The following is a 128,001-nucleotide window of genomic DNA, read 5'->3' on the forward strand; positions in this document are numbered from 1 at the left end:
GCACATTTTTATCCATTTGGTAGTCAGCATACATCCATTGTCAATGATGTCTTTGCTTCATACAATTTATCGGTTGTTCTATTACTGAGCACACCCCATTGCCAATGATGTATTTGTAGTTGGGCTAATTTTATTACTTGGTGAACTGCAAATGCTGCTGTAACCAGATTTGCCTCTTCCTTGGTTAGCCACAGAAACAAGGTGACCTTCTTATGTCCGATCCTACGTCACTTCCAGTGTTTTTCCTCTAGCTACATCTGAATTTACTACCAAATTAGCGTTCGTGCTTCTAATTTATACTGATCCAACTAACTAAGTTTGCGGTTCTAATTTATACTGATCCAACTAATTTATACTAAATTTACTACCAAATTAGCATTCGTGGTTAGTCTAACTTCATTTAATTTGTGGCCTTGTACTTTTTTTTCTGCTGAGTGTTGTGCCAATTGAAAAAAAAAATCTATTTCAGATCCTGTACTAATTGCAAACTCATACCCATATTAATTAGTATCGTGATCTTGTGATTTTGGTAAGTATCTGACAATGTTTCAGGATCACTCATGTAAAACATATATGTGAGGGATATTCCCCTCATTTTGTAGCAAAAGCATTCTTTGCATTATTTGGGACGCTTACTGAAAGACCGACAAAGTTGTAGGTGCTTATCTAGAGATCTTGTACCTTGATAATTTTTATTTATGTTACTGAGGCTGCCGCCATCCTTGCTTGAGGGTAACTTCGTCGCCTTCACCTCATCTAACGTCGATGTTTCATGGTATCTATCTGCAATGCTGATTGACACTAACTGCAGGTTTGCTGTTGGTTATGAATTTTGCCTTCTTCGATGGATCATGTGCTCACTAGTACGTCTAATCCAGTACAATATTTGAGTTGCTTCAAACTGTAGGAAAATGTTTCTTTCTTCCCAATACATTGAAGTTGGACCATTTAACTAAATAATAAGCAATTCAATTTAGCATTCAGTTACGTGCAATATGGAGTACCTGAACAGATTATACAAATGATTTCAAAGTTGTTTACGCACTTGATTTAGAATAGTGGATTATATATACTGTTACTCAGCAGAAAATCTTCGTCGATACTATTGAAATTGTGTGTGCCACCTCAAACGCAAATTAGTATAGATATTTTTTGGGATACTGTCACTTACATGCGGCACAGCGCCAGTAATTATCCACTTTTAAAACAAAGAAAGTCGTACCTTGTGGTTCAGATGCCTCACTGCTGAACAGCAGAAAGCGAAAGCTTGGCTTCCCACATCTGGTGTTGGAAACACAAGAGAAGATCATGGTTCAGCTTACGATGTGAGCATGTCATTGTGTTGATTGGGTAGCTTTGTGGTAGTCTAGCACAAGCTAAGTCTCACAAAATTATTCAAGTTGATCATGATGATCTTATTTTTTTACTTACCTAACAACAACAACAACATAGCCTTTCAGTCCCAAGCAAGTTGGGGTAGGCTAGAGTTGAAACCCATCAAGAGCCCCAAGTCACGGTTTAGCCACTTCAATAGCTATTTTCCAAGTACTCCTATTCAACATAGATCTCTAGGTATATCTCAAGCTTTCAAATATTTTTTATTGCCTCCTCCCATGTCAATTAAAGTCTTCCTTTACCTCTCCTCATATTATTAGCTTAGCTTAGGACTTCACAATGCACTGGTGCCTCTGGAGGTCTCCTTTGGACATGGCCAAACCACCTCAACCGATGTTGGACAAGTTTTTCTTCAATTGGTGCTACCTCTAGGCGATCACATATATCATCGTTTTGAACTCGGTCCATTCTTGTGTGACCGCAAATCCATCGCAATATATGCATTTCTGCAACACTCAGTTGTTGAACATGTCGAATCTTTGTAGGCCAACATTCTGCTCCATACAACATAGCCGGTCTAATCGCCGTTCTATAGAACTTGCCTTTTAGCTTTTGTGGTACCCTCTTGTCATAGAGAATGTCAGAAGCTTGTCGCCACTTGATCCACCCTGCTTTGATTCTATGGCTAACGTCCACATCAATATCTCCATCCCTCTGTAGCATCGATCCTAAATACCGAAAGGTATCTTTCTTAGGCACTACTTGACCTTCCAAACTCACATCTCCTTCCTCCTGTATAACTCCACCAAAATCGTATCTCATGTATTCGGTTTTAGTTCTGCTTAATCTAAAACCTTTAGACTCAAGGGTCTGCCGCCATAACTTTAGTTTTCTATTTACTCTCGCCTAACTTTCGTCCACTAACACTACATCATCAACGAACTAACATACACCAAGGGATATCTCCTTGTATGTTTCTGGTAACCTCATCCATTACCAAGGCAAAGAGATACGGGCTTAAGGCTGATCTTTAATGAAGTCCAATTTTAATCGGGAAGTAATTTGTGTTACCATCATTTGTTTGAACACTAGTCACAACATTGTTGTACATGTCCTTGATGAGGGTCACGTACTTTGATGGGACTTTATGTTTGTCCAAAGACCATCACATAACATTTCTTGTTATCTTGTCATAAGCCTTTTCCAAGTCAATGAAAACCAAGTGGAGGTCCTTCTGTTCTCTAAACCGCTTCATAACATGTTTTATTAAGAAGATTGCTTCTGTGGTTGATCTTTCGAACATGAAACCAAATTGGTTTGTTGATATCTGTGTCGTTCCTCGTAGGCGTTGCTCTATGACTCTCCCATAACTTCATAGTGCGTCTCATCAACTTAATTCCCCGATAATTAGTACAACTTTGGATATCTCCCTTGTTCTTGTAGATTGGTACCAATATGCTTCTTCTCCACTCCTCAGGCATCTTGTTCGATTGAAAGATATTGTTGAACATCTTGGTTAGCCATACTATAGTTATATCACCGAGACATCTCCACACCTTGATTGAGATACCATCAGGGCCCATCGCTTTGCCCCCTTTCATCCTTTTCAAGGCTTCTCTAACCTCTGATTCTTGAATCATCTGCACAAAGCACCTGTTAGTGTCATCAAACGAGTCATCCAGTTGAACGGTGGTGTTCTCATTCTCACCATTGAACAATTTATCAAAATACTCTTCCTATCTATGTCTGATATCATCCTCCTTCACCAAGAGCTGCTCCTTCTCATACTTTATGCACTTGACTTGGTTGAAGTCTCTTGTCTTCCTATCGTGAGCCCTAGCCATCCTATAAATATCCTTTTCTCCTTTCTTCGTACTCAAACATCGGTAAAGGTCCTCCTAGGCCCGCCCCTTTGCCTCACTCACCGCTCATTTTGTAGTCTTCTTTGCCACCTTGTACTTCTCTATGTTGTTTGCACACCTATCATGATACAAGCGCTTATAGCACTCCTTTTCCTTCATAGCCTTTTGCACATTTTCATTCCATCACCAAGTGTCTTTCGAGTTGCATCTGCTCCCTTTGATCACTCCAAGCACCTCTGAAGCAACCTTTCGAACGCATGTTGCCATCTTCTCCCATATGTTGTTTGCATCCTCTTTATCATTCCAAGGGCCCTCTTCAATGACCTTTTCCTTAAAGACATTTGATGCCTCCCTGTCGATAGAATATCGTCGGTAGTCCTCTAAGGGGTGTCCCACGAAGGTAGATTGATCGGTAGAGATGCGTCTAATCGAGAATAGGAAGGCAACAGAGACACACGAGTTAGATAGGTTTGAGCCATCAGCGTGACGTAATACCCTACTCCTGTGGTTTGTTGGATTATATTGGCTATCGTATGATATTGCGTGTGTTTGGAGGGGGTCCCTGCCCGCCTTATATAGTCCGGGGGCAGGGTTACAAGTCGGTTAGATCTAGGAGATAACCGGAAAGTAATAACAGATTACATGAATCATGGAATCATATATATCCTAACAGATCTCATAGTATCTTCAGGATATCTTCCCGGTATCTTTCGGGACGCACCGAGCAGGGCCGTGCCCCATAAGGCTTTGTCTTGTGGGCTAGGCCACCCCTAGGGGCACAGCCCATGTGGTCTGCCGTGGGTATCCAGGGTTGTACCCTCCTACAGCTAGTCCCCGAGCGCCTTGTATCCTTGTGCAACGCCATCTTGAGCATGTCCAAGCAGGTGCGAACAAAGCCAAGCAGTCAAACTCATGGACCGACCACCATGATGAGTTGCCGAGCAATTGTGAATCGTCGTCGAGCAGTGTGAACCATCGCTGAGCAGTGTGAACCACCACTGAGCAGCGTGAACCATCGCCGAGCAGCGTGAACCATCGCTGAGCAGCGTATCCCAAGTAAGGCTTGCCATAAGGATGTAAGGAGCTCAAGTTCATAATAAAAAATTTTCTTGTAGTGGACCAAGTGTGCCCACTTAGAGTCCGACCATGAGAAAGGGAGATAGTCTTCTTCAACTTCAGGAGGTGCGGAGTCTTTTAGATTAAAGCAAACACACTCACCGCAAGGTGAAGTGTGCCCACTTAGTCCCCGAGCCTGACAGTAGGAGATGTAGTCATGTGGTACCAGGGTCTAGAGTAGAAGAAAAGCAGAAGACCAGCAGAGCAGACAGCTAGTCCCCGGGCGTAGCCCCAAAATGAGAAAAGCACAATCACCGCTAGGTGAAGTGTACCCACTTAGTCCCCGAGCCTGACACTAGGTGACGTGGTCACGTGGTGCCAGGGTCAGAAACACAAGTCAACGGAAGAAAGTCCCCAGTGCGGTGAGGAACCAAGTCGTATTGATGACGCAATCCCTGAGCCATAAGTGGAAATCTTAGAGAAAATAAAACGTAGAGAAAAACTGGAGTAATGGCTGTACAGTAGTAATTACTGAGCCATAACAGATGGCGGAGAAGTCGGCGAATATTCAGTGAACAGTAACTAATTACAGTGATAAATGGGTGATACATGTTGCAGTGCGTGAAAGCCCAGGTAACGGCCCACCACGCCGTTTTGGAGAATTCAGAGAGGCGCAAATCATGGAGCGGTTTCCCAAAAACCCTCGAATGTGAAAGGTGCGGGGAGTGCTTTATAACTACGCCGCCGCACCCCATGCTCCCACCTTTGCCACTTTGCCATTTCATCTTCCTCCTTAGCCCTCGCACTTCTAGAATCATATTCTCACGTGCTTCCGCCGCCAATCCCAAACTAGATCTGAGAGATGGCGCCAAAGAGGGGAGCTAGAAACCCGAAGAAAGCGACCGCCGGAGCCAGCCGCGACAACGAGTGGGTGCCGTCGAACATGGGGGAGGCGGAGATCAACAGGATGGTGGAGGTGGGGGTTCTTTCTGACCACGTCACCGCTGGATGGTGGCCAGCTAGCGGTGAGCCCTTCCCGATGCTGCATACTAACGAAGTAGTAGTTTTTGAAGATTATTTCTAGCGAGGGTTAGGTTTTCCCGCTCATCCTTTCTTGAGGGATCTGCTAGAGTTTTGGAGAATTAGTCTGTGCAACCTCCACCCAAACACCATCTTGCACATCTCTATCTTTATCCATTTCTGTGAGGCATATCTCAGAGTTCTTCCCCACTTCAACCTCTTTCGTCATCTGTTATGGCTGAAGAAGAAGGGTGGCGGCAGTTCGAAGGTGGTCGACAGCGTTTATCTTCAACTCCGTGATGGAATGGTGAGCGAGTACATCACTGTACCGCTGAACACCTCACTGAAGGGGTGGAACGCCAGGTGGTTCTACATGAAGCAGAGCCATCCTGCCATTCGCTGTGACGTTGACCATGTTCTGGAGAAGGAGAGGAGCTGGTTAGAGAGGCCGAGCAGTGCTGACATGGAGCAGGCGAGGGAGCTCCTCGGCCTAATAAAGGGCGTGAAGATGAACGGCGGGTTGGTGGCAGCGAGCTTCATAGTGCGCCACGTCCAGCCCTACAAGGAGAGGGCCCACACGGGCTTTGACTTCAAGGGGGACACCGACGGTACCCGGGAGAGGTCGGAGAGGCTATCAAAGGACAAAGTGCTTGAGCAGGCTGTAGGGCTTTTGCTCCAAATGCCTCATTTAGCGTGTCAGGGTAGACGAGGGCCTTTAACTGCACGAACCCGCCTCCTCAGGTAAAAGTCTCAATTGTTTGTTCATGATCCTTTTTATCCTATAGCGTTGCTGAGTAGTGTACTGATTTACTTGTGGAAAGATCCATTCGCAGGAACAAGCGGCGTACTTCTCCGGCGTGCCGAGGAGCGATTGGCCGAGGGTAGTGGACGCTCGGCCAACAACGCAGCCTAAGGAGGGTGCCGTCAGCGCCTCAACGGAGTCTAGAGGCGTGAACGCTGGTCAGATAGAGAGTCCTCCCCCGGTATCAGAGAAAGTCTAGGGGAAGAGGGCAGCGGCAGATGAGCCGGACTGAAAGAAGAGGAAGACAGCGGGTGCTGCTCCCCGCAAGCTGGGCGGCATCTCGCTTGGTGGTGTCCAGACCACTAGGACGCAAAGTGCGGCGATGTTCGAGTGGTCGGATGACGATGAGGCTCCAGTGGCTCCTCCATCGAGCACTCAAGCGCCTCTGTGCAACACGTGCGTGGAGGTACAATCGAAGGGAGGGGAGGAAGTCCCCGAGCAGCAGGCGAAAGGAGTCCTCGAGCAGCAGGCTAAGGGAATCCTCGAGCAATAGCAGGCGAAAGAGAGGCCGACGGTGGAGGCCTCGAGACCTCCACCTCAAGGCGCGTAGGTCGACCCTAGGGCCACGCCTAGGGGCTTGGGTAGGCATCACCGGTTCAGAAAAGTGTATCAGGAGGCCAACATGTAAGTATCCTTACCTTGGACTTATTTTGCTATTGTATCTTTATGTATTTTGGCGATTGACGAGCTAATCTGATGCAGGGCGAGGCGTATGGAGGATTTGAATCTATCCATCTAGACCGACGAGTAGCTGGGGGCTGATCCCAGCACAGAAGCAATGCCGGCAGACCCCGTCCCGGAGTCCTTGGGTGCTCGGTGGCCTGCGGAGGAGTCAACCGTCGCTGCTGATGAACTTGGCGGCAGAGAATGGATGGCATCGATGTCGGACGAGCCGGTGGCGGTGCCCGGGGCATCAGCGGGAGCCACCGGGCCTTTGGAGGTGTAAGCTGGGGTTGCCGACGCCACGCCAGAGTCTAGAGTGGAGAAGCCGATGGTGCTAGAGAAGCAGACGGCGCTCCCTAAGGCATTGGAGGGCATGGTCAGACATGCTGTGCGGCCACTGAGCCCCCTGGTGGTGCCCCCAGTTGTGGAGGAAGAGGATGAGGTGGAAGAGATCAAGCGTGAGGAATCACAACCTCAAGCTGTCCGAATCCTCCACAAGCGGGGCGACGAAGTGGTGGTCGCTGAGGAGGAAGACACCACTAGGGAGGTCAGGAGGCTAGAGTCCACCCTTTCTACGACGATGAAGCAGATCAAGTTTAGCATTGCATCATTAATGCTCGTGTTTGACGTTGGAGATTGGAGTCTTCATAATCTTGGAGCTTTTGCAGGGCATAGCTCGAACTGTCGAACAACAACGATAGCTAGTCAATATGATGGAGCCCCTCGCTGAGGAGAACGCAAAACTGAAGGAGGCGATGAAGCTCTTGGAGAAAAACATCTAGAGGGCCCAGCGCGAGCGAGATCTTATCGAGGCTAACGCGCGGGGTCTGGAATACCAAAAGGGGGCTCTATCCGAGCAGCTGGTGACTGTGTCTGAGTAGTTGCGGGGTAGGTCCAAGCAGCTGGCCACCATCTCTGAGCAGCTGATGAGTGTTTCAGAGTAGCTGGAGATCAAGTCCGAGCAGTTGCGGAACATCTTCGAGCAGAAAAAAGGTATGGCAGATCGGCGAATTTACTTTGCATTGCTGAAATCTTATTGTTGCTGGCGACTGTTATGCTTGTAGAGCAAGACGCGGAGCTCAGCCAGTTACGCCAAGTCTTCGGTCAACTCTAGGAGGAGGAGAAGAAGATGGCTAGGCGGGCGAAGAAGTTGGACGAGGAGCTGAAAGGTAAGTACTTCATGGTCAGAGTTACTGCTGGAGTAATTTCTTTGCTTGATAGATCCTTGTGATGCCTATAGAGTACCGTCGGAGGACCAAGGCATAGTTTGATGTGCTGGAGCAAGAGGCCAGGACCCAAAGGAGCAAACTTGATGTCGTAGTTGCTGGAGTCAAGCCGGTGCTCGACTGTGTCGACATGGAGGTGGCTCCTTGGCCCGACGACAGGCCGCCGCGCCCGGACATCATCATCGATAGGTGCAAGGTGGCGTGAGAGAACTTCAAAAGCTTCAACCGCAACGCCACCATCACCTCCATTACACACGCTCTAGCGGTGGTCCGGTCCCACTACCCTATTATTGACCTTCAAGCGATAGGGGCCAAATTCGCTAGAGGGACGGGCACGATGGAGCATCAGCAGCTAGAAGATGAGGTGGAGGACACAGCAAAGAAGCTAGCCGGTGACGTTGACCTGTTTAGCGAGATGGACGGTGATGACCAAGCCAAATGACCTGCTCAGAGAGTGATCTGTAACATCTGGAGAGGGTAGTTAAAACGCACAAGGGCGTAGACAGACATTTATGTATATGTATAAATGTTGTAAAGTGACAAGTGCATGTTTATGCAATTTGCTAATATTTCGGTGAAAAAATCATTGTAGTGTTAACCCTAACGCAATTATACGTAGTATAAGTAGCATCCGGGTAGTTAGCTCTTTACTGGACTCTTGGCCTTGGCTAGCCTATAGTCCATAATGTCGAGCGCGGAGCCCGTGCATGTGTAGGAGGAACAGGCGTGACCAAGGAACCGTAGCTGACCACCCATAACACAGAGTGCGAAGCCCGTAGCACGTGTGGGGAGAGATCAGAGACGGTCTTCTCCAAAGAACACAGAGCAGAACGTGTGCTGCTCGATGGTTGGCGAAAAATCTTGGAGATATACATAGTATAAGTAGTGTCTGAGCAGTTAGTTCTTTACTAGGCTCTTGGCCTTGGCTAGCCCATAGTCCATAACATCGAGCACGGAGCCCGTGCATGTGTAGGAGGAATAGGCGTGACCAAGGAACCGTAGCCGACCACCCATAACGTAGAGCACGGAGCCCGTAGCATGTGTAGGGAGAGATCAAAGACTAGGTCTTCTCCGTAGAGCTCAGAACAGAACGTGTGCTGCTCGACGGTTAGCGAAGTATCTTGGAGATATGGAGAAACATGACAAAGCATTTATGAAGATCACATATTGGAGTTTATTAAGGAGTAGCTTAGAGCTGGCGATCGTAAATGGAGATTAAACCATAATGGAGATATAATGGTGACCAAAACTTCATTCATTATGGAGTGGAGAATACATATCTGGAGCGTTTCAAGGATACAAATGTATAAGGTGCTTGATGTGCCATGAATTGGGGACATCGAGTCCGTCCAAGTCGCATAGCCAGTAAGACCCTAGTCGGGTAACCTCTTTGACCACGTAAGGCCCTTCCCAGGGGGAGGAGAGCTTGTGCATCCCTTCGGTTTTCTGCTTTCTGTGGAGAACAAGGTCGCCGATAGCACATGAACGACCTTTGATGTTGCGGTTGTAGTATCTCCGCAAGCCTTCTAGATATTTAGCTGTGCGGACACAGGTGATCAGGCGTTCTTCCTCGACCCTGTCAATGTCCTCTGTCTGAATAGCTACGGCTTGCTCTTCATTATAATACTCCACCCTAGGTGCTCGGAAGGCAATGTCCGCTGGTAGTATGGCTTCTGAGCCGTAGACCAAGAAATATGGAGACACACCAATGCTGCGACTAGCTTGAGTGCGTAGTCCCCAGACCACAGCTAGGAGCTCTTTGAGCCATCTGTCCGGATGTTTTTCCTCTTTCTGATATAGCCTCTTCTTGAGGGCATCAAGAATCATGTCGTTCGCCTGTTCGACCTGGCCATTAGCTCTAGGATGGGCAACCGAGACGTATTTGACGGAGATGCATCGGTCTTCGCCGAAGTCCCAAAAATGATGACCAGTGAATGTAGTTCCGAGGTCGGTGATAATGCTGTTCGGGAGACCAAATCTATGAATCATATCTTCGAAGAGCTCGTTTGCCTTCTTTGTAGTAGCCGAAACAAGCAGTTTGTATTCGATCCACTTGGAGAACTTGTCGATGTCGACATACACGTACCGTAAACCACCTGGCGCTGGCTTGAAGGGCCCGATCATGTCCAATCCCCAGCATGCAAAAGGCCAGGAAGTTGGGATGGTCTATAGTTCTTGTGCTGGCATGTGTATTTGCTTGGTAAAAAATTGGCATCCTTCACAACATCGGACGAGGTCTTCTGCGTTGGCACGTGTATTTGCCGACCAGGTTTCTCGAGGCCACGTGGTTGCCGTAAGAACTAGAGTGAATTTTGAGAAGTAGTTTCACTCTCTCTTCTTGGGTTATGCATTTCTGCAGTATCCCTTCATTGGCACTTTTCCACATCAAGTTCCCGTCAACCAGCATGTAATGCTTGCTTCGATAGATTAGGCATTCGGTTTCAGTCTTGTTGGTGGGTACGTCAGCACTGGTGAGGTACTTGATGAACTGTTCCCTCCAATCGGTGGCCGGCGAAGGTACTGTAAGTACCAGCTGCTCGGCGGGGGGAATTTCTTGAACTTCTCTTCCTTAATAGATGACGTAAAGAGGTCTTGAACGAAAACCCTAGGTGGGATCGCGGTGTGAGAAGAGCCTATCTTAGATAGGTGGTCAGCGAGCTGATTTTGATCTCATACCACGTGGTGGTACTCGATATCGTAGAACTTCCCTTCGAGTTTTCTGATTTTGGCGCAATATGAGTCCATCTTCTCACTAGAGCAGGACTAGTCTTTGTTGAGCTAGTTGATGACCAGCGCGGAGTCTCCGTATACCATGAGGCATTTGATGCTGAGCTCAACGGCTATACGGAGTCCGTGGAGTCATGCTTCATATTCGGCAACGTTGTTGGATGCCAAAAAATGTATTTGGAGAACGTATCGGAGCTTATCCTTGGTCGGCGTAATGAACAGAATGCCAACACCAGCACCGTTGATGTTGAGGGTGTCGTCAAAGTACATTACCCAGTGCTCAAGGCAAGTAGTGGGGTTGAGCTCTTGGATCTCAGTCCACTCAGCAATGAAGTCAGCGAGCGCCTATGACTTGATGGTCGCCTACTTCTGAATTCAATGGAGTAAGTGCTGAAATCAACAACCCACTTGATGATGCGGCCATTGGCCTCTTTATTGCGGAGAATGTCCCCCAGAGGGAACTCAGTGACCACGGTGATCTTGTAATACACAAAGTAATGGTGGAGCTTGCGTGACATGATTAGAATAGCATATAGCAGTTTCTAAACTTTAGGATAACGAGTTTTGAGCTCATTAAGGACCTCGCTAATGAAGTAGACCAGACGTTGCACCTTGTAGGTGTGTCCGGCCTCCTCGTGTTCGATGATGATAGCTGTGCTAACGACGCGCGAAGTGGCGGTGATGTAGATCAATAGAGCTTCGTTAAAAACAACTTGAGCTGCTCGAAAGTTGTATCTTCCTCCTCCAACCAGGAGAAGCACTCGAAGGCCTTGAGGAGTTTGAAGAATGGTAGTCCCTTTTCGCTGAGGTGGGATATAAAGCGGCTGAGAGTAGCCATGCATCATGTAAGCTTCTGTATATCCTTTACGGACGTTGGCCGTTTCATGCTGGTGATGGCGGAGACTTTGTCGAGGTTGGGCTCGATGCCACGGGCGCTGACAATGTAGCCCAGGAGTATACCAGATGGAACTCCAAAGATGCACTTTGAAGGGTTCAACTTTCATCTGTACCTTTTCAGGTTGGCAAACATTTCTTCAAGGTCGGCAATGAGATTATCGGCGGTCTTGGACTTGACGACCACATCGTCGATGTAAGCTTCGACGTTGCGGCCTATCTGTTGATCGAGGCACATCTGGATGGCTCTTTGGTAGGTCGCCTCGGCGTTCTTGAGTCCGAAGGACATGGTGATATAGCAATACGCACTAAAAGGCGTGATGAACGACGTCTTGATCTGGTCGTCTTCCTTGAGGGATATCTAGTGATAGTCGGAGTAACAATTGAGGAAGGAGAGCAGTTCGCAGCAGGTGGTGGAGTCTACAACCTCGTCTATCCGAGGTAGACCAAAGGGGTCTTTAGGGCAGTGTTTGTTGAGATCAGTGTAATCAACGCACATTCTCCATTCTTTATTCTTTTTTTGAATAAGAATAGGGTTTGCTAACCACTCAGGATGATACACTTCTTTTATAAATCCGGTAGCTAGGAACCATTTTATTTCTACCATAATAGCTTCCTTGTCTGGCGCGAATTGTTGGAGTTTCTGCTTGATCGGTTTGGTAGTCGGTGAGACATTCAAGGAGTGCTCGATCTTCTCCCATGGTACCCCTGGCATGTCTGTAGTTTTCCAAGCAAACACGTCGGCGTTGGCATGTAGGAAGGAGACGAGCGCGCTTTCCTATTTAGGGTCGAGGTGAGCCCCAATCTTCATGGTCTTTTAGGGGTCATCGAGGCCGAGGGCGACCTCCTTTGTTTCCTTGGACTTTGTGGAGGCACGAGGAGGCTCCAGCGATGGGATCTCTAGGTCATCGGCGGGCACCATCTTGGCGTCGGTGGCCACTCTGGCCATCTAGATGGAGAGGTTGGTGGCTTCGACGAGGGCGAGACTCTCTATCTCACAGGCATAAGCGATGGAGAGGTTGGCCCGTAGGGCTAGGACTCCTGTAGGCGAAGGCATCTTCAGCACCAGATAGGCGTAGTGTGGTACGGCCATGAACTTGGCTAGAGCTGGCCGACCAAGTATGGCATGGTAGGCGGTGTTGAAGTCGGCAAAGTAGAAGTTGATGTGCTCGACGCGGTAGTTGCTAGCCATGCCAAACTATACTGGTAGGATGATCTCTCCAAGCGGTTTGGATACCCTACCAGGTACCACACCCTAGAAGGAGGAGTCAGAGGGTGTGGGATCTCCTATCCCAAGCCCTAGCTCCTTTAGGGCTCTGGCGAAGAGGAGGTTTAGAGTGCTCCCACCGTCAATGAGCAGAGCACCTTCTGAAAAGTACTTTCTAGACGGTTGCATCAAGGATGAGGGGGAAACGCCCTATGTAAGGGATGTCCACCTACTGGTCGGCCCTGCTGAAGGTGATGGGGACCTCGGACTAGGGGTGATAGCTAGGGCTAGCGACGGTGTCTTCCGCGTTGACGGCGAGCACCCAGCGGGCGGTGAGCTTTCGATCTCTTCTGCTCGGCGGTGGAGAGGCCCCCAAAGATGGTGGCGACCACTTTGTCGTGATCCTAGAAGGCATTGTTGTTGCCTCCAGGTGGTCAGCGGCCTCCGACTCTATCATTATTGTCGTCGTCTGACTTTTTAGCCTAGAACTCCTTAGCCAAGCCGAGGCAGTCCCCCATCTTATGCTTAGCGTTTTTGTGGAGAGGGCATGGGCCTTCAAGGATCTTCTTGTACTACTCGTCATAGTTGCGTTTAGCACGAGGTTCGTCAATAGTGGCGACGATATGGTCTGGTCGGCGGCGATATTGACCAGATTTGGATCCTTCTAGCCGATCACGGCCACTGTCTCGATGGTGACTGAGATCATCATAGTGGCGGTCGCTATGGCGCTGACCGTCGAGTCGCTCATCGCTACGGCGGGTTGGGCAATGAATGCCTGCATCCTCGTTGAAGCATACTTCGGCCTCTTCGGCGTCAGCATACTGGTCGGCGGTTGTAATCATCTCGTCAATCCCCTTAGGCAGCTTGCGATTGAACTTGGAGCGAAGGTCACAGTGATGGAGTCCTCGGACAAAGGCGGTGATGACCTCTGCTTCCGTGATGTTGGGAATAGAATTCCTCATCTTGGAAAAGCATCTGATGTAGCTACGAAGGAGCTCGAACGGCTTCTGGTAAATGCGGTTCAGATCGTGCTTGGTGCCTGGCCAAGTACACAAGGCCACATAGTTATCGGTGAAGACCTTCTTCAGCTCTTCCTAGGATCTGATGGAGCCCGAGGCGAGGCTTGTAAACTAGTTCATCGCAGTTGGCATGAGCATGATGGGAAGATAGTTCGCCATGACACTGGTATCTCCCCCGGCGGCGTGCACAGTAGTGGCATAAGCTTGTAGCCACTATGTAGGGTTCATGCATCCTTCGTAAGGCTCGACCCTAGTGATTTTGAAACCATGGGGCTACTAGAGTGTCCGAAGCGCCCTTATGAATGCTTTGGGTCCTTCGAGATCATCGCCATCAGTGTTGCCGACGTTGAGCGGCTAGAGGGCTAATTCTGGATTACCGAACTCTTGCTCGTACTCTTGATGGTGGCGTACTTCTTCATGGCAAGAAAAACAGCGCTCGTCAATATGTCGTCGCGCGTCTCGGAGATTGTTAAGGTGTGCTCGGATGTCCTAGTCGACTTCCTGGTCGTGTTGGCTAGGGTGGTCGATGCAGTTGCCCCTGGCTCCCCCTGGAGAGGTTGTCCATCATCGCGGTGTTGTTCGGCGAAATGACTTTGGCTGGGGCGGTGATTAGATCTTGGCATGGCTGATCAATGAATCGAGCTCATTGAGTAGGAAGGTCTCTGATCCTAGTGGATATCGTTGGCCTGGTAGTGCGCCGCTTTAAGCATGGCGGTGACCTTGGCGACCTCTGGTGTCTGCGGGAGCCGGGCGAGCTCGTTGGTGGCCATGGCGAGGTTGGCGCTTGGAGTCTTGTAGACGTCATGGCTGTCAACATGGACAAATTCATTGTCAAGGTTGCATTGGAGTTGGCGTGGCCATCCTTGCGAGTCAAGCTGATCATTGAGAGCAGCTTCGGCTAGCATAAGGGCAGCTTCATTTGCTCGGTGCTGTGCGCGGTTGTATTCCTGTTGACATGGGCGGCACGGTCCTCCTCGGTTTCCCCTTCCCACAGGGGGCTATCGACACTGATGTTGAAGATTGTGCCTCCATGGAAGGAAGGAAAAGGAGGTTGTTCGACGACGGTTTCGACAACAGTCTCTATAGAGCCCTGGGACTCAGAGTTTGGAGTCTCCTCCAGGATGGTTTAGAGGGATGCTCTGGGGCGTCGGCCGATGTGTAGCATGTTGACGGCCGGCGGGAGCTGGTTGGCGATCTGGTTGGTGAGAGGATGGATATCTTCAACCTGGTCGGTGAATTTGCCCCTTAGGGCATCTTGATAGGCGGTGGTAACACTAGTGAGCCCAAAGGGTAGGGTTGTAACCCCTAGAGTTTCCTAATCCACCTCCGATGGATCTGAATCGGAGGGTGGTCGGCGCTAGACCAGAGTGGTCAGAGCCGATTCTACGATGGGGAGGCAATCAGTGAGCTTCTGGCCAACCTGATCGATGGATGCGATCAGATTATCGTTGTTGATTTGCCTCCTTGGGTAGCGGGGGAGCGGGTGGCGAATTGTCGATGAAAGCGACCTCGGAGGTAGTTCTGAGATCGGATCTATAGTTGTAGGTGTTGGGGTGGTCGGTGCAGTATTGACCAGCACCATCTCGATAAGCTCTCTGACTCCGTCAGCATTAATGATCCATGAGATCGATCCGACCATGAAGATCTAGTCGGCCTATGGAAGGGACGAAGAGCCTACAAAACATACTGTCTTGTTCGACATGGAAACAACACACACACCCCTACCTGGCGCGCCAACTGTCGATGGAATATCATCGGTAGTCCTCTGAGGGGTATCCCATAAAGGTAGATTGATCGGCAGAGATGCGTGTAATCGAGAACAAGAAGACAACAGAGACACACGAGTTAGATAGGTTTAGGTCATCAGCATGACGTAATACCCTACTCCTATAGTTTGTTAGATTATATTGGCTATCGTATGATATTGCGTGTGTTTGGAGGAGGTCTCTGCCCGCCTTATATAGTCTAGGGGGTAGGGTTACAAGTCGGTTAGATCTAAGAGATAACCGGAAAGTAATAACAGATTACAGGAATCATGGAATCACATGTATCCTAACAGATCTTGTAGTATCTTCAGGATATCTTTTTGGTATCTTGCGAGACGTGCCGAGCAGCGTCGTGCCCCGCAAGGCTTCGTCTTGTGGGCTGGGCCACCCCTAGGGGCGCATCCCATGTGGTCTGCCGTGGTTATCCGGGGTCGTACCCCCCACACTCCCGTTCTAATTTCCACCACTTCGTTCTAGCAACCCTAGCTTGTTTGTTCCCACGAGCTTGCACCAGAAAGCAGAAGTCAGCCACCACCAGCTTGTGTTGAGCGACCACACATTCTCCAGGTATCACCTTGTAGTCCATGCATGTTCATTTATCCCTCCTTGTAAGGACAAAGTCGATTTGACTAAAGTACTGGCTGCTACTAAAGGTCACTAAATGGGACTCTCTTATGGAAGAAAGTGTTAGCTATCATCAGATCAAAAGCTATGGCAAAGTCTAAGACTTCCTCTCCCTCCTAGTTCCTACTAGCATATCCGAAACCACCATGAACTGCCTTGAAACCTGCACTTGATGTACCTACATGGCCATTAAGATCACCTCCTATAAAGAGCTTCTCGCTACTAGGGATAGCTCTAACCAAATGATCTAAGTCTTTCTAGAAAAGCCGCTTAGCACTCTCATCATGGCCTACTCGGGGGCATACGCACTAATTATGTTTAAGACCATATCACTAAGATGATCCTATCCCCTTGCCTTCTCACCTCCACCACACCATCCATGAGGCTCTTATCAATCAAAACTCCTACTCCACTTTTATTTGAAGTTGTCCCTATGTACCAGAGCTTGAAGCTAGTATTGTACACCTCCTTCGCATTCTGCCCCTTCTATTTAGTCTCTTGGACGCATAAGATATTTACAAGCCTCCTAACCGCTGTGTCCACTAACTCTCTTAACTTACCTATAAGGGACCCTATATTCCAGCTACCTAAACGGATTCTAGTTGGCTCTACTAGCTTCCTTACCCTTCGCACCCATCGAGGTAGGTGTGAAGACCCTTGCTCATTTTGCACCACACCCGGGCGCCGATGTGGCGCGCCACTAAGGATGCGACGACCCGATCCTTGCTTACTTGGCACCGTGTCCAGATCGCAACACGGCGTGTCATGGGGGTGATGACCTGGCCCTTGCTCATTTAACACCATACCTAGGTTCTGACATGGCGCGTCGCTAAGAGGGTTACGCCCCAATAGGATTCTTTTGGGTTTCATCTCCATTAAAGTGGCTAAGTTTTAACATTGGCTCACTACGCCTAACACAACCCTTCTTTACTAGGGCTTGGGACCTGCTATGTCGGAACACCAAAGGCGCCCCACCATAGGCGGAGTAAAATGATAAAGGGCGCTCAAATAATGAAGCTTCAGATTTGGCTCTATGCTCCAGTAGTATACCTCATTTAGACATACATAAAGCAATTTGGTATGTGTGCCACATAATTACACTTCACAACTTATGGTCATTAATTGTTGGCATTTTCCGGTATGCTCTTATACGCCTTAAAGCACAGTACACATATAATTTTGATATCCATTACTTGACTGCTATACTGCCTAAGTAATGACGAGCAAGATAGTGGTTTAGATTTGGCCTTGTTTCATTTCTTTGCATGCTGATAGGTAGACTATAGTTTTTTCTAGATGGTAATTCGGGTGAGGTGATCCATCATTGTCATTGACCATAGTAGGACCTGCTTTGTCCAACGAAACTGAGTCAAATTCAGGTTAGCTCATGCTCAAACAATAATATTGAATTCTTTCATTCCAGCACCAGCTAGGTCTGATAAAATGATTTAGGTTGACCATGATGATCTTATTTCTTTAACCTACCTAGAGTGAAATAGTATGCTCAAATAATGAAGCTTTAAATCTTGGTCCGTGCTCCAGTAGTATACCTCATTCAGACATAGATAAAGCATTTTGTTATGTGTATCATGCCTGCCATTTTTCACTTTCGACGTTCTAATCTCATTACCTAGAAAAAGATAATGCCTCCACTTCAATCGAACCTGTTTAAGTTTTGGCTTCAGCACTCGACATCACTAATCATTTTCATACGTACAATAATATTTGTCACAAGTGTTTGGAGTTAATTAGGAAATGGAGAAAATTGCTTAGTTAGTAAGTATCAATATGCAATTTTTAACTATAGGACTCAAAGTTTCACATTTATTTTGCTGGTCAGCGTGCTTCGATTTCATGAGCTTTGTAGAGTGACACTAATGAATGATGACCGAAATAACCATTTTGATGCCAGTTTTCCTATGCTAGCAAAACAAAATCAGTAGCTACTGATAACAACTACAGGCAGAGAAATTTGCTCAGTTACTAAGTATCAATATGCAATTTTTAACTATAGGACTCAAAGTTTCACATTTATTTTGCTGGTCAACGTACTTTGATTTCATGAGCTTTGTAGAGTGACACTAATGAATGACGAGTGAAATAACCATTTTGATGCCAGTTTTCCTATGCTAGCAAAAAAAATCAGTAGCTACTGATAACAACTATAGGTGTGCCTATGCCTTCTACATGGTTATCGATGCTATTGCATTGTTCACTAAGAGGTTGAAGCTTCACTTAAACTAGCAAGTTGACAAATTCAAACAAGTACAAAATCAAGTGGGGACACCAATACCTTAGCGATTATGTCTAAGGTGTTTTGCTCTCTTCTTTTTGACATTACATGATGGTCATATAGTGTCAAAGTGTGATCTCCTTGAGAAGGCATCATTTTAGTATGAACTAACCTTCAACAGCCGCTTCAAAGGTGGACCGAAGATACCTAGAGTTCATGCATCTGATAGTTTCTGTTCAATAGTCGAGTATACTTTTAGGCTATGCCAAATCTCTCAGATTTATATGATCAAGTTAAATAGGTATTGGACCTTTGCCATTAGGATGTCAAGGCCATCTGTCAGTGCGAAAAGTGACCAACACGTAAATATTTGTAGTTTTGTCGTACGTTGTGATCAGATGTGGCCTAGCACTCAACGACACAGGATTTATACTGGTTCAGGCAACATGCCCTACGTCCAGTTCGAGTCGGTCGGTAACTTTATTCCTGAGCCCAGGAGCTCAAAGTTTGCTGTGGGGTTACAAGCGAGAGGGAGTAAGATGGGGGTATCAGAGGTCCGGTCGAACTCTGGACCGAAGGTCCAAGAGTGACGGGAGCTCCGACGTGCGCTAAGTGTTCGAATGTATGCTCCGTCTGGCTTAGAGTTCTAGAGCCAAGCAGAGAGAATCGGAGTCAGTTGTTTGAATCGTCCTCCTTTTTGAGAGAGCACATCCCCTTTTATAGATGAAGGGGACGGCTTTACAAGAGGGAGAGTGTGAGAGAAAGAGAGTGTGTGTGCTACCTAGTCTTGTTGCCCACGTCGTCAGGTACAAGACGGTTTGTCGACGCCCACAATACTGTTGATGGCTGTTCTTCTAGTATGGCAAATTTTGGCGCCCACAACACTGTTGGTGTTAGGACATGTCTAGAAGGTCATAAAATACCCTTTTGACATGAACTGACAGTACTGTCCTATAGGTGTGTAGGGTATGGTCCTTGGTATTGCGGTTGACTGGAGCGCCCTACCTTACTTGCTTGTCTGTTTCCTAGGTCCTCACCGAGCAGGCGTCCCTGGTCGGTCGTTCCCCAGTTGGCTCCGGCCTCCTGGTCGGAGAAGAGCTATAAGCAAAGGTTCGGTGTATTCTCGATCGGAGAAGCGGGTCGAAGTTGGAAGAGAGCGTCGTCCTCTCCTTTGCTAGGCCTTCCGGTCAGAGAGGTGGACCGGAGTTGAAAGCGAGCGTCGTTCCCCTTAGGCTAGGCCTTTCGGCCGGAGAGGCGGGTCAAAGTCGTAAGCGAGCGTCGTTCCTCTTGGGCAGGTCTTCTGGTCGGAGAGGCGGGCCGGAGTCGGACACGCGCGCCGTTCCTCCTCAGCCAGGCCTTCCGGTCAGAGAGGCGGGCCGGAGTCGGAAGCGAGCGTCGTTCCTCCTTGGCCAGGCCTTCCGGTCGGAGACTGGATCACCCTTCTGGCCTATCATTAGGTTTTTGGGCTGGCCTAGGAGTTACGCGTCATTCGCAACATCGTCTGCTGGGCCGAGCTTTTTGCTAGGAAGCAGGTCCATGATGACCCCGGGTTTATGGACCCGACACCACCTATCACTCACAGTCACATTCCCTTTGATAATATATAGGTACAAGTATTTGTTTTTATTAGAAAAGAAAAGTTCTATTCCCCGATGTCACACACGTAATGTAAATGATGGACACATAATATGTATGTACACCGCTAGGGTCAAATGACCATCAACAATGGACAGTTCAGAATGGGGATTACCTTGATTTTTCTACTTATCTACCTATGGACAGGGTTGTTCTGATGTCTACAACCTCTACTTTCGCATTTTCCTTTATAGCAAAGACTGTTGTATTAAATTTGCTTCTTCTCTAACAACGTCTGTTTTCCTGTTTTGATTCGTATTTCCCTGTGCCATTCGTTCACAGGAGTGGATTGGTTTGATACCTGTTTTCCTGTTACAGAGCTTTTGCAACCTGCGTTCTTTTTTGTGCCTTGTACCATTCCCGGTCATATTTATGCTCCTGGGTTAATATTCCGTTGGTGCTGACCGCTCATAAATCACATATTCAAACATAATATCAGACCTACACGTGCAGGGACAACCACCAGCAACTGAACCTCCAACGTGCAGCAGGAGCAATAGACAGAACGAGGGTAACAGAGAAGAAAAGGTAACCTTGCATCGATCACTACAAATTGCCATGGCAACCTCCCGATTTTAGCATATTCGTGTGCCACTCCTATCTAATTTTCGATTCATTGTTCAAACATATGTCTTCTATAATTAAGATTAAAAATATATGCATACAACCTCTGAACTTTTTAGATATTACACACATGTTGCTCCAGGACTCCATAAAATTACTACTAAACATATAGGTCCCTTTCCAGGTGAGAAGAAGCGCGGCTGGGTTTGGGTTGGGTGGGGTGCTTGTGGGTTCGAGTCGTTCGATGGTATGGATGGCGACCGGGCCGGTTATGTTTAGGTGGGCGGCGGGCGCGCGGACGTGACACGCTGACACGTTCCCCCTGGGCATCTGGATGCTCGGATCGTGTGTGGCAGTCGTGCTGGACGGCTGCGATGCAGCGGAGGATGGCGTGTTGTGGATTTAAAATAACTTCGAAGTTAAGTCAATCAAATCTCAAAAAGTTAAGTCAATCAGAGTGTCAAGTTTGGTCAAGTTAATTAATATAAAAACATTACAATTTACATTAACCATTGAACGTATTTCACAGATCTATTCGAATTGAATACATAAATGTTGGTACTACTCTACAAAATTTATCGAATTCAACAATTTTTTACTTTGTCCAAACTATAAAAGTACATTCTTCTAAGAACAAAGGAACAAAGGGAGTAAGAGAACTCGTTATGTCAAGATTCCCATGATCTTACTCATATTTTTGTGTTCCGTGTGCCGACAAGTCTTTTGAAAGGAGGGAAACTTAAGCACATTTGTCTCTTCAAAAAAAAGTCAAGCATCTTTGCGATCAAGTTAATATCGACTATCAATTTTGTGCATTACACCCATGGCCTAAAAACAAATCAACTCAAATTACTATAGCACTCATCAGAAGTAAATACAGACTAACTAGTTCATATAGTTAGTTCTGGTCCCTTTCTCCTCGTCCTTGGCAACCTCGTTGGCCAATCCCCCTTTATGTTTTCAAATTTTCAGAGATATCATCCGCTCAGACAATCTAAGGGGAACACCAAATGTATTACTCCCTCCGTTCCTTAATATAAGCCATATAGATTTCTAAAGAAAATTCCAAAATATAGGTACGTATCAGCTCCCACGCCGATTAGTTTGGAAACCTTCCCACCGTACATAGCACATGCCCCAACCAATCATTTAGATTTAGGAAGCAATCTGATTGGGAGAGAGAAGATGGTCTGATTTTGCTTTTTTTCCTCGATCTCACATCCTTCCCCAAGCCGTGCGTTAATATTAGTGCTAAAAACTATATGGCTTATATTAAGAAACGGAGGGAATATTAAGGTGCAACAATAAAGACTTCAGACTTTCAGAAAAACAATAATTCTCTTGTACTCGAACGCCTTTTTTTTGAAAGGGACGTTCCTCTTATAACTATGCTAAAACAAAAAACGGAAACAGTTCTCATAAGTTATACACAGTTGTGAAATACTTTTTTTTGGGATAATCCTCAATTTTTTGGGGACTTTTTCCACATGTAAGCAACATAAAATTGAAAGTGCGAGGATCTAAACGAAAAAAACAACCTCAACGAAACCATCAAGAACCTATTAAGAGAACACAACCGCACTTTTACTAAAAGGACAAAAATTATATTTATTAGATTTGGCGGGGGCCGCGCGAACACGTACCCCCTCTACCACAAATTATGACGTCCACTCTCCCACTTGGGGAGATGGTAAGCCAGCGCACCCTCCAAGTGCAATGAGGGCCACTGGCCTAGGCCACGGGCCTTCATGATCGCCCGTCGACCCCGTCCAGGTAAGTATGGAACAACGTCGCACGGGGCGCTCGTCTTATAGAGCGAGCTCGCGGCGCGTGTGCCTTCCGCTGGCGAGGTGGTGCTAAACGCTCGGACCGAGCGAACGCGTTCTGCGCTCTGCCGCTGAGTTCTCGTGGTCGTGGACTACCGAGACATGGTGAAGCATGTGGGCCTTTAAAGTTCTGGCCGAGATCCGTTTCGAAAGAAAGAGGCCCGGACCGAGACGAAACAGCCAGACCGCGGGACGCAATGGATCGGTTAGGCGTGAAATTAGTTTTCGAGCCTTACAAGCTTTGTTTTTTTTATTCTTTCTTGCAGCTACATGCTCTCGTGCTATATAGAGAAAAGAACTACTAAAAACAGAGGCAAAGCAATTGCAGATGCTGGCACTCTACTTTTAGAATCATCTGCAAGAGAATGGTTTAACACCAGACTGAAGCGAAGAGGTGTATGATCATTTCTTCATTCTGAGCATAAATGCATAACAGACAGATAATATGGCCTTCTCAGCAAAATTTCAAGTCTCGCAGTCAACCGCCGAACAGCAGCAAAGCTTAGATCTTGGCGAGCATATAGATGATCGCATTTGCATGCATAAATTAACGGCAACCAGCTTCATTTATATGTACACAAATGGCTAGAGGCATCACCGTCCCTGAATAACACCACCAATTTGCATAACTAACTGACGAATCATCAGGGTAGTACATGGAGAAGGGAGAAAGATTTTTGCTCCAAAATTCGACCCATAGATTTTGGAACAAATTAGCCAGCAAAGAAAAAAACATTAACATGAGGACTTCCAGCACTTCAATGCAATGGATTTCTCTAACATGCTTAATTTGGTGGATTCTGCGACTATCCTTTTACAATGAGATGAGATGAGATGGCAGGCAAGTCAAAGCTATCTTGTGATGGCAGTCATCTTTGAACATTGGTGTGCTGGCTCTCGTATTGTCCATAGGAAACAGGTTGACTCATGTAATGAGAATTGGCGCCGGTGTGCATGTGAGCCTGTAATTTAGAACACAGATATGTCAACATCAGATTCAGGCTGAGCTGCTTGTTGTCTTGTGTAGTACTTATTTTAAAGATGATTTTAAAAGGCAATTAAAAATTGTAAATAAAAATCTATGACTCTTTTTGGCAAAAAATATTAACGTCAAAAGCTCGGTTGTTCCATTATCTGAAACACAATGGCACCTACGTTTAGGAAGAAGGGATGTTCAGCTTATTCAGAATGGGAAACAACATACTAGAAGAGAAGAAAGAAGAGATGAAGGGTTGATCATTAATCATGCAAAATAAATAACTGAGGTTCAAATAACAGAAATAAGAAATTAATTCTGGAATCATATTTTTATTTTCATTAGTGTGACTCAATAGACTACAACTTTTAGATGCATCCAAGAACAATTGCTGTAGTCAAATTAAAAGCAAATAAGAGAACAATCATAAAGCAAGTAATAAACAAACCTGATTAGTGCTATAAGCATCAGGATAAGCCTGTGCAGTATATGTCGCATCAGGATTGCCATACATTCCAGTATATGTTGGCTCAGAATTGCCATAAGCCGCAGCATACCCTGAGATAGGATTACACAAAAATAAAAAAGAATAGTAGTTCAGAACAATTACACAAGAAAGTTAATGCAATTGAAGTTAGACCTAGATCCAACTAAATAATCCAGGCTAAGAGAAGGTGGGAGCTAAATGGATGGCTTCTTCACCTGGTTTCTTAATATGCTAAAGCTGCCCTATTTAAAGACGCCAGAAGATGTAGGGATTATCTTCTGAACAGAACCCAAGGCCCACTCAAGCAACCACCTCTCATATAATATAGTAGCCTGGTGCTACTATTACCAAACGGTTTCTTTGATTCCTACGTGAACCTAGTCCGCCCACCCTTCTTCACCATTGTTCCCAAGAGCTAGCATTTTAGATGACCTAGTAAGCTCAAGGGACAAATGGCTCTATATTTAGTGTCATGTCGGGCTTTCAAATACACTTACAAGTTTCTACAGCACTTCAGGATATTAAAATTATCCGAAAGCTTTTTTGGAGCTATAAAGAACAGGAAAAACTCATTGGAATTTGTACAGATTTCACAAAACTAGCTGCAACTACAAAGATGATCTAAGCTGCTGAAAGCAATTAGTTTTGTGTTTAACAGCCTGCAATGAATGATGGTCATTATGCTAACTGCCTAAGCCATTCTCCCAAAATACATAAATTCTACTTAAAGGAAAGTGACAATATACTCAGCAGATTCAGTATGGTACCAGAGTTACCAACAGCTGCTGCTGGGTTGACAGCGGTGGCCCCTTTTTAAGCATTTGCAAGCTCTCCTCGAAGCCTCTCAATCTCACTAGCCACAGCAATCATATTTTTCTCCATCGCTTTACTTTGTTCGAGGTTATCAGAGTGTGCCTTCTTTTTTAAATCAACCGCAGCTCTGTCATATTATGGAAAGACAGTCAGGGACAAAACAACATATCCACTCTATTGAATTATGGACATGGATTTGTCATTCGGGGCAAACTACTAAAAAAGATTTAAGGGCACAAATCCTCAGTTTGAGAGTTTGTTGAGGGACTAGTTGAGAATCTAGGTAAAGGACGCCCGGTGCATTTCAGTGAAAAATATTTCTGAGCAGATGGACTAGAGTGGTTTAGGTGGATGCAGTGGCAGATCAATGGACTAGTACAAATGAGCTAATAAGCTATTTTTGATAACATGCAGCCACGCCATGCTTCATTCTTGGTTGGATTTTGCTTATTGTGCAGAGTCTGGAGCCCAAACATTTTGTATTTGCATATAAATAATTTGGCTCCAACCAATTAGTTTTTTTGCCAGATGCAGGTGTATTTGGCCATGCAGCCCTAGCCCGTCGGCCTGGCCCGCAGCCCGTTTTTTTGGCCCGGCCCAAGCACAGCCCGACACGGAGGCTAGCGGGCCCAGGCTGGCCCGGCCCGGAGGAGCAGGCCGTGCCTGGGCCTTACCCCAGGCACGTGGGCCGGCACGGCATGGCCTGCTACAGAGCAGCCGGCCCGCTAGCGGCCCGGCCTGCCGCCTCCCCGTGCCCCCTCCCCGCTCGCCCATGCAGTCCCCTCCCCCGCGGTCTCTCCCTCCCCCCACTCTCTCTCCCCCTCCCTCGGTGGCCCTCCCTCTCCCTCCAACCACGCCGGCGACCCTCCTCGCTCCCACCATGGCGGCGCCCCTCCTCCCTCTCCCTCCAACCACGGCGGCGCGGCTCGACCACGGCGGCGAGCGCGGCCCGTCTCGCTCGGCGGCGCGCGTGGGGGTGCGGATCCGCCCCCACCTCCTCCCCCGCGGCGGATCTGGCCCGGACCCCATCCCCGGCGGCGAATCCGACCCCCACCTCGTCCCCCGCGGCAGATCCGGCCCCCACCTCGTCCCCGGCGGCGGATCCGGCCCCCACCTCGTCCCCGGCGGCGGATCCGGCCCCCACCTCGTCCCCGACGGCAGATCCAGCCCCCACCTCGTCCCCGGCGGCGGATCCGGCATCCTCCTCCCCGGCACAGGTGGATCTGGCGGCGGAGATCCGGTGGCGGCGCTTTCTCCTCCCTTTGGCGGCGCCCTCTCTCCTCGGGCACGCCGCACGCGACAGCTGCCCCTGCCTGCCCTTCCACACCTCTCTCTCTCTCAGTGGGCCTTGGGCTGGCACGGCCCGTTAGCCGTGGCGTGCTTCTCAGGCCGGCCCGGCACGGAAATCGGACCATAGGGTCGTGCCTGGGCCGAAGGCCAGGCCCGTGGCCCTGTGAGGCACGTCCCGGGGCACGGGGCCGGGCCGGCCCGTTGGCCATCTATACATATAGCTGCTCTTCCTGAGACAAATAGGATGCCTTTACTTGCTGAACCCTTGTCCTTGCAATGCAAAGGAAGATAGAAAAAAACCTATATTCTTCATAGCCACTTCAGTTTTGGCCATATGTGGTTTTCTTCTGGTACAATATAGGTCCAACACTATCTAATAGGAAGTCTTTGTTTTTATGCAGGTGTCATAGACTATGCTATATAGTCCCTGTTTTTAGCCATCTGTGTTCTTACTCAGCCACTCAGGTGCAGCTCTATTATTGCATCTATATCGGTACTTTGTACTTATATAACACAGATTTGTTCCATGCTACATCGCTACATGCATGAGTTTCTTCCTTTGTAAGACTCAGCTCTGAGCATGATCGTGGATTTCAAACTATGCGGAGGCACCTTCTTTGCGCATATTTACTGCCAAACACAATTCTAAATCTAGATTGAATACCTTCTTTTGTGAGTTCTTTTCACCCCACAGCTGATGTAATATAAACCTATACACATCCTCGATGTATATCTACCTACCTTATTACTTATATTGCAGTCTATATATTCTCTATATTTGAAATCTTTCTTGTGCCCGCCTACGCGCGCGATGGCGCACGCCCTATACTAGTAATAGTATATTACTCCTCCATGGGTTTTGCAGCTTCACTTTCCAATGTCTGTCTCTGAGACAGGAAACATGTTTGTTCCTTTGTGAAATACACTATTTGGCCAAATTATTGCGCACTTGAGCTTGAGCTGCATCTATTTCTGGCAATATCTCTTTCACACGTAAAATTAATCTGTCACCTCAAATCCTCGATAAGCTATTATCCTCATTAGTCAAACTAGTTACTAAAACATGTCCTGTGTTTTGAGAAAGACACTCAAGAGAGTGTCTCATAAGGTTATTAAATATACTAAAAGGAAGGGTTTCTACATAACAACAAACACTTGTCAGGATTTAAAACCTTAAACATTCATCTCAAATTTCCTTTTATTTCAGGTTGCTTGAGGATAAGGCTCAGAAAAAGAGAATTTGGGGATTCAGGAGGGAAGAATGAACACTGGCATGTTGTACTTGATGCTGAACTCCCTTCTATCTCATGGTTTTCAGGATTTAGCATTCTGACGACGTTCATTGTTAATAAGGCCATATATGTCAGAAGCTCAGCAAAAAGGATACCAACAGATGAAATTGGTTTTAGCTGTGATTATTGTTGTTGTTTAAACGAGCTACTGATTTTTTTTATATATTGAAAAGAAGAAAAAGCCCAGATTAGGCAATGTGCATGAAAGAGTAGGATGCTTTTTCTATTCTTTTCGGTAGCGTTGTGGGCCATCATGGACTTGAAAGTCGAACCAGATAGTTCACCCATACATCAGTGAGTGAACCAACAGCAAACCCATAGGGGCGTAGCAACGATAGCGATTACTGTAAAACCAATAATAAGCTAACAACCGAAACCAACTAAAGCAACAATGATTGGATTGGGGCCTCAATGTGCACCCGCCAGTCATTTGTATATTCGCCCTGTTCGTTTGGGCTTGTTTGGCTTATAAGTCATGGCTGAAAGTACTGTTGGCTGGTTTGGTGTGAGAGAAAAATAATGTTCGTTGGCTGATAAGTCATGGCTTATAAGCCAAATACGACCAAGCGAACAGGCTGATTACAACTCAAACACGGAGTTAAGGAAGTTAAGGAGGTCCAATGATAGCAGTAACTTCAGACTGCGTAGCGTAGAATTGTACATCAAAATTTCTTTATGTTATCATTAATGTCCAAGTTCCTTGGTGTATTGCGCAAGACGGGGTGGGCACTTGAACAAAGTGACCTGTCATAAAATTTGGGCTTGCATCTTGATGTCATGCTGTTGGTTGCATCTTGATGTTATTGTTGTTGGTCGAGTCCTCAAGCCTTGTTCAATTAGTCCTCTCTCTCTCTCTCTCTCTCTCTCTCTCAGGCATCGGAAGGGAGTTGAGAGAGATTTTGACTTGTTATCGATTTATTAATCTTACTCAATTCCTTTCGACCCTCCTCAATTCCCACCAAAACGAATAAGGCTGCCTAGGCCGGGCTCTTCTGCCTCGGCCAAAACAATGAACAAGATGGGGCCATCAACAGACCAAGCATTGGATGCATCGACATGAACTGAACCATGGAATAATTGCACCTGGCCTATTTTTAGAGTACAACTACATCATCCACAGAACAAGCAAATAAAGTCTAAACCAAAGATGTCACATAAGTAAGATGTTAAATAAAATGAAAAATTTCTAGACGTCCACTTGTTGGGGGCACACGCAGATCTTGCCTCGTGCCTACAAAAATACAATATACACCTCTTCCTTTTGTATCCATCCATCTTTAGATAAATTATACTTAATGTGCTTATAAATTAACAACCAAACTAACTAACTAATTAATCATCCAAGTATCAACAACCAAAAAATAAAATAAATAGGTTAACTCTAGGTCTGTAGCAGGTAGGAGCTGTTGGGCTTACCTGATGAGGCGTTACAGTTGAGGGCCTGTCGTGGAGGATTTTATCTAAGGGTTATGCCAAATCAGATTTTTCATATATACAAACCATTTACAAATTTAGCAAACAATTTTAAAAATTACACGGTCATTTGGTAAATTGGACTGCATGATGTTAGTTATTAGCAATGACTATTTGATCACACAACACCTACACAGGAGTGCTACATGTCTAATTGTTTACTATACCTTGTGGGCACTGCGCTGATTGCCTTTAATCTGTGGTGAGTGCACGCTGCCTTAAGAAGTCTGAACGATCATGGACTAATTGTACATCATCGTATAATACCTAATGAGAGATAATAGTTGAGTACGCAAGTTTTTTAAGAGAAAGAAGAGAGGATCAATTTCGTGAACTGCAAAGTGCTACTGCAACCTCTTGCTGGCTGACCCGGGCATCAGAGCCTTGGTGCCGCCTCATAAGCTAGTGCTGCTGGTGTAGCAGTCAAGATTTCTGGTCCTATTTGAGTTGGTAATACAAATATTATTCTTGAGTTCATACTTAAATGTAAAATTCAAGATTTGCATCACAATAGAAAGCATGTGGCTATTAGTTTTTTTGTCCTATCTGAGCTGGTGCTGCTAGCCCTCCCGGTGGCGTCTCATAAGCTAGTGCTGTTGTTGGTCCTCTCCTAGTGGCGCCTCATAAGTTGTGTCCACATAAGTTGGTGCCGCCTCATAATAAGCTAGTGCTGCTGGTGCTGGTGTTGCTGCCAAAACTGGTGCTTCTACAATGAAAGTATGGAAAGTATGTGCTAATCATTTTTTTCATTTTTGTTAAGAAGGAAGTTTGACTAAAATGACATACCATGTAATGTTGTTGCACACGAACACATACAACTGCTCCAACAAATCCAATTTATCTGCTCAAGCACTCATGCATATAACTTAAAAAAACAAACGATAGGTCCTCTAAACTGTCGTAGTCTAGCAGGACAGGTGCTCTGAGCGGCCGGAGTTTGACAACAGTGAGTGTTCTGAGCGGCTGGAGTCTGACGGCGGTGGGTGCTCTAAGCGGGCAGATTCTGGCAGTGGTGAGTCCTATCGGCGGCCGAAGTCTAGCGGCAATGGGTCAGCAACAGGAGCACCAGACTGAATTTGGCGCTGGTGTTGGTATTTATTAATGCACACAGATAAATTCGCAAGCGTACGGATACTGCTATAGCTTTCACCTGAAAGTATTCCAAGTATCGTATCCACAGGAAAACGTGTGAGACTAACTATGATCTAACTTAACTAGGGGTAGCAACAAGGTTAGGATAAACAGGAGCGTAGAGAGGATAACTAAGGTTCTCTAGTTCTGACTTCGATAAGCTATATCTTTTACTATTCAACTAGGACATCACTTAAGAAAAGACACCAGCAGAGAATGCTTTCCATAGTAACCGGGTCTTACTTGGCCTACAACGGGAGGTGGACTACAAAGGATTCAACGAGGCTATAAGAGTCACCCTCGCGAGCTATCACTGATGTGGAATGCAGGGTGCATCCACGATTAACCTAAGTCTAAGCATCACTTTAACACTTATGATTAATACTTTACTCCCTCTAGAACAGGAATAAAGCACTCAAAAGATTCACAAACCTAATGAATAATATAAATAAGATGCTTACTTGAATCAAAAGTTGACTACCGGAGGACTCTCAGAAGAAAGCTCGAGTAGAACTTGGATCCACCAATGTACAAGCCGTAGAGAGAGCACCGATAGGCCGGCACCTCCTCCAAACTCTCACCTTACTCTCCATCTCACTATTATTTATAAGACTAGTAAATATGAATTAGGGTTTGATCCTGACAAGGAGCATATGAATTAGGGTTTTAGGATGGCTCCAGAGAGGGGGTAGGGGCTGCTATTTATGAGGGGCACCTAGCACCCTCCCCCTCTGAGTAGCCTCATTGGCATTAAACTTTCTACCATATCTCATTAAAATGCACATGGGCCTCTATGGGCCAAATTCTGAATTGAGCCCATAAATGCATATCATGGCTCTATCTCGTCCCTCTATTTGAACCGACGTTGAGCAACGACGTAGATTGATCCTCAATGGCGGTGGAAGAATTGACGTCGAAGCGGAGACTGACCAGCGAGACCCATAGGCTGGCTGGCCTGCAGGTGCGGTCGGCTAGCCCCACATGTCAGCCATTCGAGGTCTGTTTTGATGGATTGTCTTCTGGTGTGTTCTAGATCCTTCCCAAGTACTTTACGTTGCGGATAAACATGATTTGCTTTAACGAATAGGTCCACCTTGATGGTTTTCTAGATAAACCCTATTGAAAATATAGATTCACCAAAACTCGTGGAATTTATTAGTTTAAACCCCTAAACCTATGTTTGGTGATGGAATTAAGTATATATGTAGGTTACGTTGATAGTTCGGCTAAACAATTGGTGTTTGTGATAGATTCTTCAAGTACTTGAAGTAGATGACGTAGGTGTGGATGTTGTAGCTGATGATGTAGGCGATCCCCCCACTCCAAATTGATTGTGAAGGCAAAATCAAAGATGCTCATATTGACGATGAGCCCCTCGACCCAAAGTGTACGTAAAGGCGGAGTTGATGACGCCAAAGTAGATTGTAAAGCCCCTCAAGCCGAAGTGCTGGCATAGGCGAAGTCGATGGCGCTAGTGGCGGAACCATAACTTTTGGTTAAGGGGGCCCGACAATACGATGACACCTTGTAAACATGATAAATATATACAAAAAGTGTATGTCTTAATAGCTTTTCAATGTTTATACACATATATTTAGTATTCGTAACAAAAAAGACACAATGTTATCATAAAAATTAGGTGAAATAATATTTTTTGTGATATGAAATTGAATTAGGGTATTAAAAATTTTCACTGTGCTTGAGGGGGGGGCACGGCCCCTACTTGAATCTCTTATAGCAATAACTTTAGATTGTCTACGTAGCATTGAATTGTTCATCAAAATTTCTTTATGTTATCATTAATGTCCAAGTTCCTTGGTGTATTGCACAAGATGGGGTGGGCACTTGAACAAAGTGATGATCTGTCATAAAATTTGTGCTTGCATCTTGATGTCATTGCTGTTGGTTGCGTCTTGGTATTGTTGTTGTTGGTTGCGTCCTCAGGCCTTGTTCGATTAGTCCTCTCTCTCAGGGGATTGGAAAGGGGTTGAGAGAGATTTTGACTTGTTGTCGATTTAATCTCACTCAATCCCTTTCAAACCTCCTCAATTCCCACCAAAACGAATAAGGCTGCCTAGGCCGGGCTCTTTTGCCTCGGACTCAACAATGAACAAGATGGGGCCATGAACAGACCAAGCATTGGATGCATCAAGACATGAATTGAACCATGGAATAATTGCGCCTAGCCTATTTTTAGTGTACAAATACATCCATCCGATTAAGCTTCTTGGCAATGTATTCACCAATGTTTCAGCAAGGGGCTTCGACTCCAACTTCGACATCATCGGCTACGCCTTTATCATCATTTTCGCAAGGTCTTCGCTATCAACTTCGGCGTAAGCAACACCGCCTTCATCGATTTAGAGTGGGGGGTCGCCATCAACATCTTCGATTACACCTTCGCCAACATTTTGGAGTGGAGGGATTGCCATTAGCATCTTTGACTTCGCCTTCGACGTCAATTGGAGTGGGGGGATCCCCATCTAGACTTCCGCGACATCAACCACACCTACGTCATTTACCTCAAGCAAGTGAAAGAATTTCTCACAAGCACAAACCAAGAGGGGCAGGCGAGGAGCGCATTGGAGCAATCTGCTTGAAGACAAAAGATTTGCTTGGCGCCCGTGAGTGAAAGCTTGAAGACATGTCGTAATCATCTACAACTACCTTGCCTACGTTGATTACTTTGCCTACCGACTACATCAATGTCTTCGGCGAAGGTTCAATTATGAGAGGAGGTTTCAAGGGATCTACCAGGGACAGGATCATGGAGGTTCGAGCGAAGGTTGACACCGAAGACTAGCTAATGACAAAATCATCCACAGACATTGTCTCTGTATAGACGAGAGCTGCAAGTCAGGACTGAGTTATAATTGGGACATTGGGTCTTGTACTTTTGATCAAAACTAAATAGCCGAGGGGCTACTATTGGGGTGTACTATATGTCAAGGATCTCATTGTTGTTTTAGGGCACAATTACATAGCTTACAGACTTTTTGGATAAGGTTTAGGTCCCATTTGTAGCCCCTAGAGGCTCTATTGTAAAATACAAACCCACCAGGGAAAATAATGAAAACCTCCCCTTCCACCTTCCCTATAAAAGGGGGAGACAAGGAAGGTGGAGAGAGAGGGTTGACCCCTCACTCATTTGGCTCTCTCTCTTTCTCACCACTTGCATCTCTCATGTTTGATCAACAACCAACACATTTATTGTAAACGGTAATTTAAATTAAAGAATCATTGGAAAAATAAGGTATGACGAGTCCCATATCTTGCCATACTGAGAGCTCCGCCCCTGAGTATAGAAATTAGAGACCTTGAACATGACACATAGTACAAATATTGTTGTTGAATTCATACTTAAATGCATAATTCAAGATTCGCATCACAATAGAAAACATTTGGTGATTAGTTTCCTAGTCCTGTCTGAGGTGTTGTTGCAGGTCTTCTCGGTGGTGTCTGATACGCTAGTGTCGCCTCATAAGCTAGTGTTGCAGGTTTTCATCATATCTACCTAACAAAAAGTTAAGTGACTTATTACCTCCTAGATTATATTTTGTAGTGTGCTCGGTAAGGCAAACAAACAATATACATCACAACATTAAAAGACAATGATTGTAATAAAGATATCAATTGTAATAATGGTTATTACCTAATAGTTTCATTGAAATACAATCGAATGTAGTCAAGTATCTCTTCCAAGAAGCTCTCCTCATTATCAGGTCAGTCGGTACTGTATAGAATCAGATTGAATGATATCACACGCATTAAACAAAAACGAGTTGAGATCCATCTTCTTTTCGAAGCCTCTCACTGATTGGCCATTGTCTTGGCATAGGGGTTTGATAGATGTTCTGAAGCGTCAGAGCAGACATGTCTGAGTATCTTTAGCATAAACTCCCGGTGTGTGCGAAGTAGGAGAACTGAGTGCTCTTGTGCAGATTGTCCAATGAACACTAGAAACTGACAGGTGCACATCCAGAAGTGCCCATCTTCCCTCATGAACTAGTGACTGCACCTATCTTGTTCGAATAAAACTAGCCTATAATTGTTAAGAAAACACATAATAACCAAAACTCTTATTATTTTAGATCTCCTCCGCCCCTCTTCTCGTATGGTCCTGGCCCACCGGTTGTGTGTCCGGAGATGCCTCTCCCTTCTATACCCTCAGGTACTATCTGCTACGGGGGCACTGTTTCGTCGCCTGAAATTTTCTTCGGCTTTATAGTAGGTGGCTATATTGTCAAAACACATTAAAATCTCATCGAAATTGATCTCGTTTAAGCATCAAGGACAGAAATCCAAAATTGAAATGAAGCCTCATAGAGGATGATAGAAACGAAGCCTCACAACTACCGAGGAAAAAACTATTGCTATTTTAGATCTAAAAAAGGTGTAGGAAAACGGGATCGCTACGCTAGCACATCTTCCACGTTCACCCAAGATAACATGCGAGTAGAGGATCATGGATCGCTCAGCTCAGTGGAAGAAGAGTGCGTCGATGTAGTGGAAGTTGTCGTGCGTCCTCATGTACCACCATCAACGACACGTTGCCCATGCTCCTCACGTTCATTGCCAATTAACACCGTAGCAACAGTAGCAGCGTCTCCATGGTATCCACACGTGCGGGGATGAAAATGTGTGGTAGTGGTGGTGTGTGGGGTAGTTCATCTGATAATAGTGTGGAAGAAAATTAGGGTGTTGCTATGTGTTTATATCTTATGGATATGAATTGATGTTTGAGGAGTTGAGAATGTCTGTGAAACTTGGCGAGGAGGAGCTATCCATGGCAATAGCTGGTTTCCGATGTTTGTAGTTTATTTTCTCAATTGTTGATGTATGAAAACAACCATATATGCATACATATACAGCAATAACACGAGGCTTGAGCAATGGGATTGAAAGATTGGGTATCGATGCCTATATATTCCTCGATGCTTGATTTTGATAATGAAGCATCGGTTGTGTAGTGTTGAAAAACGATGCTTGGACACACACACACTCTCCTTTCCAGGCATTGTTTTTCACTTTTTTCTGCCACACTGCAGCTGGCTCTAAGAAAGTGTGGGCAGCCAACATATACAGCAGGACGTGCATCGTCAGCATAGCTCCTTATCAAGTAGCTAGTGTGGCTAAAGAATACAACACATACAACATCCACCTAACATGTCTACACATGCTAACACACATCCACATTTCCGGACACTCACTTAACACGTATATAAACACACAAGCTACACGTTCATACGGCAACACAGAATCACATGCTATCACTACGCCATATAGTATTTGTAGGGACGGCTCATGGAGATTTGTAGCAACGGTTTTGACAGCCGTTCCTACTAAACCGTCTCTACAAATTATGTATTTGTAGGCACAGTTCTCAGACCGTCCTTACAAATCGATTTGTAGGGGCGGCTGATATAAATCAATTTATAGAGGCGGCTGGTAACACCAGCCCCCCCTATAATACCTGCTTGTAGGGGCGGTTTAGTCTACAACCGTCCCTACAGTATATTTTTCCGCAAAAAAAATTTAAATTTACAATTCAAATATATATATATATATATATAATTCAAATTTGACCACAAACACAAAAGCATTATATAAACTACCATTACAAGTCTAATTCATAAGAATATATACAATCCATCATTAAATATACAATCAAAGACCCATGCCATGCTCCTCCCGACATCGACGCCTATACAAATTCAATGATTGATGCATGAATTTAATCATAGAACTAGATAATCTCTTTTGCATCGAATAAAATATATCGAATAAAGCTTTAAGTATAGAGTTAAACTTACTCGAAGTTGTAAGGTAGCCATATGGTAGAGTGTTGTTGGAGATTTTGTAAACATGAGATGGTATGTGTATTTGCAGTTCCCAGTTAGCTACTACAGAATGTATTTGGAATAATGGAAAATGGAAAGAAATTCAGAGGAATTGAATGTAGCAAGAGACAACTACTTGTAAAACCCACCAAGAGACATTGTCAGTGTGGCGACATTGGCCCATTATTTTACTTCGAACTCCTTTCATTTCACTTCAAGTCTTATACTTCTAAGATAAAGATATGTTGGTACAGATATTTTTGCAAGTCATTCATTTTTCATTCCTTTCTTTCATTGTTTAAATTGATCAGATACTACCTTAACTTGTTAAGATCTTGTGCTATCTTAAGATTGGTAACAGGAATAAGAAAAAAAGCAGTTGCACAAAAAAGTGGCATCTTCACCTTAGGTAGAGTAATCCGTTTTCTTTTTGTCCTGAACTTTTCCTTCAGAAGATGCTGGTTCCAATTTTCTAGTATCTACACATGGGCAAAAACATTAAATTTCTTACACTGTTGTGTATAGGCTTTCAGTAAAAAGGATAAGATATTTAGGAATCATATCATATTATGAGGAAGTGATTACAAATGACTTTTTTCATCTTATTTGATTATCTTTTAACAACGCTAGTGCTAGTGTGAGCACCATCTGTAAATCCTACAAAAGGAGCAACTACTTTTGTTTCTCGTAGTTCAAGAGCCAACTGATAAGAGTAGTAAGACATCGAAGTACTACTATAGCTGCAGCTACCAAGCAATCATGTAAACACTTTTTTGCAGATAACACTAGTCACAAACCTGGTTCCATGAGAAGCCACTGCGTCTCCTATACAGATTGAAATCAGAAACAGATTAATCATCTTAATCATCAGTAGAGATGAACAGATAGAGAGCATAGAGTAAACGATTACATGGAACAGAAGAGGAACACGATAGATCTAGCATAAAGAGCAATAGATCTAGTAAGAGCGGAGAGGGGCGAGATCAGATTGCGAGGCTCACGCGCTGGCTTGGGCATGCCCGAGCGAGTCCAGCACAGACGCATGTGGCGCGCTCCTCCTCCGCAGCCCTCAGGACCGAGACGGTCACAAGCAACACTGATTGTAGTGAGAGTTTTTGAAGCCTTTGTCCACCCTATTGCCATCAGTGGGGCTGTTTAAGAATACACAAATTCATAAGCTAGCTTAGTTTGTGTGGTGACGTAAACAAAAAAGTGCCTCGACAAGATAGTATTCTGAAATGGCATGCTGCTGTGTATCACTGAAAATATGTTTTGAGCAGAGATGGAACTACTCCTAGCCATGCATATGCATGCTGCTGCTTTAGCTGAGCACAAGCACAAGTTGACCATCACATGTGCAAGAAAGTAATCATAAATGATAATTAAAATGTAGCAGCAGCAATGGCAATTGATCTAATAATAAATATCAACTAGTTTATCAAACTAATTCATCTAAAGTTATACACAATTCCTGGTCTACTGCATCAATATGCAATGCAAGTCATTTGTATCTCAAACAATATGCTGCAGGATAAGAAAGTAATTAGACAGACGTAGCTACTTAGGCCCATCATCAGTAAAATAAGTTGTAAGTTCAAATCAACATATTGTAGTAGCAACCCATCATCCATAATATTGCATAAATAATAGATGCAAATATTTACACATAATTACCCTTGCGATTTTTCTACAACACTTACTCTGGTTGCCTAGTCGATTCCATGTGCTTTGAAGAAAAAAGATTGACCAAGATTTGTTGCCTAGAACTAAGTGTGCGGAAAAGAAAGAAACTCTGCAAGTGTGAGCCCCTGATTGAATCCTACAACCAATTTAGCAATTGGTTGCTCAGCTAGCAACTCAACGTGAGATTAATGGCGTATAATTGAATAATATGGACGTTTCTTCATGCAATTCTTTCTTCTTTGGTTATTAGCAGAATAGAAGTAGTAGCATGCTTACAGGATGAATCTCTATATGTCTTTGCCAAAGTTTTAGCAAACCAAAAAGAGCGTCAAGATAATATACAGGGGCCAAACACAGGAAATTTGGCATTAATAGTTACTTTGTTCTTTTGAATTTCCATAATCTCTACATACTTCTTATAAGTGTTACAGTGAAATAATTCCTTGTGGTGACTAAAATATTTAGCAGTAGCACTCAATCTCTGTTTCAACAAATAGAGATATGCATGTGTATTCAATTCTAAAGAATCAATTAAAGGCAAAGCAAGAGACTCACTTCTACATATCATACCTCTAAGATGCAGACATTACTGAATCTAGGCCTTCCTGCCCTTCCGGTGGAATACCATCGAAAATTACACTGCATCCAAAAGCAAAACATGATTAATTTAAAGAAAATGATAGCCTGCAATTGTTACCCTGTTCGCATTGGGTGAAATACCAGATCCAATATCCCTAAAAAATGCTAGATCCAATGCATAATGGAACACGACTCCTTATTACCATGGGAAGACAATGGAATACAAGCCTTTCGACTGCAGGTTTATGCACATCTAAGCCCGACCTTGGGGAAGGCTGCCGTCGAAGCCGCCTCTGCCACCACCACCGCGTGCCATGGGGGGGGGGGAGGGGCGCGGATCTGAGGAGGTTAAGTGGGAGAGAGAGAGAGAGGGTAGTGGAGCAACTCGTACAGATTGGGAGAGACCATACGTGCTGTGGTGGCGTGCCTTCCGGATTGGGCCCTAGGGGAGGCGGCGACGTGGGCGTCAGGAGGCCCATCGAGGCGGCGACCGTGTGGGAGAGGCCCCTCGACGCGGCAGCGGCGCGGGCAGTGAGGAACCCCTCTGGGCGGCAGCGGCGCGGGCGGTGAGGAGCCCCTCTGGGCGGCGGCGGGAGAAAAATGGGCGGACCACGGGCGGGTGAGATAGAAGATAGGGTTTGGCGTGTTTTATGTCCTGTAGTAGCTAACTGGGAACTGCAAGTACACATACCCTCTCATATATCGATTTGTAGGGACGACTGGTAATAGCCGACTCTACATACCAGCCGCCCCTACAAATCGACGTATTTGTAGGGGCGGCTCGTATTACCAGCCGCCCCTACTGTGCCATTTGTAGGGGCGGTTGCTGTGCTGGAGTCCGAGCACGTCACTGTAGGGGCTGCTCCAATGCCAGCCGCCTCTAAAAAAAAGTCCTGTTGCTACAAACTGTTTTTCACGTAGTGTATCATACATGTAAATTAAATAATATGGTATGTGAAATGAAGTGTATGAGATCACATGCAAAATTAATACATGGCAGTCAAAATACATGAAGTTTAAAGTTGCAAAATAATTTTTTTTACCATATCTGTTAAATCACACATGCATCGATCAAATCTAAAAAAAATCTTGTATCTAAAACTTTCCTTATTTATCCTACTTTACAAATTTAAAAATTAAATAAATATATTTCATATATTACCTCATACCTCCTAACTCCTAAGAGGTAATAGGTGATATTAACGATCCGATCAAATAAATAAACGTCTCACGGTCATTTGGGAGTACCACAACAATGCTCTGTACACACTACACATGTATATCTAAGTACATAACTAAATATATTGAATCTAAAAAAGACAAAACGTCTTATAATTAGAATGGAAGAAGTATATGCCTAAATAATCTGTAGGTCAGGACTTAGCTTGTTGGATTAAACATGAGCATCATGCAAGAAATTGTTAGATCTAAAGAGAATATGACTGAGCACCCTTTTATAATGAAAAACACATATGGAACACTCCCGCCAAGGGGTAAAAAAAAGTGCAACTATAGCTCCTCTCACGACAAAAGTTAGCATTCATGCCTGTTTATTAAAAAAACAAAGAAGTACTTTGCGGCCATTCGCTGAGCCCTTTAGAGTAGCTTCCTGTGAAAATCACTCCTCATTCAAACATAAAAAAATTCTAGTCGAAATATGACAAGAACCACTTCTCCATATTTGTTTTTGCTCTTCACTCCTCCCTCTTCCAATCCCCATCAGAATCAGTTCTTACCTACTTAGCTAGCCACCAAAAATCATCCCATCCGCGAATCAAGGAGCTAGAGCTAAGAATCAGGCCTTTAACTTTGCAACATTTGATTTGATTCAGATTGTGGCTATGACAAAGGCCCCGTAGAATTTTAGCTGAAACTGGCGGAAAAACACTGTTCTGGTTGAATTGTTGTGAGAGAAAAATACTGTTCTGGCTGAAAAAAGAAGCCGAACAAGCGAAATATGGGGTAAGCCGAACGGGGCCAAAATTGTCATACTTGTGTGTCCACGTTTGACCAGAATACATGCATGTAGTAGTTATATACCAATTATGCGACGAATCAGACACCGTGAAAAGTATATCCACCACATCCCTTTTCTTCTTTCCCTTAACATCTAGTATAGGGGATTGAGAAAGCTAAATTGTATAGAATAGAGAATATGTGCTCTAGCAGATTGAGAGAAAACTCACCCCTTTATATGTGGAATCCACATGTTAGTGACAAAAATTATTTCTCCTCCTTTCTTTTGTCTCCCTCATGTATCCCCTTGTTGCCGACGGAGCGCGGTGCACATGTGGCCACGACGCGGCAGTGGCTACCCGCCTACATGCGAGATACGGTTGAGCTGCGACTGCCAGCCCAACATAGAGCATGGGTGGCTGCCCCGCTCGAAATGTGTGTGAGACGCGTAGCTCAACAAGGGTGTTGGCTGCCTGTCCGATGTAAGGCATCGTGTGGTGGCGGCTTGCCTGCCTTGCGGGCGAGGCACAACAACAATATGCGTGTTGGGCCCAAGATGCAGTGAGAGGGGAAAGAAGAAAGGTGTTCGAAAAAATTCAGAGGTTCTTCCTCTTTTCTTTGAGAAAAAGAGATATGTTGGAGCTTGGTTTATCTTTGATCTCCATTATCATTAGTTATAGAGAAAGAGTATCACATGCATTCTTAATGCGATGGGGTGCTCTTACTCCTCGGCATACCTTCGATTTCCAGGAACAAATGGAGTGCTTTGACTATTACGATGTGTACCGGTAAAAGCTAGGGACATTTTTATTATTGTAACCATGATAAAAGTCTATGATATCTTGTGTATAATAATCTTAATGATATTTCCAAGCCCCAATTACATCGTGAATTTCGACGTGTCCAAAGGGAAATTTGAACCCCTTGGACTCGTACGTCGTTATGGTCGTTTCCCTCTACGTTGCCCCTTGGCCAAAGAAAAAGTGCCTTGTTTAGATTCCAAGTTTTTTCACTCTCTCGCCATCACATCAAATCTTTAGACATATGTATAGAGTATTAAATGTAAATAAAAAAATAACTAATTACACAGTTTGATTATAAATTACGAGACGAATCTTTTAAGCCTAGCTAGGTCATGATTGGACAATAATTGTCAAATACAAACGAAAGTGCTACAGTGTCAAATACTGATTCTTAACCTAATCTAAACAAGACCAGGCCTGGTTTAGATTGCAAATTTTTACAATCTGGACATCGTAGCACGTTTCGTTTGTATTGGATAAACTTTGTTCGATCATGGATTAACTAGGCTCAAAAGATTCGTCTCGTGATTTACAACCAAACTGTATAATTAGTTATTTTTTACCTACATTTAATACTCCATGTATACGTCTAAAAATTGATGTGATGAAGAGAGAGTGAAAAAACTTCGAATTTGGAGGTGATCTATACAAGGCCCCGCTATGTTGTCAAAAAAAAAAAAAAAAAAAAAAAAAAAACCGGTATCCCCAGCGGCTCGGGGACTCGCTCGAGCTCGGCTCGTTGACAGCCCTTCCCCTGCGGCTGCGGTTCCCTTCCCCTGCTCGTCTTCGTCCGCGCTGGTGGTGGTGGGGGGCTTCTAACCCGGCGCCGCCGAACCCTCCTTTCGCCCGGCTCCGCCCCGCCGTAGTCCTCCTCCTCCTCTCCTCCGGATCCTCCACCGACGGCCGCTGCCCCTCTCTCGCTCGAGCGGGCTTGGAGATCCGTCCGTCCCGGTGAGTAGCGATCTCTTCCTTCCTGGTAGTCCTGGCTCGCTTGAATGGGGACGGATTCCTTTGTTGGAAGCACGAGATTGGTTCCGTTCCCGGTCAAATTCGGAACCTCCTTCCTCTCCATTTAGATTTAGGGTTTCGGTGTGGATTTGTGTGGCACCGTAGTGTTTGTTGCCACTAATGTTTCAATCCGCCCATCCATGCGTGGCCCTGTTAGAGATTGTAGCGTTCCACAAAATATTTGTGCCCAACTGAATTCCACCCCTCTTTGCTGCCCCTTTTGTTTTGTCACACATTTTGCGTATCCTGGTACCAGGGATCATTTGCTGCGGAGGTTTTGCTTGGGAAGATGGCAAACATACGTGCACTTCTGGTCTGGTAAGATTTTAGGCGATCGACGCTGCAGACAAATTTGTGCAGATTTTGATGCTTTTCGAGACAGCTATTTGACGATGTGTAATGTTGTTCTCCCACAGCTTGTCGCGGGCAAGGGGTTCCTTAGCAGAGGCAGGCAGATGTGCGTCCACGAGGTATATCATTGTAGACTTTACCTCAAGGGATTGTTCGGTTTCCTACTGTTGTGTTAGTTGTTTGTCACTCCATGGACTTGTGCTGGCACCAATTTTAACTCTAGGGTTAACTGCTAAATTGTGACTGTGGATCAACACTTGTGTAGTTTATTTACTCGCAATTGAAGATTGTTGGAATAAGGTTTCGTGGAGTATATTGTCTTTCTGAAGTATGATTTCTTTCCAGGCCATCACTTCTAGCATCTCTGGGCGCACATTACAAGGTGGGGCCAAAACACTAATCCTTTTCATCCATTAAAATTGCTAGCTGCATACTTATGTTGCGTCCTTATTGCAGATCCCCTTGCCAACCCGCTGGTTCTCATCTACAGGTATATCCACATGTCTCACATTGTTAATTTGACATCAGAGATAAACAAACAGAAGATTATCATAACTTATGAACTTCATTCTGTACCTTTGATGTTGTGCAAGTCTTTGAATTTATCAACCCGTGGTTGGCATCAACAGAAAATGTGTATTTAAATTGCTAGCTTAAATCTCGTGGACTTGTCAAGTTATATATGGTTTAACTATGTTCCTTTTGTTCTCAATGTAATTTACTGAACAAGGAAAGAACCTCATGTGGTCACCTATATCATTATGCAGTATCGTGTGATTTTCTGCAGTAACAATTGGTTTCTACAAAATTAACTGATTCAAGAGAAATGCCCTAAGCAAGATCCTGTTCTGTGAACATATTGTGCTGATGAATCACATCAATTTGTACCTCATTACTTGTAATTTTTTTCATATTTATTACAACTAAATTATCATTTAAAACATGTATCGGGATATTCTGTTAGCGCATATCGGTTATACTGCAATATTATTTTTATAAACAACCTTCCATTAATTTGTTTTATCTTTTTTGCAGGGCTTCCTCCACATCTGGTGGTTGGAATGCCAGCACTATCCCCTACTATGGTAAAACATTTATCTTAGTAATACATTAATACATGTTGTTTGCTTTGTGTCTTTTGTATTTTTGCATATTTGGTACTCTGACACAGTTTTCATTAGAATCAAGGTAACATCGCGAAATGGAGAAAACAGGAAGGAGACAAGGTTATGCTTCTGCTAACTGTTATTTTTTTGATTCAATAAGAATATCCTATTTCCAGCTTAGGGTTTCCTACTTTTTTCATTTAATGTGTTTTATTTAGTTCTGAGAACAGCGTTCCTAAACTTTATGTTGTTTGCAGATAGAGGTTGGTGATGTGATATGCGAGATAGAAACTGATAAAGCCACTCTTGAGTTTGAAAGCCTTGAAGAGGGGTAATGTCCTTGACGAAATTTTCTAAGATTTTATTGGTAATGTTTCAATTACTTTGATTGTTATGATGTTGCATTCCCATGTTTACATTTTCTATCATGATGTTGTAATCTCATGAATAGTTGCTAGTTCTTTTCATTAGAACCCCCCATTCATGGACGGAACACGTGATAATGCTCCAGGAACAGATTCTCACTAAAATTGAATGAAACCCATTCATTATATTTAGTTCCAAAGTTAACACCATGTTTGTGTTATGATAACCTACTGGTACATTTCTTTGTATGAAAAAATTCACTAGCGGAATTAACTTATTTAAACCTTATTTATTTATTTACACTCAGACAATCTTTATCAATCTATTGTTCCAAGTCAAACCGAGCGTAATATGCAATTATGCATTCTTCTTTGTTTCACCTGATTACCTTTTCCATTGCACATGGACTGTGTTGATGGCAGACTGACCTAAGTTCTATAACATGCATGGTCCATAAAATGCGTGGAAGGATACTCCGGTGATCTTTTGCAACTTTAAGTCTATTTAATTATTCTACCATTATGGGTAATTACACAAAAAAGTGCAAGTTTTAAATAACTGGAAACTGGCACTGCTAAATCAAATAATTATGGTTTCAATTTTTTGAATTAGTGTTGTGGGCTCCCAGCTGGCTGCCCATAACATTCGTGTATTTTTGTTTATCAAATCTTTATTCTTTTGTGTCACTTTATCATTTCTTATCATGAATGTTTTTATATCCTGCACACACCTTTTGTGTTTACCCTTACCCTTTTAATGCTTCAGGTATCTGGCCAAGATTTTAGCACCTGAAGGTTCTAAAGATGTTCAGGTTGGACAACCCATTGCTGTCACGGTATAGCTCCATTATTGATTTGATTGTTTGTTGTGTTATAAACATCCATTTTAATGTGGTGATTTATATCTTAGTGATTCTTTTGTACTGAGTGCTGGTTGTCGTTTTTGTAAGGTTGAAGACCTCGAGGATATTAAAAGTATACCAGCTGATACATCTTTTGGAGGTGAACAAAAGGAGGAGCATTCAACAGAAAGTGCGCCACAAAATAAAGTAGTTAATGTGCCTGAACAAACCTCAACAGTGAGCCGGATCAGCCCGGCAGCTAAGTTACTGATCAAGGAACATGGACTGGATACGTCATCACTGAGAGCATCAGGGCCCCGTGGCACCCTTCTGAAAGGGGATGTTCTGGCGGCATTGAAGTCAGGTGTCAGTTCAAGTTCAACCAAAGAAAAGAAAGCTCCAGCTCAACCTTCGTCTCAGCCAACTCGAGATTCCCAAGCTCAAGCATCCCCTGTTTCACAAAAGGCTGATACATATGAAGATATTCCGAATAGTCAGATACGCAAGGTACTGTGTTTGACTTTATTTCTTTCAGTAGATATTATGATAGCTTTCTCTTATGTTACCTTAAGCACATGGTAAACTCAATAACTAGCATCTGAGATCAGTCTAGGCCCTGTTTGGAACTTTGGATACTTGTCTTGGGGAAGTGCTTCTCCCTGTAGTTGCAAGTCTTGGGAAAGCGTTGAATTTCTTGCTTCTTGGGTTTTGGCGCTTGTGTGGCACATAAACACACAACTGAAGGTCATTTGGTGGGATTTTCTCACGCCCTCACAGATACACAACGCCCACACATATCCAAACACACCCTAAGTTTAGTGCTAATACCTAAACTTTCACACTTCACCTTATTGTTTTTTGAAGTGCTGCAGGATATATTTGCTTTTAGTGAGTCTTTTAAAACATCAGTATTGGCTAAAACTCAGCTCCCACATTTACGCCTTGCTCATTTGCGGGCTTTGCTTCCTCTAGAAGTCTATTTCTCTTAGAAGCTTGTTTTGGATGCCTTGAAATCTTAATAAAAGGAACTCTGAGAAGCTTGTTTTGGATGCTTTGAAATCTTAATAAAAAGGAACTCCTAAGAAGCTAAAGAACTCAGTTAACTTTGTGCACTTCAGCTTCAAGCAGCCTTAAGCTCAAGGGTCAAGATCCCTTGAAGTAGGACCTTAGTCCACACATGTGCTATCCCTTCTTGAAGTTGCAGTGACTGACTCCACCCATCATCCCAGGCACTTCCACTGTATTTGATTATGTGTGATGTGTGACCTGGCTTTCATTTTCCTTGTAAGGCTTAGTAGAACTAAAACTGAGTATATGAGATGTGACTTCGACACTACTATTCGGGAGGAGGAAGATATTAATTTGGAAGGTCAAGTAGTGCCTAGGAAGGATACCTTTCGATATTTAGGATCTATGCTACAGAGAGACGGGGATATTGATGAAGATGTTAGCCATAGAATCAAAGCAGGGTGGATGAAGTGGCGGCAAGCATCTGATGTCCTATGTGACAAAAGGGTACCACAGAAGCTAAAAGGCAAGTTTTATAGGACGACGATTAGACCTGCTATGTTGTATGGTGCATAATGTTGGCCTACGAAAAGACGACATGTTCAACAGATAAGTGTCGCGGAAATGCGTATGTTGCGTTGGATTTGCGGTCATACAAGAAGGGATCAAGTTCGGAACGATGATATACGTGATAGATTAGGGGTAGCACCAATTGAAGAAAAACTTGTCCAACACCGGTTGAGATGGTTTGGACATGTCCAACAGAGACATCCAGAGGCACTGGTGCGTAGTGGAATCCTAAGCCAGGATAGTAACGTGAAGAGAGGCAGAGGAAGACCGAAGTTGACTTGGGTAGAGGCAATAAAATGAGACTTGAAAGGATGGAATATACCCAAAGACTTAGCCTTAGATAGGAGTGCTTGGAAGACAGCTATTCATGTGCCTGAACCTTGATTGCTTCTGCTGGGTTTCAACTCTAGCCTACCCCAACTTGTTTGGGACTTAAAGGCTTTGTTGTTGTTGCTTGCTTCATTCTCCAGTCATAGTTTGTTAAAGTACAGAATCTTTTGGAGGCTTTTACCTATGCGTCATTATAAAAGTTGGTAATTATCTACAAGCCATTAAAAAAGTTGAGTTCTCACAGGTGCCACTGTTGTGAACTCTTTTGCCCTCCACGCCACTTCCGTCAGATTTGGCTCTAATGGTGTCAAACCGCGGTTGTGAAAAGTCCAAAATACCGTCAAGTCTGAATATGCAATTAATTTTTTTGGGCATCTTAATGACCTCAAATGAAAAAAACTCAAAACTAGAAAGTTGTAGATCTCGACAATATCTACAATTTTTGTATAAAAATTATCTTCATTTAATTCTGTACAAAAAAATATGATTTGATATTATTAATGTCATAGAAAAATCATATTTTTTTGTACGAAATCAAATGAAGATAATTTTTATAAAAAATATTGTAGATCCCGACGAGATCTACAACTTTCTAGTTTTGAGTTTTTTCATTTGAGATCATTAAGATGCTAAAAAAATTAATTGCATATTTAGACCTGAGGGTATTTTTGACTTTTCACACCCGTAGTTTGACACCGTTAGAGCCAAATCTGACAGAAGTGGCGTGGAGGGCAAAAGAGTTCAGAGCAGTGGCACCTGTGAGAACTCAACTTTTTTAATGGCTCGTGGGTAATTACCAACTTTTATAATGGCACACAAGTAAAAGCCTCAATCTTTTGACACTGAAAGAAATATTGACCACACGAGCTCCCTCTGTCTTGTCCCTAGCTATATGGATTGTAGCATGGTCGAGAGTTTCACGCAATGAAACTGTTATGTTCGGCAGAGTCTATAGACGCCGTAGTGGCTAGGCTCAACCGTGTGCCAAGCTGGGCGGTCACCAGGGGTTCAGGTTGGTTTGGATTGAGAGTCATTAGAGTTTGGTTAGTTGAGATTACAGAGTCCTAAAAGATAGGGATAGTTGGTTAAGTTGAGTCCTATATGTATCAAACTCTGGATCAATAAAGGTTAGCTAGGGATTGAGATTACATCTCCCATTGGCCCCCTGGGCGACCACGTTCTTCTTCCTTTCCCTCGAAACCCTCACAGCGACGGCGCCGAGCACGGCGCCGCTTGTTCGTCGTCCTCGCCTCAAGCCTCGTCCGCGCACCCGCCACAACTATAACCTCAGAAGCTTAAACCATAACAACCTGGTATCAGCCATGTCTGCTCCTGCGGCTTCCGCTTCCATACCGCCCCCCACCTCCGCCGCCACCCCATCAGTCACCGCGCCCGTCAGCTCCGCCGCCATAATCACCACGACAGAGCCCATTGTCTCGGCGACGGTGCCCATGCTACAGCTGACTTTTTCCCCGGCAGACCTTGCCCAGGCGTTCAACGGGATGACAGCGGCCATGGGCGCGTTGCAGCGACAGATCGCGGAGTTGTCGCTGCGCGTGTCCGTGATTGAAAGCCGGCCCTCCTCCTCGACGTTCCAGTACGGGCTGCCGGGCTATGGTGGTCTTCCTCCGCCACCAATGTCGAGACCGGTGCGGGAGCTGCCGTTCTCCTCACCGGCTCCTCAGATCACGCTGACAACACTGATGGCGGCCAGTGCCAGTCCTGCGGGTTTGTCGGTGCCGACACCGTCACAAGGCGTGCCGATCATGGAGATCTCCTTCCTGACGTCCCCGTCACCAGTACCTCCGCTGTCATAGATCCGGCAAGGTTCTGGATCACATGCCCCTCATGCGTCTGCCCTGATGCAGTCCCCAACATCAGTGCATCACCGGCCTTCGGAGCTTGAACAATCAGCGGTGCCGCGTTACCACAAGCTTACGTTCCCGTGCTATGATGGGGCTGACGATCCGTTGGGATGGTTGCTCAAGTGCGAACAGTTCTTTCGAGGACAGCAGACCCGTGCGGTCGATTGGGTGTGGCTCGCGTCCTTCCACATGACCGGCAAGTCCCAGATGTGGTACACCGTCCTCGAGCGGGACGCCGACCGACCGACATGGGATGATTTCAGAAGGCTTTGTCAGTAGCGGTTCGGGCCTCCCCTCAGCGCCAACCATCTCGCCGACTTGGCACAGCTGCCGTTCTCGTCCAATGTCGAAGCTTATCTAGACGCGTTCCAGGCCAGACTGGCGCATGCAGGCCGCCTCTCGCCGGACCAGCAAGCACAGCTCTTCACCGGCGGCCTTCCTGATCATATTCGTGTGGACGTCGAGCTCCACGATCCGCACGACTTGCAACAGGCGATGCGCTTAGCGCGCGCGTATGAACGCCGGAACGGCCCACAACAGCTGGCTCTACTGGCACCACCGGCGCGCCCTGGGCGCCGTGCCTTGACCGCCGCCACGGCATCGTCCTCAGCATCAGCCGTGGTACCGGCCACCCCAGGGCCATCTCCTCGGCTCTTCAAGAAGTTATCGCCGGAGGAGATGGCGGAGCGCCGCAAGCAAGGCCTCTGTTACAATTGCGACGAGCAGTATGTCCGTGGTCACAAGTGTGCCCGCCTGTTCTATTTGGAGGCCTCGGATTACATTGTGGAGGAGCCGGAGGACAGCGAGGAGTCAGTACAATCCACAACAGCAGCAGCAGAACTGTCCCTGATTGACCCTGATGCCCCGCGGATCTCGCTTAATGCCATCACCGGCATTCGAACAGCAACAACGATGCAGCTCTACGTTCCGGTCGGGAATACACAGCTTGTCGCTCTCCTGGATTCCAGGTCTACGCATAACTTCATGCGCGCGGACATCAGTCGCCGCATTGGCCTCCACTTCCAGCCATGCCCGGGTGCGGGCGTGCTCGTCGCGAACGGAGACCGCGTCGCATGCAGCGGCCTCGCCACAGAAGTCGCCATCAGGATTGCAGATGAAGTGTTCAAGGTGGACTGCTATTCTATTCCGCTGGATGGCTACGACATGGTCCTCGGCATCAAGTTCCTTTGCACATTGGGGCCAATCTTGTGGGATTTTGACGACCTATGCCTGGCTTTCACAAGGGCAGGTCACCGTGTCTTCTGGAGGGGGATCGGCTCCACACGGTATGACGTTCAGTCGACGCGGCTCCATGCTGTACAACCGGACGGGCCGGCCCTATTACAGAACCTACTGCAGGAGATCGACGACCTCTTTGTGGAGCCGAAGGGGCTGCCGCCGGCTCGACGTTGTGATCACCGCATCCACTTGTTGCCCAACACAGCACCCGTAGCAGTCCGGCCGTATAGATATCCGCAGCTTCAGAAGGACGAGCTCGAGGCCCAGTGTGCTGCCATGCTAGATCAGGGGCTTATCCGGCCGTCGACTTCGGCGTTCTCGGCTCCGGTGTTGTTGGTCAAGAAGCTGGATGCGTCCTGGCGCTTCTGTGTTGACTATCGGGCTCTGAACGAGCGCACGGTTAAGGACAAGTTCCCCATCCCAGTTGTGGAGGAGCTGCTCGACGAACTTGGCGGCGCACGGTTCTTTACGAAGCTGGATCTTCGTTCCGGTTACCACCAGGTCCGAATGCATCAAGAGGACATCGAGAAGACGGCGTTCCGAACACACCATGGCCACTTCGAGTTTCTGGTCATGCCGTTCGGCCTCACCAATGCGCCGCCAACGTTCCAGAGCCTAATGAACGCCGTCCTCCAGCCCTACCTGCGTAAGTTTGTCTTAGTTTTCTTCGACGACATCTTGATCTACAGCCCGTCGTGGACAACGCATCTCCAGCATGTAAAGGCGGTCCTCTTAGCGCTCCGTGCACACCAGCTGCGGCTCAAGCGCAGCAAGTGCTCGTTCGCCGAGTCCTCAGTGGCGTACCTCGGGCATGTGATCTCGGCTGAAGGTGTGGCCATGGACGTCAGCAAGGTGGACGCCGTCAAGACATGGCCGCAACCGCGTTCGGCGCGCGGCTTACGCGGCTTCCTCGGTTTGGCCGGCTATTACCGCCGGTTTATCAAGGATTACGGCGCCATCGCGGCGCCCCTGACCCGGCTTCTTCGGCGCGACGCGTTCAACTGGTCGGATGAGGCTATTTTGGCGTTTGACGCCCTCAAACGGGCACTGTCTACAGCGCCGGTGCTGCAGCTGCCGGCGTTTGACTGGCCCTTTACGGTGGACTGCGATGCGTCGGGGTCGGGATTCGGCGCTGTTCTTCATCAGGGCATCGGTGCAATTGCCTTCTTCAGCAGGCCCTTTGCGCAGCGCCACATGAAACTGGCGGCATATGAGCGTGAGCTTATCGGCCTCGTGCAGGCCGTGCGACACTGGCGACCGTACTTGTGGGGGCGCAGTTTTGTGGTGCGTACAGACCACTACGCCCTCAAGTTTCTACTGGACCAGCGCTTGTCGACACCGCCGCAACATCACTGGGTGACCAAGCTCTTCGGATATGATTTCACAGTGGAGTTTCGGCCAGGTAGCTTGAACACGGTGGCGGATGCTCTCTCCCGCCGTCACGACGACGAGGCAGCTGCTCATGCTATCTCTGGTCCGTCGTTTGAGTTATTTGATGAGCTACGAAGAGAGGTGCAGGAGAACCCGGACTTGCGCGCCCTCCGGGACACGGGTGTCGCCCAGCGTGGCGCGCCATGGCGCGTGGTCGACGGGCTTATACTGTACGGCAACAGGGTGTTCGTTCCAGCTCGGTCGGCGCTTGTGCCCGCGCTGCTGGACCTTGCGCATTCAGTAGGCCATGAGGGGTTCCAGAAGACTTTGCAGCGCCTCCGTTCGGAGTTCTTCATCGACCATGACAGCGGGCTGGTCCATGATTTTGTCCGCTCTTGCGCCGTATGTCAGCAGAACAAGGTGGACTCCCTCCGACCAGCCGGCCTCTTGCAACCCCTGGAGGTACCTTTGCAGGTGTGGGCAGACATAGCTCTTGACTTCATTGAGGGGCTTCCGCGGTGCATGGAAAGAGTGTCATCCTGACTGTGGTGGATAGATTTTCGAAGCATGCTCATTTTATACCCCTCAACCATCCGTACACAGCTATGTCAGTGGCCAAGGCGTTCTTTGAGGGCATAGTTCGTCTCCATGGATTCCCCAATTCAATTGTCAGTGATCGGGACCCGGTGTTCACATGCCACATTTGGCGAGATCTCTTCAATCTTGCCGGTGTCACGCTCCGACTCAGTACAACATTTCATCCGCAAACGGACGGTCAGTCGGAGGCGGTCAACAAGACTATAGCTATGTACCTCCGGTGCATCACAGGGGACCGACCGCGCGCATGGCTTGAGTGGCTTCCATGGGCGGAGTATTGCTACAACACGTCCTATCATTCAGCCCTCCGCACATCGCCGTTCCAGGTTGTGTATGGTCGACCACCACCGGCCTTGCTGCCTTATACTGCAGGTTCTTCCCGCATAGATGCTATTGACGCCCTCCTGCAGAACCGAGACGACTTCCTAGCTGATGTGCGCGCCAGGCTGCTCCAGGCTCAAGAGTATGCCAAGCGCCACTATGATCGCACTCATCGTGCTTTGGAGTTTCAGGTGGGTGACTGGGTTTGGCTCCGCATCCTTCATCGTCCTACACAGTTGCTGCTGCCTGGGCGTCGCGGCAAGCTCAGCCCTCGGTTCGCCGGGCCATACCAGATTGTCGAACGCATCGGCGAGGTGGCGTACCGCTTGTCGCTGCCAGCCGGAGCCCGGATTCACGACATATTCCACGTCGGGGTGTTGAAGCCGTTCCGAGGTCCTCCACCGTCTACACCGCCAGCTCTGCCTCCGCTTCACCAGGGACGTCGCCTGCTCCAACCGGAGCAAGCCTTGCGTGCACAGCTTCGTCGCGGGGTCTGGCATGTGCTCATCAAGTGGGCAGGTCTTCCGCCAGCGGATGCAACATGGGAACCGCTCGAGGATTTCCGCGCCGAATTCCCCACCTTTCAGCTTGAGGAGAAGCTGTTTGCCGAGGGGGGGAGTGATGTTATGTTCGGCAGAGTCTATAGACGCCGTAGTGGCTAGGCTCAACCGTGTGCCAAGCTGGGCGGTCACCAGGGGTTCGGGTTGGTTTGGATTGAGAGTCATTAGAGTTTGGTTAGTTGAGATTACAGAGTCCTAAAAGATAGGGATAGTTGGTTAAGTTGAGTCCTATATGTATCAAACTCTATGGATCAATAAAGGTTAGCCAGGGATTGAGATTACATCTCCCATTGGCCCCCTGGGCGACCACGTTCTTCTTCCTTTCCCTCGAAACCCTCACAGCGACGGCGCCGAGCACGGCGCCGCCTGTTCGTCGTCCTCGCCTCAAGCCTCGTCCGTGCACCCGCCACAACTATAACCTCAGAAGCTTAAACCATAACAGAAACAGATTATTAATGAACTTCATGTTTTGTTTACATAGTATTTTGGATTAATATCAAGAGCTTCAACCTGTGAACTCGTCATATGAGTCCAAGCACATATAACTGTTTGTTGAGGGGATGGGTTCTGCAAATGCGTTGTACCAGTTTACAGCCAATATCGTCCATTTTTATGTCTAGTGGATCTTGCTACTAGTAAAGAGCTGTCTTTCATGAAAAGTGAACTCGGTTAGGTCTGTGCATTACAATGTTATAATGTATCATCTTCATCTACGAATCCTTTTCTTGAATAAAGTATAATCTATGAGGTCCATGTTGTTTCAGCAGTGCAAACATGTTTTCTTATCATGCAGGTCATTGCAAAAAGGTTGCTCGAATCAAAACAGACGACTCCACATTTGTATCTATCCAAAGGTTTGTATTCATATTTCAGTCCATGCACGTGCTATTTTCATAATATTGTAGCGTGATGATATGTTTTACATTGTTGTCAGATGTTGTGCTGGATCCCTTGCTTGCTTTCAGGAATGAACTAAAAGGTGTGTTATATATCTTCTTTTATCTGATAATTTTCAGTAATCAGATAACTTCTATTATTTTCAAGATAACAGGAAAGGTCGTTTTTGCTCATGACTTCATTCATTGCAGAGCAACATGGCATTAAAGTTTCAGTAAATGATATCATCATAAAGGCTGTGGCAATTGCCTTGCGGAACGTCCCTGAAGCAAATGGTAATTTCAAACAAAATAACCATCAAATTCCAATGTTTTTTTTTTCTGAGGCATGGAACTAGAATTATTTATTTGTCAGATGTATGAATCACAAATCCTGCTTGGTGTATACATAAGAATTCCACAATGACATTTCTGAGGAACTTTTGAGGGATTTTTCTGTCTGAAATTGGGAAGTTAATTGTGTGCTACCCTTAAGTACATGGCAGCGTTCTCTTTAGAAAGCTAGCAGTAGTAGCATCCCAAGACTGCCTCCATAGCATGATTCATTCTCATTTTGATTGCATGGCCCATGCTGATTATGCACACCAAGATGGTAGTTTGAACATTTATATGTTGCACTGGAATACTATGAGCCTAAGTTGCACGGATACGGATACGCGAATACGGCAATTTTCTAAGAAACCCGATACGCGGATACGTTTTACTGTTTTTTAATAAATATAGATAATAGCGCATATTAAAATTGCGAAAGAGTGAAAGTAGTAAATTACCTTGCAATAGCAATTACCAGCCAAAGCAAAGACCGGAACTCCGGAAGCATCTCCATTCTTCAATTGTCCATTCTCGATGCTAGAATTGTGTGGATTCATTATCAGGCTAACCCTAGAAGGGTAGCAATGTATATTAGTCATACATGGGCCTCATGGGCCTAATACACTCATACTCTCATATTCCAACACCCCCCCGTAGTCTGAACTACCGTCGCAGCGGAGTTACAGACTGGACATGAAAAGAAGCACACACACGAGCCCCCCCACAGACGCAACTAGCCACCAATGATGTTGAGGCTGGAGCGAAACTCGGTGAAGGTCGATGACGGGAGGCCCTTGGTGAAGATGTCGGCAAACTGGGAGGTGGTCGGGACGTGGAGGACCCGAACATCGCCGATGGCAACCCGATCACGGACAAAGTGTAGGTCGATCTCCACATGCTTGGTCCGTTGGTGCTGCACGGGGTTGGTGGAGAGGTACACCGCACTGACGTTGTCGCAGTAGACCAGCGTGCTCCGGGAGAGAGGGTTGTGGAGCTCGGCAAGGAGCTGTCGGAGCCAGGAAGCCTCAGCCACGCCGTTAGCGACAGCTCGGTACTCCGCCTCGGCACTGGATCGGGAGACCACCGGCTGGCGCTTGGACGACCAGGACACCAGGTTGCCGCCCAGAAAGACAGCGTAGCCGGAGGTAGAGCGCCGAGTGTCCGGACACCCGACCCAGTCGGCGTCAGTGTAGACGACGAGCTCGGTGGAGGAAGACCGCTGAAGGAGTAAGCCGTAGTCGACAGTGCCGCGGAGGTAACGGAGGAGGCGCTTGAGCGCAGTGAGGTGAGGCTCTCGGGGATCATGCATGTGAAGGCATATCTGCTGCACTGCATAGGTGATGTCTGGCCTGGTGAAGGTGAGGTACTGAAGGGCACCTGCAAGACTCCGGTAAGCAGTGGGGTCTGCCACGGTGGTGCCCACGGCCTCTGACAGCTTGCCCTGTGTGTCAACTGGAGTAGAGCAGGGCTTGCAGTTAGTCATCCCAGCACGCTCCAGGATATCAAGAGTGTACTGCCGCTGGTGAAGGAGAAGGCCGGTGGGGCGAGGCTCAACAGTGACCCCGAGGAAGTGGTGGAGCACACCAAGATCCTTCATAGCAAACTCCTGCTGAAGAGAGGCGATGACACGGCTGAGTAAGGACGGGCTGGAGGCTGTGAGGACAATATCATCAACGTAGAGCAGCAGATAGGCAGTCTCAGCTCCATGGTGATAGATAAACAGGGACGTATCCGACTTGGCCTCCACAAACCCCCGTGTCAGCAGGAAAGTAGCAAACCGAGAGTACCACGCCCGGGGGGCCTGCTTGAGGCCGTAGAGAGACTTGTTGAGCCGGCAGACCATGTCCGGACGAGAAGAGTCAACAAACCCCGCTGGCTGGCTGCAGTAGACTGTCTCGGTGAGAGTCCCGTGGAGAAAAGCATTCTTGACGTCCAGCTGATGCACGGGCCAAGAGCGACTGAGAGCCAGGGAGAGCACTGTGCGTACGGTGGCCGGCTTCACCACGGGGCTGAAAGTCTCATCATAATCGACTCCAGGGCGCTGAGTGAAACCCCGAAGAACCCAGCGAGCCTTGTACCTCTCAAGGGTACCATCAGCCCGCCGCTTGTGTGTCCAGATCCACTTGCCGGTGACGACGTTGGATCCGGGTGGACGGGGCACCAGATCCCATGTCTGGTTGACGAGGAGAGCCGCGTACTCCTCTTCCATCGCGCGGCGCCAATGAGGGTCCGACAAGGCGTCGCGAACGGAAGAGGGTACATGAGAGATCTGCGGGTCGTCGGGCATCGTTGCGAGAGCCCGGGGCCGCAGGGTACCAGCCGCGTGACGCGTCACCATAGGGTGAACATGCCGCGGGTGTCGTTGAAGGAGTGGCGGGTGGTACACCGGCGACGCGACACGGGCAGCCTGAGGCGGCGGCGGCGGTGTAGGGGTCGCCGGCGGAGAAGGAGCCACCGGTGTAGGCGTCACCAGTGGAGAGGTGGACCCCGGTGGTGCCGGAGGCAGCGTTGCCGCCGGCACACGGCGCTGGTAGACGTGCACCGGCTGGGCGAAACGCGCAGGAGGTGCGACAGGCGGCGTCCCCGGACCCGCTGCGGATGGAGGGGCAGGGGCAGCTCCGGAGGGCGACGCCTCCGGACCCGGGCAGGGCGCAGGGCCAGGGGCGTCACTGGTGGGCGGCGAGCGGGGGCACGGGCCCGGCGAGGGGCACGGGGATGCAGTACCTGCAGGAGACAGCGGTAAAAACGGCTGGACCACCGTGTCAGTGGGAAACAGAGAGAAGGGGTCAGGATCGGGGGTGGGAGATGGTGTGGTGGTGGTGGAGAAGGGGAAGACAGACTCATCAAACACCACGTGGCGAGAGATGAGGACCCGACGGGAGGTGAGGTCAAAGCACCGGTACCCCTTGTGATCCGGGGAGTACCCAAGACACACAGAGCGGAACGGGGAGCCAGCTTGTGAGGAGCGGTGGCAGTGGTGTTAGGGTAACACGCACACCCGAAGACACGAAGGTGGTCATACCGAGGAGGGGTACCGAAGAGAGCGTGGTGCGGTGTGGGAGCCGGGCAGGCAGCGGAAGGAAGGCGGTTAAGGAGATAGGTGGAGGTGTGCAGACTCTCGGCCCAGAAGCGAGCAGGAAGCGACGCCTGGAGCAGAAGGGTGCGCATGGTGTCGTTCGTGGTGCGAATCATGCGCTCGGCCTTGCCGTTCTGGGAGGAGGTATACGGGCAAGACATGCGCAACTGGACACCGTGAGAGAGGAAGAAGGCACGGGAGGTGCCGTTATCGAACTCACGGCCATTGTCACACTGGACGGCCTTGATGGTAAGGCTGAACTGAGTAGACACCCAGGCGAAAAAGTGGAGAAGAGTGGTGAAGGTATCCGACTTTGCACGCAAGGGGAAAGTCCACGAATAATGCGAGAAATCGTCAACCACCACAAGATAGTATTTATACCCAGAAATGCTGATGACAGGAGATGTCCATAGGTCGCAGTGTACAAGATCAAACACATGCGTAGCATGTGAAGAAGAAGAACAAAAAGGGAGACGAACATGACGGCCCAGTTGGCACGCATGACACAAGTGCTCATCGTGAGCCCGAGTACAACCAATGTCGGAACTGCGACTAAGCTGCATCAGAGCATCACGTCCAGGATGGCCGAGGCGACGGTGCCAAGTGGTGGAAGGAGTGGCGGCGAAGGCAGCTGACAAAGTAGACGGCGACGAAGAGGAAGCAGACGTCGGAAACCGAAGGGTGTAAAGGGGTCCCGTGCTGTCACATCGGAGAAGAGGACGCCGGGAAGCCAAATCCTTTACAGTAAGACCAGAAGAGTCAAATTCAACAGAACAAGAATTGTCAGCTGTAAAACGACGAATAGAAAGAAGGTTGTGAACCATAGAGGGTGCAACAAGAATGTCAGGAAGAAGAAAGGAACCATGAGTGCCGGCGGCACCCACGGACGTAACTGGAATACACGAACCATTCGCGACCATGATGGACGAAGGATGAGAGGCAGAAGGAGGGTGAATAGAGGAGAGTATACCAGGGTCTGGAGTAGTGTGGTAAGTGGCACCCGAGTCGGCAATCCAGTCGGTACCGGCAGGCGGTGTCAGGGCCATGGTGCTGAAGGATCTGGCCAAGGCCGCCGGGTTCCAACCGACAGGCCCGGGCAAGGTGTCGGGAGGTGGCACCCACGAAGATGCGCCGGGAGGTGTAGCCCACGTAGACGGGGAGTGAAACCCCGGAGGAGCTCCAGTGAGCAAGGCCACTGGTGGGCGAGGCTCTCCGCCTGGAGCCGGGAAGGGCCACATGGAGATGCGCCCCAACCACGGGTTGTGGAAAGAGGGCCAGGCTGCACCCCGTGGAGTCGCGGGCGCCTGGTGGCTCCCTGGAGGCACCGGTGTGTGGTGGCCCCCGCGGCCCCCACGCCCCCCTCCGCGGCGACGGCGGCCGCCACGGCCCCCCCACCCCCGCTCGGCCCGGGGGGAGGAGAACCAAGAAGCGACGACGGCGGTGGAGCGAACGAACGCGCCGGAGGAGTAGCGGCCAGGGCAGTCGAGGAAGACGAGGACCCTGGCGCGGAGGTGGACCCTGGCTGGACGCCCTGAGTGAGCTCCTCCATGACAAGGTCGTCACGGACCTGCAGGAAGGAGGGAAAGGGCCTCTGCCGGGTGATCCACGTCCGGAGGTGGGCGTAGCGGTCACTGAGCCCGCGGAGGACATTGAGGACCAGAATGCGGTCCTCCACGGGCCAGCCAAGGTCGCCGAGGGAGTCCGCCATGCTCTTCATGCGCCGGCAGAAATCGCCAACGGAGAGGTCACCCTGGACGAAGGTGCGGAAGCTCGCATCGAGACGCAGGGCCCGGGCTTCGGCATTGCCCAGAAACTGGCCCTCGAGCGCAAGCTAGGCCCGACGAGCGTCAGCAGAGTTGCGGACGAGGTCGTGGAGGTCCAGGGAGATCGTCCCGAGGATCCAGGAGAGGACGACGCTGTCAAGGCGCAGCCACGATGGGGTCTGGACCGCGACCGAGGCGTCGACTAGGACGTGGTCGTCGAGGGCGTAGCGGCGGAGGGTGAGGAGAACCAGGTCCCTCCAGCGGGCGTAAGAGGGCGACTCAGGCTCGAGGACGACCGGGACGAGGAGTCGGATGTTCTGGACACCCCCGGCCTGGTAGTGGAGCTGAGCCACGTGCGGGTCGGCCGGGTCGTGCCAGATGACCGTGGTGTAAGACGCGCGGTGACCCGTCGAGCCTGAGGAGGTGGCCGCGGTGTCGTAGGATGGAGGGAGGACGAGGAGCTGCTCCGCCTCAGCGATCTGGCGGGCCAGGGCATCAGCCGCGTCGTTAGCGACAGGCGCCAGGCGATCTAGCATGGTATCAGACTAGGTTTTCCTCCCTCCCCTTCCCCAACCAGCCGCCAGGCGCCGCCGGCCGGCCTCTTGCCGCCGCCATGGCTGGACGCCCTCCCCCTCCCTCCCCAACCTACTTCCACGTTTTCCCCTCCCTTCCCTACCCGTCGTGGGCCCAGCGCGCGGGCGCCGGCCTCCTTGCCGCGGACGCGGATGGCCCGGCCGCCGCCGCTATCGCTGCGGGCGTGGGCGCGGGTGCCGGCGCGGGCGCGGGCGTGGGTGGCCCAGCCGCCGCTGCGGGCGTGGGCGCAGGCGGCCCCGCCGCTGCGGGCGCGGGCGCAGGCGGCCCCGCCGTCGCGGGCGCGGGGGAGACCCTGGAGCCTTTCTTCTTCCCCGCTCCCCCTCCTCTGCCACCCCCTGCCCCTCTCCAGACGGCAGGGGCCAACTCCGCTCTCGCCGCCGCTCTCGTGGCTGCACGGGCTGCTGCTGCGGACAGCCAGGCCCGGGTGCGGGCGGCCGCCCTCGCTTTGGAGCGCGAGCGCGACGCTCTGATACCATGCTAGAATTGTGTGGATTCATTATCAGGCTAACCCTAGAAGGGTAGCAATGTATATTAGTCATACATGGGCCTCATGAGCCTAATACACTCATACTCTCATATTCCAACACTCGAGTTCTCCAACTCCAAGACTCCAAGTCCAGAATTTGCACAGAAAAACCAAGTAACCAACTATCAATCAATTTATTACTAAAACTTGACTACTTGAGTATTCAGTAATCACTAATCAGTAGTAGTTCAGTACATCACCTTGCAGTTCATGCAGCAGCAGCCAGCATGTTCTAAAATTGATAAGTGATAACAATAAAACATTGGTTCAGAGTCTGGAGCCTACAGGAGAGGTAAGGAACGGGGGCAGGCTTACCTCACCACTTTGGAAGGGGAGCTCGCCGGAGTGATTGGAGAGGCCTCGTCGCCGGCACTACCTCGCAGACCTGCAGAGAGAGAGGAAGAAGAGGTGAGGACGGACTGATGGAGAGGATCCGTGCGGCTAGCGGAGAGACAACTAGTCTCCATGTGAAAAAAAGGGGACAGTGGAGGAGGGGGTGCGCTGCAGGCCTGCAGAAGCAAGGGGAGGGGAGGAGCGGCGCTGTACTGCTGTGGACGGCGCAGACCCGGGCCACCGGATCCACGAATCGCGCAGACCCGGGCCGACAAGGATCCAGCCGTGGGAGGAGGCGATGCGCCTAGACTCACCCGGAACGGAGGTAGCGCGCCGGAGAGGAACGGTTTTCGCCGGAGGAAGCGGTGAGGCTGGTGGCGCCTGGAGGCGGAGGCGTGAGGTTGTCTCCGTGCGGGACTGACTGCGGGAATGCAACTGCGGGCGTGCGGGACTAAGGTTGTCTCCGTGGGCTTCTACTGGGCTAGTCCGTATCGGGACGCAGGATACGTGTCCGGTGGAGTATCCGATTTCAATGAAAATAATACAAAATCGGATACTCGGAGGATACGTATCCTAGACGTATCGGACACGTATCCGTATCCGATACGTATCGGATACGTGATACGCGGCTTCAGTGAAGTATCCGTGTAACATAGCTATGAGCTAGTTCCAGCTCAAACCGTTGAATCTAAGCTAGTTTTACATTAAACTAACATATTGTATAGAATTCCCATGAGCTGAATTTGATCAGCACAATGGGGCTGTGCTGAGTTTGTCTTTTCAGGGTGCTAGAATTTGTGCCGTTATATTAAAATAAGATACCAACCTCCTTGTGCTTTCTGTTCACTGAGCGGTGAGTTTGGGTGGTTAGACCATGGCTCGTTGTAAGCTTATGTCTTGTACAACAGTACAAGCCTTAGGATATCCAATTGGAACCCCAGGTCCAGCACCCAAGCCCTGGCTACTCCTATAGGAATACTTCAGCTTCTATCGAAGGAGTCATAGTTTAAATGTATATTGGCACACTTGACAAGCATAGTACTAGTGGAAAGCAGCCATGTCTATTGCTGTTTGATATGTTTTGGTGAATTCTAACTAGAATCATGCTAGTACAAGCTTTTTCCTGCCGTGTTTACTTAGGAATCCTTTCTTTTCCTTTTCCTTTTTCTTTTTTCTTTGGATTTGTAGTATAGCTGAATTGATTGAAACTATTCAGTAAACACGCTGGTTTCTGTATGCTTTGTTTGTTTAGACCAGTATGTGTAGCTCTCTTCAGTCTCCACTTTGGAAGATTTTATGTATTTGCATCTATTGCCAGCTTACTGGAACAATGAGAAGGAAGAAACCCAAAAGTGTTATTCAGTTGATATATCTATTGCCGTTGCCACGGAGAAGGTATGATTCTAGAGTCAACACTCCACAGAAGTAATTATCAGTGTACCTTAAGTGCCTGATGATGGTCTTTGCTATTCCAGGGCCTGATGACCCCAATAATAAGAAATGCGGATCAAAAGACTATATCTGCAATATCGTCAGAGGTATGATAATGTTGTCAAAGTTCAGCAGATGTTTGTATGCCAGGATGCTCAGGCAGTTTTTGTTTTTGAGCGTGTAATTCTTGGCTCCTTGGCATCAACAACCATCAAGTTTGCCGCCCGCAGAAGAAATCACTAAAATTGCACAGTTTTCTGGTCTACAATTCTATCAGAAATCAGCCTTTCTGTGTGTAGAACAATTTCTATTTTCAATGGTTTTGAGTCATTTATGGGTTTCTTTGTTCATAATCACTCAGGTTAAGCAGCTGGCTGAAAAGGCAAGAGCTGGGAAGCTTGCACCTAACGAATTTCAAGGGGGAACTTTCAGGCAAGCAACTTGTGGCTGTTTACCATTGTTATTCAGGGAGTTCTTTCCATCATTGAAATTCGATATTTTAACATTTTAATGATTTGTTCTTATGCAGTATCTCAAATCTTGGGATGTACCCAGTGGACCATTTCTGTGCAATCATTAACCCTCCACAGGTCCCTCCTCACACATGTTTGCTTCCCTAGTAATGGGATCCTTCGAATTTGTACTGATGATTCCTATTCTTCATTTCTTTCTATCAGTCTGGCATTCTCGCAGTCGGTAGAGGTAACAAGGTTGTTGAACCTGTTGTGGACAGCGATGGTATATTTTCTTGACACACTGCTTTCCTGCCCAGAACAATTGCCGACACATTTTTTAACTCATGCGACTTTGTCCAGGAATTGAGAAGGCTGCTGCAGTTACAAAGATGAGCTTGACACTGTCTGCTGACCATCGTGTATTTGATGGGCAAGTAGGAGGTGTGCATCTCTTTTCTCTGTTTTTGTCTCTCATTCCCTTTTGGGCTGTATTTCACAATTTAATCACCTTTTTTTTGCACTGTACGGGAGCAGGCAAGTTTTTCACGGAGCTGGCGCTGAATTTCAGCGACATTAGGAGACTGCTATTGTAAATGAAAGGAGGCAACTACCTTGTTTTGAAGAATTCTTTGGGGGCAAAAACCGCTCAAGAAAAGAGAACATTTAGATGAAACCCGAGCTCTGCTGATTGACAAAAGTAACCAATTTTGTAATAAATTATAATAAGAATGTATTGCCACCTCCACGGTTTTTTTAACCCGTTTTCCATTAGTTGGGAGGAGGCATGTCCTGAGAATTTACAGGTACAGTGCCATTTCATGTTTAAGTTTAACGTGGTTCTGCAACAATGACCCTAGATGATGCTTACTGCGAGGTGCGCGGATGATCTTACTCTTATATCCTCCCTGTGTGTTTCTTTTTTTTTAGGAAACTCCATGTGCGTTTCTGGATGGACGCCCATTTTGTTGATGACCTTGTGATACATGGAAGCAATAACAGAATGCTTTTCTTACATTTTTTTTTCAACTGCACCAGTCTTCTGGTAGCTGGTTTATTATTACGGCAAGATTTGCTGCTGTTGCCATAATGTGAAGCGATCTGCTCCCAGTGCGGTTCGGTTTCAGGTTAATCTGTTGGTGTCCGTCTTGGCATTGGAATTACCTAGGCACTTGGGCAGTGTCGCAGTGACGCCACAACACAATGCCCACACGGCCACACACGACGGACGGCCAGGCGATTGCAAGGATGTACAAGTGTACGCGCTCAAGCAAATATAAAAGCTACTACAACGAATTCAAAACCGGCTAGGCTACTATGAATTCAAAATGGGAATTATTAGTGCCCGGACGTCCGGAGCAGATGAGCGCGTCTATCTGCTCCGGACGCCCCGTACGTGATATTGCCCCAGCCCGCTTGCCCGTGTCTTCCGCTGTGTTGTATCGCTGTAGCACGCGCATGTCCGTCCTCCGTCTGCCTCGCCCCGCCCTGCCCCGCACACGTACCCCGTTCCCGTCCGCCTCACCTTGCCCCGCACGCATACCCGGCTGCGCCCACCACTCCTTCCCCTTGACCCTTCTCTTTCCGTGCGGGCAGGACCCGAGAGCGTGAATAAGGACGAGCACACCTTGTCCACAGGCCCCCAGGCACGCCGTGTGCCCCATTTGCCGGCCCCCGGCTCGCCGCCCCTCTTCCCCCAGCGTCCAGGCCGTGCCCCCATGACTCTCTAAACATACCTTTAAAACACGAAACACTTGCAACATAAAATATTTGAATGCAACATATGTGTGAAACATGTGCAACATCCAGATAAAACACTTGCAACTTGCAATATGAAAACACTTATTGCAACATAAGACTGAAACAACTAAAACATTTCAAACATACTCTTGCAACATATGTGTGAATCATGTGCAACATCCAGATAAAAATGTTTGCAACATACACCTTAAACAGATGAAATATTTTGAATAAACGTTTGCAACATGTCTCTGAAACACTTGCAACATATGCAACATCCTGATCTACTTCTGCAACATCCATATGAAATACTTGCAACATACCTCTGATAACATCAGAAACATTTGAAGCATACTTTGCAACATAGGGGGAGGGAGAGGCCAGGGCTGATTGATTCTGGCCTCAGAGTGGGAGCCGGCGCCAAGCGGCAGCGCGTGAGCATCACCAGCACGGGCCGTGCTTCGTGGGTGCCTTTGGCTCGGTGGGGACCGACCTGAGGTGCGCGCCGGCACCACCGACTCCAGCAGAGGCGGGCGGCGCTGCTCCTACCCGATCTCGTCTGCATCGCTAGATGCTGTCGCCAAGGGAGGATGCGGACCGAGCTCTGTAGAGAGGAAGAGAGGCGGAGGCTGATTAGTCGCCGCTCCTGGCCTGAGGTGCCGTCGGAGAGGGACGGAAGTGGACGAGTGGGCGCGACGAACTCAAGCCGTGCGATGCCCAGTGAACTGCGATGGAGAGTGAGGAAGGCGGCCGGCGACGCTCAGGTGAGGTGGAGATGGAGGATGGAAGCCGGCCAGCCGCGGTCGAGAGTGCCGCGGGAGTGCGGTCACGGTGGAGCGCAGAATTGGAATTCGGTGGTGAGTGGGGATTGGGGAATAACATTTGGAAGACCCGTGAGTGAAGAAGACAGCCGAACTTTTTTTTTATTATTTTTGATGAAACAGCCGATCGGACGAGGCATCCGGGATAGCTGGGTCGTTGACCCCAACATTTCCAATTCAAAATCTGGCTAGGCTACTTGTACAAATTCATGACAACAAAATGGATATTAGCGCGCACGCGGATAAGAAAACGCTCGCACTCTTCTCCCTGCCCCGTCTACTATTCCTGTTCTCCCCCGACGCGTCTTCTTCTCCCTCCTTGGCGTCTCCTCCCCCGCCGCCCCTCGCCGCGAGAGTGCCTCCGCGTCCAGATCCGGCAAGCCCCGGCCTCCAGCACCTCCCGCTGCCCCGCCGCCCATCGCTACATAATTGATTTTAGGACATTATATAGGCTGATTTATTTGCACAGGCAGGCATAAAAAATATTCTGGTTAGTACAATCAACAACCGCCACTAAAAATTGATTAATAGAGGTGGTATGGATATTTTAAGAGGTCCAGCTCTAAAAAAAAGAGACCAAATGATGTTGTAACAGTTGCGTGCACTATTCTTAGAAATAGTCGATCAAAGAACATGTAGAAGAAGATGCTATAGAAACATGCACCCAAAAGACTCAAAACTATGGTACACCAGAGTATATAATAGTGCTGCCACCACCTGTCTTAACAATGATAAGTGTGTCTCACTTGGTCAATTCTAACCCCTGACCTCTCAATATGATGTTGTATATGCTTAATGTTAAATTGTATTCATAATAACAGAAAAAGTTCAACACTCATCTATAACCCATGAGGATGGTACTTCAATCTTCAATGAGAACTAAGCTATAGGTAGTTCCTTGGAAGATGTTTATATTTCTACGCAATGGAGATCCTTTCAGTTAGTTTCCCTTGGCCATGCGAAGAGGAACATGTAGACATATAATAAATTTAGGAATCATTAAAAAATATTATAGGTTCTCCATCCATCTCAGAATGCCATTTGGTTTACGTTGCCTAGGAATATTGCTCTGAAATGGAGAAATTGGGGCTTGATATCAAGTTGAGTATGTACCAGAGATACAACAGTTATGCTTGCGGCATCAAAAGACCGACTCTTTTGTATTTGGAGACCCACATAGTGCACATAAAGCTACAGTTCTTACAACACTTCTTTCTCTCATCCAACGAAGTCTTCTTTCTAAGCTGGTCTCGGTCAATATATTAATCTGATCCTACTCTCTTTTTAAATGATGATGTCACAAAGTTATGTTTGATCTATCCTGCATTTTGGGATGCTCCAGAGGCCACCTCAATATATTTGCATTATCAAAAAGCCTCTTTGTTGTGCAAGTGACACTGATAATGGGAACCGGTGAAGAAATTTGTGGTAGACCATGTGCAGTTGAACCAATGGCTATTCCAATCCATTTAGAAAATATCAAAAAAAATATTAGTAAGTATGAATACATTTTTGTAGTGAAAAAGAGACAATTTTTCATCATTTAGTACATGCTCGCTTTCACGTTGTAACTGGTGCTGGACAGCCAGATGTGTGAAAGCTCTAGTTTGATTTTGGTGAATTGATGAAACCCTAAGTGTTAACCTAGTTTATCAAGTGATCATGAAATAGGTAGCACATTCCAAGTGGCGAAGCAAATGAAGATCATGACATGATGATGGTGATGTCATGGTGATGATCAAGTGCTTAGACTTGAAAAGAAGAAAGAGAAAAACAAAAGGCTCAAGGCAAAGGTATAAATGGTAGGAGCCATTTTGTTTTGGTGATCGAGACACTTAGCGAGTGTGATCACATTTAGGATCGATAGCCATACTATTAAGAGGGGTGAAACTCGTATCGGAATGCGGTTATCAAAGTGTCACTAGATGCTCTAACTCATTGCATATGCATTTAGGATCTAGTGGAGTGCTAACACCCTTAAAAATGTTTGTGAAAATATGCTAACACATGTGCACAAGGTGATACACTTGGTGGTTAGCATATTTGAGCAAGGGTTAGAAACTTCACTGGCGGAGTGTCCGCCCGTAGAGTGTGGATAGTCCGACGGTGCCACCGGCGCCCTAGACAGAAAAGACAAAGGTCACTGGAAGTGACCGGCCGCTGGCCTCGGTTGGACCGACGCGTCCGGTCAGTAGAAGCTACAATGACGCTGGCGTCGGTCTCTGACCGGACGCTGGGTCACTTAGTGACCGGACGCTAGAGGGTTGCGTCCGGTCCTGCTGATGTGGCAGTGCACAGAAGAGTCACAGTGTGACCGGACGCTGGGTGAGTCCGGTCAAGCATGACCGGACGCGTCCGGTCGTGAAAAGTCGTCTCTGGATGCTTACTGGAAACGACCGAACGCTGGGGTTCAGCGTCCGGTCACTTTGAGCTGCTGCGTCCGGTTATCACTTGACCGTTGAGATCGGGCGATCAACATTTGAAGAAAGGGGACACGTGGCATGCATCGCAGGACCGGACGTTGCGATCCAGCGTCCGGTCGATATTACCAGAGCGTCCGATCACCCCGTGTTGTGCCCAGTGAAAAGGTACAACGGCTCTATTTCATGGGGGCTTCTATTTAAGCCACATGACCGGCTCAAGCTCACTCTCTTGGCTATTTATATTGACATAGCAACCTTGTGAGCTGAGCCAAAGCCCTCCCACTCATCTCCATCATTGATTCATCATCTTTGTGAGATTAGGAGAGAATCCAAGCGCATTACTTGAGTGTTTGCATCTAGAGGCACTTGGTGTTCATATTTCGCTGTGGGATTCGCTTGTTACTCTTGGTGGTTGCCGCCACCTAGATGGCTTAGAGCAGCGAGGATCGTCGAGCGGAGGTTGGTGATGGTCTCCGACTCCGATCGTAGTGATTGTGATGGGTTCTTGACCTTTCCCCGGCGGAGAGCCAAAATGTACTCTAGTGGATTGCTCGTGGCTTGTGTGATCCTCATCTTGTGTTGGTTGTGCGGCACCCTATTGAGGGTTTGACGTGTGATGCCAATTAGCGCGTGAACCTCCAAGTGAGTGAATCGCCACAATGAGGAGTAGCTTGTCGGCAAGCAAGTGAACCTCAGTAAAAATCATTGTGTTCATTATTTGATTCCGAGGTGATTGGTCTTCATTGTTATTTATTCTTGTGATTGATTGGCTCCTTCCTTGACATGGCGGTATAACCTTCTTGCTCACTCTCTTTATATTACCGCAAACTAGTTGTCAAGCTCTTTAGTGTAGCTAGTTGTGAGAGCTTGTTAGTTTGGTTAGTGTGGCTCTTTAGTTAGCCTTTGAGAGCACACTAACTTAGTGTAGTGACATAGCTATTGTGTGGATAGAAACTATATCAACTAGAATTGTGGTAGGTGACTTGTATTTTTAGTAGACTAGCGCAACACTTGCTTCGCCTCATAATTGTCTACCCGATTTGCTAAGTGTTGTTGTAGAAATTTTTATTAGACTATTCACCCCTCCTCCCCTCTAGCAATTAGGACCTTTCAATGTGTCTACTAGATCTCTGGTATATAAACTCTCCCATAGTTCCAAATTACATGTATATGGTTTTTTTATCTAGATCCTTATAGGACTTTTTTTAAAGGAGGAAGACCTCTGCTTTTATAGAAAGCAATAGTAACCGATACGAAAACCAGTGTTTCCAAAATAGAGCATAAACCGAGGCCTATTACAAATAATTTAAAGAGTTACGAGGCCCCACGATCAACACTGGGCAATCCAGCGTTTTCAGACCTGCTAACTGAAGGCCTATTACAGAAAACTTAAAGTTCAATGATGTCCGAGGCCATCACTTCATTTGGCTTGAAACTCCTCAGCCAGCTCATGATCTACCCATTGATCGCCTCCGTACATTCCCGGTCGGCGTCCTTCAACAGAATGCTCCACTTTTGCAGGTATGATAATGCAAGATATACTACATCAGTGGGAGCCTTGGGAAACTTTTGCTCAATCGACATCTTGTTTCTGGTAGTCCAGAGCGCCCAAGCAAATCCTGCAAAGACAAACATTATCAATTTTTTTGGTAAGGGCCCCTTGCCCATGAGCTACACTGAGTTCCTTCAGGGATCTCGATCTGGAATTCCATTTGAATACCTCCTCACAAATACTCCAAGCCAATCTGGCCAGCACACAATGGAAGAAAACATGATCAATCGTTTCCCAGGTGTTACATACACAACATTTACCATTCCCTTTCCACCCACGTTTGATAAGTGACTTACCCACCTGTAGCTTGTTGTTAAAAACTTGCCTCATAAAAAATTAATTTTCATAGGAACCCTACCCTTCCAAATAATGCCAGCAATTCTACTAGAAAACCCTCTATTGGACAAGAATCTGTAGAGTGACTTGGTGGAAAATTGTCCCTTTCTATCAAGAACCCAGGTCACATAATCAATGCATTCATCATCCAAAGAAACTTGCTGTAAAAGACCGAGTAAAGATTCACATTCCTCAAATTCCCAATAGAAAGAGTTCTCCTAAAGTCAATATATCATTCCTGATCAACCCAACAGCGAGATTTTCAAATGCAATTTTCAAAAGAACTTACAATAACCAACAGTCTTGGCAGAACTGTCAGTTCACCTCATTTCCAACTTTAAAAATAGCCCCCATTTGAAAGTGTTTGACTTTGTGGAGACACTGCCAAAACTGTGTGAAGTCCCCTTTGATTCGGGAGAGAAAAAGGAACAACCATCCAAATATTTTGCTTTTAAGATTTTAAACCATAAGGTATCATGTTCCCGAAGGATCTTCCAAATCCATTTTACAAGTAGGCACTCATTCATAGAATTACTATCAATAATACCCAGCCCGCCTAAGTCCTTTAGCCTACAGACCATCTCCCACTTAGCCCTGAATTTTTGTTGGCCTTACCAAAGGAAATTGGATCTCACACTATCCATTTTCTTATGTACCCCATCTTGGATCCTTATAGGACTTTGATTTGCTGCACGTATAAGTTTAGCTCAGTGACCATGTCATTTGACAATTTTGGTCTGACAGTTTCTAAATGCCAATGATATTATTCGTCTAGCAGATCCAAGAGTGTTGTTGCACTTAACTGATTAAGAAAATGTCATTACTAACAAACTTGATAGCAAAAAACTGTATACAAGAAGATTCCACTCTTAGTGCCTAAATGTCAAGTATGACTCTCATAAAGAAATAAGGTGAGATTGAGTTCTTTCGTTTTAAGGGGGCACAAAAACTATCATTGGCCTTATTGGCAAAAAGATTAAACGGGTGAGTATATTCAATTTTATTTCTTGTGTGTCTAAATTGTTTATTTAGGTTCTTCATGTGCTCTATTCTATTTCTGTATTGGTTAGGCATGCTTCAGGGTTTCGAGTAATGACGCTAGGGCGACACAACATGCTTGCTACTGGATCTGGCTCTATTTCATGTTGAAGCATATTATTCATTCTAGCATACTTTCTCACATCAAGAAAATGAGATCCAAAACTATGTAGTGTCAGACAAAACTAAACCTGAATGAAGTGTTCAGTTATCCAAGAGTGGGAAAGTGTGAGTTGAATGAGAGGGAGTAACGGGTATTTATAGTGCTAGGAGGTGCCTTGGGGAAGTGGAGATGCTTCCTTGATCCTAGGGAATATTCTCTTTTGGTGGGCCCATGGATCCAAGTGCTCGAAACACCATCCACTAGATCAAACTGCCATCAAATCCAGGGTGGAGATTAACCAGAGTTGTGCTTCTTTGCATGTTTAGCGAGGAGAGGCGGTGCGAGCTCCAGGGGGGGTCGGGCGACCATAGGAGGGTAGGCTGACCCTCCTGCTGTTGTGGGGTGCTTGGTTCACATGTCATGGTGATGTGTAGGTTGTGTTGGAGTGTTCTCATGTTGAATTCTTTGGTTGTGGGTCCATCAATCCCTGTTTGATGTGTGTGAGCCGTCAAGAGAAAACACAACTTGCATCTGATGGTTGGAAATGTTTAGAAGTGTGTTTTCTTGCTTGTCACCTGGATTGAGGGCCAAGGGGGTCATAGGGGGGGCGACCCTAGGTTTACTCCTTGATCCCACCTTTTCCTGTATTTCACCTACATACTCTAATAGTCCATGTACATGTGGAACCATGTTATTTGTATAAAATATGCTCATGTAATGCTCATTTCCTTTTATTCCGAGGCACGTTGATGGTGTTTTCAAGAAGCTTAGCCAAGCTCATGTCATTTTCACCGTCAACAAGCTTAGCCAAGCTTAACCTTTGCTCGTCCCGAGCATTTAGCTCGTTGAGTTAATGAGCTGGCTCGCAAGCTATAGCTCGCGAGCTAATCGAGCCAAATACTTTGTAGTGTGACAACCTAAACTAGTGACAATTAAGCTTAATCTTATATTATATGCATGAGATTGAAGTCTAGAATTGATGTATACTATGCATTACACTTATTTATTTACTTGTCGTGATGTATGCATAGAATAAATTAGTATCTATTGATTTATGCATTGGTTGCTATAGTTAATGAGATAGCGCCCGAGCCAAATGAGTCGAGTCAAGCTAGAGTTTTAGCTCGTTTACTTAACAAGCTGAGTCGAGCCAGCTCATTATCCTAACGAGCTATAACGAACCGAGTCATAACGAGCCGAGCTAGCTCGTTATCCAGCCCTAGCGTAGCCCATACAACAGGCTAAGATGCCACACAGAAGTATCGATAAATTTTGTCTAGAGGTACCGGCTGGAATTACCATGACACTAACCGTGTGCACTTGCAACGTGGCTTTGTAGGTTGTAGAGTTTAATGAGATTTTGGATTATCAGGTTTTTGTAATTGAAACTATTGAGAAATGAGAACAAACTCATCGAGGACTAAGCCAAGGTAAAGACTGAATAATCATCAAGCGCTCCAAAGCCACTGCACTGAAAACACGTACTCCAAAGAACAAGAAAATAGCAAAATCCAGTCACCAAGGAAAACACAACATATATTCAGATCATGTACTCCAATTGATACTCGTTAGATTGCAAAATCCAAGCCGTGGACATGTTCTTTTTACATCCATGCATATTAGCTGATGCAGTATGCTATCTGAATATGCAATGATCAAAATGTTATCCAATGATCTTTTAAGGGTGTTTAGTGTTGACATAATTGGTAAGATATGACTCGTACTCAGTTTGAGTCCTCAATCTTTTGTCTTCTGAACCAAATTTTCTCTCATCGAAATCCATGTTGAATTGTGTACTCAAGCTGTCCTCCATAGTTGTGCAGCCCTCAATCAGCTTCAAATGTTATCGAACAGCACTTGTGGCACATCTGCATCAGGGTTAACACATGGTTTACTTCAACATACTATTTCTGATCACAAAGTACAAAGATCAGACTGGGCTATCTCCATCTGCTCACTACCACAAGCAAACCGCTGTAATTCTCTAGGGATCGCCGTGAGAGCACATGTGTAACACGATGTCATTTCGCTTTACGTGCTTGCTAGAACTTAGCAAAATGACTTTTTATATAGTTTTTACAGAAGTTTTTTCTCTTGACCGTACCACGAGGTACATATTTCATTAAGAGGAAGAAGAGTTTTTAAAATTACAATGGGCGGTAATCTAAAATTACAACGAGCGGTAATCCGAGGTTACCGCACACAAACACACAGACACCCCAAAGCACACGCTTGTAATATGAAAATACAATGTTTGGCGACGACGGTAGCAAGCGACGTAGCTGTCTGAACCCTGCAAGGTCCCAAAGCCTGCATTCTTCTACAACTGCCACAACGAGAGATGCCGCCGACGATGACACTGTTAGAATCCCTAGTCCTGCGGGAGAGGGATCGTAGGTTGTATGTGTGAGAGGTTGGAGGGCGAGGTCGAAGTGCACGAGAAAGACGGCGCGCCAGCGCCGTGGCTGCAGCGAGGGAGTGGCGGCTACGGCTGTAGCCCTAGAACCCTCGCGTAGCTACAGTAACGCGTGAACAGTAGAGGCGGCTAGGGTTAGAAACTCCCGGCTCCCCGGGGAAGCCGGAAACAATAGATTGTTTCTGCTTGCCATCTCAATAATGTTTACAAGTATTTATATGTCTCTCAACTAAAATAGGAAATATTCTAATAATATAAATATGGGCTTTTAGGCTCCTGGCCACTAGCGGGCTTGCGGCGTGAATAGCCCACGCCGGTCATAACAGACACATTCTTGAAACTCCTCTCATTCCTTTCCTTCCGAAGCATCCAACCCCTTCCGCGATGCTTTTGGGACTGATTTCCTGGACTGCAGCCACCAAGACCAGAAGCAGATGTGGTTCTGAGGAGCAAGATCCAGCAATCCAACAGCCTGAAGAACTCTTGCCCAAACTGTTCACAGCTTAACAGCAGGTGATCAATCTCCTCAGGTGCCTGGTCACACAGCGCGCAAGAGTTCGACTCCTGAAGTCCATGTCAACAGCGCCGATCAGCCGTCCGGCATCTTTTGTGCAAGGCTAACCAGAGAGAGTGCTGAGCAGACAAAGCTCTTTTGCACCCAGCGGCCAAATCAGAGTGTCTGGAACATCATCGGAAAGTTGAACTTCCTGAACCATGTCCCAAACGCGCAAGTAAACCAGCAGCATTTGCAGAGTCAGCGCTCCGGCCAAATCTTGCACCCAACTGTTGTTGGCCACGACCTCTCTGTGACGGTGCGTAGTTTTACAGAGGTGAACCTTAACTTTTGTTATCTAGTAAGTGTTGTAGGTTAGGAGTTACATCTTCGTCAAATTTCGGTAACTTAAGAATATCTTGTGGAGATGCATGAGTAAGGGACGTCATATGTTGAATTGCATGCTATGCATTATCCATACAATGTATCTATTGACTTGATAATGGTAACTTGGTTTCTAAATGCAGCTTGCTGCTAGTGAGAGATAGAGTGATCTTGTAATAGCTGTGTGCAATATTCTTGAAAATAGTCGATCAAAGAAAATGCAGAAGAAGATGATAAAGAAACACCCAAAAGGCTCAAACTGTGGTACACAGGAGTATATAATAGTATTGGTGCCACCAGTCTTAACAATGATAAGCGTGTCTCACTTGGTCGACCTGCTGGAAGTTTTCGATCATAATGTCCTCACCGAATTCTAATGCCTGACCTCTCAATATGATGTCATGTCTTAGGGCTCTTCCACTCTTGTCCTCATAGTGTGGTATTTCTTTCCACGCGAGCAACTGAAGCACTTGAAGTTAAGCAGCCAAATCCTTGGAGTATGTGTCGCTTAATGTTAAACTGTATTCCTAATTAATAACAGAAGAAAAAGGTCTTCAAAGTTCATCTATGACATGTGAGGATGATACTTCTCCCTCCGTCCCGAAATAAAAGCACATCTAGATTTCAAAGAGGCAACTTAAGACATGTGCAAAATGACAGAACTACCCCTATAGTAAGACATTCATCTGACGTTCTATGCATATGGAGACAGTTAGCTTGTGGCCAGGAATTATCGAGAAAAAAAAACTTGTGGCCAGGAATGCTCCCATGCGCTGGCGTTGGTGAAAAGGTACTGCAGCTCTGTCCGCCAGGTTAGGACTGGAGACCTATGTGATCGATTAAATTGGGAAAAAATTTGAACTCCAGACATCCATTTAATCTGGGACGGAGGGAGTAAGCTATCAGCCTGTTCGTTTGGCTGTGGCTTGTCGTAAACGATCGTAAATTTTCAGCCGGAACAGTATTTTTCTCTCACACAAACCAGCCAGCAGTACTTCTTCACGAATCAGCAACGATACTAACTAGCCAACCGAACAGGCTGTATAGTTAGTTCCTCAAAAGACGTTTATATTTCTATACACAACAGAGATCCTTTCAAACTTTGTAGTTAGTTTCCCAAGAGGAACCGTTTATAGCATATGCAACAAATTTAGGATTTCATTTGTTTCAGGTTGCCAAGGAATAAGACTCTGAAACGGAGAAATTTGGGGCGTCAGGTGCTAAGATCGAACATGAACAGGCAGTCGTCATCACTATTGAACATTGCTCGTTTTAAGTGGAACTCATAAATTTCACACATCTGCATATGACAGTTGAGATACGTGGTCCATGTTTGGTATTAGGTTGTCTTTCCTTTTTGCTACTGAATGCTTGAACGAGGTTGCCTTCCCTTCCTGGAGTACGAAGAACACAGGTCGTTCCTTTGCGAATACTCCCTCCGGTAAAAAAAAAAACACAATTCTAGTTTTAAACCTGGACACGCGTCATGTCTATGTTCAAGAATTACGTTTTTTTTTTATAGACGGAGGGAGTAAGCAGGTACAAGGAAATGGATCCATCGCCTCGTCATTTTCGGAATCAAATCACCCGACGTCGGCCGTGTCGACGTCTCCCTGCAGTCGATGCATCCGGGCCGTTCGACCAGCTCAGGCAGGGACGGACGGGACAGTCAAGCGGCCCATCTAAGCCCACAGCACCGGACGAGGCCCCAACTTCCCAAGCGTGCGCGCAACCCCCACCCACCGACGACTGGGCCGGCCGTCGCTGCCGCCCCATCTTCGCCGGCGACGAGCACCGCCAGGTATGCCCTCCCCTTTGTCTTCCCTTCTTGCTGTGCGAAGCCGTGCGCCCAAACCTTAACGTAATCCATAGGGACGCCATCTCCTTGGTCTTCCCTTCCTGCTGTGCGAAACCGAGCGCCCAAACCCTAACATACGACTATTTGTATTCGGATCTGAATCTAGTTACAAGCGTATGTGCACGTATTATGCCTGCTAACTTCGATTGCTTGGCAAAGATTATCTCAGGTGTTGTTGAGTTTCTGTTGCGAGTGTTGTAGCCATGTCCATGTTCAATAGGATCTTCGGGAAGCCCAAGGAGCAGGCCAACTCCAATGCTTTGGCCACTCTGGACAAGTTAAATGAGGTGACCTTTCTGTCTTCTTTATTTATTTCCTGGTGTATGATTACCTTGTGTTACTTCCATTAAGGTGTTCTTTTTAGATGGCCGTCGTGAGTTGGTGGAATGCCTCCGCTGCCGAGAGAGGCTGCTGCGGTGCTTGCGTACCCAAAGGCAGAGGCGCCGAGGGTACGATGGCGGTGGAGAAGTTGGGAATGGAGGGCGCGGCGGTGGAGCTGGTGGGATCGGCATCGGTGGTGGCGGCAGGTGCGGCGGCGGAGGGCGGGATGGGAGGGATAGGTGCCGAGGACGACATGGTCTCTGATACCAGGTTGTTACGGCACCGTGACTTGCTACGGAGGAAGTAGGGAGGGGAGATTGCTGGCTGCGGCCTGGTGACCCGGCGGCGAGCGGGCGCCGTGCTCGGCGCGTGGACAGGAGAGACAACACGACTCGGGGTGGGAGCCCAAGGGAGATTAGATCTCAAACCCAGGCTGATCCATTCATTCGGGAATGTCTGTGCCATATAGGCAGCTTACAAACATAACAAACTTTCCTAAATTCACTCTTGCCAACAATTCAAAGGGAACAAAGCAAATTGACTTGATCAACTAAATGAACCGAGTGACCCGGCTTCAGGAGCCGTGGTGACCGCGCCCTGGGCGCTGTGCCGCTCGGCCAGCTTCCTTGGTGATCAGCTCTAGCCACTGGTGCGATCCCGACGGTGGTACTGTTTTCCCACCATAACAGTATTGATGTTTTCTTATTTTGGCTGCCTAAATATAATCGCGACCTCAGAGTACCCTTCATTTTGTATTGAACTGTTATTATAAGGTTTAACCAAAATATAACATCACTTGTTGCCTTATCATGCATGTGCACGACAAAAATTCCCACCCTTCTACTTTAGTGTCTTGGAACTCTCACATGTTGTTAAATTCATCTCAACTTATGGGATGCTTAAGTTCTTCCCATGGCATAAGCTCCATCTATTTATGATCAATACCTTTATAGTCTGATCATTCTTTGATTTTCTATATTTTGTCCTGAAGTTCTAACATTTTACTTATTAGGAAGGGATCAGTATCGTTAACTCTTTGTATATGTTTAGCCAACTAGTGAACTATGCTTTTGTTATAGCTTCCAACTTGGCACATGTAATGTGCGATAGTAAACTATAAAGTTCTAAAAGCTCACTTTATTTATATTCAGACACTTGATATGCTGGAGAAGAAAGAAAAGGTGCTGGAGAAAAAAGCAGCCGCTGAGCTTGAGAGAGCCAAGGAGTTCTCAAAAGCAAAGAATAAAAGAGGTATGGTAAACCACAATAGTGCAGTTTGAAATGTATGCTTGTGCTCTGGCAGTACGATTGGAGATGACATGCTTTTTGTAAAGTAATCTGAATTTCCTCGGTGCACAGGTTGCTCTCTAAGCTTATCCATCATATTTGTGTATTTGTGCATACAAATTTCTTTGGTGCATGGTGCATTGGATCAACAAATATGTGGGTATTTCTTTTGATACAGTTATTGTGCTTACCATTGTTAGAATTGTGTCACCATGTTGACATAGTATATTTATCAAAATGAATTTAGGCTTACCCATCATATTTGTGTATATAAAATTTCTTTGGTGCATGGTGCATTGGATCAACAAATATGCGGGTATTTCCTTAGACATAGTTATTGTGCTTATAATTGTCAGTATTGTGTCACCATGCTGACATAGTATTTTATCAAAATGAATTTAGGCTTGTGTGCACCTGCAATGTAATAGATCCACATAGAATGCAAATTCCATGGTCCGTTATTTGTGGAGCAATTTTCAACATCTTTTACCTATAGACCTCATGATCATGCATTATTAGCTAATACAGCTTATGTTCACTTTATTTTTCCTCTTTTTGGCTTCCATTTAAACTATTGTTGATCATATTTAAATGCTACCAACTTCCTTTTTTATGCAATGGAGACTGGATTTATAGAAACTTGTGCTAATACAATTAAACTTCCTCTTAACAGCGGCGATCCAATCCTTAAAGAGGAAAAAACTTTATGAGCAACAAATTGAGCAGCTTGGAAATTTTCAGTTGAGAATCCATGATCAGGTATATTTGCACTCAAACTTTGAGCTTTTTGTTTACCGTAAGTTATATGTGTTAACTGTATAACCCATTTTTATCCAGATGATCATGTTAGAAGCAGCTAAAGCTACAACAGAGACTGTTGATGCTTTGAGAACTGGAGCTGCAGCTATGAAAGCGATGCAAAAAGCAACGTTAGTATTAGTTTTGAGTCCATTTTAGGATTTGCGCACCTAGTCGTTCAAGGTCTTGAAATGATTATTTACCATGTCCTTGCAGAAACATTGATGATGTCGACAAGACCATGGATGAAATTAACGAACAGACTGAAAATATGAAACAAATTCAGGATGCTTTGTCAGCTCCTCTTGGAGCTTCTGCTGATTTCGACGAGGCAATTCACTTAGGCATTTAAGATTTGCAATCTAGCTGTGCATAGTTTTCTCTGACACACTTACCACTTATTGCGCTGAAAAAACTTACAGGATGAACTGGAAGCGGAACTTGAAGAACTGGAGGGAGCAGAGTTGGAATCTCAGCTTCTGGAGCCTGTTGCAGCTCCTCCAGTGCATCCAGTACATGTCCCAGCCAACAAGCAACCAGCTCGCCCTGCTCCACAGAAAGCTACAGCTGAAGATGATGAGCTTGCTGCACTCCAAGCGGAAATGGCATTGTGATCAGGTTAATCTTGATCCATTTGTTCATCTTAGTGTCTATTTGATGTTCCTTTGATGGGACTAATTCACTTGTACCTGTTAGCTAAACCTGACAATACTGTGTCCAACCGGTTGTGTAGTTGTCAACAGTACCTATTTGTTAATGATCCGATGTAGAGGTGTACATATGTTAGCTAGCATTTAAATTATTCTACACTGTTTTATTCCTTCATTTCTTTTGGATCTTCAACTGTTTAGGCTCTGTTTTAGCTCCCAGGATGTCATAATGCGTTAGGACGATAGAAATATTCTGTCACTGGAACACTGCATGATGAAATCATGTACTCCCTCTGTTTGAAATTACAAGCTTATTTCGTTTTTACAAGCCTTTGACTACCGATTACTTCTTTAACACATATTTTTTTGACACAGTTGATGTCATTAGATTCATGTATTAAAAAAATCTTATTTATGATTATATTTTTTTATCTCATAAATAAAATATCACTATAGTAATTGCTCTTCAAATTCTTTTCCTAATGAAACAAAATACACCTTGCAAAAAAAGAGAGGCAGGTAGCAATTTAGATCTGCTGGTAGATACTCGCCCGAGGAAGAAGTTCAGCAGATCAAATGTGCCAATTTGAGGCTGCTTACAGCTATTCAAGCATCCCTCATTCTTTTTAGATGGTTTGCTGGGAACATGTAATCATCATGACAGTTTTCTGTCTACTAGATACACTTTTCAGATTTAGAAAGGGGCATATGCTTAAAGCTGAAGGTGTATTCAATTATCCATCCAGTTGTTGTCCAATATTAGCTCCTGAGAATTGAAATGTGAATTGTCTGACCCATTGTTGATGTTTGAAGTTACTAATACTAATAGGCTGGGAACCTAGTTTCATATCAGTTGAACTGTGGCTGAAGAACTTATTGCAACCACATTATAGTTTACCTTCATTTTCTTTTGGCTACTTACTACAATCAAAGAGAATCACTTTGAATCACGCTTAATTAGTTCAAGTTTATGGTGTTGGGAGTAGATGGCTCTGGAATATTCTCCAAAGGATATGGTTTCTCAGGAAATATTATTATTATTCAAGTCCTATATTTTTTTTAAAAAAAAATTGCATGTGTTTTAAAGTTATTATTGTTGCTCTTGGTAATTGTTAACCCCACTGAAACTTGCAGGTTCTCATGAAGAGGTGAAATGTGTAAATGAATCGTGTTACGGTACGAAGATCAAAGCTGAGTCAACTATATCATATTTGCCATGTGTGTGTAATCTGGGGGATATTTGGCAACCTCAGCAGAAAAAAGAGGCTGCTTCAACCAGTGTTTGTTTCAGTGATTTTGGAGTCTGATGTCGATCGATGCCAGTAGTTTTGTTACTGTCGCTCGGTTAGCTCTATTCTAACCATTCAGATCACCCAACGTGCATTGTATGCCACAGTATTTTTTTTTCATTGGCCCATATTGTCTGTAACCATGTAAAAGTGTTGTCGGAACGTATAAAGCTTCATTTGATGTGGCGGTTCGCAGCCCTTTGAATCTCAGGCAGCATATGTTTCCTTGTTGCACCCGAATTACCAGTACTGTTTTTTGCAACTAAGTAGTTGTATTTCGCTAGAAAAATGACGACGTGAAACTGCAGGTGGTAAAAAAACATTTGAAATTTAAATGGATTGGTATTATAAATGATCCAAGACAATTTTGGGGGGTTGCATCTGAAAACACTGATTTGAAGATCTCGCATTTTCGCAGCTCCAGTAAAAGTTGGTTCAAATTTTGTGAAAATAGTAAAGTGTTCCGCATCTGTATACATAAACTTTTGCCCTGTTTGTTCTTATATAAGAACCCCTTTGGCTCTCGACGGATGCTCGTCATGCGACGGCCATCTGCAGGAAGCTGAGGACGAGGTCTGAAGGCAGCCTCGCGCATGAACACACGGTGAATCTTTCGTGCCGGACAGAGATGCATCAACCATGGCGGAGGTAGATGCTCGTCGAGAGCGTGCAGTGGCGCGCTGCTGAAGCCTGTAGAGGAGACGAGCTCCAGCACCGGGAAGCCCGGGCCTTATTGTCCTGGCCGTTCAGGAGAGGAGATCATCACCCTGCCTCGGGTTTAGCAACGCCGGCACAACTGCCGTCATGCACTCCTGCTCCGCCCGTGCCGCAGCCATGCCCCATGGACGACGACGAGCCGGTCAAGGCCAGCCAACAACGGATATGGTGCCGGCGTGGTTGAAGGAGGATTGCGGTAGGCGAGGACCGGCCTGGCTGCTTCCTCGGTCGGTTTCCTCCTCCCTTCTGCCTTGAAACAAACAAGCAAGCACAAAAATAAAACAAGTTCATGACCACAGACACATCAAATGTTTTTTTGTCAGAATTATTCAAATGTGGAGGCCGGTGCAAACCAACTACACACATTGACAGTTTCACAGATCACAGCACCGCATCCTACGTATTGCACAACAGCGCTTGTTCTAGTGCCAAGAATCATTGAATTACACCATTCTAACACAACTCAGCTTCAGGAAGAAACTACACATTTTTGTCACTGGTGAGCAGGCGAGTTGCGGCCGGGCACCGATCCGCTCCATCGCACCGTCGCCCAGGCGGAGGCTCCCGGGGCCACGTGTCGACGCGCCCGTGAAGCGCGGAGGAGGCTGGAAGTTTGTACCAAAATATCTGCACATCTCCCTTATCCCTTATTAAGAAGTCAGTTTTTTAAAAGATTGTAATCATATCTTACAATATTTATTATGCATTATACATATCAGTAATTTGATATGTGTTTAGTTAAATTTGAAACTCTTGATTTCTTAAAAAAGCAGGATGGCCCTGTTTGTTTCGCTGAAATTTGGCTTATGCTAAAATATTGTGAGAGAAAAATATTATTCGTTCGCTGAAAAATACTGCTGAAGTAGTGCTGAGGACGACTAGTATGTTTCATCGTGACAAGGAGAAGTAGAAAATTGTCATCGTGTTTCCTTCGGGGAGGTGGTTTTTCTAGCCAGAAGCACCAACAATACTTAGGGCCCGTCTGTTTCCAGCCCGGAATAGCTTGAACTGTTCTGGGCCTGGAACCATTCTATATTTTGTACTGGGCTGGAAATATTCCTGACCGTTCCAGGCCGGGAATGCCTAACCGAACGGGCCCTTAGGGGGTGGTTGGCACGGCTTCTCCAAAACGACTCTGATTTCTCTACTTTTTACTAAAAAAACAACTCCTTTAAAAAAATGTTTAGCAGGGCTTTTCTGCAAAAGCCAGAGCCAGACGAGCCCTGCCAAATAGGCCAGGCTTATATGGTGAACAGACATTTGTATATTTTGGTGTTATAAAACTTCATAATCTGCACTGCTCTAAGTTGCTTGACGTCTGTCTAGCAGTGGACGCATGGAAACTCTGTCTCCCCTTGTCAGGCATTTGTATGGGCAAGCCTCAAAGGTCAAGGTGGTGCAGCCGCCAGCCGGAGTGTACTGGCTAGAGAGAGACAAATGGAAGAGGGGGGGGGGGGGGGGGGGGGGGGGGGGGGGGACCTTATCCTATGCCATCCTGCACGTGCTTTCTGTGCTTCTGTCTCTGCGAGGTACAGTGAAAATGTTCCATCCTTTTATGCAGACACAGTGACCAATTATATATCATGGTCAATGAGTTTTGCGAGTATTTTTCCGCCCTCTGCCAGACTACTGTAGACGGGTCAGGGTCAGGCCTCTCAGTCTCCGTATCTTTGCTGCCAGTTTACAGCCTGTTTGCTTGATCTTTGGTTTATAAGCCTTGTCTTATTAGTCAACGGATAGTATTTTTCTCTCACATCAAACTAGTCAATAGTACTTTCAGTCATGGCTTATAAGTCAAACAAACCCAAACTACTTTCTCCATGCTACTAGTCTCCACACACGCATGCATGGATTCGTGCCTAAACATTTACAGATAACAAAATCAGAATTGCTTTTATAGATGGGCCTGAAGATAGAGGGCAAGCAGCGCTGTACGTAGCTTCGTCAGATGAGCCCAGTCCTCCTAATTTCCTCTCTGGCTGCCAAACAAAACAGCGAGCCATTATATTTGCTGCAGCTGAAATGTTGCTCTCATTTAGCTGCTCCAGTGGCTCAGGCAGGCATGCCCCAGGTCCAAGTGTGTAGCTCTCCGTGGGCGGCAAGGGCAGCCTTCGGCACATGAGTGGGCTCGTGAACCGTGAACACACACGTGGGCCCGCGCTCGCCATGGGGGGAAACAGGCATGGAGGTGAGGACTGAGGAGTAGTACTATCGTACTAGGGCACCAAAGTCCTGCTTAGCTTGGAAATGAAATGAAATGAAATGAAATGCAACCTAGAGTAGGGTAGAGCACTGATGAAGTAGCTTTGGCTCCTGCATGCTAACCTCTCGGCAACTTGTTGCTTCACGGGCAAGCGAGATGATAGACAGTGGTACGTACTACTGCCGTTCCGTGCCTTGTGGCATGCAGGACTATTTGGTTCTTTTATTTACAGTTAATTTTGTGATGCAGTGATAACCTACCTAGCTAGTAGGCACTCAGCTCTCTGATATCCCTTCCCTTCCTTTGCTTGCATGATCTTCCGAAGAATTTGTGGGCATATTATGCTCTACACTAGTCCTTTTATTCTAAATTATAAGATTTTTTGGCTTTTCTAAATATAGCTTTACTAGCTAGATAGAAAAACTAAAACGTTTTATAATTTGGAACGAACATCGAAGACAGTCCGATCGAAGCGGTTCTAATTTAACGCAAGGATTTCCAGACTGAGCTTTGAAGTTGTACGATGAGAGAGCTCTGACCCAAGTTCAGGTGGTGACACCGTACCGACACCTATACGGTCCCAGGTAGAGCCGTATGTATACGTGCATGGGTCGCTCATCAGATCAGCCCGTGTCGAGTTCACGCCGCGTGTTCCTCAAGTACGGGAACATCCAGTACCCCACCACCTCCACCGACGCCCATGCTATGCTCGTGCTGTCGGTGAGGCGGTGCAAGGCATGCACTGGCCATCATTCTGTTCTACTGAAAAGGATGCAACTGTTGGGTTGCGTGCTGGTCAGAGTGTTTTACGTTTGATAAGTTTTTTTATAAATAATATTCACATTTATAGCTCTAAATAAATCTATTATGAAAATACATTTCGTAATTAATATAATGATATTTATTTAATATTATAAATATTTATATTTTTTATAATTAGTTAAACTTGACGTAGTAAAATATGGTACTGTTCTAGACTTGTACTGTAATCTTTTGGGGACTGAGGAATTACTAGTGTAGTGTTATGCAGACACACATGCACACACACCACAGGAAAGAAAAGCTCTGAAACATGAGTACTAGTAGTAAGCAGGGCCTGCTAGTGCTAGACTACCACCGTTACGCGTTTTAGTTTCTCTCGAAGAAGGTGCGTGCTTTGAAACTAAGGCATTGTTCAGTTCGTGGCCGGAAATGTTTGACGTGTCATGTCGGGTGTTACGTGGTGTTGTGTTCGGATATTAATAAAAAAAATAAATTGCAGAATTCATCAGTAAACTACGAGACGAATTTATTAAGCCTAATTAATCTACTATTAGCATATGTGTTACTGTAGCATTTTTTTTTGCCAAATCATTGACTAATTAGGTTTAAAAGATTCGTCTCGTAAATTAGTCGTAATCTGTATAATTAATTATTTTTAGTCTATATTTAATACTCCATGTATGTGTCCTAACATTCGATGTGATATGGTGTAAAGTTTTGGTGTGGAAACTAAAGAAGGGCTAAGTAGGGCAGCAGACCAGCAGAGTGAGTGACCTGATCATGCACACGCATGTTCTTACATTGGTAGGTGATCTGTTTCTTTCAGCTGGAATGTTTGCGTGTAGAGAAAGAGAGGTATTGGACGTGATAAGATCGGAATGAATACGTGAGGTTGGCTGTGTAAATCCAACTCGAAAGTGGCTTCCAGCTTGCTTGATTAGGAAAGGAAATGAAAGGAAACGAAACGAAACATATGTGTCAACTGTCAAAGATGAGACACAGACATTCGACATGCATGCATGTTTGTAATGTAGTAGTGTAGTGTAGCTGGGCAGCAGCTGTGAGCGCGCAGATGTTTCAACTGCTCGAACACGACTGATGTCTGAGTCACGTATCAAATGCAGTAGATCGAGGGCTTAAACAAACAAACAAAAAATCCAGTAGAGTAAGAGCATACTACTATACGTATACGTACAACCCGTGTGTTTATTGTTTGCTTGCTTTTTTAGCGTATGCCCCCGTATATAAGTGGACAAATGAACCTGCCAGCTCTGCTCCTCTATCACTGATTCACTGACAGCAGACCATCAGCTGTGATAACGGCTCTGAATTGTGCCCATGACTCTCGCTCTCGTCTCCTGTTCGGGCCATCAGCTGACGTGGTGTGACTTCCTCGTCTGTCGTCTCCAGCATGTGTACTCTGCCACTCTGCTGTCCTATCCATATGGGTACAATGACGCCATGTGTGTGTGTGTATATATATATATATGCCGCAGTTACTAAGCATTCAAGGACTTTTCGTAAGACGGTTTTTAGTAGAGAAGAAACCCGTGTTACGAAGTCTTGCATGATTGCATCTACTAAACTCGGAGGGATTTGGTCTCACTCTCCTGCCTTGTCAAACGGACACAATCCCGGCAGGCATAGGACCCTGTTTGGCATAGCTTCAAACGGATTTACTCTTCCGATAGACACGTGGAAGAATCAAGACTGACGAGACTAAAAATAATAGCTTTATTGGCTTCTGGTCTATCTTTCTGCTATAGTGTGCAGTGGAACCAGAGCCGGAGTTGATCCAAATTTCCACGGAAAATATCGAATCGTCGCGTTTCTCCAAAATCACGCATCTGAGTGTCCTAATATAGTGACCCCCATTTTTGTGCCACATAAGCTACCAGTACGTTCTACTACTAGTGCGTCGGTGGTAGTGAGTGACAGAGCGAGTGAGATAGGACAAGGCATGATTCGGTTGTTGTAGTTGGAAGTGACCATTTTATAATTACATAGGGCATCTCAGTGGCCTTTACCAACTTCCTTTTTCATTCTCTCGTTTGGAAATAATAGAAGAAGCATCAAAGAAAAGCAAGAAAGAAAGAAGAGAAAAAAGGTGTCTTTCAAGTGTTTTGCGCTTGCGCTTGCGCATGAGCAAAAGCGACGACGGCTTTCTCGTCGGGTTGGATGCCCTCTGTTTGTCGCAGCTTGTGGCTGAAGCAAATGTTAAATGTATGCCGGGACAATGCTGTCTGCTCCCTGCGTACGTACGTGCTAAACAAAACTAGGTTTAACTACAGCCTGTTCACTTGCTCGTAGATCGCTTATAAGTCATGGCTTATCAGCTAATGAACAGTATTTTTCTTTCACGCCAAATCAGTCAACGGTACTTTCAGTCATAGCTTATAAGCCAAATCAGTCCAAACGAACAGGACGATAAGTATAACCAAGTTTACAAAGGCAAGTATTAATATTTACGACACTAAATAAATATACACAAATTTGATGATAACATAAATATGTTGGTATGTATTTTCTATAAATCTGGTTAAATTTATAACCGTCTAACTTTAGCTGAACTTGCGGGGTTTTTTTAGACCGAGGGAGTACTCCCTCTGCTGGTGCTAATTCATCGGTTTTAAGGGCACGTGAATGAATTTATGACGGAATGCATAACGAGTCACTGTGGAGTTTTATCCCAGTGAAATCCCTTTTACCGCTGCTCTCCCCGTGGCCATAGGCATAGGCTGGGCCCCTGCACGGTGTCACTGACCACTGATCCGGTCCTGCTGACCTGACAAAACATCGAGGTTTGTCCCAGCCAGCCAGCCGCCCGGAGCAGATGCCCTGCTGTACGGTTATCTAATTTACTTTTAAAAAAATATTATTTATTAACTTAAAAAAATATGACTTATAAACCGAAGTAACGGACTCAGAGAGGCCGTGGTCGCGGACTGGAGGATCCAAGTAATTTTACCGTAACCAAGGCTGTAAGATCCGGTCAACCCTGACCTTACGCGGACCGATCATAGCCATTGACCATGCGTCCTTGCTGTTCTTTTTTCCTGCAGTGCTGCTCAGCTCAGTGCTCCCACAGCAACCCCCGTCTCCAGCCAACTAGCCTCACAGTCACAGCCCTAGGCAGCATGATTACCGTGCGCACTTCTTTTTTACCGGTACCTTTGCTCGCTCGCTCTACGTATGTGCCGGCGCCGTACCGAAAGCGAAAACATCCAGCCAATGTCTGGAGGCGTCGTACACGGCGGAGGGCACGTTTTCCCGGGGTGCTTGTACGGGCGTTTTGCCGGCTAGTGACTGGAACCCTAACACCGAGTGTGTGTACTGCCCCGGTAGGAATTAGACTAATCTAGCCGGTAAAAATCTCGGTCTGCCTGCCTGCTGGTCAGCCTGTTCGGAAGGCCGTATCGTATCGTAGATTATTTACTGCTGGCTGGTTTGGTGTGAGAGAAAAACACTGTTCCCGGCTGGAAATTTACGATCGTTTACGAGCAAGCGAACAGGCTGACACTGTTGCCTTTCGCCGGCTTTGCATGCAGAGGTGGTCGTGGTAAAAACAATCACTTTGTTAACGGCGTCGCCTTTCGTAAAGCGGCCGGAGTTAAGCAAAAAAGCCCCCTCCGCTTTGCGCGTGCGTGCGCCCGGGCCGGATCCAATGCGTGCGCCCAGCGCGCTCCGCAACGGCGCGCCCGGTCCGGCGGTGGTCTCCGTCACGCTGCCTCATGACGCCCTGCTGGCACGCGTTGATGAGCGGCTGCCAGGCGTGGCCCGCCGGCCTCGTGGCTCGCGGCTCTCCTTGTTGGGCGGGGGCGCCGGGCGCACGTGCCGCGCAGGGTGACGGGTCGGGTGGTGCCTCATCTCGTGGTCGTGGGCGGGCAAAGCTGGCGGGTGGGCCAACCTAGGACCCGACACGAGCCCGGATAAAGAAAATTACTACTCCTACCAACCCACGACCAGCCAACAACAACATCAACATGGGCAGTGCTGGTCAGCGCCTATCTTAAACAGTTTACCCCTTATAAATAACGGTGTCTCCGTCTCAGGAGAAAAAATGAACTTTTTGAATGCCTGCTCTCTGGTGTAAGGTGCTCGTTTATATTTTAGAAACCTTTTTGCAATCTATAAACACGTAATTAGAGCTACTGATATATCTAGGTTCTAGGGTGGTGTTTTATAAAGACACTCCTAACGCTATGACCAGAATAGTTTACATGCCAGTTAGTACAGTGACACATAGGACATTTCACTGATATGGCCATGACATCAAGAGGTAGAGAGATGAAAATTACAAGAAGCTGGTTTCATACAACAACTATATCTTGCACAAAAACAAAAACAAAAATTAAGAAACTACATGAAAAGAAACTTGTTTCATACAACAACTATATCTTGCACACACACACCCAAAAAGAAACTACATGAAATCAATTGGAATGGACATTACAAATACCAAGACAAAATAAGAGCGTTAGGGAAGGGAGATGATTTGGAGGAGTTTATCTTGTAGTCACATTTTGGACATTATACATTGTGAGCTATAGTTTCTTAGGTTGTATACATATATATGACATGGCATGTCATTGGATATACTATTAAGTAGTTTGCTTATTAGGACTGTCCTAACGACACAACGAAACATATACTTTGACTTCAACCTCTGATGACTTTTTTATGGTTAGTTAAGCTATTATTTTTATCATGACTTGGTATAATTCGATAATCCCTATTTTCTCTCACCAAATTCCTAACAAACCTTTCTCTTTTTTTACCAACACCAAATTTCTATCCAAACTACTCCATATGATCTACATTGTTATGGAGCATTGGTTTCTTTAAAGGGATTTAACTCGCTTTATTATAGATGAATTTCCGTTAGCAGCATTGATCACATTCAGACATCAACGACCGAAAGAAAGGAAAACCCTGGAGGCCCACATATCAGTGGGCATGGCTCCCCGGCCTGACGTTGCACGCGGGTGCACCTAATAATAATTCCCGAATCATAGAGGGGCATTTCCGTCCAGAAGCACGAGCTGGGGAAACGCCAAAAGTGGCCGCGAGAGTGCAGAGCGCTGCTGCTCGCTTCAGTCTTCACGGAGTGCCCACTGGTGTTGTCTGCAGCAAGCGCTAGTGGTAGTGGACGCACGCGCCGCTCCCAACCGAGACGACGAGCCGCCCAAGGCGACGAGCCAGCCATCACTCCCGTTCCCAATCCCACCACGCAGGCACCCGCATTGTTTCAAAATTCTCGAATCGGCCCTGGTGTGTGGTGGCAGCCGCGCGGCCGCCGGCGAGGGGCCTCGCTGGAGGAGGCGAGCGGAAGCGGGAGGGGAAGGGGAAAGGAGGCGCGGTAGCGTTGGAGGTGCCAAGACTGAGGAGGCGCGCCGCCCATGGACACCGCGCGGGGGGTCGCGTGCCTGCTCGTGGCGGTGATATGCTTGGCGTGCGCCGCCGCCGCCGCCGCGAGGTCGCCGGCGGCGAGGCTGCACCGCCACCTCAAGCGGCTCAACAAGCCGGCCGTGAAGAGTATCGAGGTGCGTCAACCCCACTTGTTTCCTCCGTCTTTTCGTCCCGCGGAGGTGTGCGTGTGTGCCATGCCGGCTGCTTTGCTGCTGCTCTTGGTAGATTTGAATTGCTTGCTTGGGGGGAAATTGTTTTTTTCTTCAGGATATTTTCCACAGATAAATTAACGCCTTGTTAACGGCGTTCGTGAGCATTTGAGCAAACCCAATCGAGGAGATGGGTGTCTGTAGCTTTTGGTTACTCGTTGAGCTCGTGTTCTGATTCATTAAAAGACGACGGCTTTTGAGGCTTCTTTTTCTGGTTGTTCTTGAGGGGAATTCGCTTTCTGGCTTATCTTTTGTGTGCACGCTTTGTGCTTGTTCTTGTATGGAGTTCTTTCTTGCTTGACTTGGGGAAACTAATTTCTCAGAGATTGTAAGGGAAACGATTCCAGTCTAATTCTAATCCAGCTGTCTGCTAATTGCAAATCTGCAGAGTCCAGACGGGGACATGATAGACTGCGTGCACATCTCACACCAGCCAGCGTTTGATCACCCTTACCTCAAGAACCACACAATCCAGGTAAACGCCCTTGCTGAAAACTTGCAGTAACTGAATTGGTCTCGTTGGAATGTCGCAGTTAACGCATTCTATGGTTTGCAGATGAGGCCGAACTACCATCCCGAAGGCCTGTACGACGAATCCAAGACCTCCAGCAGCAGTGGGGAGAGGCCTATGGTTCAGCTCTGGCATCAGAGTGGGACGTGTCCTGAAGGTACGGTCCCCATCAGGAGAACGAAGAAGGACGACCTGCTCAGGGCAAGCTCAATGCGGCGGTACGGCAGGAAGCGGCACACCACCGCAAACCCAATGTCCGTCAACCCCACCATGCTCAACGAGGGTGGCCATCAGGTACCTGCTCGTATCACCCCCTGCTGTCGAGGACCTGGGGTGGAAGAAAGAAGCTACATATGTGTGCCGTTGTACCGTGATGCTCATAACTGTTGTTGACAATTGCAGCATGCCATAGCGTATGTTCAGGGCGACAAGTACTACGGCGCCAAGGCGACTATCAATGTATGGGAGCCCAAGATCGAGCAGCCTAACGAGTTCAGCTTGTCACAGCTCTGGATCTTGGGGGGCTCATTCGGGGAGGATCTGAACAGCATCGAGGCTGGATGGCAGGTAGAGAGAGAGAAAGACCCACAGCACATGAGCTTCACATTCATAATCAGCATCGAGTAAATGCACCACCGTTTTTGCGGTTGGTCGCCCTGCCGGGCCACGATGCAGTGTGTCATCACGAGCTCTGAATCACTTATGTGCTTCTCTGTTTCATCAGGTTAGTCCGGACCTCTATGGGGATAACAACACAAGGCTGTTCACGTACTGGACTGTAAGTTTTGAGCATTCTGCCTATCCTATCTTTACCCTTCTTGGAACATTTGAAAAGAGATTACGCTTTCATTTACAGTTCCTGAACTGTTTCGCTATGTGGCATCTGTAGAGTGATGCATACCAGGCAACAGGGTGCTACAACATGCTGTGCTCAGGGTTCATTCAGGTTAACAACCAGATTGCCATGGGAGCCAGCATCTTCCCAACCTCAAGCTACTCTGGCTCCCAATATGATATCAGTATACTGATCTGGAAGGTGAGCTAAGTAATTAAACTAGTAATTCACCACATGCCATGCCTAGTGCGTACAGAATTATCAGACATGCAGAGAATATTTAGCCCACTTGCTGTTGTGCTCTTACTCGTGCTCCTCCTTGACTGGTGAACCTGTACCTGGGGCTTTGAAAATTGGTTTCCTCCTTACCCGTGGTTATCATACTCCTTTTCTCAACAACCTCTTTCTTATCACTAATGATTACTCTACTTTTGATTTTTCAAAGGAAACAACCATTGCTACTTTTCACCTCAACCAGATAGTGTTTTTTTCTCATTTCCATTGAGCATGGGTAATGAGTGCACGATTTACATGCTAGAAGAACATGAATGCATCCACTTAGGTGGCATTTGGATTGTGGGTTATAACAGGTGGGAATGGGAAATGGGCATGGTAGGATACATTTTCCCTTGTTTGATAAAAGGGATATGGAAATGAGTTGGGTTTGGAATAGGGATAAAAGGGGCTCATATACCATACCTGACTCCCTATCAGTCCGATGTATCTCACCTGCGGCCACTTGCCAGCGCAAGGAACAGCTAACACAACATCCCTAGCAAGTGCAAGTCACGCCACAGGAGTTGTAGTACTAACTACCAGCAAGCGTACATGGGAGTCAGCAAGGATAGCCGTGGAAGCAAAGAGATGGGCAGCAGCATACTTCTGGATATGTGAATTTTCCATTTCTTTTTTCTCTTTTGCATTATTCCATACTTAACCCAAACCCAAACCATATGCATCCAGACATGGGAATGGCAATAGAATCTTTTATCCCTAATCCAAACACACCAACTTACTTATAATATCTTTATCCCATACCCACCCAGCATCCAAATGGCACCTTAGTGTATGCTCAGCGGCTATTATTCCTTGATACTCAAATCTAGCAATGTAAATGTAGAAGAGGATTTTGCATAGAAATACAATGATACACCTTTCCAATGTGTGGCTGCTATATCTATAGTAATCTTTTCCGTATGTATGTCATCTGTGCAGGACCCAAAGGAGGGCAACTGGTGGATGCAATTCGGCAAGGACTACGTTCTCGGGTACTGGCCGTCCTTCCTCTTCTCATACCTGGCGGACAGCGCTTCGATGATCGAGTGGGGCGGGGAGGTGGTGAACTCGCAGCCAGATGGCATGCACACCTCGACGCAGATGGGCAGCGGGCACTTTCCGGAGGAAGGGTTCAGCAAGGCGAGCTACTTCAAGAACATCCAGGTGGTGGACAGCACCAACAACCTCAAGGCTCCCAAGGGGCTGGGCACCTTCACGGAGCAGTCCAACTGCTACGACGTGCAGAACGGCAACAACGGCGACTGGGGCACCTACTTCTACTACGGCGGCCCTGGGAGGAGCTCCAGCTGCCAGTAACTTTCAAGGCATGACAGCCATCCGAGTGGGAATACACGGTCCGCATCAGTTTTCTGGTAGCTCTAGGTAGTATGTGATGTGAATTGGGTCGTTTTTTGTGTCTCACCTGTAGTTTCTCTCGAGTCTCTTGTTCTTTTCCCCCCTTGTTGATTAGTGCCAGGATGGCTTCTGAAGAGAAGCATGGCATGTGGTGGTGATGCCCTACCCTTATGGTGGCCTACCTCCTTTTCCTATATGGTAGATTCACTTGTCCTTGTGGTTATGGGCTGTGCCTCTTTTTTTTTTTTCCTGTCACCTTTTTTTCACCTTTGATGGATGTCAGTGCGGCGCACCGAAAGGTGGAATGGGCAGAATTCAGATTTGCCAGCAGCTTTATGTGCCACTGATGGATGGATGGATGGGTGGGTAACTGCCTAACTGGTGCTGGTGTACTACAAGAACAAGAAAAGAAAAAAAGAAGGGACATGTCCATGCCATTGCATTGTTGATTGTTCTGGATAGAGCACATCTGGGAGATTATGAAATGTTCTGTGCTCCAGATCTTAGTGGAGGTATAGTGCACCAGTGACATGTACATCAATCAGATGTTTCATTGGCTTTTCCTGGTAATCTCTTGTGCATGGTTTGGAGAAAGAGAAAGTAACAGTAGTTTAAGTAACCCATATTGGTTGACAGGCCAGGGACGTTCAAGTTGAGAGGCGGCGGTTTGTTTGGCGCGGGGGCAGAGCAGCAGCAGGTCAAATGTCAATTCTGCGCGTGTTGGTATATGGGTTTGTGGAGACGCTGGTAAATTTTGTGCCGTTGTGAAAACATGACAGGGTCCATCCATGTGCCACAATTCCCCAGGCCAACCAAACCTTGCCCCGCAGGACTGTAAACGGAAAAAGGAAGACCCTGTTTACCGGCAATCAAAACATTCGTCTTGGTAAGTACACATCGTTCATCGTTCACATTCAGCGTGTTTTTTCTTTTTTTGTTTTCTTTCTGAACCAGCATCATCGACTGTTCAATGGATGGATCGTGTTTACACGGCAACAAGCTAATATAGCTCCTGAATGTGAATGCGCTGTGGTCCACAGCTTTGCAGAATTGTAATAACTTCATAATAGAACTAGGTGTTTACACGGCACTCAGCAGAACAGTCAAGGAGGAGAGGAAGCAGTCGAACTGGATCTGGATGATGCGAGAGAGGTGGAGGCGTTGCTGTGGAGCGAGCGTCGACTGCAGCTTGCCAGATATCTTTCGAGACGACGCAGTCGCAGTCGCAGAGTGGAGCCGGCCGGCGAGCTAGCACATGCCCGGCAGGTAAGCGGCAGCGAACAGTGTGCCTGGCTCGGTGGCTCTGGCTGCCCCCATCCTGGCTTGGCATCGGGCCAATAATAATGATAGGATGGGCTGGCCGCCATACCGAAGACCAAGACCCAAGAAAGAATCCAAGATGGCCGCGCATACTGTACGTATGCAGATTCAGAGCGAGGCAGCAGGCTGGAGTGGAGTCTGCATTTGCAGTGGGCACTAGAGCAGTCAAGCAGAGCCGGGGAGGAGACGCAGACGCCGTGGCTCGGGCCTACGCTGGTTCAGCGGCACGGGGGATGCACCAGCCAACGCCCAACGATGCTGTCCGGTGTCCGTCCGTCCCTTCAGAATTCAGATGGATGGGATGCAGATGGATGCAGTCAAGCAATGCAGATGCAGCGCAGGTGGCGGCCTGTGCTCGCGTCCCCAAGCCCAAGTTGGGCCTGTGGGCCGTGTTGCGAGTAGAAAGGAACAGTACAAGTGGCCAACCATTCAACCAAAGCCACTCGGGAGTCGGGACGTGGAGGAGGGAGAGAAGAGAGAGGGAGAGGGGAAGGTGAGAGGTGGTTGTTTTGTGAAGTAATCATCTCATGATAGAAAAATTAAGATTATAAGATAAGTATTTTACCATTATATGATTTAATATTGTCATGCACTCACAATATTAAACTTTTCTTTGTTGATTGCATAGATTGAGGATAATGGAATTCTTATAAGACAATTTTAAAGACAACACATTGTATTCCTGGACTGCCCTATTGCCATAATGATTTGGAGGATTATCTTCTTTGCTACTAGTTTAACTCAACCTAGATCAATCAGCCACATGTTTGGTAACTGGCTGTCTAATCAAAATAAAAGGATTAGAAATTTGATTTGGGTGGGAGTGGCTGCTATGTGTTGGGCTATTTGGAGATGCCGTAATGATGTTGTTTTTAATAAAATAAAATCTAACTCTATTATGCAGGTCATTTTCAGGGGAGCGTACTGGTTACGCTTCTGGGCCCAGCTGCAGCGTGAAGAGCAAGCTAAGGACGCGCTCTCGACAATAAGCAAGAAATTAGAAGTTATTGCTCTAGAGATATCCAATAACGGATGGAAACAATTTTATTGTTTAAGTTAGCGTCTTGGTCATGTTATAAGACCTTGGCTTTCTTTTTGGTTTTATCATTATCTGTAATTTTGGGCTGTGTACATCTACGGATGTAGAGGCCGGATGTTTATCCATTATCTAAAAAAAAACATTGTATGAGTAAGTTGTTTAATCGTCTCATGATTAGATCTATGATACAACATTAATGTACTTACACTTACATTGGTTATTAGGCGATAAAAATGTGTGCGGGAGGACACCTTAAATGAGAGGTAGAACAAGGCAATGACACAACTCCGATCCCATACAAGCAATCAAGACTTGTAGTCTCGCCAAAGTTTATCTAGGACATATACAATATTAGTGGTTCACTGGTCCAATCAGTGGTCTATGGAATGCTCCCTCAGTCCCAAGCTAAGACTCCCATCTTTTTAAGAAAATGGTATCAACATTTGTATTTCTAAATAGGTTTGCTATGAGAATATATGACACGATTAATCTAATGATGCTTACAGTATTTGTTATCACAAATATTAATATGTTTTTTTATATATTTTGTCAAAGTTGAGATTGTTTGACTCATCGAAATACGAGATGGAGACTTATTTTGGGACGGAGAGAGTATTATAATAAAAAATATGCCCAAGTATATAACATATGACATAATAGTTGAGGTAAGACAATAACACTGCAATAGTCTTTTTTTAGTGTCTGCTGTGTGTTTTCAATGTTGACACGATCAGACAGTACTGCCTGCAAATTGTACGTGTGTAAATGTATCTAAAAAATAGAGCAAATTTGTCTCCGAAAAGGGGAATAAAAGTTGGAGCAAGTGCTCAACATAGATCAGACACAGCCTTCAAAGAATACATACATAGCCAGCAGCAGTGCAGCACAATGACAGATCACAAGTTCAGAACGACACCAAAGACCAAACTGCAATTCAAACGGACAGACCAGAAGTTCACAAGGACACCGAAGGCCAAACTGCAATTCAAATGGTCGGATATGAAATTGGCAGCCAATTCGGATTTCGGAAAGCAGCAAGCCAGCAACGACATGACGCGTTGTAATAGTAAGTAGCTCGGTCATTTCACTTCCACAGCACACTCATCGATAAGCAGCAACAAACAACAGCTGGCAGCAACAAACAACAGCTATTGCGAACAGTAACAGCACACAACTTCAGACCACAAAACACATCACTGATGAGAGCAAAATTGTTTGGGAAACAAACTCCCCAATACAGCTTTGATTGGTACACTCGACCTTCATCGACAGATGGGAAAGATTACAGCAACCAGAAAAAGAAAAAGTCATCTGTTGTATTCAGACTCAGACAAGCACCACCCGTAACAATCAAAACGTATTAGAGACCATCAGAACATCCTCCTGTTAAGATGATTCGGCTGGAATCACCGAGTTGTAGTGCTCGCCGAGACCATAGGCGTGCCTGTGAAACGACAGCCTGATGCTTGGATCACCGGCACCACTACCTCCAGATCTAGATTTGTATTCTTTGCCCATCTCCACGTCCGGGAAGGAGCCAGAGTAGACCACGATATGTCTCTTCAGGCAGTGGGTCAGCGCACCAAGTTCGAGCTGCCCACCCCAAGCTGCAGTGGATTCCATCTCCTCGCAGTACTTCTCGAAGCTCTCCATGGGATCTGGTCCAATATCGGCCTTGCTTTCCGCTAAGTAAAACGGGAGGAAATCAGCAGCGTGCTCCCTCATGTACTTGGCTGCCATTTGCCGTAGGTCCTGGTAACTGTACTGTGCAGCTCCATTGGAATGGAGCAATAGCTGGTTTTCGACAGCACGGTACAGGCAGTGACCGTCCGGCTTTATCTCTTGAATGGTCAGCCCCAAGGGCTCAAGCTTCCTTTCAAGCTTCTCGTTTTCTAGCACGCGGTCGCTCACGAGATTGCTTTGTTCTTCTTGGATCCACTGCTCTCGAGCAGCTTCCTTCTTCGCCTTCTTCTCTCGCCGTCGTGCTCCCTTGCTGGGCTTTGTGGAATCCGAATTGCTGGAAACTGAAACACCAGCTATGGCCTTCACTAAGTTGTCAAGGTTTCCCTTCTCTGAGCTGCCAGAGGGTTTGTACCCAAAGGAAGCAAGCTCTGCAGCATGATTCGCCTCTAACTCCCTTGAGAGGCGTGTAATCTCTTCCTCTACCTGCTTTTTCTTTGCCTTCTGCTCAGCTTTGCTTCCTTTTGCAGCAGCTTTCTTGAGGCTTGTTTCCTTATCCTGGAGTTTTGATTTCTCTTTCCTGTTTCAGATACATTGAACTTGTAAGGAAACTAGTGAGTTGCGATATATAACTGGAAAAGAAGAAGCTCGCCATCTATAAAACCCTCGAGTAAACAGGCAAAGAACATCAAGGATGATAATACTTCATTCCAAATTATAGTTCACTTTAATTTTGTCCTAAGTTAGCGAAGTTTGACTTAGGACAAAGCTAAAGTGAACTATAAGGAAGTAAGAATTAAAAACAGCAAGTTCCAGCATCAACACAAGTCAGCTACTCACCTGATTTTGCACAATAAGACAAATGGAGAAATATGAAACAGCCACAGCTTTGCAGGTCACAATGTTTGACATGAACATACACTTGGTGCACAACACAATATATTGTGCTTAACCAGTCAGCTGGCATAAAAGTGCCTCTAGAAATTGACCAGAACCTTCAGGTGTGACCTTTGTTCCCCACAACGACTCGGCTACTATATTGTATAACATTTGAATTGATCATTATACGAAGTTTTCAAACCTAAACTATTGTGTCATACTTAATCTTCCGATATGTACATTATCAAACAGAGGTCCATCAGACCATCCCACAATTGAAACCACTGCACCTAAAGTGATCAATGCAGCATTTTTTTTAATCTGGATGACATTGATGTGATCTTCATAAACTTCATTGAATAGGAAATGATTAACAAAAGTGCATTACAATCGTAACACCTTTTCCTTTAGGCTGATTGGTTCAAGAGTGGGTTCTAAGAGAAGCCTATCCATATGAAACCAAGAGGCAAACATTTGGCATTAAGCATGTACAACTTGTGTCATGTGCGTGTCTGCGTAATCACTTGACAATAAAGTGCATGCAAGTATATATTTTGCTTGCAATCCATACATCACTACATAAATAAATAGCTTTAATAGCGAGTAACTTTATTGTAACCATAATTTTTTAGTGTCCTGAGGGCACTCCCAATGCAAACACTGACATAGTTTCTATGTGTATTAATTATCTTGCCAGGTAAGCAGTTTGCTAATGTCGCAGTAGATTTATTGAAGAGATAGAAGGAAAAAAGGAGAAACCGTTTCTACATCAAGAAACGTAGTCTTCAAGTGCATCTAAGCCAGAAGAAAAAATCGCTATCGCGTTGTGGACAGCGACATCATTTATAGTGGCATCACTCAGATCCTGTGCGCCCACGCCCCATAACCTCCCCGCTGCCGCCGCCGCAAAATCCCCGCGCCTCGCACGCTCCAGCAGCCCCTGCTGCCCGCTCCGCTCGCGCACCCGCAGCCCTGTCCCCTTCCCATGCACGCTCTTTCTTCGCCCACGCGCTCCGGCAACGGAGTCCCATCCCGCGACGCCGCTTTCCCGCAAGTGCGCTCTTTTATCCTGCCTGCCCCAGCAAAAGGCGGCAATCTAACTTCCTCTCCCATCTACAGGCATCATCTATAGGACTCAATCCATCCATCCCAAAGTGTTGGTCAGGCAGATTCATCCCAAGCCTGGTCGCCGGCTCTAATCTGAATCTGAGATATGATACGTCACTACCCAGCAGTCTGAGTCTGAGGTATGTTTGCAGTTGCAGTGTAACTTAACCTTAACATGGTATCTGAGTGTCACAGTACGGACACATCACATGTCCTTTCTAGTTCATGGCAGGGTTGACAACTGATATAATCCCTTCTGATAAAGAAAGTTGAGGCTAGCATATATGCCACAAGGTTACTTTGCCACAGCTGATTCCTCTCTATTTATGGTGCATGCAAGTGCTTGTTTAATTTGTTCTGTATGGAATTGGGATGGTTGGGTCTAAATTGCACTCTCTCCTTAAGAAACTACCTATAGAAAGTATGTATTGGAACTGCCCTGAGAGGTTCTAGTCATCTAGGTCGCGACAAAAAAAGTCAACCTTCCTAGATAAATCAATTTGCAACTGTTTGGAGTATAATGAAGAAAAGGCGCCCAGCTATAATAACCACACTAAATTACAAAGACGAGAAGATATGCAAATGCCAACACTCCGTAGCTCGGTAATTTTGTCTTTATCTTCAAAAGAGAGAAAATCCACGACCGTACTAGAGTGTCAAATACAATTAACCAGGCACCCTACAATTTATTAGGACCCCAAGTAATCTACCGTGGGGGTGGAAAATCGATTTCGATGCGTACGTTAAACGGAAATCTAGTAGGAAAGCCACGAGCTTAATCACCCAATCCATAGCAAGCAAGGGGAAGGGAGAACCAACCTGTGCCTCGAGAGCACCTCCTCGAGCGTCTCTTCCTTCCGCTGAGGCGCCTGCACGGACGCCGTCTCGTCGGCGGCGGATTCGACGGCTAGGGTTTCCTCCATCGCCAGGGAACGAACCGGGCTCGGGGATGGACCGACCGACTGGCCGACAGATAAAAAAAAAAGGCTACAGCTTGGTTTTACCTTACCCGTGCGTGCGATTGCTATTTTCTTATAATCATGAAGCAGGTCGGTTTTCCCTTTTTGCTAACCTCGATCAGACGGCGGAGAGGAAAACTGGTGACGTGTCCAGGCCGGACTCGCTTGGATCCGGTTGCGCGCGGGGCCAGGGAGGGACCGAGGGAGGCAGCCGAAACCGAAAGAGGATGGAAGCGGAGCAGCGCCCGGGACTGAGCGTGGGGGTGCCGGCGGCGACTAGCTGGCCGGAGGAGGCGGCGGTAGGCGGTGGCGGACTGGGGAGGCCGAACAGGCGGTGCCGCGGTGGGCGGGTGAATAGAGCGCTATTGGGATTTGGGAGGGAATCGGTCCATCAGGCCCAAACACTTGTAGCGGTTTCACGACCGGCCCACAAGTCGTTCTACTCACAAACCACCATCTTAAAAAAACTTCTATAGCCGGTGTCTCAAAAATTTGCAAGCAGTTGCGCTCAATGCATAGAACATCAAATTCACATTAGAGCCGTCACAGTCTCTATAGCACTGTAAAGCAAGATTAATAGGACAACTGCAAATCTGAAATGCAGCCACAAAATTCACAGGAATAAACGGAGTTTAACGAATACTTGCTCCATTAAAATTTACAGGCCTTGTTTCATTCGTTTAAGACAAGCACTTGACCCGCAATTATTCTATTAATGTAATCTGTATGAGAAATGACAATCGTAAGTAAACATTTTCAATACGAATCTAATAACATCGATCTGGTATTACAAGAATCATGCCTTAATAATAAAGAAATGGTTAATATTTGGTCAAAGGCTTGTCCTATAAAGCTTTGTAATTTCAAGGTACAGAGTACCAACACATCAACTCTGTAACGATGGCATATGTTCCTGACTGATGAGACTTCAGAAAACTCTGGGAACTCAGTCCCTGTCTGTTTCATCCACAGGTCTGTTTCAGCTTTAGGCAGGATGAAAGAAACAAGGCCCTTAGGCAGGATGAAAGTATTGAATGCTGTTTCAGCCTGAACTCAACCATACGGCAGGCTAGTCCACATTTGAAAATTTTGGTCAGTTTTCATTGAATGATTACCATAAGTCTTACAAGCTAAAAGTTTATGACAATTAAACATCATAATTCATTGGTTCTCAGCCAACATCCAACTTTCAATGTTCCTCAACGGTTGAACATTCCTTCCTCTATGATTTTGAGAAACCATCTATTGTATCCAACTTTCATTGTTTCTCACAAAGGTGCCCACTACCCACAAAGATGGAGCTGCACCTCGCTAGATCAGGAATCTAACATGCTCTTTGCTGTTGACATCAATTGATCTTGATCAGAGCACTCATAGCACCAAATTAGATGCTGAGGTTTGTCTGCCACCTAACTATAGATTTTTGCCAGCAGCTGAAGTCAAGTCCAAAATTTCATTCACCTCGACCTCTATTCTGAATCACTCTCCATGCTCAAAGCCTTCAAGCCTCTAGCTCTCTGCAGGTTGTTTCACTCGTATCAGCAACAGCCAACAGGCAGTAAGAGAATGTCAATTTGAAGTTGAATAGAGAGGTACAGGTACAAAATGTACTTTAAGCAAAACAAAATTGTCTATATGCAGGCTACCTTTTTAGAACTCTTCTTCTCTCTGACTTCATATCTCTCATGCGACAAATCTGATAACCAGGCTCCTGGGCTCACCATCTATAGTTGTCAAAAAATGAAACAGAAGGCAAGACCGAAAGAATGAGTATGATCATAACAATGAAATGAAAACTTATAAATTGAATTAGTGGAAGTGAGCATTACAAGCAAGCACTTCTGCATCAACTTGGGCCTCTTCTTTGGCCGCTGTGGCAGCTTGCAGCCCTTCATTGCCATGAAGTCCTCCTCCTTCTCCTTGTTTGACAATGCAATGAAGAATCTTGGCAACGCAGTGGTTCCTTTCTCCTCTGTTATGCTACCAAAGTCGAACCCATTTCCATCGAAGGGAAATGGTGAACCCCTCGTTGTGTAATACCTGTCCTTCTCTGGCGATAGCGCCATCGAGTGCTTGTAATCATTCACCAGTGAATTTAATTTCCTGCTGACAGAAGGTATTTTGTATAATGTATCAGGGGCTCAGGGAACTTGTTCATATTATAGTGGGCAATGCAAACAAAGCCTGTGCACCGCTGAAATTACCTGCGGTTAAGAGTGCTAGGGCGCCGTGGTGAACGAAATGTCGCAATGTCAGCTCCAAGGAGGGGTCGAGGAGCACGGGGTATGGCACGTCTCAGACCTTCAGATGGCGACGGCGATGGTGAGCCGTCATCACGCGTCTTGACGCATCGCAGCCTCTTCCGGCTGCCCCATTGCAGGAAGAGGTTTGGCTCGCTGGGAGACCTTGAGGGCCTCGAGTCCTTCGCCTCCTGATCCATCCTGTATCCTGGAAGGGAACACGGCTAGTTAGGCACCAGGTAGTGAATGAAGTCAACAGAGCAACTTTGGATCAAAGTTCCAGTGGATTTAGTGAACTTGGACACTCAAATCAGATCAAAAACCTTGCCCCGAAAATCATTAGGAAACTATGTTGCCCCCCAAAAAAAAAGTAAAGAAGAGGCTCTTCCTCTCCATCCAAACACATAGTGCCCTCTTACGGTCTTTACCCCCCAACAAGGATGAGATTAAAACAAAGGACTCCTAAACTTTGTACAAGGACTCTTACAAAAGGTAGGATCCTACTCCTCGGTCGATCTAGAAGGGGGAACGGAGCATGCAGTAGAACTACCAAACAGAAAATCACTGTGTTTTGGGGGCCAAAAATCTAATCTTTCTCTTCAAAAAGTGACCTGCTACAAAGAAATCAGGCACGCAAGACCAAAAAATCTAACCCCCCGAGTTCCAAAAACTGGCAAGATTGTGCGCATAAGAGTAGACCAAATGACGCCCATGTGTTCATCGACCTAAACATCTGGTCTAAGAAATCCATGAGAACCCAAGGAGAGAGTCGACGAGGTGGTAGAAAGAGAAATCTAACGCTCATCTTCAAGCATAATCCATCCGCCAAAACCAGATCGAGAAAGAGAAAAATCAGGGCCACACCTTCCAGTTCCAGCTACACCAACGCGACTAGTGACCAGGATACAGATTCACAGGTCCAACGCACTCAATCCAACCCCGAGAAGAGACGGCCTCCAAAGTCCAAACCGGAGGGGGGGAAAACAAAGAGCTCCCAAATCCCAGAAGAATGGGGACGGCAAAGAACTGAAGAAGTGGTGCTTACAGTTACAGATTTGCTGCTCCACCGCCGGTCCACTCCAGCAAACCTCTCGGAAGCGGGTTGGCAGATGTAGAGGAGCCTGTGGAGTAGAAGAGGAGGAGGAGTTGTTGCGGGATTAGGCGGCTGGGTGGTGTTGCTTCCTGGGCTGCTGCGCCTACGCGTTCTTGGCGAGAGAGACGAAGGGGCAGCCAAGCGGGGGCGCGGTGCACACACCAGACAGGCAGCCGCTCTCCTCTGCCTCCCCTCCTGTTATGGATGGGTCCGCTCTGCCCTGGGAAGGTCCGTGGCCGTCGGATCGGGCGCGGACGACTCGTGATTGGGAGGTGTGTTTTTTTTCGTTGCCCGCCGTCTCCTGTTTGGCTCCCTAGGTGGGGACTGGGACTGGGGATGTGGAATGGCCAAATGGCTATATCGCATTGCGTTACTTTTAGGTATTGTCGTGTAGAAGACGTAACATTGCTCCTTTTGTAGATAGTCCGCGTTATTTAAATATGAAATATGCTTCATGGTCTTCAATCAAGACGTAATTTTTTGTAATCAGAGACACTTTCCCTTTCCCATGCAGATTGATTACCACAAAATTACTGCATGTTTCCTTCTCTCTCTTTTTTTAATCGAAGGAAGAGGGAAAACTTGACTCTTCGGGGCCTTGGCATCCGGCCGACAGCCCATTGGACATTTTGCGGGCCAGAAGTAGCCATCATGGCATGCGGCATGCGGCATGCGGGCCACTCAAATCAAGCCTACTTCAGCCCATACTACCTCCTCTTGACGCAGACCGCATTGTCTTGTTCTTGTCTGATCACGTGTGTACATCCAGGACGATCCGGTTCATCACTGGCGCTAAAATGACGCCAAGTCGCCATCACTGTGTGTGAGTTGATTTGTGTTTTTTAAACACAGCACGGACTCAGTTTGCGTTCGATGTTAATGATAATATAGACAGGTTGTGAAAACTTAAACGTTGCCTATCTAAATAACAGCTCCATATCCTAGTCCACGGAGGAACCAGTGAAGGAAGAATAAATTTGCCTTATCAGTTCCTGATTTATTTTAAGTAATGGTAATAGAGACAAAATGGCTCTTTACTGTAGTGCACAAAAAACTCAAACCAGAACTGACCAAAACTTCACCAACCAGACCGCCCTAACACAACAATAGTGTTGTGAAAACTTAATTAGGCCTCGTTCGTTTTCTGTGATAGGTTCCTGTCTTAGGAATAGTTCCTGGCCAGGATCAAGTGGATCCTTGTGACAGAATCGTCCGAAATAACACGCTTACGGAGGTGCTCGTCTTCCACTCGACACTAAGCACTCCGAAAAACAAGCTACAGTGGACGGTATCCGTCGGGCACGCCCTAAGGGAGAACCCGAAAGATCCACATTTTTTCCAAGGATCCAATAATGAGAACGAGTTACAATACTTGTCCATTTCATACATCAGAGTTTCTTAAAATTACATTATTACAATACCAAATGTCAGAGTGTGGAATGATAAACAACATAATTTAAAATAAACATCTAGCGATTGGAACGAAGATCCGGCTAAGCCCACCAGAAGAATCCTCCACACGAGGGTACTTCTCATGCATTACCTGCAACAGGGGTAAATAAACTCTGAGTACACAATATACTCGCAAGACTTATCCGACTAGTGGGAATAATTTCCCGACCCAAAGAATATGATAAGCTTTATGGTTTGTTGGTGTCTTTTGGCAGAAAGCAATACTAATAGTGAGTCCTTATTTATGTTATTATTATCAATCGTATTAAGATATTATCTAACCAGTCTATATAAGCATCTGTTCTACTTTTAAGCAAGAGTTGAGCAACCAGTTCCATTTCTTCTCCTTTCAACTTTCAGTTCTTACTACGGTGTTAAACACGAAGCAAGTCGTAACAACTCGGCAACGATTCGCGAACCAATGTGCCCAGCTTGGTGCCCCAAAAATACACGCCCCGCTTGTACCTCAGGCACAAGCAAGACCAACCCATCACCCTCCTGTCCTGGGTGTCTAGGTCCCCGTCCAAACTTGGACTCCAAGCCTCCACTCCTGAGTCCCGGACTCAGTGCGGTGCAAGGACCTCAACCATCTCCGCCTCCAATCAGTCGGTCCGAAAAGAGCCGGATCCACGACAAGAGAGCAACAAGTCTTCCATGCGTCCATACCCAAGTATGTGCTCGGGACAATAGATCTGTGACTTGCCCACGATGCCTTATGCAACGACCGGTCCTTAATCGACTCAGACAGGAAAAAAGTGTAACCGAGCTATGCCCTGTTGACCACAGTACACAACCCCTTACACCCACTAATACCTAAACCATATCCCTGCCCGATCACTATTTACCTTTACCATTTTATCATGAGTGATCATGTTTATCACCTACTTGTGAGTAACGGCAGGTTACTCACACTACCGATATCCTGAGCATAGCAGCTACTTGACTTGTACTGGTAGGACTCATAGATAGATATATTTATGCACGTAGTTTTCATAAAATTCCTGTAGCATAAATGCATACCATATATATATCCAGTGATCATTAAAAATAGGGGTTATGCACCGGGGCTTGCCTTGGACAGGCGACGGGTCAGTAATGTCAGCACCAACAGGCTCCGAGGCTCCCTTCTGCACGAGGATCTCCTTCTCGTACTCGTCGATCACCTCGTCGTACTCCTGTTTGTTGACGGGCACGAATTCTACCAGCTCGTGATCTACATGCATGAAATGATGATACAATGCTTAGTAATATAGCAACAACAACTCTTAAACTAAAAGTACATCTGTCTAACTATTAAGTTAGCGCTACCGACCATAGTACTAAGTTATCTATTGTTACCCATAGCAAGTACGAAGTATGACATTCATTATTATAGCAACTACAAGTATTCTTACTCCTAATGCTGATTTACGCTATATATGATAAAGCAAGGATAATAGCTACTCTATTTAACGACTTACTCTAGGGCTACAAAATTTACAGCAAATACATAATAATCTAGTGAGCCTACTGTAAAATTTTCATAGATATAACTATCACCAATTTACCATAAAAATTCCTATAAATATTAATCTACATAATATTAAGCTCTTTAGTTTGAATTTATGAACCTACCCTTGTCATAGCTAACTATAATCTAAATACACTAATAGGTAGATGGTATTTTTATGAACCTAACATACTTTGTTTCACTATTTTTGAACGTCTACAAGATTTACTATAATTTATTAAAGTTCGGCTAGAAACTATATTGAATAAACATCTGTAAACTACTGGAAAAATTGGAAAACGAATTCACAGTGTGGCCCAACGCGGCGGCCACAGACTGGCCTAGCGAGCGGAGCGCACGCGCGAGCAGCCTAGCATTGCGGCCTAGACGTGAGCTGGCCTAGCAAGGCGGGGGCGCGCGTGAGCGGCCCAGCAGGCGGCGGGCGGGGACGCGAGCGCGGCCCAGTCTGGTGGGTGCGGATGCGAGCACGCGGGCACGAACGGCGGCCCAGGCGCGAGCGTAGACGCGAGCGGCCCATGCGGACGGCACGGACACGAGTGGCCCACGCGGACGCGAGCTAACAGGTGGCCGTATTTCTAAAGTTTTCAGGGATTTATTTTCCTACAAGAAAGTGGCCCTAAAACGGGTGTGACGCAGGGATGACGTAGAGATGATGTCAACAAGCTAAGAGCAACAGCACGCACCGTTGGCTGCTAGCTTGCTCTGCTTGCCTGCTCGGGTGTGGTTCCGGTTCACGCCGGCCGCGAAGAGGACGTCCCTGACTACCTGCAGCACCGTCAGCGGAGCCACTGCACGGGCAAGGCAAATGAGTCAAGGGGAGGCACACCCGTGCTCGATTGAAACAAAAGAGCAAGGAGCAGCACCCTGACTGAGAACTTATCTCGCCGGCCATGGCGGCCCACCGAGGGGAAATTCTCCCCATTACCTCACCGTAGGAAGTAAACCCGTCAAGACGACTCCAATAGAAAGCTAATCACTCTAGTTATTTAGGCGCACAGTGGATTGGAAAGGGATGGACTGCACCTCAGCCAATTTGGTGAGCAACGGTGTTCGGCTAAATGGATTCGATGGCGGGAAAAACTCCAACTGAGGCCCCCGACAACGTATGACTGCAACAGCAGCGGGCTTGGCATGACGCAGGACATCATCGCGACCCTCAGGTGTGTGCACGAGTTTGACATTCCAGCGCGTGACCATAGCTCCGTGACACAACGACTGTGAAACAGGGAAGTTGGGACAACTTGGCTCGGCGCTGAGCGTAGCAGCGGACACGGACATGAAGGCACAGTGAGGCAGCTGTCCCACGCGTGTGCAGCTGTGTTGCATCAACGGAAGCAGTGAAGGCCGTGCAGGCGGTGCGCGTGAGTGAAGGGTCGAGATGGCGACTAGAGGGGGGTGAATAGTATTTTCTAAAACTTAATCATGTCGGCTAACCGAAACAAGTACGGAATTATAACTGTCAGTCTAGCCAAGACTATACCCCTCTATCTATGTTCTCTAGCACCTTACAAAGATACTAATCAAGCAACAAAGGTGCCGGGCTAGCTAGAGCTCTCCTAACCAATTCTATAAGCAAGGTCACACAAACCTATACCACTAGTACTTTAAGCAACTAGGGAGCTCCTGCACATGCTAGTAAGCAAAAGCACAAAGCCAACTAAGCTCACTAGTAATGCTCAATAACAAGGCAACCAATGCCGAATTAGAGAGAGCAATTACTTAGCTACACAAACTAAGCAATGTGACTAACAAGGTTACACAAACCAAATTAGCCACGCAAAGGAGCTACTTCTATGCTACACAAGCAAGAAGATAATTAGCAAGCTACACAAGCTAACTAATTACTAAAGCAACAACACAAGCTCAATGTATATGAGAGTGATTGCAAGCTTGTGTAACGGGGATGCAAACCAACAGAAAGAATAAGGTTGACATGATGATTTTTCTCCCGAGGTTCACATGTTTGCCAACACGCTAGTCCCCGTTGTGTCGACCGCTCACTTGGTGGTTCAATGGCTAATTTACATCACCCGCCAAGCCTGCACGTCGGGCACCGCAAGAACCTACCCCTTGAGTGAGGGTAGCTCAATGACATACTTTATTAAAGTTGCTCTTCGTGGCTCCCGTGGGGTGAGCATAATGCCCCTTACAAAGCACTTCTCTGGAGCGCCGCACAAGCTTCTTGCGGGCTTCGACGGAGACCACCACCAAGCCATCTAGGAGGTGGCAACCTCCAAGAGTAACAAGCATCACCGGCTTGCAACTCGATCACCTAGTGCCACTCGATGCAACCTCATGATACAATCGCACTAGAATCGCTCACTCATACAATCGAATGATCACTATCAAGTATATGTGAGATGGAGGGCTCCTAAGCACTCTCAAGCATGGACACAAAGTCCCCCAAGGTGCTCAGCACTAGCCATGGCCGAAGGCCACTTCTATTTATAGCCCCATGGGCTAAACTAGCCGTTACCCCTTCACTGGGCGTTTTTTGGGCTGACCGGACGCTACACCAGACGCAGCACCGGATGCACCGGACGTGTCCGGTCGCTATACCGGACGTGTCTGGTAGCGCCTGACCGCCACGTGTCCCATTCAAACTAGCCATTGCCACAACAGCTTTCTGACATATCCAACTAGACGCTCACACCAGTCGCAGAAGCAGACATAATCGGATGCTGAGTCGCTGCGTCCGGTCGAGTCCAGTAAGCACCTAGGTTCGACTAGATGCGTCCGGTCACCCATGATCGGATGCTGCCAGCGTCCGGTCGACCGTTTATAGAACGTCGACCATGCATATTTACACCAGACATGTCTGGTGTGGCTACTAGATGCGTCCGGTCGCTGAGTTCGCCTGTTAATACTAGACGTGTCCGGTCGCTATACCGAACGCGTCCGGTCACTCTCTGACCAGCGCGACTCACTCCTTTTATTCGCTAAGTTGATCTACATCAACTCCAACTTCATTTACTTTGTAAAAGTGACACCACCACCAAGTGTACACCACCATATGTATGTGTGTTAGCATTTTCACAATCATTTCCCAAAGGATTAGCCACTCAACTTGCCCTACCACTCGATCCTAGCGACGATGCAAAGTTAGATCACTCAAGTGGCACTAGATGACCAATATGCAAATAAGTTTGCCCCTCTTGATAGTACGGCCATCTATCCTAAACCCGGTCATAAACTTCTCTACACACCTATGACCGGTGAAATGAAATGCCCTAGGTTATACCTTTGCCTTGCGCATTCCATTCCATCTCCTCCAATGTTGATGCAACACATGCACCAACACGATCAATAATGATATGATCCATTTCATATCATCATGTGATCATATTGGTTCATCAATCTTGACTTTACTTGCTCTTCACAGTTACCATCGTCCATCGACGCCAAGTCTTGCTCAAGCTTCACCGCCACGTGATCCATCGCTCCAAAGCCTTCGACTTGCCCTTCACGCTTACAACCGGTCCATCAAGCCAAGTCCTATCTTGATCTTCTCCACCTTGATCACATGACTCAATGTCATGTCTCATGTGCATTTAACCTCCTTCATAATCACATGTGTGAGCTTTGCAACATCTCCAAGCCATTTTCACCTTCATGGCATATGTTGCTCACACATATGTACCTGTGGACTAATCACCTGTGTATCTTACATAAATACAATTAGTCCACCTAAGTTGTCACTCAATTACCAAAACCAAACAAGAACCTTTCAATCTCCCCATTTTTGGTAATTGATGACAACTCTACAAAGATATAGAAATTAAGCTCTTTTGGATTCATGTTGCTTGCCCAAGCAATTTTACCATGTGAAAATAATTTTGGACAAGTACCACAAACCTAAAATGGTAGTATTTGCTCCCCCTACATATGTGCTAGAGTGTTTGATTTGAAGGTCGCACATATGCATAGATTAAAAATGTGGGAGAGTAAATACTACAAAATGATGCTAAGGTGTATAGAATAAACCTTTGAAGCGTGTACCAATCGGAGTTGCACCTTTAAGTTCATCCTTAGCACCATGGTTAGCTAGACATCACTTGGAAATAAAAGCACTAGATACCTTGTGAGATCAACATTAAAAGCAAGGTACTAGCATTACTTGAAAAGCATACCAAGTGTCTAGCTATCATCCTATGTATGCTAGTTATCAAATCATCATTCAAGTTCTATAACTAGCATACACCGCACAAGCATGCATATTGAATTTAAAAGCTTATGCAATGCAAGTAAGCACATGAATATGCACATATCAAATGTAATCAATCAAGGTTCATGAGCTTGCTCCCCCTACTTGTGTGCTTCTCTTATCCAAGAAATTTTGATCCATCTCTTTTCTCCAATGTTGCTCCCTCTTTGTCCATATTCATGTCCAACCTCCTAAGCTTTCATATCTTATCTCTTCCCTTACACAATTTATCTCTCCCCCTATAGAGGCTTTCATATCTTTATACAATCTCTCTCCATTTGTCATCAATTTCCATAAAAAGTGTGCTTCTCATTGATGCAAAGGTATGTATTTGGGGTAGATGGTTGAGGCTTGAATCTTGCATTTTTTATGGACATCTCTTGTTTGTTGGAATGGCACCACTTGTAGATACCACTTGTAACTTGTATAGGGCTTCTTGAGATACCACAAATAGGATCTTTGATCTTGATACCAATTTATGTGACACCTCCCCTTATATGATAGCATGGGTCATCTATTTGATACACTTGAGCTCTTGTAGGTGAGGGATGCATTCTTCATTTGATGATCACTTAAAGTTGAGGATCACTTGTGGAACCATCATCTTTCATGGTTGATATCATATATAGATGTAATACCACTTGTATGAAGTGAATACCATTTGAAAGAATCTTCTAGTATAGAACCACTTGTTTGATTTATCAATAAAGACCATTTCTTGAACATTTGCTATCTTTATGAGTACCACTTATAGGATATCACTTGTGAGTTGATCTAGACATCATTTGTTGATTCTTGATAAAATGCTTGAGTCTAGATACCATTTGAAACAAACAAACTAGATATCCATTTGCATTATTGTCTTGTGCTTGTACTTTTATCACTATCATGAGCTTCTATGATTTGACTTGAACTAAATTGATTTGTCTAAGCTTCCAAGTCCGGTTTGAACCAATGACAAGCTTCCTCTTGCAAAGGTTATCTTGCCAATGTTGTACTTGCCACTTGTTAGCAATCCAAATTGATTCAAGTACTTAGGTTCACTAGCTCATGAACAAATTCATGTACTAACCACTAGATCAAGTAATCATTCAAACAATAGTGGTAGGCTATGAATTTAAATATTTTATTTGTTATGCATGATCCTATGAAGCATGTACTATATGTACTAATACTAGTAAGGGATGAAATGATCATGCATATTACAATGATACCTTTGCTATGTTAGAGTAGAGGATAGTCACATAGATTCTAATTCATTACTCCAATAGCAATGTGAAGTCCAAATATAAGCTTGGTGAAGACCAATATATACCATATTGAATTCTATTCTTCACCCATATGAAATGAATACCACTTATGATCAAGTGCGCTTTCTTGTTGTGGTTGGCTTGCTTCATCTTTTGCTTAATGCTTGCATGAGAGCATCAACATGAGAATACCACTTGAAATATCATGATTAGCTCTCTTTTAGGTGTTGCTTGCTTTTCTTGATCAACCCTTTTGATTTTTTCAACTAAGCATCTCAAATGTTCCTTGGATCACCACTTCTATATTAGCCTTCCAAGTACCACACTTGGTTTACCTACATATAGGCGGCAAGCCCCTACACTAGGGAAAAGTGACCTCTCTCCAAGAATCATTCTTGATACTCACTTGAAATGACTTGATTGATTGATCCAAGTGATGGACTTAACTTGGTGAGTAACCTTGATTCCTTCTTTAAGTCCTTTTCTTTCTTCTTGTTTAAGTCCTTTTCTTCTTACCAAATGATTTCCAATAGTCACTAGAACTTAAACTTCAACTTCATCTTGAGTTTGATCTTGATCTTTCAATTTGAGTACCGAATGTGTGCAAAGTACACTCCACAATCAAATAGCCTTGTACTCATATCTTGTCATGCTTATAGATCATCTCAAAACCAAACTCAGGTACCTCAAACACTTGTAAACATGTTTCCAACTTAAGAACCTTTTAATCAAAGTGACTCTAGATCAATCCAATATTTGTCACTTTTCTAACAGATTTTGTACCCTTCAAAGAAATAATCATATCTCCCAAAGTACAAATCCAAATACTACGAAATTTGGTGGAGATGTTCTTTACTAAGTTATCTAGCATCTATAAAAATTTTAGCTTTATTGGACTTCTAGATTGCTGCCATATATCAATTCTTCTACCACTGCTACATGCTAAAAAACTGCTGCACTATAGCTGACAAGAACCACTCCAAAACCGAAGCATTTCTTATCCAATTTTCATGAAATTTCTACAGCATCTTATACCATAAGTCTAGAGCATGTATACCAATTTTTATGCCAATCCAATAAGTTTTGATCACTCAAACATGGCTAAGACCTCAGCTAGCTCAGATTTTACAATATAGGATATATTTCAATAATTGAGCTATACGTCGTCAAATGTGAATCAAACTTGAAACTAACTTGTTTGAATATTTCCATAAGACATATATCTATTCAAACCACTTACTAAATGTCATCTTATGGATTTTCTCCAACACAAATCAATCCAAACTTGACTACTAAGCAATTATCCATTCAATCATCTCATAGCAAGCAACATTGCATATTTATCCAATTCAATCAACTCGTATGCACACAAATGAAATGATCAACAAGAGATATACCTTGGTTAGCTCATGATCATCCAACTAGCAAGCTTCAACTCAATTATTTGCAAGTCATCAAATAATATCCAATGAATCACCAACAACTTAAAATTGACACTTGTATGTTGTAGCACATTTGGACTTCACTCAATTTTTACTTGGCATTAGGTTTGAATGTGCACTAGGCTTCATATCTTGATTCAACATATGATGAACAATGTGAGATCAATTGAATCAAGTCTCCAATGCCGATGGTACCTACAAACAATCATCCACTTTTTGATGGTACCCAAACAAGTTTGGATCCTCTCAAGTTAGGAGCAATATACTTAGGCATAGCCTTAGTATGAATAGCGGGATGTTTTGCAATTGCAACCAATGAGGTACCATTGCCATCCTTTCTAAGCATATCATGATCATCAATTGAAATAAGCTTAGAAATTTTACCTAGGGGACATGAATGTGCCATGTGTCCCCTTTTATGGCATGAGTAGCACCTTCTCTTTGATTGAGCCTTCTCTTCCTTGCTCATGTGGTGCTTCTCATTGCCTTGCCTCTCATGGATTGCTTGAGCCTTCTTCTCAAGCTTGGTAGGACACTTAGAGGCAAAGTGCCCCATACTTCCACACTTGAAGCACTTGATGTGAGCATAATCTTTCTTCTCATCTTTATTCTTGCTCATCATCTTGGCATCTTGAGTTTGCATTGGATGCCTTGTCTTTCTACTCCTTCTTGTTTTCTTCTTCTTTATCATCAAATCACCACCATCTTCATGGTTGATCTTGATTTGAACTTGGGGTGTCTTCTCTTGCTCAACTTGTGGCTTTGGTTGAGGCTTCACTTGTTGCTTCACCAATTGCTTGGTTGGGCACATTGAAGTAAGATGACCCCAAGTATGGCACTTGAAGCACTTCACATGCCTTAGCCTCTCTTCTTCTTTCTTCAACTTTGAGCTTTTCTTCATTGGGGCAACCATTTGCAAGATGTCCCACTTCATGGCACTTGAAGCATATGAAATGAGAGAGCTTCTCTTGTTCTTACTTCTTCATCTCTCTTTCATATCTTCTCTTGCCCCATCTTTTGCTCTTGCTCTTGCTCTTGTTGAAGCCAATGCCACTTATGTCATTGTGGCTTTCTTGATGATTGACTTTGCTAGTCTTAAAGCTGACTCCACTCTTGTCACCAAAGTTTCTTTGAGTCTTCAACATATGCTCAAAGGTGACTTGAGAGTTGTAGCACCTCTCTAACTTGTTGCTCAATTTCTTCACTTTATTTTTGAGCTTATTATCTCCTTCAAAAGGTTAGTCTCACAAGACATAGAAGTAGAACAAGCATCTATATGTGAAGAGCATGGCATATCTAATAAATCATCACAAGAGGTGGATACATGCTTCTTTCCTATATCACAAGGGTTAGCAACATTTTGCAATTTATCATTTGATCCATGTGATGAGCTCTCATTATTTTTAAGTTTCTTTATAAACACTTTAATGAGAGAAGCATGTTGTTCTAATAATTCATCATGAGATGTAAGTAGTGTCTCATGATTCAATTTAAGCTCATCAAGTGAAGATTTATAAGCATTATTTAATTTCTTATGTTCTTCACAAGAGTTCTTTAGAAATGAGTTTTCATTTTCTAATTTCATTGTTTTAGCTTTCTCATTTTCTAAAGACATGATCATGCTAGCAAGTCTACTAACAAGCTCATTATGTGAATCAACATGATCAACCACATCATTATTTGATACATTGGTGTCACCTTGTGACATGAGACAATATGGTGTAGTGGATGGGCTTGTAGTAGCATCATCATGGCTTGAGCATGAACCATCATCACCATCAAGTGTGCATGGGGTAGCATCATCACTTGCAACACTTGTGGCACCATTATCAACCTTGTCAAGTGAACTTGTCGTAGATTGATCATCATCATCATAACTTGACCGTGAGGTGGAGCAATCTTCCATAATCACCAAATTATGGTTATGCTCAACACACTCATGCACCTCCTTCTTTGGTTCATCCTCCTTCTTGAATTTACCATCATCCCATGTGGAGGAGTCACCATAAAAGGCTTGGAGTGCTAGCCACATTTCATGAGCACTTTCCAAGTTCCATACACGTCTAAAAATATCATCATGTATAGCACAAGTTAGATAATAAAGAGCACGATGATCAAGTTGTAAGCAATCCTCTTATGCTTGGGTGAGGTTATCCTTATCCAAGGCATCACGAGAAAAACCAACAACAATGATCCACCATGCCTTGGGACCCAATTCACGAAAATAATCAAGCATATGACGTTTCCACCATGTATAGTGTGTGCCATCAAAAATGTGTGTGTAACAAACAACTTCTAGCCCAAAGTTCGCCATCCTCTCGGGTCGGTGAAGACCACAAATGAGAGACCGAGCTCTGATACCACTTGAAGGGTTGGGATGGCGACTAGAGGGGGGTGAATAGTCTTTTCTAAAACTTAATCACGTCGGCTAACCAAAACAAGTGCAGAATTATAACTATCGGTGTAGCCAAGACTATACCCCTCTATCTATGTTCTCTAGCACCTTGCAAAGATACTAATCAAGCAACAAAGGTGCCAGGCTCGCTAGAGCTCTCCTAACCAATTCTAGAAGCAAGGTCGCACAAACCTATGCCACTAGTACTTTAAGCAACTAGGGAGCTCCTGCACATGCTAGTAAGCAAAAGCACAAAGCCAACTAAGCTCACTAGCAATGCTCAATAACAAGGCAACCAATGCCGAATTAGAGAGCACAATTACTTAGCTACACAAACTAAGCAATGTGACTAACAAGGTTATACAAACCAAATTAGCCATGCAAGGGAGCTACTTCTATGCTACACAAGCAAGAAGATAATTAGCAAGCTACACAAGCTAACTAATTACTAAAGCAACAACACAAGCTCAATGTATATGAGAGTAATTGCAAGCTTGTGTAACGGGGATGCAAACCAACGGGAAGAACAAGGTTGACACGATGATTTTTCTCCTGAGGTTCACGTGTTTGCCAACACGCTAGTCCCCGTTGTGTCGACTGCTCACTTAGTGGTTCGGTGGCTAATTAGCATCACCCGCCAAGCCTGCACGTCGGGCACTGTAAGAACCTACCCCTTGAGCGAGGGTAGCTCAATGACACGCTTTACTAAAGTTGCTCTTCACAGCTCCTGCGGGGTGAGCACAATGCCCCTCACAAAGCACTTCTCTGGAGCGCCGCACAAGCTTCTTGCGGGCTTCGACGGAGACCACCACCAAGCCATCTAGGAGGTGGCAACCTCCAAGAGTAATAAACACCACCGGCTTGCAACTCGATCACCTAGTGCCACTTGATGCAACCTTACGATGCAATCGTACTAGAATCACCCACTCACATAATTGAATGATCACTATCAAGTATGTGTGAGATGGAGGGCTCCTAAGCACTCTCAAGCATGGACACAAAGTCCCCCGAGGTGCTCAGCACCAGCTATGACCGAAGGCCACTTCTATTTATAGCCCCATGGGCTAAATTAGCCATTACCCCTTTACTAGGTGTTTTTTGGGCCGATCGGACGCTGCACCGGACGCACCAGACGTGGAGACCGGACATGTCCGGTCGCTATACCGGACATGTCCGGTAGCGCCTGACCGCCACGTGTCCCATTCAAACTAGCCATTGCCACAACGGCTCTCTAACATGTCCGACCGGACGCTCACCGGTCGTAGAAGCAGACATGACCGGACGCTGAGTCGCTGCATCCGGTCGAGTTCAGTAAGCACGTAGGTCCGACCGGACGCTGAAAGGTCCTAGTATGGCGAGAGGGGGGGGGTGAATAGCCTATTTAAAAATCTACAAATCAACTAGAGCAATTTGATTAGTATGACAAATAGCGTAATGCAAACTTGCTCTAGCTCTACAAGGGTTGCAAGCCACCTATCCAACAATTCTAGTTGCAATGATTACTTAGGCATACAAACTTGCTACTCTAAAGATCTCAACTAGATGAATGTAAACAATAAAGCAAGCTCTCAATTCTAATTACTCTAAATAGCTTATATCAACTAGTTTGCAAGAATGTAATCAAGTAAGTAGGGTGATTATACCGCCGTGTAGGGGATGAACCAATCACAAGATAAAGATCAAGCCAATCACCGGAAGAATGCAAATGACAAGAGACAATTGATTTTCTCCCAAGGTTCACGTGCTTGCCAACAAGCTATGTCCCTGTTGTGTTGACCAACACTTGGTGGTTCAGTAGCTAAGAGGTGTTTCACAAACCTCGTCCACACGATAGGACACCGCAAGAACCGACCCACAAGTGAGGTAACTCAATGATACGAGCAATTTACTAGAGTTACCTTTCGGCACTTCGTCAGGGAAGGTACAACTCCCCTCACAATCACCGAAGGCGGCCACGAACAATCACCAACTCGTGCCGATCCTCCACCGCTGCTCCAACCGTCTAGATGGTGGCAACCACCAAGAGTAACAAGCGAAATCCACAGCGCAGCACGAATACCAAGTGCCACTAGATGCAATCACTCAAGCAATGCACTTGGATTCTCTCCTAATCTCACAATGATGATGGATCAACGATGGAGATGAGTGGGAGGGCTTTGGCTAAGCTCACAAGGTTGCTATGTCAATGAAAATGTGCAAGAGTTGTCCCTTGAGCCGGCCATGGGGCTATAAATAGAGCCCCCATCAAATAGAGCCGTTATACCCCTTCACTGGGCAAATCGCAGGCCGACTGGACGCTGCAGTCCTACTGACTGGACACAGCACCAGAAGCGCCAGTCGTGAATACCGGACGTGTCCGGTCGGCATACCGGACATGTCCGATAGCCCTAGACTACCACGTGTCCGGTTCAAATCATCATAGCCGTTGCCGCGCATACCGCCAATGACCGGACGCTCACACAAGACGCAGACACTCAATTGACCGGACGCTCTACCGTCGAGTCCGGTTGAGTCTAGTAAGCCACTAGGGCTGACCGGACGCGTCTGGTAGAGACTGACCGGACGCTGAGCCTTAGCGTCCGGTCGAGTACAGTAAGCACCCATGGATGATCAGACGCGTCCGGTCACACCAGACCGGACGCTGCCAGCGTCTGATCGACTTCACTGCAGAACACTATTTTTCTGAGTCATACCGGATGTGTCCGGTCGCTGAGTCTGCCACCGAATACCGGACGCGTTCGGTCACTCTGTAACCAGCGCGACTACCTCCTCTTTGACTCTATCTTTTTCACCCTTACTCAAATGTGCCAACCACCAAGTGTATCACTATGTGCACATGTGTTAGCATATTTTCACAAATATTTTCAAGGGTGTTAGCACTCCACTAGATCCTAAATGCATATGCAATGAATTAGAGCATCTAGTGGCACTTTGATAACCGTATTTCGATACTAGTTTCACTCCTCTTAATAGTATGGCTATCTATCCTAAATGTGATCACACTCACTAAGTGTCTTGATCACTAAAACAAAATGGTTCCTACATTTTATACCTTTGCCTTGAGCCTTTTGTTTTTCTCTTTCTTCTTTTCCAAGTTCAAGCATTTGATCATCACCATGCCATCACCTTTGTCATGATCTTCGTCATTGCTTCATCACTTAGAGTAGTGCTACCTATCTCATAATCACTTTGATAAACTAGGTTAGCACTTAGGGTTTCATCAATTAACCAAAATCAAACTAGAGCTTTCAATCTCCCCCTTTTTGGTAATTGATGACAACCCTTATACAAAGATATGAATTAAGGTTCATTTGAATCCATGTTGCTTGCCCAAGCATATTTACCATGTGTAAAAAAATATGGACAAGTTTCATGAACTCCAAATGGTAGTAATTTCTCCCCCTACATATGTGCTAAGAGTTTGAATTATAGCTTGCACATATGCCTAGATTGGACATATAGGAGTTAATTTCTACCAAATGATGCTAAGGTATAAGAGATGGACCTTTGAAGCGTGATACCAATTGGAGTGCACCAATATACCATCCTTAGCACCATTAGTAGCTAGACATTCACAAAAACTAGAATACCCCGTGAGATCAATATTAAAAACAAGGGTCTAGTTTTCATAACATGAGCATGAGTCTAGTTACTTTAGCCTATGCATGCTAGTTTTTCATTTCAACATTCAAACCTACAACTAGCATACATCACACAAACATGGATATTAAAAATTTATGTCATGCAAGCAACCATATGAGTTCATGAGCTTGCTCCCCCTATTTAATTAATCCCCTTCCTTTGTCATAATTATTTCTTCCCTTTGTTTCACTATCTTTGTACACTATTTCTCCCCCTTTGTCACCAATGACTACAAAGGCTTAAAGTACAGATAGGGTAGGATTATTAATTTCAACAATTTGCCCAAAAGGTAATCTCAAATTATGGATATGTTGGGGTGAAACCATGTGAAATGAGGATCATTTTCTCAATTTGGATCAATCTAGATTACTTGCAAAAGATATTTAACATAGTTTGATCCAAGGACAAGCTTCTTCATACCTCTAAATAAGGGTTATCTTGTACCATGTTGAGTTAAACACTTATAGCTCATTTTCTAAATCAAACACTAGGTTTACAAGTCCACAAACATGTCATATTCTACCACTAGATCATTTCAAACATACAAGCAATAGTGGTACCATAGAAGCATTAAATTCATTTGATTTTTATGAATGAGCCTATTCAAATGTGAAATATGTCTAGATGCACTAATCATGTCCTTAGCAAAGATGTATGCCATGCCAATCAACTTTTACCTTGGATTGCTCGAAGGAGAGGCATGTCATATAATGGGGTTGCATCAACACATATTGGAGAAGTCAAGTATGTTCAATTCATTCCTTAGCTTGCAAAACCTTTTCTCATCAAGTGGCTTGGTGAATATGTCGGCAAGTTGATCTTCGGTGCCTACACTCTCAATGCAAATGTCTCCTTTTTGTTGGTGATCTCTTATAAAGTGATGACGGACATCTATATGCTTTGTTCTTGAGTGTTGAACTGGGTTGTTGGTGAGCTTTACGGCACTTTCATTGTCACATAGCAATGGCACTTGCTTGAACTTGATTCCAAAGTCACTCAAGGTAGCCTTCATCCAAAGTAATTGAGCACAACAACTACCGGCCAAAATGTACTCCGCTTCGGCGGTTGAAAGTGCTACACTATTTTGCTTCTTTGATGACCAAGACACAAGTGATCTTCCCAATAGTTAACATGTGCCCGATGTGCTCTTTCTCTCAACTTTGCATCCCGCATAATCGGAATTCGAATATCCAATCAACTCAAATCTTGCTCCTTTGGGATACCATAATCCAACATTTTGTGTATGCTTCAAGTACCTCAATATTCTCTTTGTTGCCTTCAAATGACTTTCTCTTGGTGAGGCTTGAAACCTTGCACACATGCATACACTAAACATCACATCCGGCCTTGATGCGGTCATATAGAGTAGACTTCCAATCATGGACCAATACATCTTTTGATCCACCATGTTACCACTAGCATCACTATCTAAGCTTCCACTTGTCCCCATTGGTGTGCTAATAGCTTTACTCTCATCCATTTTAAATTTCTTGAGCATGTCCTTGATATACTTGCCTTGACTTACAAATATGCTATTCTTCATTTGCTTGATTTGAAGACCAAGGAAGTAACTAAGTTCTTCAATCATAGACATCTCAAACTCACTTGTTGTTGATTTTACACTTTGTCATCACTAGTTCTTGCTTGAACTTGATCATGAGAATCACTAGCTTGCACATTTGAGTTAGAGAGCACTTGATTCTTGTCATCTTCAATATCAATCACCTCTCTAGGCCTTATATCACCAATGTCCATGTTTTTCATTGCATTGACCAATTGAGTGCCTCTTACATCATCTAGATTCTCATCTTCCTCTTAGGAACCATTTGTTTCATCAAACTCCACATCAGAACCTCTTCAAGAGTACCACAAGCCAAATTCCAAACTCTATATGCCTTGCTAGTAGTGGAGTAACCAAGCAAGAAATCTTCATCACATTTTTTTTCAAATTTACTCAATCTAGTGTCTTTCTTCAATATGTAGCATTTACAACCAAAGACCCGAAAGTATGCTATGTTTGGCTTTCTCCCATTCAATAGCTCATAAGGTGTCTTCTCTATCATGGGGTGACAATAGAGTTGGTTGCTATAATAGCAAGCCATATTGATTGCTTTGGCCCAAAATGAATGACTCACATTATACTCACTCAACATTGACCTTGCCATGTCAATCAAAGTTCTATTCTTTCTTTCAACTAAGCCATTTGATTGAGGAGTGTACTTGGCCAAGAATTGATGTCTAATTCTAAATTCATCACACAACTCATCAATTTTAGTATTCTTGAATTTACTACCATTATTACTTCTAACTTTCTTAATGGTTGTTTCAAACTCATTGTGAATGCCCTTGACAAATGATTTGAATGTTCCAAATACACCACTCTTGTCAACAAGAAAGAATACCCATATGTATCTAGTGAAATCATCCACAATCACAAATTCATATTTGTTTCCACCAATGCTTGTGTATGTGGTTAGTCTAAACAAGTCCATGTGCATCAACTCAAATACCTTAGATGTGCTCATCATGCTCTTCTTAGGATGTGTGTTACCAACTTGCTTTTTGGCTTGACATGCACTACATAACTTATCCTTCTCAAACATGACATCTTTCAAGCCTCTAACTAAGTCATGCTTAATTAACTTGTCCAACTATTTCATTCCAACATGACCAAGCCTTCTATGCCATAACCAACACATGCTAGACTTAGTGATCAAACATGTTGACAATTGAGCTTCTCTAGCATTGAAATCAACTAAGTATAGATTCTCATATCTAAATCCTTTGAATATCAAGTTAGAGCCATCTACACTTATGATCTCTACATCATCCACACCAAATATGCACTTGAAACCAAGATCACACAATTGAGCTACTAACAATAGGTTGAAGTTCAAGCTATCTACTAGTAGCACATTGGAAATGCTCAAGTCATTTGATATTGCAATCTTACCAAGCCCTTTGACCTTGCCTTTGCCATTGTCATCAAATGTGATACTATCAATCCCATTGCTCTTGCTTTCATTGATTAAATTGAATATTCTTGAATCACCGGTCATGTGTTGTGTGCACCCACTATCAAGCATCCAATGCCTTCCTCCGGCTTTATAATTTACCTACAAAAGAAGATCAATTCTTTTTAGGTACCCAAACTTGCTTGGGTCCTTATAGGTTAGTTACCAAGGTCTTTGGTATCCAAATGGTCTTCTTCTTTGGGCTCATAATTGGTGTACCAATGAACTTAGCCTTCACATCATTTGCACCCTTATAAAACATGTAACAAGAATTAAATTTAATTAAGGATACATTAGGTAGCTTGTTCTTGTTAGTCTTGCAATTTTGCTCTATATGCCCAACTTGCTTGCATCTATTGCAAAACCAACCATTGCCCTTCACAAAGCTAGCTTTAGGAGTGACAAAGGCCGCCTTGCCTTTCTTGGGGTTATAGCCTAATCCCTCTTTGTTGAGAGAAAATCTTTGGCTACCCAAGCACTTTAGCAAGTGGGCTTCTCCACCATAGGCATTGCCTAAGGCATGAGTGAGCTCATTTACCTCCTTCTTGAGGTTCTCATTTTCCACCATTAGTGATATATCATTCATAGGTGGAGTAGAGGTGGTAGTGCTACAAGAAGTGTTAGTAGGAGCAACAAAAATAGATTCATTAATAAGATCGCATGTTAGTCCCACATCACATGTTATGATCATTTGCTCCTTCTTGGCTTCCTCCACTTTGACTTGCTCAATGAGAGAGGAGTGAGCCTTTTCAAGCTTAGAGTGAGCTTTGCCAAGCTTCTTATGGGGCTTCCATTAGCCTCTCATGAGTGGCATTGAGCTCATCAAAGGATAGCTCAAGAGATTTTAGCTTCTTGCGCAATTCTTTGCACTTCTTTCTCTTCATCTCATTGCAAGCGTGCACTTGCTCACACATGTCCAAGAGCTCCTCCTTGGAGTATTCCTCATCATCATCATCATCATCATCATCATCATCATCATTATCATTCCTATAAGAGTCACTTTCACATTCATCATCATCACTCTCATCATATTTTACCTTGGTAGGCTTTGCCATGAGGCATGTTGATGGAGTGTCGAAGATGGAGGGCTTGTCGTTGATGGCGATGCTTGCTAGTGCTCTCTTGATAGACTTCTTGCCATCATCACTATCCGATGAGCCATCACTATCCCAAGTGACTACATAGCCTCCACCCTTCTTCTTCTTTTGGAAGGTCATTCTCTTCTCCTTCTTCTCCTTATTTTCTTTCTTATCCTCCTTGTGCTTCTTCTTCTCATCCTCATCATTGTCACTATTGTATGGACAATTTGCTACTACATGATCAGGGCTCTTGCAATTGTAGCATCTTCTCACATACTCTTTCTTCTTGGTGTGATCTCTTCTCTTTCTTGCACCATAGCCCTTCTTCTTCATGAACTTGCCCATCTTGCGCACAAAGAGATCCATAGCCTCATCATCAATATCACTTAGATCTTCATCATCACTTGATTCTTTCTTGGACTTACCCATATTTTTGTATGATGATGAACTAGCCTTGAATGCTATGCTTTTCTTCTTCTTGTCCTCTTCTTCCTTCTTGTCCTCCTTGTCATCCCCCTCCCTTTCCACACGGTATGTTTCTTGTGTCATGACATCACCTAGTACTTGGTTGGGGATAATGTCCTTCAATCCTCCTCTTATGATGAGTAATCTTAACATCTCAAATCTTGGAGGTAAGCACATTAAGAATCGATGGGAGACATCATCATCCTTAATCTTCTCTCCCAATACCTTCAAGTCGTTGACAATGACTTGTGTGGGGGATAGACCCCCGGGTACCACAAGATGGTACATGGGCCGCACCATCCGAGGTGGCCCGGCCCGTGGGATCAAGGCATGCACGGCGCTGCTTGGCGTGCACCGCAAGACATTGTAATAGTACCAAATAGGATACTTTACTTGTAACCTTGTCCCTTCGGAGTATATAAGGAGGGGTAAGGGTCCCCTAGAGGACAGATCCATAGAGGTTAATCAGTATACATCTCAATACAATACACCAAAGACACAGGACGTAGGGTATTACGTCGACCAGACGGCCCGAACCTGTCTAAATCGTTGTCTCTGCGCCTTGTGTCACCATCTGGTTCCTGATTACACGCATCCTACTGATAATCTACCACCACGGGCACCCCCCTTGGTGGACTGCCAACCATATTTCATCGACAGTGGCGCGCCAAGTAGGGGATCCCCTTTAGGGGATCGTGCGCGCTGATCTATGGCGAACCAGATGGGATCTCAAGATCAACATCAACATCATCCATGGCGACCTGGCCTCCGACGACATTGACGCTCGTGCCGGCCCTCATCATCGACTGCTTATCGTGGTCCCACGCCTTGTCAGCACATCGACAGCTTGCTGCAGGCCCCGTTTGCCAACACTGTCCGTGGCTCTATGATCCGATCTACAGAAGCGTAAAGGCCATGAAGATTTGCATGTATTCATGCACGATGGAAAGATGTGGCCCAACAGATGGCTAGTTCGAATCGGCAAGCACCAACCGGGAACCGACGTGTAGGCTCCAGAAGCCAAACCAATCTGCTCTAGCTCGCTGGGAATTTCGCTGAGTTCAACTCCGAATCGTGAGATCGACGAAGCAAAAGGGAAGCCAATCGAGTAGGGCGAATAGCTCGGACACGTATCCGATCATGCCTCTAAAACAAGATGGGAAGGGGAGTATGTACTCAACTCGATCGGAAGCAGGGCTAAAGTCTGTCATTGTCCGACATCGTTTCAACCAGCAAACAAGGAAGAATATACATGCTGTACAGGACCATGCAGGCTAACCAAATTGAAGCAATGCATGCATATGCACGTATGTCATCCATGGAGCAATTCTCCAGCAGCTGATCGGAATCCAACTGCGCTCATCGTCGTTCTGCGTTATCATGCATTGATGGCACGCATGTGGTCGGCAAGCCTTAGCTCGTTTGTGAGAGCATCAAACTCGATGCCAAAGTGTAATTCGAACAAGCATGAGGATGACCACGCACGCTATGATGATTTGCACGTATTCATGCATGACGGGGAGCAAGGCATATATTGCAAGCTAACGAACAGGCAACGTCGAAGGGGCATAGTGCCTCGACGACAAGTATGCAGAACATCCACAGCTCATCTATGTCTTCGACCACGTCCTAGCTCCGCCGAGCTCCGACCACCAGACCATATCCCAAGCGGCTCCGCCAAGCTCCGACCACGACCACGACGACCACGTCCCGAGCAGCTCCGCCGAGCTTCAACCACCTCGACCACAAGACTATGTCGCAATGATGATCACCGCGGAGAATGGCGCTATGACAATCGCGACCACAGTCATGATGACAGGTCAAAAGGCTCGAGGACTGGACAACTTCATCGCCAACGACACATCAAGCCATCTCTCGAACATCGCAACACACCGACTACACCCACCGGTCGTCAATAAAGCTAAGTATTATTTTTAATTGAAAATTTCTTCGATCATCGTACACCTCCGCCGACCACCCTTAGGGTGCGCTCCGTGTCAAATTTTCTCCATACATACAGTCCAAAACATGTATAAGTTTTTACAACAGTTCGCCGATATGTTTTCCTTCCTGCTTGAGAAAGCGCACTTCCGGCACTGTCTCCGGCTCCACCCCACGCGTGCATGAGAGTCCGCCCTCTGCGCTACGGGTAGTCGGCAGTCGCTCCCTGGTAACACTGGCACTCTACGCGCGGCAGCGTTCCGTACCTCGCGTTACGAGATGTTGGTCAGCCCAGGGCTGGCGCATTCTTCAGGACAGGTTAATACATCGCGCTACGCCTCTACATAACAAAAGGGCTAAAAATAGCTAATGTTATTTTTCGAATATTACACCAAGTATAATTCATCGCCAACCAAACACCAAGTGTTTACTTCACCTCCTATAGAGAGGTCAATATATTTCGTACACCATCATGTACTACCGCTCTCCGTGTTTATTTTTCAGGAACACAGTTCGGTCAGCGAGCTCATGCTTCAGGGTTCGCCAAGACCACTACGGTGCTCGAGGACTCTGGCCAGACCACGCTCATGCTCAGGGACTCTGGCCAGACCACGCTCATGCTCGGGGACTCGCCAGACCACTCCGTGCTCTGGGACTTCTCGCCAGACCACTCCGAGCTCCGACCACGTCGATCACATCTCGAGCAGCTCCGCTGAGCTCCGACCACGTCTCGGAGACTTCATCGCTCGCTCCTCGACCTATGCTCGGGGACTGCCTCGACCACTCTCCGACCACAGCTCAGGGACTTTGCGTCTCAACTACATGCAACTGGCGACTCGCATACAGTTGGGATATTCTTTCTCGTTTAGACCTTGCTACAAGGCTCATACCTCGCCTTCCAGCAAGCTCAGGGACTACATCGGTACGATGCACCTGCCGGTGCATCTCGTATCGCCGGTACGACGATTGGATTCTCAACTTAACTGGGAATTCTTTTTAGACCCTGGCACCACGTGCCTACATCACCTACTACCAGGCTCGGGGACTAAGTGGGCACACTTCACCTTGCGGTGAATGTGTTTGTTTTTCGACCTCTACGCCTCTGATGATCAAGGACGCTATGCTTCAAGACGCACTTACATTTCTTTTCAGAAATACAAGTGGGCACACTTCCCGGGATGGAAATCTTTTTCTTTCTTCTTAAGAGCACCATACATTCTTCGGACAACCTACTTCTCCAGCGACAATGGTGGTCGGAGATGTCAAGAACTCAAGCCTCACTGTTTGGAGAAGGTTAAAATGGCGTGTCGCATTAGAATACATGGTGCTCGGGGACTAGCTGTGGGGGATAGACCCCCGGGTACCACAAGATGGTACATGGGCCGCACCATCCGAGGTGGCCCGGCCTGTGGGATCAAGGCGTGCACGGCGCTGCTTGGCGTGCACCGCAAGACATTGTAATAGTACCAAATAGGATACTTTACTTGTAACCTTGTCCCTTCGGAGTATATAAGGAGGGGTAAGGGTCCCCTAGAGGACAGATCCATAGAGGTTAATCAGTATACATCTCAATACAATACACCAAAGACACAGGACGTAGGGTATTACGTCGACCAGACGGCCCGAACCTGTCTAAATCGTTGTCTCTGCGCCTTGTGTCACCATCTGGTTCCTGATTACACGCATCCTACTGATAATCTACCACCATGGGCACCCCCCTCGGTGGACTGCCGACCATATTTCGTCGACAACTTGCAATTGATGGAACATCTCTGAAATGCTCTCATCTTCCTTCATCTTGAAGCTTGTCAATTTATCCTCGAGGATATACAACTTGGCACTCTTCACCGTCGGTGTGCCCTCATATGTTTCCTCCAATCTCTTCCACGCCTTATTTGCTCTATCACAATACTTGATTTGCTCAAACACCTTGGAATCAAAGGCATTGTATATGGTGTTGAGAGCCATTGTATTGCATTGCTTGTTGATCTTATCTTGATTGGTGGGATCATCGGGATCAATAATAGCATAGTCATTCTCGGTCACTTCTCATACTTGATCATTGATTGAACTAAGATATATTCTCATCTTTCTCTTAAAATAACCATAGCATGTGCCATCAAAGAACGGTGGTTTGCCCCCCACATGGTTGAATACAACTTAAGCCATAATTTGACACCGAGGTTGTTAAGCCTTTAATCAAATGGTGACCACGGCTCCGATACCACTTGAAAGGTCCTAGTATGGCTAGAGGGGGTGAATAGCCTATTTAAAAATCTACAAATCAACTAGAGCAATTTGATTAGTATGACAAATAGCATAATGCAAACTTGCTCTAGCTCTACAAGGATTTTAAGCCACCTATCCAACAATTCTAGTTACAATAATTACTTAGGCATACAAACTTGCTACTCTAAAGATCTCAACTAGATGAATGTAAACAATAAAGCAAGCTCTCAATTCTAATTACTCTAAAGAGCTTGTATCAACTAGTTTGCAAGAATGTAATTAAGTAAGTAGGGTGATTATACCGTCGTGTAGGGGATGAACCAATCACAAGATGAAGATCAAGCCAATCACCTGGAGAATGCAAATGACAAGAGACAGTCGATTTTCTTCCGAGGTTCATGTGCTTGCCAACACGCTACGTCCCCGTTGTGTCGACCAACACTTGGTGGTTCGGTGGCTAAGAGGTGTTTCACAAACCTCGTCCACATGATAGGACACCGCAAGAACTGACCCACAAGTAAGGTAACTCAATGACATGAGTAATTTACTAGAGTTACCTTTCGGCACTCCATTGGGGAAGGTACAACTCCCCTCACAATCACCAAAGGCAGCTACGAACAATCACCAACTCATGCTGATCCTCCACCGCTGCTCCAATCATCTAGGTGGTGGCAACCACCAAGAGTAACAAGCAAAATCCACAGCGCAACACGAATACCAAGTGCCACTAGATGCAATTACTCAAGCAATGCACTTGGATTCTCTCCTAATCTCACAATGATGATGGATCAATGATGGAGATGAGTGGGAGGGCTTTGGCTAAGCTCACAAGGTTGCTATGTCAATGAAAATGTGCAAGAGTTGTCCCTTGAGCCAGCCATGGGGCTATAAATAGAGCCCCCATCAAATAGAACCGTTATACCCCTTCACTGGGCAAATCGTGGGCCGACCGGACACTGCAGTCCTACTGACTGGACGCAGCACCGGATGCGCTGGTCGTGAATACCAGACGCGTCCGGTCAGCATACCGGACATGTCCGGTAGCCCCAGACTGCCACGTGTCCGGTTCAAATCATCATAGCTGTTGCCGCGCATACTGCCGATGACCGGACGCTCACACCGGACGCAGACACTCAATTGACCGAATGCTCTACCGTTGAGTCTAGTAAGCCACCAGGGCCGACCGGACGTGTGTGGTAGAGACTGACCGAACGCTGAGCCTCAGCGTCTGGTCGAGTACAGTAAGCACCCATGGAAGACCGGACGTGTCCGGTCACACCGGACCAGACGCTGCCAGCATCCGATCGACTTCACTATGGAACATTATTTTTCTGAGTCATACCGGACGTGTCCGGTGTGGTGACCGGACGCGTCTGGTCGCTGAGTCTACCGCCGAATACCGGATGTGTCCGGTTATCATACCGGACACGTCCGGTCACTCTGTAACCAGCGTGACTACCTCCTCTTTGACTCTATCTTTTTTACCCTTGCTCAAATATGCCAACCATCAAGTGTATCACCATGTGCACATATGTTAGCATATTTTCACAAACATTTTCAAGGGTGTTAGCACTCC

At 45.9% G+C, this 128,001-nt stretch overlaps 5 protein-coding genes, 1 long non-coding RNA gene and 1 other non-coding gene across 10 annotated transcripts; 3 read left to right on the forward strand and 4 right to left on the reverse strand.

Moving 5' to 3' along the window:
• Positions 1 to 22,253: 22,253 nt before the first annotated feature.
• On the reverse strand, positions 22,254 to 22,414 carry LOC136512590 (U1 spliceosomal RNA). The gene has a single exon (XR_010773158.1). It is a non-coding gene; the product is annotated as a U1 spliceosomal RNA (small nuclear RNA).
• A 564-nt stretch (positions 22,415 to 22,978) lies between these two features.
• On the reverse strand, positions 22,979 to 24,859 carry LOC136479199 (uncharacterized). Its single transcript, XR_010764593.1, has 3 exons — positions 24,690 to 24,859; positions 23,884 to 23,993; positions 22,979 to 23,421 (listed from the first exon to the last, which is right to left on the reverse strand). It is a non-coding gene; the product is annotated as an uncharacterized lncRNA (long non-coding RNA).
• A 16,663-nt stretch (positions 24,860 to 41,522) lies between these two features.
• LOC136482919 (dihydrolipoyllysine-residue acetyltransferase component 1 of pyruvate dehydrogenase complex, mitochondrial-like) lies at positions 41,523 to 62,598 on the forward strand. The gene is made up of 20 exons (XM_066480099.1): positions 41,523 to 41,733; positions 42,047 to 42,108; positions 42,207 to 42,260; positions 42,487 to 42,523; positions 42,598 to 42,631; positions 43,177 to 43,226; positions 43,323 to 43,367; positions 43,505 to 43,578; positions 44,379 to 44,448; positions 44,563 to 44,961; positions 53,109 to 53,169; positions 53,250 to 53,294; positions 53,404 to 53,487; positions 61,134 to 61,210; positions 61,291 to 61,353; positions 61,608 to 61,678; positions 61,776 to 61,836; positions 61,924 to 61,984; positions 62,062 to 62,142; positions 62,236 to 62,598. Exons 2-20 carry the CDS (start codon positions 42,080 to 42,082, stop codon positions 62,292 to 62,294), a joined length of 1,455 nt encoding a protein of 484 aa, XP_066336196.1. The 5' UTR covers positions 41,523 to 41,733; positions 42,047 to 42,079; the 3' UTR covers positions 62,295 to 62,598.
• Positions 62,599 to 74,648: 12,050 nt separating this feature from the next.
• Positions 74,649 to 79,383, forward strand: LOC136479205 (vacuolar protein sorting-associated protein 32 homolog 2-like). Of its 2 annotated transcripts, none has more exons than XM_066477145.1 (8): positions 74,649 to 74,805; positions 75,032 to 75,149; positions 76,335 to 76,434; positions 77,144 to 77,229; positions 77,308 to 77,399; positions 77,485 to 77,599; positions 77,691 to 77,886; positions 79,053 to 79,383. In XM_066477145.1, exons 2-7 carry the CDS (start codon positions 75,066 to 75,068, stop codon positions 77,880 to 77,882), a joined length of 669 nt encoding a protein of 222 aa, XP_066333242.1. In that variant the 5' UTR covers positions 74,649 to 74,805; positions 75,032 to 75,065; the 3' UTR covers positions 77,883 to 77,886; positions 79,053 to 79,383. The 2 variants fall into 2 exon arrangements, with proteins under 2 accessions (XP_066333242.1, XP_066333246.1); XM_066477149.1 differs by having other exon boundaries at positions 74,652 to 74,805; positions 75,022 to 75,149.
• Positions 79,384 to 87,978: 8,595 nt separating this feature from the next.
• Positions 87,979 to 91,815, forward strand: LOC136483015 (protein neprosin-like). 2 transcript variants are annotated; one of them, XR_010765313.1, is made up of 8 exons: positions 87,979 to 88,432; positions 88,896 to 88,982; positions 89,064 to 89,312; positions 89,421 to 89,585; positions 89,743 to 89,796; positions 89,908 to 90,054; positions 91,069 to 91,683; positions 91,769 to 91,815. XR_010765313.1 is itself a non-coding variant. In XM_066480166.1 (7 exons), the coding sequence occupies exons 1-7, from the start codon at positions 88,289 to 88,291 to the stop codon at positions 91,444 to 91,446; spliced, it is 1,224 nt and encodes a 407-aa protein (XP_066336263.1). In that variant the 5' UTR covers positions 87,979 to 88,288; the 3' UTR covers positions 91,447 to 91,815. The 2 variants fall into 2 exon arrangements, 1 of the variants encoding a protein (XP_066336263.1); XM_066480166.1 differs by having other exon boundaries at positions 91,069 to 91,815.
• A 2,850-nt stretch (positions 91,816 to 94,665) lies between these two features.
• Positions 94,666 to 99,489, reverse strand: LOC136483153 (OVARIAN TUMOR DOMAIN-containing deubiquitinating enzyme 5-like). The gene is made up of 3 exons (XM_066480258.1): positions 98,583 to 99,489; positions 98,330 to 98,472; positions 94,666 to 96,104 (listed from the first exon to the last, which is right to left on the reverse strand). The coding sequence occupies exons 2-3, from the start codon at positions 98,431 to 98,433 to the stop codon at positions 95,231 to 95,233; spliced, it is 978 nt and encodes a 325-aa protein (XP_066336355.1). The 5' UTR covers positions 98,434 to 98,472; positions 98,583 to 99,489; the 3' UTR covers positions 94,666 to 95,230.
• Positions 99,490 to 99,623: 134 nt separating this feature from the next.
• On the reverse strand, positions 99,624 to 101,977 carry LOC136483274 (uncharacterized). 2 transcript variants are annotated; one of them, XM_066480377.1, is made up of 5 exons: positions 101,755 to 101,977; positions 100,674 to 100,917; positions 100,299 to 100,572; positions 100,116 to 100,193; positions 99,624 to 99,986 (listed from the first exon to the last, which is right to left on the reverse strand). In XM_066480377.1, exons 2-5 carry the CDS (start codon positions 100,907 to 100,909, stop codon positions 99,939 to 99,941), a joined length of 636 nt encoding a protein of 211 aa, XP_066336474.1. In that variant the 5' UTR covers positions 100,910 to 100,917; positions 101,755 to 101,977; the 3' UTR covers positions 99,624 to 99,938. The 2 variants fall into 2 exon arrangements, with proteins under 2 accessions (XP_066336474.1, XP_066336413.1); XM_066480316.1 differs by having other exon boundaries at positions 100,299 to 100,575.
• Between the last annotated feature and the right edge of the window lie 26,024 nt (positions 101,978 to 128,001).

The sequence above is a fragment of the Miscanthus floridulus genome, chromosome 1, assembly GCF_019320115.1.
Source record: "Miscanthus floridulus cultivar M001 chromosome 1, ASM1932011v1, whole genome shotgun sequence".
Classification (NCBI taxonomy): domain Eukaryota; kingdom Viridiplantae; phylum Streptophyta; class Magnoliopsida; order Poales; family Poaceae; genus Miscanthus; species Miscanthus floridulus.

Bases quoted from the DNA above. Each gene is read 5' to 3' on its own strand.
- LOC136482919 (XM_066480099.1), top strand. From the start codon at position 42,080: ATGGCAAACATACGTGCACTTCTGGTCTG. The intron at 42,261-42,486 runs GTATATCATTGT...ATTTCTTTCCAG, and splicing joins GGCAGATGTGCGTCCACGAG to GCCATCACTTCTAGCATCTC. The intron at 62,143-62,235 runs GTGTGCATCTCT...GTACGGGAGCAG, and splicing joins ATTTGATGGGCAAGTAGGAG to GCAAGTTTTTCACGGAGCTG.
- LOC136479205 (XM_066477145.1), top strand. From the start codon at position 75,066: ATGTCCATGTTCAATAGGATCTTCGGGAAGCCCAAGGAGCAGGCCAAC. The intron at 75,150-76,334 runs GTGACCTTTCTG...ATTTATATTCAG, and splicing joins CTCTGGACAAGTTAAATGAG to ACACTTGATATGCTGGAGAA. The intron at 77,400-77,484 runs GTTAGTATTAGT...ATGTCCTTGCAG, and splicing joins AAAGCGATGCAAAAAGCAAC to AAACATTGATGATGTCGACA.
- LOC136483015 (XM_066480166.1), top strand. From the start codon at position 88,289: ATGGACACCGCGCGGGGGGTCGCGTGCCTGCTCGTGGCGGTGATATGC. The intron at 88,983-89,063 runs GTAAACGCCCTT...TATGGTTTGCAG, and splicing joins TCAAGAACCACACAATCCAG to ATGAGGCCGAACTACCATCC. The intron at 90,055-91,068 runs GTGAGCTAAGTA...TCATCTGTGCAG, and splicing joins TCAGTATACTGATCTGGAAG to GACCCAAAGGAGGGCAACTG.
- LOC136483153 (XM_066480258.1), bottom strand. From the start codon at position 98,433: ATGGAGGAAACCCTAGCCGTCGAATCCGCCGCCGACGAGACGGCGTCC. The intron at 96,105-98,329 runs GTTGGTTCTCCC...TATCTGAAACAG, and splicing joins GAGGTGCTCTCGAGGCACAG to GAAAGAGAAATCAAAACTCC.
- LOC136483274 (XM_066480316.1), bottom strand. From the start codon at position 100,909: ATGGATCAGGAGGCGAAGGACTCGAGGCCCTCAAGGTCTCCCAGCGAG. The intron at 100,576-100,673 runs GTAATTTCAGCG...ACCTTCTGTCAG, and splicing joins CCTAGCACTCTTAACCGCAG to CAGGAAATTAAATTCACTGG. The intron at 100,194-100,298 runs GTAATGCTCACT...TGACAACTATAG, and splicing joins TGATGCAGAAGTGCTTGCTT to ATGGTGAGCCCAGGAGCCTG.